General features: G+C 34.8%; 5 protein-coding genes across 5 annotated transcripts; 2 read left to right on the top strand and 3 right to left on the bottom strand.

Annotated features, from left to right (window-relative positions):
* Positions 1-2,466: 2,466 nt before the first annotated feature.
* On the top strand, positions 2,467-42,286 carry LOC132553280 (tyrosine-protein kinase Src42A-like). The gene is made up of 8 exons (XM_060217511.1): positions 2,467-2,987; positions 4,317-4,438; positions 4,754-4,917; positions 20,056-20,224; positions 33,690-33,848; positions 34,713-34,891; positions 35,125-35,281; positions 35,805-42,286. The coding sequence occupies exons 1-8, from the start codon at positions 2,584-2,586 to the stop codon at positions 36,014-36,016; spliced, it is 1,566 nt and encodes a 521-aa protein (XP_060073494.1). The 5' UTR covers positions 2,467-2,583; the 3' UTR covers positions 36,017-42,286.
* Positions 42,287-43,066: 780 nt separating this feature from the next.
* Positions 43,067-58,142, bottom strand: LOC132553296 (something about silencing protein 10-like). The gene is made up of 16 exons (XM_060217527.1): positions 58,071-58,142; positions 55,949-56,090; positions 55,433-55,489; positions 54,356-54,503; positions 53,797-53,871; positions 53,252-53,373; positions 52,657-52,734; positions 51,314-51,370; positions 47,719-47,828; positions 47,117-47,213; positions 46,503-46,630; positions 46,083-46,191; positions 45,421-45,524; positions 44,938-45,028; positions 44,119-44,226; positions 43,067-43,198 (listed from the first exon to the last, which is right to left on the bottom strand). The coding sequence occupies exons 1-16, from the start codon at positions 58,079-58,081 to the stop codon at positions 43,106-43,108; spliced, it is 1,530 nt and encodes a 509-aa protein (XP_060073510.1). The 5' UTR covers positions 58,082-58,142; the 3' UTR covers positions 43,067-43,105.
* A 1,191-nt stretch (positions 58,143-59,333) lies between these two features.
* Positions 59,334-61,078, top strand: LOC132553294 (large ribosomal subunit protein mL64-like). Its single transcript, XM_060217526.1, has 2 exons — positions 59,334-59,808; positions 60,625-61,078. Exons 1-2 carry the CDS (start codon positions 59,336-59,338, stop codon positions 60,941-60,943), a joined length of 792 nt encoding a protein of 263 aa, XP_060073509.1. The 5' UTR covers positions 59,334-59,335; the 3' UTR covers positions 60,944-61,078.
* Positions 61,079-68,474: 7,396 nt separating this feature from the next.
* On the bottom strand, positions 68,475-117,784 carry LOC132553298 (erbin-like). The gene is made up of 21 exons (XM_060217529.1): positions 117,611-117,784; positions 116,746-116,863; positions 111,184-111,262; positions 101,226-101,315; positions 99,318-99,438; positions 95,988-96,062; positions 92,895-93,039; positions 83,708-83,780; positions 83,237-83,366; positions 81,733-81,918; positions 81,304-81,403; positions 80,915-81,027; positions 79,842-79,988; positions 76,809-76,931; positions 75,634-75,775; positions 74,365-75,452; positions 73,480-74,239; positions 72,283-72,458; positions 71,652-71,744; positions 68,975-69,049; positions 68,475-68,696 (listed from the first exon to the last, which is right to left on the bottom strand). The coding sequence occupies exons 1-21, from the start codon at positions 117,782-117,784 to the stop codon at positions 68,592-68,594; spliced, it is 4,113 nt and encodes a 1,370-aa protein (XP_060073512.1). The 3' UTR covers positions 68,475-68,591.
* A 1,042-nt stretch (positions 117,785-118,826) lies between these two features.
* Positions 118,827-119,165, bottom strand: LOC132553287 (uncharacterized). Its single transcript, XM_060217517.1, has one exon. The coding sequence runs from the start codon at positions 119,163-119,165 to the stop codon at positions 118,827-118,829; it is 339 nt and encodes a 112-aa protein (XP_060073500.1).
* Positions 119,166-121,600: the final 2,435 nt, after the last annotated feature.

The following is a 121,600-nucleotide window of genomic DNA, read 5'->3' as shown; positions in this document are numbered from 1 at the left end:
CTGAACTTAATGTCTAAGGGGCGGCCATCTTGGATTTTGACGATGAGAGTTTGTTATCACTATTTCTGGAGAGGTACTGGATTGTCCTTCTCAAATTTCATACGTAAGTTTCCCTTGGTCCCTAGAATTTGTGCTCTATTGATTTTGGCACCGAGAAAAAAATACAAAACAAATGAACGACAGGCGATCATGATGAATTTGGCAATCACAGATTACTGTCATTATACAGGAATTTTAGAATTTCATTTATTTACAAATGACAACCAAATAAAGACCAAACAATTGTGGGCACCACGTTCCCATTGTGATCCCTTGTTTTACATAATATATAGTCAGCCATAATACTGACAGATTAAAAAGGCTCTCGGTCTGAAAGGCAATATCCTCTACGTCTATAATATAAGGAGGATATTAATTGGTTTGCCGTTAAATATCGTATATACGTGTATTTCATTCGTATGACATAATACCTATTTTTCCATGAATGCGTAAGTTTTTTTTTCATTTTTAAAGGGAACGAACATCAAAATATTTAATAAAGCGGTGTTTGATAAGTTTCGGGAAATAACCGCGCGAATTTATTTTGCCAGCTAGTTTGATGTTACACTTGACAGCAAGACAATGTTTTTAAAACGCTGATCTACGACGTTTCTTCTACCATTTTATGTTGTTTTCTGATAAGAATCTCTTACAAAACTGTTTATATATAAAACCAGGAATAATAAAAATTGTACACTGGAATTATTTGATGAAAGAAAAACCAAACCTATTCAACCTTCGTTTCATTAATTACGAGAGACGTGGAAAGCACCGCTCTGGTTTGCCAAACAATCACTGGCCAAGTTATTGTAGATGATACGTATAAGATTTCATACAACATCACTAGATGATATGATTTTTTTTTTTTTTCAAATTGATAAATTCCTCTACTTCACTGGCAAACTCGTCTTCGATTGATTGTACTGCCGCTCATCTTACTGACGAAACGTAACGAAACTACAGTAGCTTATATATAATTACCAACGATGTTTCAGCTCTCATAAAATCTTTCAATTAAACCCTGCAATATTAATTGAATAATTGTATAATTATATAGAGAGTGTGTAATTCAAATGAACAAAACAATTACTCATGACATAACGCCCCGGAGACACCGTGTTATGAGTTACTGCACGCCCACATCATCATTTGCATGTACTTGCATATAGAGGTCGAAAACATTGTCGACATAACTGTACCACTCAGGTTAGATAGGTCTCTGGTCAGGGGTGCGAAAAGACGGAATGAAAGAAAGTGCTTTGCTAGTATATATCTAAGCAGTAACGATGTGTACTATCACGGACTTATGTGTATATAAGTCCGTGGTACTATGAAATAATTACTATAACTACAGTATGTATTTCTTCCACTAATTCCCATTCACTCTACTAAATACATACATCCAATCCGTCGGGTGAGACTTAAAATTGTGACGTGCGCACTAGATAATGTATGACAAGCACAATAAAAATGTCGAAGTGGTCAGAATTTGGTATTATATAATCTCACTAAAGATCATATGGCACTGTTTATGTTGAGTGGTGTAGACAGGCAATTTCTCATTCACTCATCCTAAGTTCATATTTACTTCAAAAAGTGTTATACGCCCCTCATATTAAAAAAGGAGAATAAATGTTTTATATATCCTTAACATATAATATTTCAAAATTTAATTTCCATCAACATATCCATGTTTGTCTGTCTGTTTCATTTGCTTGCTTGCGATTTTCAATCTGAAAACGATTTATCCTACCACTGACTTAGATGCATATAAGAACGTGACAATATAAACACAAACATGGAATTCTCTTAGTATATACGATTTTACACATAATTTTTTGCGATTTTTTCGTTTTTTGTTTGTTTTTTCGTTTTCATTCTTTTTTACTCGCTGTGTATCTTTTGTACAATTCCCTTAAGAAACATTGGTTACTACCTAAATCGCTTGAAGCCTTTGATATTTCTCATTCTTATAACTCAAATTTGTGTTTTCGGTAACACACATCTATATAATTCTAAATTAGTTTGATTCATTAGTAAATAATCAGGGTTACGAAATATTACTTGTAAAACATATTTCTATTGGTTTGTAAAACGGGTATCCGGCACCGGAAATAGTTTTTTTGACCAATCTCCGTCGACGTATTATTAGCGATCGAAACGGGCACCTGCCTGGTAATTCGGTTGGCTGCGGATGAATAAATTGTAATAGAAATATTCATATGTTCAACATGTATGTGATATTGACGATGCAAATTAATTTGATAAATTTGTTAAGTATTAAATAGTTGCATATTATTTTCAATGGACTGAAGCAGATTTTTTACCCAAACTGAATGGAACTACTTTCTCTTGCGTAGTACCGTCTTGGGTGTTGTACGGTTTTCATCATGTCTGGTAATCACTCAAGATGATGAGAAGAAAACTGATCTGGGTTAACGATATTCCTGTTGAAATATGTATTAGGGAGTGATGTAGCCATACCAGTGATTGCGGTGGGTAGATACAGTTTCATTCTGAGGATTTATATTAAAAACTGACGTGATGGGGAATTGTTTACGGAGAGACAACACAAGCAATGTCCCTGGCACTCAGACGACTCCCCAGCACAAGGCTGCACAGGAACTGTCAAATGGAACCCCTACTGTCCCCATTCCTGTGGCATTGTCCACTCCGCCACCATCTACAAGCCCCATAGTGTCTATATCATCCACCCCACAACCGGAACCTTCGAGTGAAACCACCCCAACCCCAACTAAAGTGTTCGTTGCATTGTACGACTACGATGCCAGAACTGCGGAGGACCTCAGCTTCCGGAAAGGAGAACATTTAGAAATTATTAACGACACACAAGGTGACTGGTGGTATGCTCGATCAAAAACAACACAAAATGAGGGATATATACCTTCTAATTATGTAGCTAAGCTGAAGAGCTTGGAATCGGAACCGTAAGTAGACATTTTTTTAAAATCAATGTTGTGTATTGTACACACTGCAGCACACATTTAGTTGAACACAAGGTAAACAACACTGAATGCAAAACACAACTGCATTTAGATGTTTAGAGAAATGCTCATCATTAAAGCATAATTAACAAAGCTTGTTCATTGTAAAGGGTCATCACGCTAAAAACCTTAATTTTGTTATTGATTGTGTGTGTTTTATAAACTTCCAGTTAAGTTTCTATGCTATCATGATATTCACAGTCGATTTTCAATGTCCAGCTTGCACTCTTCTTTGGTTTGGGAAACCTCACAAATGTAGCGCTGAAAAGTCACGTCATAGTGTTGAAAATGAGGCTTTCATTTTGTAAACACAAACACATGATGGCGAGAAGAAATGACAGCATCAGCGACTGACACAGTCAGTAACATGTTGTTTTTCAGCACCAGATTTTGTTATGGTGTGGCAAATGTAATTTGATGACTCTTAGTCATTTTGAAATTACAAAAAAAGTACAATTTATTTTAAGTACAAGAACAGTACAGTTCTTGTAAACAGGCGATGGTGTTTTGTGCGCCCATGTTCTATCATAGATGATGCAAAAAGTACATATCCAGACTGTAGACCAACAGAAAATGATTGACTTTCTGTAAATATTGGTTAACCTTTTTATGTGCACATTTCACAGAAAACCAACTATCATTGTTCATAAGGTGATGCAGTTGATAAATATATATATGAACTTATTTCCCACTGGATATTGAACTATTTTGACATAGCTTAGTCCTATATCTCTACTTACTACATGAAATCAAATGATACCAGAGGACATGGGATGTGTTGAATAGGAAAATGATTTAATTTTTATTTACATAGTATATTGTATATGTGATGTTCTACTGTGATCAATATCTGGCCAGTTCCAAAAGACATAACAGATTTTATTTTCAGTTATACTGCTTGACTAGAGAGAAATTCTCTTTTGCTTGATGATGACAACTGGTTAATTATATTATTAGTAAGCCAGAGGTCCTGGTTTGAATCTTAGCAGAGGCATTGAAAGGAATAATGACATCTGTTAAATTGGAGTGGTCTCGACATATACTTCCTACTTACTTACTCACCTTACTATAACTCTGCTAAATAATAACAGTAATATATATTGTTCATATAGAGAAAACTATCATAGCTTGATTATTTGAGCATAAGACTAGAAAGCCAGAGGTAAGCAGTTCGAATCCTAGAAAATGCATTGAAGTAAATACACACATTTATACTCCAATCATTTTTACATTTCATGTTCACATTTCTTACATGTTATCCTTATTTTTCAGATGGTATTTTGGAAAGATAAAACGTGTTGAAGCAGAAAAAAAATTGCTTTCAATAGAAAATGAACATGGTGCTTTCTTGATAAGAGACAGTGAAAGTCGTAGAAATGATTATTCTTTATCAGGTTTGTATTGTCACTTAAGTGCATCAATTTAATAATATGAAGTGAATTTGAAAATCATGAATACCTAAAAGAGTGTTAATTTTGTTTTGATCCAAGTTCCTGATATGATATTATGCTGGGAAACTTTGATAAAACCTTGATTAAGAAAGTAGAAATTAATTCTGTGCACATAAGTTCATGCATATTTAGCAACCTATGAGTCTGCATACAAATTAATGCATTTTTACTATTTTTTAACAAACTATGTACATGAGTGTAACTTGTTAATTGATGTTTTCATTTTTATGTACGATTGTGTTTGTTGTTTTTTTTCAGTACGTGATGGAGACACTGTCAAGCACTATAGAATAAGACAATTGGATGAGGGTGGCTTCTTCATCGCAAGACGAGTTACATTTAGGACATTATCAGATCTTACAGATCACTATAGTTCAGACCCTGATGGATTGTGTGTCAATCTACGTAAACCATGTACTCAGGTTGGTCATGATATTTTATTTTGCTTACCTATAGTAATTAAGAGTATTTGTAATTTTTCCCATTCAGGTTCCAAAAGATTGGATCATGTGCATTCTTACTGTCAGTTTTTCATTCTTATTTGGTAGCCAGCAAGAATAATAGTCCTATTGTTCTAGGCTTCAGTAATGTGAATATTTTTATTTCACATTGTTGGCTAGGTTATACTTACTTAAACAATAAATTAACAGGTACATGTGGCTCCTTCTGTTATCACACTTGACTTCCTTCTTCTTGGGGATTTTTGTTTGTAAGAGATTAGCATAACATATGCATGGACAGTTATAACAGAACATTTGAAATGTAAAATATGTCTGGTTTACTATGTAGATATTTAAACTTTACTACAACAGTACAGAGAGTAAATACAAATCTTGGACCCGGGAAGCAGAATAGGTTTTTACATGCTTTTCAGCTACAGAACCTGCTCTTTTGTGTATGTAATTATGACATTATTGAACTGTCAATTTCCTCCTCATATCATTTTTTAATTGATTTTCATATATTAAAATTGTTAGATTTTAGTTGTAAATGATATCCTTCAAAAGACATAATTGTACAGTCCCATGATAAGCTAAGAATACTTAATTAGTGATACACAAGTGGGATGTATTTAAGTAGCTTGCTCCTGTGTATTATATTAGACTTCTGTAATGCAATTCCACTCAGGAAGTCGGCATTGCATGAAGTCCTCAGTGGTGTCGAGTGGTAACTTGACATACAACCCTGAAAGGTGTCATCTCCTACAAGGATCCACTTCCTGTCACCACCCTTGGTACACTATACACGTGTGGCCTTTGTATGCAATGGTATACTGCCTTGGATTAATTAGTCTTGGCCCTGTGGGTCAAGTTGTCCCTTGGTCATGATGTACAATATTTTCACTAATTCTCAAAATTTGACTCTTAATTTTTAATCTGCTCTTATTTCATTGAAAATCCTGTTTTTCTGTAAAAGTGGCACTAGCTAAATAGGATAAGGAATTAAAGAAGAGCTATGATGATTTGATGTATTTAAGAACAGTTTGTTTTAATGATTTAAGATTTTATGTCACTAATTAAATTATCACTCTGCAACATTGACTTTGAAAAGCCAAAACATATAATTGGTCATTATTTATGCATGGACATTCTTTTTAAATTAATCATTTGTTTTGTATGTCTAGAGTCATCAATAAGTTGTATATACATTTGAGCCTGGTTGTTAGGATTTGCAGCGGGGATCACTATCTACTATTAGTATAAATTCTCAGATTTTATGTATTTCTGAAGTGTAGTAAGGCACTAAAATTTTAAAGTTTAGTATTCTTTGGCTTAAGTGCACTTATTTTCTTTTAGCTTCAAAAGTCTGGGGAACTTGTGACTGACGAAGATTTCAATATAAAAACAATGCTGCTGCATGATATTAACAAATCATTCTACAAAAATGTTTGACAAAACAAAGCAGCTTCAGCTTTTGTAAAATGAACAAAGTAATAAATATTGGTGTGTATCCATAGCAACGCTAGTTTCTGTAGAGCTGTTGACAGGATTTAGTTGGATGACATGTAAATTGAGCTGAAGGCAGAACCCAGGCAGGCTAATCCATACTCCATTCATTTCTGTAGGCAGTAGACAGATCAGACAAAAACCAATATGAAAGCAATGCTACTAAATTTTTTTTTTGGTGGGGGGGGGGGGGGGGTGTTGTTGAAGTAGTTTTTCTCAATGTTTATAAGTTTAACACAACTCTTTTTTTTTATGCCCCCGCCATTTATGGCCGGGGGCATATAGCGTTGCCCCCGTCCGTCCGTCCCGTCCCGTCCCAAATCAGTATATACCACCTAACAACTTCATTCGGAAGGCAATTTTCATGAAACTTCATACAAATATCAAGTATGGAAAGACCTCATGACATGGGGGGGGGGGGGCATTCATGTCTTACAGACATTTTTGTAGTTTTTTCAAGTATTAGGCATGATATGTAATCAACTAAAATTAATCGCTTTTCCTGGATGGAATACAAGAGCGCATTTGGTAAAACCCATGGTTGGGCATGCGCAGGCGACACCATTCCATTTCAGATAGGAAATCAAACCCTGATTGTCTGTAGAGGAAAGGCAAGGTGTTGATTACCACTATGTATACCTGACCACATACCACTATATACCACACCTAACCACTTTGGTTTATAGGAGAATCTGCTTCTTAGAAAACAATGAAAAGACAGTTTGTATAAGAAGGGAATTGAAAGTGTACTTGTTATGAATATCTAATACTATTGCAAAACTTATCAAACAATTCTGTTTAATTGTCTTGCACTGCTTATAAGCCAACTTGTACATACATGAGATAATGATATACTGATACAGTTATATGTTGCTATTAATTACGATTAATTAATATGAGACTTAGTTTTTGACAGCTAATTCTTTTGGTGTAGCCAAGTTTAGTAACACATAGCCTAAATAATTCAGTGGGAAAATGTATTATCTTCATACAAATATTAGGAATTGTATTCTGTTGATCAGTTAAGTTGGTTGCAGTGTTCACATTCTTCATTTAATATCAATGTAAACCACAGGTATGTGTAGCTAGGTATTTTAACTGTTTCAGACACTGAAATTACTGCTTCATATTTATTGAAAACAAACACCCTCATATATGTAAGCCAGACTGATAGGTTTACACTAGTATTTGGCTATATACATATACATCTATGTGGAATGGGTTTCAGCAGCTGCTTCTATACATCCTTTGATTTCCATTGCTTATAAGTGTAGTAAACATATGGTGTTGCATTCATAAATACAGACCAATGTATAATTTGCAACTCATTAAAATTACGGTATATGTTGTTAAATTTTGATGGAATGAGACAAATATTAATTTTATACAACATGGATTTGATTTATCAATTACAGTATTTATAAATCACAATTAATGGATTTTGCTGCTCTGATAACTGAAAAATAACAGGTTGAAACCATGTTAAAATTTGAAACAAAGGGTGAATTCATATCAAAAATATTATCAAAATTCAAAGATATTTACAGTAGTGTATGAACAGCAGCTGTACCATGTTGGGCATCCGTTACACCCCATTAACCTTGTTCACTCTACTCTGTATATATACTGCTGGCTTAGATGTTTATATTCATCTTTCCCAATAAACATTCATAAAAAGGTACAGGAACCCAAATTGGTATGCCCAGATTTCTGTGTGATGAACTTTGAATATAAATGAATAATTCAGGTTGTGTGAAAGTGATGCATTTAATTTGCATTACACTTCCCCACTAATCAAATTTAAAGTTCTGAACAAATTATTTCCACAACAGACTGGTATGGATTTGTACTTATGAAACCCCCTCTCCCAGTCCCTAGCAGGAAGTTGTGAGGTGGGGGGGGGGGGGCTTGTCATTTTGAGATTCAAAGTTATTGGGTCAGCCCTGAATGGTATTTGAAAACTACATTACATAAACTTTTTGTTTTCTTTTATGCTTACACTGTGCTTTATTTTGTTTTTGATTTCTTTGTTGACTGTTGTTAACATTAACTGCATAAATATGGAGATCTTTTTCTTTTACATCAGAGAAGTGATTTTATCATGTGAATTAGGACTGTTTGTTATACGAAGGTAATGTCCTCACAACAGCCAGGGTCACATATAGCATGAGGATGTGAATTAGGACTGTTTGTTATACGAAGGTAATGTCCTCACAACAGCCAGGGTCACATATAGCATGAGGATGTGAATTAGGACTGTTTGTTATACGAAGGTAATGTCCTCACAACAGCCAGGGTCACATATAGCATGAGGATGTGAATTAGGACTGTTTGTTATACGAAGGTAATGTCCTCACAACAGCCAGGGTCACATATAGCATGAGGATGTGAATTAGGACTGTTTGTTATACGAAGGTAATGTCCTCACAACAGCCAGGGTCACATATAGCATGAGGATGTGAATTAGGACTGTTTGTTATACGAAGGTAATGTCCTCACAACAGCCAGGGTCACATATAGCATGAGGATGTGAATTAGGACTGTTTGTTATACGAAGGTAATGTCCTCACAACAGCCAGGGTCACATATAGCATGAGGATGTGAATTAGGACTGTTTGTTATACGAAGGTAATGTCCTCACAACAGCCAGGGTCACATATAGCATGAGGATGTGAATTAGGACTGTTTGTTATACGAAGGTAATGTCCTCACAACAGCCAGGGTCACATATAGCATGAGGATGTGAATTAGGACTGTTTGTTATACGAAGGTAATGTCCTCACAACAGCCAGGGTCACATATAGCATGAGGATGTGAATTAGGACTGTTTGTTATACGAAGGTAATGTCCTCACAACAGCCAGGGTCACATATAGCATGAGGATGTGAATTAGGACTGTTTGTTATACGAAGGTAATGTCCTCACAACAGCCAGGGTCACATATAGCATGAGGATGTGAATTAGGACTGTTTGTTATACGAAGGTAATGTCCTCACAACAGCCAGGGTCACATATAGCATGAGGATGTGAATTAGGACTGTTTGTTATACGAAGGTAATGTCCTCACAACAGCCAGGGTCACATATAGCATGAGGATGTGAATTAGGACTGTCATTGGTTTGTTTATTTTCAACCCATACCAATATTCAGTTTTCATTTTTCATTTTTCATTTTTCGTTCTTTGTGTCTGCATCTGACAAAAAGGGGTGGGGGAGTGGGCTGTATTGTTGCTATTTATTAATTGTATCAATAACAGTTTCTGCAGCGTACTGGGTATATATGTTTATTACATGTGCCCTTCATCAAATATGGACTAATATCATAGAGATGATGTGAAGTTTGTTGCAGTAGCCATAAACATGCATGTGAATGAAAAATTTATCTGAAGTTATTTTTGTCATTCATAAAACATATATAATACACTCCCTAACTTTGTCTGCTTGTTACAATATTCATTCTTATAAACACCAGCTTGACCCAACGGTTTCTGAAGAAAGGGCATTTAAATGAGCACCAAATTTTAAGGACTATGTAGTTATAGGCAAATTCATTAACTTGAACTACTGGCAATAGATATTTCTTTCTAATGTTGTACTTATCATCTTTGGTAAGTGATCATTTTTTACCACCATTAAGATGTTGTTTCTATGATTTTAAAGAAGAAAATTAAGGTGGTAAGCTTTCATTAGAATAAATATGTTAGTAACTATATCTTTCACATCTTTTGTATAGTGTTTTATAGAAGTTCATACCATCCCTTGGTACATGTATTTCATTGGTGTTTGGTAAAGAATAGTAGAGATATTTGTACTTCTGGTCTTCAGTTCTTTGGTTTGTTGACCTTTGACCTACCTTTTGACCTGGATGATATGGTTCACATGCAAGTACTGTATAGAGAATTTGTTATGTTGGAGTCTGCTTTTGATTTCGTGAGATAGGGACACGGGTTGTAATTAGCCGTGACCCCAACACACAGATAAAACCCAGGGCTAAACAAAACACACAAGTCAGAGTTTCAACCTTATTTTCTTGTACAACTGACGATAAAGAAACCTTAAGGTCATAAGCATTTCTTTTGATGAGTTTTTATTTTAGAATATAACATCTTCACATCTTAGTATCTGCTGTTACCTTGTAAAATAGTGTATTCAGCAATAAGTCCATGTGTGGTAATAAGCCTACTCATATCTATTACTGTCCACAATTGTCATTAAATTCTATTTCATTGTCTAGGAATAAGCCCAACCTCTGATTTGAGACATGTAATTAATTGGCTTCCCGAAGTCCAGAAGTAAGGCAAAGTCAACCTCTGATTTGAGACAGATGTAAAGTGTTGACTCTCTTGGCTTACTTCAGAATCAATACAGTGCTGTATTTTGTGTATTATTCTACATATCATTTATTTTGTAAACATTACTTGAACTAAAAAGCTGTACAGCATTTTCTGGTCGCGGAGATCACTGACTAACATTGTATTGCACCCAGGAGAAACTCCTCATGGAATGGGTTACTGCATGTAGCCAGAACACTTGTGCAGTTTAATTGTTATCAACAGAACTAAGAAATGCTGTTTGATGATTGTTCCAAATAGGAGATGACCATAGCCTCCACATTTCAGATCATTGGGTTATCCCAGTCAGTGGCATTATTGATTTTATTTGTATCAATTAGCTAGTTAATAGCACATTAGTTAAATTTCTAAGTCCATTGTATCGTGGTTTGATTAAGTAGGATAGATGACAGATGTCTAAAATCCATGCTTGACCAGTGGCTAGTATAGAATACAATGCATTTAATGTCAGACTCTGTCCCAAGAGGTCAAAGTGTTAGGTCAGCTGCATATCTGTAAAATAGAAATTTCCACTATCACATGTTAGATGTCTAGAGGTTATATGTCAGTTCAACTGTAAGTGTATGTGTCAAAGTTTGGCCTAGCTTTGTAGGTCATCAGTGGTCAAAGTTTTCAATGATTTTGTTTTGTCATCAAAGTTGGAAGACTTTCAGGTAATTCAATATAATTTTTCACAGGTATATACATTAAGGTCATCAAAGATCAATGCTGGAAGGCAATATAGTATCGTTGAAGGTCATTGTTTTCCAGCTATATATACTAAGATTGTCATAGCTCAATGCTTACAGGTTATTATTATCAGTAAAGGTCATTGTTGCTTAGCTATACAGTGAAACCTGCTAAATATCATGTTCTATGTTGGGGAAATGTAATTATAAGCGAAACATGACATTAAGAGTTGACACATTTTTTTGTGGACATCTAAACCTGGAACTAATTCTCTGATGCACCAAACTGACTTGTTTCTAACAGAAATTGTTTGAAGACAAGAAATTTGTCATCTGATTTGTTTTTCCCGTAAGACTAGTGATTTTCCTTTATTTTTGTTCGTTTATTCTTTTAAATGTCTAAACTGCTATTATAAATTATCATGAATGATCAGGACATAATTCATGTCATATTCAGATTACACATGATAAGGTTTGTACAATACACTACCATGTCATCAACTAATGTTTTGTCATATAATTTATTCATTTGTTAGCGTATAGGCTTGATAATGGTGCATTATTGCAAAGTTCATATATATACAATGTATATCCCTGCAACTGCAATAAAATGTGATCTGAAGATCGCAACTCAAGCATTGCAAACAGAAATAGCCAGCAGAGTGTGAACTTTGGAAATGCCATGTTTCATTGGCTGTTAAATTAGTGGTTATTTTTAATGGCCAATCAGATGTTGTGAGAGAGAAAAGAGAAATCCCGGTTACTGAAGATTTTACTGTCACTACCAGTGCTCTCCATAATTTAAGCAATAAATGATTTGACGATATATCAAAACAGCAACATGGTGATATTATAACCATTTTGCTTTCCAATCTTCCTTCCATACAATACATTATTTTACTCTGAACGAATCATCTGAGAAAAGTGATTATGATATTAGCAAAGATGTAAGTGGCCCAGTGAAGCTTTTCAGGTCACATATGATAATTTTCTTTGTTCAATTATGCCAAATCCAGACTTCATTTTGTGAAACCTGAAGTTCAAATTGGTCATTTCAGCATTTTAAGCTTTGTATCGCAAATTATAAATGGTGACATTCGTAATGATGACATTGACATGCCATGATTTGGTGTTCCATGGGTCATTGTAAAAAGAAACAAAACAAGCACAATTTATCGTAAATTACGGTTCGTGGTTTATTATTTTAGAAATGCCTTTTGCAAAATAACCTTTTTTGTTTTGAAATTGAACCTGGCATTCATTCTCTTAAGATTTATTTTCAAGAAGTTTCGGAAGGATGTTCAGAAACACTTCAGAAAACTTAGTGGTATGGCATCCACTCCAACATTGGTTGCATCAGGACAAGAATTTAAAATCCATTTGAACACATGGAATTCACTAGCCAATTAAAAAAAACAAATGCTCTATATTTCTTTCAACCTTGCTGGACCTTAATGTAAGCAGGTCAGTCTTATTGTTTGTGAGTAGCAAGGTGTGAAAAGTTGGCCAGTAGGGCAGTGACAATGTTTACAAAACACATCCAGGTATGACGTATGACACTTCAGGCATGAATCCATAGTTCCTGTCCTCATTTACCTGTGTTTTTTTTTTTTGGTGATAGTCGTCAAAATTATTAAGCATTGCCTACCTGAAAATAAGATTACATTGAACATATAGGGGAAAAACCATTGTTTCAAGAAAACGTGAATTAACCAGAAAGTGACATTATCAGATGTGACATTAGGTGGGTTTCACTTCATATACAATGGTCATTAAAGGTCAATGTCGGCAACAACCATCTTCAAATGTCAGTGTTATTTTTGAATTGCTCTTTTTCCTGCCTCCACTTCTAGTATCATACTGACATTGAGATTTGGTAATGCTCTGTCTGACCTGGAAGTCCTATCAGTTCACCAAGGCCAGCCATCTGGAAATTAAATATACCTCCAGCATGCTTGTTCCACACTAAACTTTGTCAGTGTTGTGGATGGCTAGGTTTCAAAATATTGAACATGTGTGTAATTTCAGGTCTAGCAGAGATACATTAATAAGAAATAATGTAAAAAGGATTTTGATTGTGAATTACAGACTGTTAACAGTAATTTAAAGTCTTCATTGGACCAGCCATTGAAAAAAAAATCAGATCAAAAGCTTATGATACACAAACTGTCTGCAGATGGAAGCCTTTTTAGGAATTTTTGATGGAAAACGTTTATTACTGTTACAATAATGGACTTTTCTACAGATTGTAAAAGTTTTTTATACTTAGGTCAGTTTTCATCACTTGTCAACAAATATTTACAAATTTAAATATTATTCAAATCAATGTAGACTGATAAAACTTTATCATTTGTTATTCAAGGGATGTTAATACAAATCTATATAATAAAGCTGTAACATTGCTGGTTTCTGATGCTGATAACACTACATTTCTTACTGGTGCCAAATAACAACACCACACATTGATCAAGAAGCCTTTCAGAGACAAGATTAAGGGAATAAACGTAAAGAAGATGGTAAACAATTGATTTTTGGCATTGCGTCTGTTCTCATGAGTTTTCATGGCAGCTTAGCATGCAAGCTGCAGGCCATGTAGAGACAATGTTTAGTTAAGGAAACAAGAGAAATGATGCTAAATAAGGCAGTGCAGTAATAAAAAACACATGACTACTGATAAGGTTGTTCATGTACTTTCAATGCATACATTGCCACCTTATGTGAAGTTCGCCCTAATGAAGAACAGACTAAGTTACTATTGTAGGCTGTTATGGGTACATTAAAAACACATCATTGGAAAGCTATTTTCTACATGGAATGAATTTGTTCCTGATATTTTTCACTTGATTTGTAATTATGTAGAAATTACGTTATCCTTTCATTTCCAAGCTAATTTTTGGTTACACAACAAGTATTTATCAATTTTTGCTACAACATTCCTCCATTTGCACTGCTATTTTGCATTGTTTCAGAATTACTTCATGGCTTTAGGTCTTCAAGCAAAAAAAAGTAACTTTGTAATAAAAACACAAAATTTAACAATGAATTATAAAGATAATGATTTTAAAAAATGTTTTGAAAAAAATTGAGAAGGAATGAATAAATACATAAAGAATTTGAACCAAGATAGCTGTTCCACAAGGAACATGGAGATCTAGCCACTATCACAAACACAAGATAAGATATAGACCTAGTGTTTAGGTAGGTAAGTCATTCCAGTTCACTAGTAGTCTTGGAATGGCACACACATATGTTTTGACTAAGTCTTGAAGTGTGCAGACTTGTAGAAGTAACATTCTAAAGTTTCTGGGAGTGCTCCAGGATATTATTGCAATAGTCTATATTAGGTCACAGCAATTAACCCTACTTTTGTTGTTCAAGTCCTTGATACTGACCTAGAACATTTGATATTGGTTTCTGGATATGTTTTTAAGTTTCTGTTAAAAGTATGTAATTCACACCTCTTCATCTGTTAGTGATTATTTCACTTCACCAAAAAATTATCCTATATTGGATTTTTATTGTTTAATTTTGATATCAGTAACATTCACAGACAAGTTATTGGTAAATATTGACCATATAAAAAAAGTTACACACCTGTCAAGATACCAAATATTCCTTTTTGATTTATTATTACGTCACCATCTAGTTTTTTAAACTTTTAATTAAAAAAATTATGAGAGTATATCACCTTTTGTTTGATTCCTAGTAGTTTCATACATGACTTGAACTTTTTGTCACATGACCTTGACCTCTGATCCTTGAAGTTTCATTTCAAGGGAAACTTGAACTGTTCTATTGCTGTCTGGCTTCATGATAAATTACCTTTGTCCTGAAATCAAGAAAATGGGAATTAAGCCATTTATATTGAAAAGATATTTTTGTTTGACTACCAAATATGGCATATACAACCATATAAGATCAAATATTAGAGTAGTGTAAGATTTATCCATCCCAATTCCAGAAATTTTCAGTAGATTAGCCTTAATAAATGCTGAACAATATCTACTCTTTATGCATATGTACTTAATTTTTGATATTTAAAATTAATGTTATTTTTAATGAGAATGATATGGTATCTGTCATGAATTGTTTTGTAATCTTACCCCATTCCCCTCCCCATTATATCACACCTGGATCATAACACTGGTGTAATTAGATAAGTAACTGCCTCCACCACAGGATCTAGTGATGACAGCTGGATGTCTGGAAAAAGTATTCTGGAAAACATATATTTCAGGTCAAATATATGTAAAAACAGATTCTAGACTTTGATATCGATAGTATTTAACCTGTACTGGAATAGAAAAATGACGGAAAACATTATCCACATTCAGACTTCATGTTTTAAGGGACTCTGGATTTATTTTAAGATGATTGACGTGATTAAATTTCTATATTTACCTTCTGTATATCAATACTGTATAAATAACATTTAAAAAAAAATTAAATTGACATAATTAAATTTCTTATTTACTTTCTGTATATCAATACTGTATATATATAACATATTAAAAATAGAACTTCATGTGCATATATTTGAATGATTGAACTGAAATTAATTGGTGTTTATTTGCTGTTGTCGGTGTCCATCCTTCCCTTGAGACTAGCGTTGTTTATGTTTGAATATTGTATAACAGATCAATATCTATTTTAGGTTATAGAAATGATTACATCACCACATTTAAAAAGGGACAGTGTGGACCTCACAGTGTCAGGAACATAATCTATCTTATCATGTTGACAAAAACACATTATACCATGTACTTAAAAGAAATTCTAAAATGGGGAAATCAAGAATACCAATAATAGCTGTGAAAAATGTGAATTGTTTATCTTGTGGAAGATTGCTGGGATATCTAATAAGTTGATGACTTGACAAAGGCATTGATAAAACTTAAGTATGTCAAAACTCGGTTAGGAAGACATAAGATCTACACATTTTTGAAACGGACAATTAGTCTGTGCAACCAGCATGTTAGACAGGAATTTATAACGTCTTGTCCCTTATATAGCTGTGTATCTAGGCCACTATACCTGGAACTCTTCAAGGAGATTCAAATTTAAAGATGATAGCTTTTTCTCAGACAGATGTTTGTGGCTTGATAACAATCCTGTTTTAGGAAAAGTCTCATCGTTGTAAAGTCACGGTCATGCTTTACGATAAAATACATATTGATAAGAACCCTGTTTGAGGTGTACCCTCTTGTTACACTTGAATTACAACCCTGTTTAGAAAGTACCTTTCTACATTTTAATAGCAAAAAATTCACCCTGACAACAATAGTTACTGGAGTACTTTCACATTGTTACGTGATACACTTAAAATCCTGTTTTAGGAGTGCCCTTTTATAATAATTTCACCTTGATTACAATACCATTTCAGGAAATCCCCATATTGTCATGAAATAACTTGACTTACAACCCTCTTTTAGAAGTATCATTTTGTAACAATAATTCTGCCTTGATTACAATACTGTTTTGGAAAGTCCTCACATTGTCATGAAATAACTTGACTGAAAACCCTGTTTTAGAAGTATCCTTTTGAAAAATGATTTCATCTTGATTATGAACTATTTCAGGAGATCCCCACCTTATCATGAAATAACTTGAGTTACAACCCTCTTTTAGAAGTATTATTTTGTAACAATAATTCCGCCTTATTTACAATGCTGTTTAGGAAAATTCCCACAATATCATGAAATAACTTGACTTACAACCCTGTTTTAGATGTATCATTTGTAACAATAATTTCTCCTTGATTATGGTACTGTTTCAGGAGATCCCCACATTGTCATGAAACACACCTGACTTACAATCCTGATTCTGGATGTCCTAATTACAAACTTTGTTTAATGAGAACTCTAGTGATACTATATGTACATTTTTTTTATTGCCACCCATTAATTCAGTGTTAATATTGGTTGTATTCAGGGATTATAAATATATTCTATATCACAAGACAAAGATAGGATGTCATCTTGGCACCATGTTGACCTATATTACCTAAGTACTTTGTATGTTACCTTAGATAACACACAATATAAGCCTTACATGAAACATTTAGATTCTGCCATGATCTCTTCCTTTAAATAAACGTATAGGAAGAAAATTCATAATATGTTAGTATTTTGAAATAATTTCTGAAAATGGCTCGCGAGTGGTTGTCAGATTGTATTTATTGTCAATATGGATACAATGTGGGTGATAGTCATGACATTCATTGGAGTGTCTTTTTTTTTTATCTGTAACTCAGAATACATTCATGATGATAATCTGACGACCTTTCAGATAGCTCTTATCAAGATCAAGAGTATAACTTTGGTTTGCGATATGACCCCGGTCTATAGGTGTTCTGATCTTGTATCCAGAGTATAACTTTGGTTTACGACCAGACCCAGGCCTACAGCTGTTCTGGTGTTGTATCCAGAAAATGACATTGGTTTGTGACCATACCCAGGCCTACAGCTGTTCTGATCTTGTATCCAGAGTATAACATTGGTTTGCGACCAGACCCAGGCCTATAGCTGTTCTGATCTTGTATCCAGAGTATAACATTGGTTTGCGACCAGACCCAGGTCTATATTTGTGCTGTGGCCATAGTCTGACCTGGATCTTTGATTTTTTGTCCAGATTATGATCTGGACAAGTCCTGATTGGTATAGTGTTTATAATAATAACAAAGCTCAGTATTGTAGTATAGATTTCTATTTTTGTTGATTTCTCGCCTGATTGTGCTTTACATAAGAAACCTATTGTGACTCAGTGACTTGAAAGACTTCAGGGTGGACTGTTGTCCTTGGATTGAGCCATCTGTCGATGGTTGTCTGTCATAAGGCTTCCACAATAACATTTTAAATGGTAGACCAATTTCTGTAATCATCCTAATGAAGTTTGTTTTTATTGAAGCTTGTTTTTAAAAATATTGGCTAGAAGGTAGAAACATTACAATGGACGTGAAATCTGCATTAGATCCTGTTCTGAGTAAACCATTATTGTGAATTGTACAGAGTGGTGAATATCTTGAGGGCTGACTGATTGTATTATTGTATCATGAGATCAATTATATGTTTTCGATCAATAGCTAAATTTTTATTTTTTAAAAATTGTGAATGAAATATATTATTTTACCACAAGTAAGGCTCCTCCTCACTTTGGCGTGTCCTCCAGGAACATAGATTGCTCGCAATTCAGAACCCTCACTGTCATTTATTGTATCCCAGGTTAACAGTCACTCATGTAAAAGAAAATTAAAAAACAATTATCGTGCTTTTTATTTTAAATAAAGTTTAAAACATTCTTCGTGATAAACCATACATGATAATTGTTTGTAAAACAGATCGTCATTATGATATAGTGTCAATGATGTCATTTCGAGCCGCCGTTTCTTCAGCTAGTACTCAATTTACCAGGGCTGATATGCCTGAGTCATGATTATATTAAATTATTCATCATCGATATATCAGTTTGAAGAAATATTTCTCCTAAAAAGCTGTCATATGATTCAGTTTGTGAAAGCTTATAGTGTAACATTTCATTGTCAGTTCATGTAAACAATATCTTGAGGGCTGACTGATTGTATTATTGTATCATGAGATCAATTATATGTTTTCGATCAATAGCTAAATTTAATTTGTTTTTAAAATTGTTTAAAAATTCATTTTACCACAAATAAGGCTCTTCCTCCCTTTATCTAACTGGTACTGCTGTTAGTGAAACAAAGATACACTAGATACACTGTTGTGAAGATTTTTTTCAAGCAAATTCTTTTTTGTCTCTACTACAGTAAATTGAGTATCGGTGAAAGAGGATTAAATTGAGTGTAAACCAACTTTCTTTATCTGCTATGAATTTTGCAATTTCAACAATATAACAGTTTCACAATGATTTATATTCTCAATTCCGTGTCTCCATCATAAAAATTCAAAGTGCAGGGTCTTCTTTTTAAACCCAGTGGGGATCAGCCCCATATCTGGTTGCTTATCATGGGGTGTTTTAGGGGAAACGGGTCAGTAGTGTCCTGTTCATTATTGACCAAAGCGACTTTTGACACCTTAGGAATAGCAAATGGTTCAATACCAAAAGGAATGAATCAGTATAATTAATTTTCAAATTCACAGGTGTCTCATGTTTTTGTTTAGATATCAATTTGAAGGTTGATCACAGGTATAACAATGCTTGCATTCGTATAAATTAAGGTGACCCAGTCATAGAATTCAAACATGATGCAAATTTCCACTGAGTGTTTCATTGTCTCTCACGCTTTTATGAAACATGTTGTAGGACAGGTACTGTGCTCTAAGGTTCAAGATAAACTGTATGCAGATGTGAATGGTTCTTTTTAAAGCAAGGACAGTTAAATATGAAATCTGTCTTCATTTTCTATATCTGATTTCGTTATCAATGTTATCAATTTTCACCATTTCGTTGTGATTGCGAAGATTGGACACAGAAGAAAGTTGCTTTACAATAGGTGTATGATTTTTCGATTTTGTAGCGTTTTCATGTTGTGTTCTTTCTAAGTTGTACATATTAAGAGGCCAACACCTGTATATTAATTGATGGTTAAATGAAAACCTTTTTCTGTCACCACTTCAGATCGAGAAACCCCAGACTGTAGGACTTTCCTACAACACAAACGACCAATGGGAAATTCCAAAGACATCGCTGAAACTCATACGAAAAATTGGGCATGGCCAATTTGGAGAGGTATGGGAAGGACTATGGAACAACACTACACCTGTCGCTATCAAAACCCTAAAACCAGGTAAGCTCTCACATAATTGAATTTAAGTGATATAACAAACAATCTGTTTGTGAACGGTTTTCAGAGTTTTTCATTTTCAACTCTTGATAGCTATATTTGTGGTGCTTAATACTAGTTTATAAAGAAAAGGACTTGTATTCAAGCCAGATTTAAGGAACATCTGTTTCTTGTGCAACAAGTTTAGCAAAAATAACATCACTGCATTATTGTTTTTGGGTTGACAGAATGACCTGGACACCAGTCCATCTTCTGTGACAAAGTAATTAGATATCTTACTGTTGTTGTGGCATGTTACATCACAGGCCTGTGATATTATCAGGGGAGAAAATTAAATTATTCTGACAAATTGGTTTTATTCCTCAGGTTGCTAACAAATTCATGAACACAATTATAAAAAAAGATCATAGTCTCCATAGTAACAATAAAATTAGATAAATCAGTTATGCTGCACAGAACCAGCATATCTGACCGAAATTGTCCAAAGAATGTCCAATCAGTTTTTATTTCCAAACAGTTGTCATGACTACTGCATTGCAGGGTCTGTAATTGGGTGTTTCTGTGCTGTTGGCACCAGCACTTTTATATTATCATGTGGAGACACCTCTGACCATTAGTCTGTACTGAGTAATGGTATATGGGTAATTGCTTACAGTCCTGCTGGGAAAGAAATGTGGAATATGTCTATGGGTACCAATCTACACTGTCATGTAACACCTGGACTTGTGCATAACTAATGTTTTTGCTTCATCAATGGATTGGTTTTTTTTTACAAAGGCTTTTGTTTTTTATTTTGTGTCTTAAGTTTTTTTAACCACTTAAGTACTTGAAAGTGTGCTAGTATTCCATTCAGATTTATAAAGTTTTTCTGATACAAATGTAATTTATTAGTGTCTTACCACAGCATGATGTAAATAAATTTCAAACACCTGTTATATACACATATTGAACACATTAAAACAACTGTTGGATCAATGATAATCTATCAGTGAATGGTAATCTTCACTTTCTGTTTCCTCCATTCTGTAAAATTGATAGCACTTGTCCCTTTTCCATTTGCCTTTTGAAAATAAAATTTTTAAATCAAAAGTTTTGTAGATTAATAGAAATCATTTTCGAGTGGATAAACTTGAATTATCTTTTATTTTAGAATCAGGAAATGCTTGTTAGAATGTTCAGTAAATTTTTTAAGTCTTTTGTGAGATAAAAGATGTATTTATTTATCAGCAAGTGTCACAAAGAAAACATAAGTAATTATAAATTACAAGGGTAGATATAGATTGAAAGCCAAAATACTTTAATTACTCCATGCTTTCCTCTAAATGCGAAGCCTTGATACCAGCTTATCCATTGCCAACTCCAAACTATTTTGCATGTAAAAGTTCACTTAGTTTTTAAAGTATTACAGAGTTCCTTATCAGAAATTTCTTAACTGTTGCTGAATGTTTCTGAGAATGGATTTTAATTTTCCTCAGTCTCTTAGATTTTCTCTTTACTATTTGTTGTTGTTGAAGAAATCATGTTTCATTAATTTCATAAGAATTTCATACAGACCTGAAAATATTTTATTTTGAATAATTATATAGCCAAGAATTTTACTGAATATTTCAAACATTACACTGTTAGATCCTTTTTGTCCTATATCAGTATTGTAATTCTGTCCTTAATCTTCACTCGGATGTCATGATATTCTACTAAAGTTAAATATATAGAAGTTTTCATCATAAAGCTTCATGTTCATTTGTATGGTCACATAGTTGGTCACAATACAGGAGAATATATACTCAAATGAGACTTAAACTCATAGTAAACCATTGATAATGAATTATCAATAGAATTGACATTGTGTAATTTTGTCGAGAGCTGCTCTGGTTGAGATGCTGGGAAAAGCTATAGACCCTACAGCAGAGAAAGTTAGAATAATGCTTTCATAATATTTATTCTACGATAGAAAATGTTCCTGATTGGTTGGTTAGACTCGCCATGATGTTCAGGGTAAAGAAGGCGTTAGCATGTCTATGGCCTCTAAATGCCAGGGATGAATCACTGGAGTTTATTTGACAATGGAGATGTAATAAGTCCATGTGATGCAGGCTGTAACTGCCTGCACACTACAATGTGATTTAAGTGGAAAACTTTGGCTGAAGAAGGCAATTTCCTGCCCATATTCAGCCAGAATAACGACCAGGATGTGATCATCATACTCGGTTTTCATATTTGAGCGTGATTCATTTTTATTTCAATTTTGATAAATCTTACAGGGAAAAAATTGGCATATGGATACTACAAATGTTTGATATTCCTAAATATCTCAAAATTTATTACATCTCTGGCCAATAATGGGGGACGTTGTACTAGCACTGACTCTTCTGGTTCTACTTCTAAAGCCTTAAACATACATTAAAAAAAGAAACTTGCACTATACCTGCATCACCTAAAACTGACCTTTGACCTTGACCAAAAGGTCCTAGGTCGAATAAGTGCAAATTTATAAATAGATAAATAAAAACAGCAAACGTTTCACTTTTGCACACACAAAATTCTGAAAAAAGCAGGTATATGTCAGTAAACATACAGATTTGCTAATAAGGGGAGACATGTATTTTTTTGCTCAAAAACTAATCAAGTTGAGTATGTGATATGTTGAATGTAATCTTCAGTGTTGGAAAATGTTTGGATTTGCATTAGAATATCACTTAATAAGTATAATGTGATACCTTGTTTATGAATTCATTGGACTTTGTCAGTAAGTAGCTTACTCTGTTGACATATATTAGAGAATCATGCTTGTCATGTACAGGATGATGTAACATATGATGTGAAATGATATAATACTCAATATCGAAACTCACAACACTCACCCAGCCTTCCCAAGGTTATACCAGAGAGCCAGGCAGTTATAATGACTTTATTGATTTATTGACCAACAAATGTACTTTGATGAAAGATTTTTAACGTTGTTGCATATCAATTAATATTCATTAATGAAATTATAGAAATAACATGAAAAATTCATAAAATTAATGTTTTTAATGTTTTCACTGATGATATATGTGATGACCCATATATTGTTTGTTCAGGATTCTATCCCATGAAATAACCAAAATGCTGATGATGAGTATTTATTGATTTCCATGCAAAAAAAACATTACAATACTGTCATGACAAAGATTTCCATCCATTACATACCGGTGACTCACCTGATAGCTACAACGTATAGCTTTACTGGCGTCAGTACAAAGTTCGTGTTGTCCTTTACATGTTTTATTAACGAATCCAGTCCACAGATAATAAAGTATATATACTGTTACTTGTTCTCTTTCTGTTTTCCTGGCTCCGTCCATAGACTCTTCACTGTCTACAATACTGTATAGAGGGATTCATATGCATCAATTACTGGGAATTATCAAACTTAGACTTAAATAAAATGATCATTTTTATGTTTTTGTATAAACCAAGTCATTAGATTGATAGCAAATGTTCCTGTAGATCATGTATTTTAACAAGGTTTATTAGATAATTTCTCATCACAGAAGGTAGAAAAGCTAGAGTGTTTCATTTCCAGGCCCGCTGTCAATAGTCTGGTGGTAGTTATAGTGAACAAGCGATGAAACAAATGATATAGTTAACAGCCTGGGCCATCACCGTACAATAACAGGCATGTAATCACAATAACCCTGTCGGGTAGGCTTGTTTTATTACTGAGGTTGTCTGGTTTATTCCTGTTGTTTGTGATTGTATTACAGATTCTCTATAGGCTATTGTCATGTTTACCTGTGATAACTAAACTTGAGGGATAGGCTTATGATTGCACTATAGAGTAAATTATGACGCAATATTGTTTCTTATGAGTAGACATTATTGTAGTTTAATTTTATTTCAGTAATACTTACCATAACTTTAGTATGCTTATGCAGTAACTGCACCCATCTTTGTAGCCCAAAAGCAAGAGATTAAAAAATCCTGTCATCCCTACAGTCCCATGAGCCTTTATGACAGACATAGAGTGATCTCCCTTCCTCTTTCCTTTATGGCGCCACTGATGGCTGATGTGTGTCAAATGAGTGCTCTCATTTTCTTGCTTTTCAGCTACTCAGTTCGTTTCTGAGAATCGTGTTTTGCACAGTTTGCATTCTTATCCCAATCTGTCCTTTATTTATGTTTGTTAGCCTTGGGTTTTTTCCCCGGCCGTTTGCTGCCTTCCTTTGCTATGGTGGTCAAAGATTTCAGGTTGAATATTTGTGTTCTTGTGGGCAACTCCAAGGCTTCAAAGAGACTGAAAAAAACATTGACTTAACATGTTCATTGTTTATAGAATGATATGAAAATAATAACACATCATTGATGTAACAGTACTTTTCATAGGTTGAATAATAAATAGTTTGTAATGAGTAACAATCTTAATTTAGCAGTATAACACATTCTAACACATTATCATTTTTTTGGCAAATTAGTGCAATGATAGATTAGCTTATCCACTTTGATTGCTCCATAGACACAATAAAGAAACTCCAATTAGCAATCATATTTTAACACAATATTTTCAGTGCACAAAGCATTCTATTTCAGCAAGAGCTAAATTATTCATGTTTATATTATTGAAATTCAGTGCCATTCAAAACAACTCTTCATTGTTGCAATTCATGCCATAAAACTTGTCGAGCACAAAAAATGTTGAAATATTGTAATCACTGAAATACATTTATAATACTTCAATGATTTTCAAAAGACATATAATAGGTACAGATGTCGACACTAAAATTACAGTCTACTAGATTTTGGCATGGTAAAATAGATATTTTGTTTGAAAGAATTACATGAAATTCCAAAATATTGGAACCCTTTAATACTTTCCTTAAGCCACAAAACAGAAAATCTTAAACAGTCATAAAATGACAATAAAACCACTTGAACATGGAATGGAGTGTTATCATAGGTAAAATTGTATATTTTGGTACTCAGAAAATGTCTGTTGTCGTTACCAAAATCTGTAGAATACAGGAGAGATGAAGTCTGTGAGTCAGTAAGGTATAGATTTACTGTAGTTCTTTAGGTTAACCAGTTGACTGTTGTACTTGCAATCGTTTGATCACTGGTGCCAGTAGACTAATACTATTGGTCAGTTATTCTGTATTAATCAGGAGGATCCATAAAGGTCAAAGGCAGCTCTAAACGGTAATGGATTGTCATCAGACGAAGGAGGGTCAAAAGTGTGATATACAGTGTCCAGTGACAGAGCTTAATGGACATGTACACAAATCTTTACCTAAGTTACTGCTACCATAAAACTGTATCATGATAAATGGTGCAGTACCCAAGAACCTGCCATTGTGATCTTGTGTCAAAGTTACTAGCTATGATTTAACTGTACACAAGTTACGGTCTCCATGATTCTGTATCAAATTTGTCAACAATGATTAGCCATTTTTAGGACTGTACTGTACCCAAGATACTGCCTCCATGATTCTGTATCAAATTTACCTATGATGACCTAAGCTGTTATGAGAATTGTACTGTACCTAAGTTACTACTTTCATGATCCTATAACACATTTAACAATGATGACCTTAGTCATTGTAAAGATTGTACTGTACCGAAGTTACTGCCTCAAATGATCCTGTATCACACTTACCACTAATGACCCTAGCCATTGTTAAGATTGTACCGAACCCAAGTTATTGCCTCAAATGATGACCCTAGCCATTGTGAGGATTGTACCGTACCCAAGTTATTGCCTCAAATGATGACCCTAGCCAGTATGAGGATTGTACTGTACCCAAGTTACTGCCTCAAATGATGACCCTAGCCATTGTGAGAATTGTACTGTACCCAGGTTACTGCCTCAAATGATGACACTAGACACTGTGAAGATTGTACTGTACCCAAGTCACTGCCTCAAATGATGACCCTAGCCATTGTGAGGATTGTACCGTACCCAAGTTACTGCCTCAAATGATGACCCTAGCCATTGTGAGGATTGTATCGTACCCAAGTTACTGCCTCAAATGATGACCCTAGCCATTGTGAGGATTGTACTCTACCCAGGTTACTGCCTCAAATGATGACCCTAGCCATTGTGAGGATTGTACTGTACCCAGTTTACTGCCTCAAATGATGACCCTAGCCGTTGTGAGGATTGTACTGTACCCAGGTTACTGCCTCAAATGATGACCCTAGCCATTGTGAGGATTGTACTGTACCCAGGTTACTGCCTCAAATGATGACCCTAGCCAGTATGAGGATTGTACTGTACCCAGGTTACTGCCTCAAATGATGACCCTAGCCATTGTGAGGATTGTACTGTACCCAGGTTACTGCCTCAAATGATGACCCTAGCCATTGTGAGGATTGTACTGTACCCAGGTTACTGCCTCAAATGATGACCCTAGACACTGTGAAGATTGTACTGTACCCAAGTCACTGCCTCAAATGATGACCCTAGCCATTTTGAGGATTGTACTGTACCCAGATTACTGCCTCAAATGATGACCCTAGCCATTGTGAGGATTGTACTGTACCCAGGTTACTGCCTCAAATGATGACCCTAGCCGTTGTGAGGATTGTACTGTACCCAGGTTACTGCCTCAAATGATGACCCTAGCCGTTGTGAGGATTGTACTGTACCCAGGTTACTGCCTCAAATGATGACCCTAGCCGTTGTGAGGATTGTACTGTACCCAGGTTACTGCCTCAAATGATGACCCTAGCCATTGTGAGGATTGTACTGTACCCAGGTTACTGCCTCAAATGATGACCCTAGCCATTGTGAGGATTGTACTGTATTCAAGTTATTGCCTCCATAAACCATGTTACTACCATTCCTTGCCAAAACTTTATAGTTGTTTTGTAAGAATGGAGAACAAATGTTTTAATTGGAAAGTAAAGAGATCAGGTTTGTTATGATTTTACTAATCAAAAGATAATATATCTAAAGAGCATGTCTGCTTATATAATATACCTAACTTCTGGCTCTGTGTGAATGGAACATGGAGAGAATGCCAAATCATTCATGTCTGAAGTTGTAAGTTGTTGGGCAGATGTTTGCATAGCTAGATTATAATGGATATGGTATTCAGGAAAGGAAGTTCACACATATCCCTCAGAGGGTTACATGATTGTTGTGTAACCATAGTTATCCCCCTCCTTCTCCCAGCTGTAGCACATAAAACAAGTAGGTACGGTAAATACCAATAAAATCAACAAACCATGTCCCTCTGATGGTAAGATAACTCTAATTTTGTTAAAACCCAGTTTTTACAGAAATCTTGAAGTAGGGTTGCATTGTGGTGATTGTCTGGTTGGTATTTACTTTTTGATGCCTTGTTTCTATTTGTATTATATATTCATTACTGTGTAATGTTTGCTCTCAATAGTGTTTCGTTATATTTCATATGTATTTCATGACTATGTTGAGATGTAATTATTCATGGATAATCAAAAGTGAGGGGGGTGGGGGGAGTATTTAGTTTTTTATTTTTTTTATTTTGCCTCTTTTTACACCTTTACATTTCAATTCCTAACAGATTAGCACCCTATTTAAAACATTTTCTCTGCAGTAAATTTATCAACTTTGTCATGTGTAGCATGTAAAATTAAAGTACTAATTTATCAGAGGGTATTAGTCTGCTGATAAACTCTTTCTATTTCTACAATAAATATGTAAATAAATGTTATATATTCTCTATCCTCTGATAGGTTCACTCTACTGCTTTCAGTCGGAGATAAGTCCTCTGAACAGTTCTGAAAAAATGCATGTGTAGTACACACTTGTGTACAATACAAATAAAAAAGATAGATGAAAATTTTCCCTGCTGGGGATGTTTCTGCTGCTTGAGTGGAGGCTGTACTGGTGCTGTGGGAGTATGTTTTGTTGTGTAATTATGTTTTTTTCTGAACACATTGACTCATATCTCCTTAAAGATTTAATTTCAATTATAAAAATTGAAACTGATATTCAAAATTTTGAAGAAGAAATGTTATAGTGTATTCATCACACAGACATATAAGTAGATGAAAATTCAGTCACATTTACCTCATTGTCCTGTTTAATATTTCATATTAATAAGGTCAGATTCTGAATTTCACAAATATAGCAGTCATCAGTTTGGGTTTGTATTATTTTTCCTATTTTATTGAATTAGCCGCACTGTATCTGCTCTTCTGTTAGTCATCCACTCCAAATGTTAAACTAAAAGTGGCTGTGAGGCTGTACTCCTCAGGAAAATGTCACAGATTGATTTATCAGCTGGAACACTGTCTATTCTATGGCTACGGTAATTATGCTGGAATGTGGATAACTGTTTAAAGTCCGGGAATTAATCCTTTGATATTGATCATTGCTTTCAGGGACCAGTTATAGATGATTCATTAATATTGTATTGATAAAGTAAAGAATATTGTAGTAGAATTCAATTATTTTACTTGTGCTGCAATAAGTCGTAACAGACGACCTATTAGCACAGACTGACAGTTATGGAGGATATATTTTTACAAAAACAACGAAGAAAATATCAATATGTCAACATAATTTTAATTCAAACTCAAATTCAATGCAACTAGGGTTAATTATGACCAAAGATTTACACAAAGACTGCACGCATCCTGAAATACTGAAAGATGAATAAGATGAGGTGTTCCTGGAAGGTAAAGCAGCTTATTTCTTGGTTATGATAAAAAAAGAATGTCACATTCCCAAATAAGAACAAACCAAACAAAAACTAAACAATCGGGCATGTTAATGAGCTTTAAACACATCCACCTTTCATATCGAACAAGGAAATGGGACGTGTCCCAATGAGATCATTATGACAACTGTAAAATTTACTCATATCTTCATTAACTTGCATCTCAAAGATATACTATATATATATAATTTTTAGTGTGAAAAATTCAATTTTCAAGAATATACATATATACTTGACATATTAGCCTGAATTGAACGAACTGTGGGATTAGTATACCTCCTTAACATTTGATTCCACTTAATTGCTATCTAGATTTTCATACTTTAGACCTCTGGCATCACTGGTGAGTCTTAGAGATAAGACTGAGCTGCAATATAGCTCAGCAAGTAGAGCATTGGACTTGGCAATCTCTTGCCTTGATGTATGTGGTTTGACAATCTCTTCTTGGTTTCCGTTTTTCACAGAACTCTGAAACAGATTGTCATGTGCTAAAGAGGCAATGTCTGAGGGCGAGACATGAACTCAGAAACAGATTGTCCTGTTGTAAAGTGGCAATGTCTGAGGGCAGGTCATGAACTAAGAAACAGATTGTCCTGTTCTAAAGTGGCAATGTCTGAGGGCAAGACACAAACTCAGAAACAGATTGTCATATGCTAAAGAGGTGATGTCGTGAGTGCAGCACATTTTACACCCTTTGCTTTACATAACATTACCATACCTTCCATAACTGTTCAGTGAGGTACAACCAACTATAAAGAAACCTGCCTTAAAATGACAGGGACTGTTTAAGGGACAAAATAACTGTATATTGATGCAGTTTACTTCATTATTTGGCACCTATAATGTCTATAACTCATTGGTAAAAAAATGTGCTGCTAGTATGCGCATGGTTGGCTTATGTACAGCCCTTTTATAAAGTGTTTATGTGATATCACATTATCAAAGATTTTCCTAATTTTTAAAAGGGAATAATTGCTGCGTTTAAGTGAGGACAAGGTCATGTTAGGGCTCCCACGCCCAGATGAATGGTTAGACTGTGTTTTGTGGTGAAGAAACAGGCGGCCACCAACACCACTTGTTTCACTATCTGATTATCTGATACTGTATGATACATCTTCTCCTACCGCAGTATCAGGTTAACTTTCAACAACAGGTATCTCTAATCAAAGTAAGAATGCAGTCTTTCTAAATAGTTAAAATGTATTAAGATATGTATTTTTGGTGGATCAAAGATAAATTATTGTTATGATATATGCGATATAATTATTGCCTGAGTGGTTTTTGCGGAAGGATTTGAGATGGGAGGATTTTGATTTTGTATACCTCATTATGCAGCATTAAGTCTTTCCTAAATTTTGAAAGTTCCTAATTGGCTGCATGATATGGAATTAGAACTTTCCTCAGGACTAAAAAGCTTTGGATACTTAAAACCTAACATTAAAACACAAGAATATATATAGGCCAAAAAGCTCCAGTAAATCTCATAGCTTCTGTAGTTACAATGTATTACTATTTTATCTATGGGGCTATCTGCACCTGTAAATTGTCATAGCTTCTGTAGTTACAATGTTTTACTATTTTGTCTATGGGGTTATCTGCACCTGTAAATTGTCATAGTTTCTGTAATTACAATGTATTACTATTTTGTCTATGGGGCTATCTGCACCTGTAAATTGTCATAGTTTCTGTAATTACAATGTATTACTATTTTGTCTATGGGGCTATCTGCACCTGTAAATTGTCATAGCTTCTGTAGTTACAATGTATTACTATTTTGTCTATGGGGCTAACTGCTCCTGTAAATTGTCATAGCTTCTGTAATTACAATGTATTACTATTTTGTCTATGGGGCTATCTGCACCTGTAAATTGTCATAGCTTCTGTAGTTACAATGTTTTACTATTTTGTCTATGGGGCTAACTGCTCCTGTAAATTGTCATAGCTTCTGTAGTTACAATGTTTTACTATTTTGTCTATGGGGTTATCTGCACCTGTAAATTGTCATAGCTTCTGTAGTTACAATATATTACTATTTTATCTATGGGGCTAACTGCTCCTGTAAATTGTCATAGCTTCTGTAGTTACAATATATTACTATTTTGTCTATGGGGTTATCTGCACCTGTAAATTGTCATAGTTTCTGTAATTACAATGTATTACTATTTTGTCTATGGGGCTAACTGCTCCTGTAAATTGTCATAGTTTCTGTAATTACAATGTATTACTATTTTGTCTATGGGGCTATCTGCACCTGTAAATTGTCATAGTTTCTGTAGTTACAATGTATTACCATTATAAGTTTTCTTGAAGTTAATCGTTTTTTTGTTGATATCTTTTCATGGGAAGAAAATTGTCTTTGAAGCAATGTAGAAAGATTAAGATTTCTTTGTCATATAAAATGTTAAAATTAACTGCAGGAAGTTTCCTCACAAAAAAATCCTCACATGCTTTAATTTGTTGGGATAATTGAGCTCGGTTTTTTTCATTAAAAAAGTGTTTTTAAAATTTATTTCAAGTGATTGATTAATCAGAGTGTAGAAATAAATATTGAGCCTTGTCCTGTACACCACAGAAAATATAAGAAAGGAAGTGTACTTTTCATTATTTATGTATAAAAGAGCTAGGATGAATGCTTTTGATGGACTGTTAATATCTTATTACATATTGGCAATCAGAGATTTATTTAATGTCTGTATATAGTCATCATAATGAAAGTCTATTGGGTCATTGAGAGGTAAACCTCAGATCAATACAAATCAGTACATATCTATAATGGTCTTACTCATGTATTAGGTTAGGTGCTGAGTCAGAGCTGGCGGTGGAACTGTCTGACAGGGGGATGTGTCACCTTGCTAGATATAGAAACAGATCAATATTGGAAGTAAACTTGTTTTATCTGACACCTGTATCTGACACCTGTATCAGACATGTATACAGGTAAAATACAAACCTTTCTTATCTGACACCTGTCAAAACCTTTTTAACTTGGACCTATAGCAGAGACAGATCTAGAGGTAAAACACAAACCTGTTTTACCTGACACCTGTATCTGACATGTATACAGGTAAACCACAAACCTGTTTTACCTGACACCTGTATCTGACATGTATACAGGTAAAATACAAACCTCTCTTATCTGACACCTGTCAAAACCTTTTTAACTTGGACCTATAGCATAGACAGATCTAGAGGTAAAACACATACCTGTTTTACCTGACACCTACACAATAGACAGATAAAACAAATCTGACACCTGTACGCCTGTCAGATTTACAGGTAAAACAAAACTGACACCCGCATGCCTGTCAGATTTACAGGTAAAACAAATCTGACACCTGTACGCCTGTCAGATTTACAGGTAAAACAAAACTGACACCTGTACGTCTGTCAGATTTACAGGTATAACAAATCTGACACCTGTACGCCTGTCAGATCTACAGGTTAAATACATACCTGATTTATACTTTTTACCTGTATCATAGACAAAGGTCATATCAAATGCACAATACCAAAAACAAATCACACGTACCATAAATGAAAAAGGGCTCAGAAATTCGGAATAACCAGGGTTCTGCACTATTAACATGTTTGTTATGAAATGCTAGAGTTAAACAAGTTTCATTCTTAGTGCCATATATGAAAACATTTGTTATTGTTACAAAAATGGCTTGTAGCAATTATCTACAAGGTATTGAATTCTTGTTCAGGATATGATGCCCACTTTCAAATAGATCCCTGTTGTATCTCTAAAACATTGTGTCATGCTCCTTTATGAGATCATGCATGTGAAGGCCTCATATACATGTCATTTACTGAAAACGATACTGTAATTTGAAGCCAACTTATCACCAGACAAGATCTACAACAAATATTGCTATGGCAACAGCTGTATGTAAAAGTGGTATTGTTGTAGTAATATCTGATATCAAGGACACCTACAGTGCTAAGAGTGATATCAGTTCAGCTGCATGAACAGAAAACTGCCATTTGATCTTGTCCAACGATGAGTCAAAACGTGTCAACTTCATGATCATTTTTTTGTTTTTTTCTGTGATTTATATCTGATCGCAAACATGATATTTGATGATTCTGTTTAAGATTTATCATTGGAAGACAGAAGTTATCGCAAGAGTATCTTTGATTAGAAAACAATGGCATCAGCTGGTGTTCATTGTTACAAACATTGTAGCCTAGGACAAGTACTCAAAAGTCTAAAAGATATGTAACCTATAGACTGCATTGCAGCTCAATGATGGCCTTAATAATACATTATCTTTTTGAAAGTAGAAAACCTCCCATTCAAGTTTTACTCTTATACACTTTTGTAGACATACTTCTGAGAGTTTTCAAAGGGTTTTCAAGGGTTTTTTGTTGTAAACACAAAATAACACACAGCAACTTGAGCTAATATACAGAGAAGTTGAATCTTGATTGATTGACCTTGATTCAACTCCAAGGTCAAACTTTCATGAGTGTTTAGATTTTCATGGTAAAATGGCATTACTCGTGTATAAAATATTGCATATACATGTTCACATACAGCAGCCTTTCTTTAGAGAAGTATCCCTCCTGTCAACAGATGTTATAAACCAAGGCTTGTGATGTCTTACACAAGTTTCAGACACCTAGTTTAATTTCCATAAAATCATTAAGTCTCAGAAATGGGAAAGGAAGAAGCTTGAGATGCCTGCGATAAGAACTGTTATACAGAGGAGTCCATCAAAACAAGACTTTAATAACGGCATATTTTACTCTTATCTATATTGATGTTAATTGTGTTTCAGGTACCATGGACCCGAAGGACTTCCTGGCTGAGGCTCAGATCATGAAGAAGCTGCGACACCAGAAGTTGATCCAATTGTATGCTGTGTGTACCCAAGATGAACCCATCTATATTGTCACCGAGTTGATGAGACATGGTAGTCTACTCGAGTACCTTCAAGGTATGACATCACATCCTGATAAAAATTATTGTTCTGATGACGGATCACTTATATTCAATACATATCGACAACCTTCTGAAGGAATAAATCTTAAATTGGAGAGGACCTGACCATCTTGTCTCCACACTAGGAACCTTAATATATAACATAATACAAGCAACTTTTACTGCATATTTAAACATATATAACATTATCATACTCCCTAATAGTTAGACCTCTAACAGTGGCAGTGTTATTATATGTAATTTGATATAAGACAAGTGCTCTGAGATTACAGGTAGATAGACACTAGGTATCTAGTCTGTTATCTTTTTAATTACATTAACACCTGTAGTGTCAAGATTAAAATTACTGGTAATTGAAGACATAAGCTTTAATAACTAGGATTGCAGCTTGAAACTTAAATTGAATTAGAGATTTGGAAATCAATTCTGAAACAAAACCAAAACATCCTATTCGTGGCCATAAATCTAATAGTTACACAATGCAGATTGAAACTCATTTCACACTTACTTTTTTCATAGGCCAAAACAAAATATATTCATGTTTTTCTTCTTGCTGTCTGAGATTTTTCTGCCTACCTTAGACATTTTCCTGACTGTTTTAGACAAGCGTTGATAAAGACAGGATCCATTCATTTATATTATATATTAGTAAAGTACTTTCCCAAAAATTAAATGTACTGTCTACCTAGCTACTTACCTGATCTTAAAATTTCTTTACAAAGGAATATAGATAATTTGTTTTGGGCTGATTTTGGCCTGTTATTGCAATGTCTGTTGTATAACTGAAATATGAATTACAACAGATATTTACCAATCTATGCACCTGGCGATCCTATTAAAATTTAATAACTTTCATCAGGTAAAGGGAGAAGTCTGAAGCTACCCCAACTGATAGACGTTGCAGCTCAGATCGCAAGTGGCATGGCATACCTAGAGTCACAGAACTACATACACCGTGACTTGGCTGCAAGAAATATCCTTGTAGGAGAAGCTAACAATGTAAAGATAGCAGACTTTGGTCTGGCTAGGGTCATTAAGGTTAGTACTCAGCAAGTTTTGTCTGGTTGTAATAAGCATTTGTTTGTAATGGCAATTAAAACTGATATTTTAACAATATATTATGTAGTACAATAATGTGTCACTCTTACACTCATTAATACCTGAACATTTTCCATTGATTCTGATACATTTAATTTTCCCTCATTTTTTAATCCTGAAACACCAATCACACATCAATAAAGTAACCTGTTACCATGGTTTTTCGTTTTAAGGAGGATGAATACGAGGCCAGAGTGGGTGCACGCTTCCCTATCAAGTGGACAGCTCCAGAGGCGGCTAATTACAACAGATTCACTATCAAGTCTGATGTGTGGTCCTTTGGCATTCTTCTCACAGAAATTGTTACCTATGGCAGAATACCATATCCAGGTCAGTTATAATGTCATACAGTGAATCAGAAATTATTTAACCTATCTTATTCACACGCTTTTGAACTTTTAATGAGTAGAAATTCAGGATTGTGTAAATTCAAAAGACTAGGGGACAAAAATTGCTACATATAAAAAAATTGTGATTTATATAAATGTGATTTCTTAAATCACCCTCCTGTATGTTAGTTAGATAGTCACTAGCAACTGCAAGGAGACCCCTAATTTGAAATGATGATTAGATCTTAGCTGTAAACTGGAGAGTAATGCAACGAAGAAAGAAATAAAACCAGTTAAAATTGTTATATATATATTTTCCAATGTTTTTTGTCTAGGTCCAATTATTGTTGAAGTAAAAAGTAAAGTTACCTTGCTTCCTCAAACCAATAACATATTGTAATTGCTTTAATAGACGTCGTAAATCAGCCTTAATTTCATTTTTGATGCCTGTGTAATTCCTTCACATTTACAAATAAAGTAGTATGACATCAACTGTTTAGAAATTCTGGTTGTTTTGTGTACAGGTATGACAAATGCTGAAGTGTTACATCAAGTAGAACATGGTTACCGTATGCCCAATCCTCCGGGCTGTCCCAAACCTCTCTACGAGATCATGCTGGAGTGCTGGCGGAAGGAAGAGATGGAACGACCCACATTTGAGACACTACAATGGAAGCTGGAGGAATATTTTGCCAATGAGGGTACTGATTACCGAGAGGCCGGAGCTGTTAGATAGAACAAGGGAGATAACTCTAGTTACTACCAATATGTACAAGATTATATAAAGACTGCCTTGCTGTCACAGGAAGCTGGTATTGGGCTGGGTGTACTGACCCATCCAGTCGTATATGTAGTCAGCTTCAGCTACATTACGATGACAAGTGTTTAAGAAGGAGGACAGAGATCATCTTTGCTGCCCAAAAATGTTTTTTTTTCTCTCAAGTTTTATAAAAAAAAGTATTTTATTTATTTATTTTAACCGATTGGAGATGTCTTTTTCTCATGGTGCACAAAGTGACAAAGTATAGTTGGATTGTTTACTCTTGGAATAACTGGAGACATACTGTTAAGTGCATTGTTGTGTATTAGGAGGCTAAAACATTAATGGCCAGTCATTATCTTCCATACGTTGGGTTGGTGTGGTTCAAAATGTGCCTAAAGAGACTTGGCACAACAGCTCCCCTATCTCCTGCAGATGGATACTTCATTTGCAGACATAATATTGTCAACAACTGCAGTGAACATTGCTGACTTATAGATGTGTTGTCACAAGAAACTACTTTCACATGAAATGGTACCAAATATGTCGGTTCCAAGAATATATCTAAAGAAGGAATTTTTTTAACATTTTTCCTTCCATTTTCAATATAGATACATTCTTGCATTCTTGTATAATGTTCCAGGAAAACAATTTTTTCAAATTTCAAGAATGATTATCTCTGCAGCATGGATAATGTGCATGCTCTGGAAACTTTCTGTGTACTAATTGCTTGAGTCAGTATGCAAATTAGACCTGACATTCAGTAAGTTCTGTATAGAGTGCATTGAGTATTTTTGAAGACAGAACTCTTATTCTGAGTTGTGAAGTGTTCTGATTGGTTGGAAGTTAGGTATACCGGTTATTCAAATTTACTAGTCACTGTCTAGGGTTTCTATTTTATAAATATATATGAAACACAGTTATTGAAAGGTAATTCATCCTTGAGATTTGAAGAAATAAAATTTAGTATGTTAATACATCCTTCTCTGTAAATCCTAACGTGACTGTGGTGTGTTACAAAACTTAATAACACTTAGCTGGAATTTCATTGTTTGTAAATTTAAAGGATATTGACAAAGTCAGAGATCATTTGTTGGCAAACTGACATTTATACTGTGGCTGTGCTGTGTTTCCTGAGAAATTCATGTTTAATTGTTTAATTCACAATTTACTGGATGAACTCTAACATGAATTGAGAAAGATTCATCAGGATTTTCAACTTTTTGCCAATGCAGTGCGGAGAAATTGTTTTGACGCTGACTGATTAGATGTTATAGGGTAGTTGGAACTGCTATGACGGAACTACCTTCTTTTGTATCTTCACTTGTTAGTTAACACATTAATATATTGATACAGTGCTAAATTGCCATAATGGATTGTCAATGCCATGTCTGTATTATGTGATAAGGTTTGATCTCACCCTACATCGTAGTCTAGTTCACTGGTTTGTAAATCTCCTATAGCTACAGATAAAGCTTTACACAATGCAGGCAGTTTGATGCTTTGGGCTTTGAATGCAAAAGGGTGAATTTCACATTGGTTTTTATCGTAATACAAAATGTGTAGTTATCACAACTTGCTTTTTTCTTGGTTTTGCAAACATGAAATAATTTTTTATAGGTAACTGTAGTCATACATACATTGTATGGCATCCCATCATTACAATCAGTAATGTTCATTCTAGTATTTATAATCATTTTATATATTGGTTAAAAAAATTCCTGTTGGACCAAAGGATAAAGATGTTATGTTCATGTATACAGATGTCAAGCTTGATACCAGTACAGTGATAGAGATAAGTGGGCTGTAGTACACTCACATCTCCATGGTAACTGTTGATTTGATTACTAAGGTGACCCAGTACACTCACATTTCCTTGGTAACTGTTGATATGATTACTAAGGTGACCCAGTACACTCACATCTCCTTGGTAACTGTTGATATGATTACTAAGGTGACCCAGTACACTCACATCTCCATGGTAACTGTTGATTTGATTACTAAGGTGACCCAGTACACTCGCATCTCCATGGTAACTGTTGATTTGATTACTAAGGTGACCCAGTACACTCACATCTCCATGGTAACTGTTGATTTGATTACTAAGGTTACCCAGTATGGTACAATGTTTTATATTTGTATTTCTCTTCATACATAATATTGCACATTTTTATCCACCCATTTTAACAGATTTCTATATTGGTGTCTGCTTCAGCTTGGTTGTCATGATGTTGTATAGGTTGCTAGGTGATGCAATCTTAAAGCTGATATTGTGTTATATTTGCCTTTACTGTTTGGAACAATTTTGTATGTCAGCTGTGTCCCCGTAAGCCTTCATGTCTGGTATCTAGATTTTGTTGCCATAGCATTGAAAACGTCACCAAGGTATCATTATATTGTCGTAGACATGTTTCCTGGAACTGATATTGTATACAAATTTGTGAGGCGAGAGTCTGGTGTTTGTTACAGGTATTTTCTAACAGAAATTTGATTGAGATTGTGAATGAAGGTTGTAGTTCAACAATGCTGATAATTTTTAAATGCTGCAGGATTACTTTGGAAACTTCACTTGGTATATGATAAGGTTGATAGGAACATGTGTCTGTAGGTTTGCACCTGTTGTGAGGTTGATATGCACATATTGATAAGTTGATTTGCGCTTATTGCTAAACTTTTTTCCATGTTGATATATATGGATGTTATAGAAGACAGATTCTATCCACTTACTTCCAACCCAGTGATGGATACTGTTCATTGAAGGACTGTACCATTGTTTGTCACAGGTTATGAAAACCATACTTCATAAGAGATTATATAAAACAAGTCTTAGCAGATTTAATTGAAAAGATAAGATAATAATAACTCAGAAAAGTTACATCTTGACAAGTTTTTAAAGTGAAAATTCGGAGAACGAAATCAAACATTGATAGCCATTTTGTCGCAACCTTTTCATTTGATGGCATAACTTTATTGTCCATATTTTGACATCACAACCAATTTCGGATTGGCACAGCCAGTGAAAAACTCCCAAGAGTCGAGGGTATATTACACATATTAACTGGATGACAGGTGGATTATGTGAATAGTTCTGTTCTTGAGACATCCAATTTCCAAGAAATACTGTTACCTGTACATGTAGACACATCCAGTAATTTCAGACAAAGTTTTAGCAACTAGAGGTTGATGAAAGTACGGTTGGTGGTGAGATGCAGCATGTATGGGTATGCAAGGCTGAAACATGTTATGAGTGTGTGGCAATGTGTGGATACAGGAAGATAGGTAAGCAGTGTAAGAGTGCCAAATTGTGTTAGCATGGCATGTGTTTGTACTTTATAGTAACAATATGAGGGCAAGTGTCTTTATATTGATTCATAAAAATGTATGTCATTAATATATCTCTAAACTTTTTACCACAGTATCGCAGCAACATCCATTTGCCAACATTTTCATGTCAAACATTGATGGCGACTTGCAATAGTTACCTTCAGCTGACCAATCATATTGCTCATAATTAATGTAGAGATAATTTTGTTTTGTCAAGCTTTGTTGAAAATCATGTCAGTCCAGAAAGGGTGCTTCACATACAAAAGAGTACAATTCTCAGCTGGATGATATTCACCTAGTATGTTACTTATTTTTAGTACATTTAGTGATTTCATAAGTGGAATATTGTTATTTACTTGGAATATTGTATGTATGTAAAAATATTATATGCAAAAATGACAATTTTTGATATGTCCAAACCAAACCATCTGTGGTACTGTTCTTTTTTTTTTTTTTCATTCATTTGTCAGTTGTACAAATAAAGATTCTTCTATGTTAAATGGCATTAAAAAAAGTTTTAGTACAGGAAAGTTAAACTGAGAACAATTTTTGATAGGTTTTGATTTTCATCTACATTTCCTTGTTGTTTATGACAGATATCAACTACAGAAACAATGATTTTGCCAAAAAGGTGCATATGGTGTTGATGGTGCAGTTAGTGCTGCTTAACAGGGTCACAAAACAGAACTGTGATAACTACAGCAAAACAAGATGGAATGAAAAAACAATTTTTTTAAGTTAATGTATTAGAATCTCCTTGTCTTGACTTTTATTAGTGCAGTACGGGTAACATTCCGTGAAAACTGAATATTTGTTAAAATTCGAGAAGCTGCCATAAAATATGCATTTTTATTGAGCCTGTGTTAACAAATGTACAAAATACGAAATAATATGCATTTTTGGTGCACTTTGATTTCTGTGATTTTCGGCTATAACAAGCACTATATATATATACTATAGAACAATTCCCATGAAATTCACATGATTTGTATCACTATCTGTTCTACTATAGGTCAACATATTGTTAAAACAGCTGTCACATCAATCTAGTTTCATGATAACCTAACTTTGTGATTCACAGAAAGCTATTGATTGAAATATCACTAATTTAAAACATGAAATCTGTTAATATTCAATCAATACTTCATTTACAAAGACGCTAGTGTGAATACATTGTGTATATAGACCAACAGTATTGTGTTCCTGGTGTAGTATAGATCATAAAACATGAAGGCTGCTTTTGCATAATCAAGTTGAAAGTCCAAATATAAGTATCAATCACAACAGTCTGCAGAGTGGTTGTTCCTTGTATTGATTATCAAGTTGAAAGGGTTAAGGCAGCTGGAATTATTCCATGATGAAAATGAAGGCACTTGTGCTGGATGTTGGAAATGTTACACATAGAGCTTAAAATGCATGGTTTTGGAATTATCTGTCAGTCCTACATCAATGACCAGATGATAAGATATGTTCCATTTTAACTCGTACTGATCAATTATTATAACAGTTCCAGAAATATGTGAAGGCGTCAACCCTATTGTATGCAGAAACTCTAAAAACAGCCGGTTATATTTAGACAGGTACAGCTGCACTTCTGTAACTGTACATCACATATTTTGCAGCTCAGCTTCGGTCTTGATCTGTGCCTGGCATATTTCAAGCAGGTTTCAATCGCCTTCATGAAAAGACCTTAATTTGTGGTTTATCATCACCAATTTGGTGATTGTGCATCATCTCAGATTTAAAGCTAGTTTATGACCCCTGAAAGAGGATACATTTGCCTTGAAAAGTTGTAGGGAACAGAACACTTCCTCGATTCTGTACATATATAAATCACTTAAGTATGGGGAAATGGTTGTGATTGTGTTGATGAATGGCTAGTCACTGTGTTGTAGTAGTCCCATTAATGTGTACAACAGATAATATAAATGTTTTTGTTCAGCTGACGAAAAATCTAAAATTTCAAAAATGAATTTGTATTTTTGAAAGCTGCAAATGAAATGTCCCTGGATGAAGTGGACTGCATCAAAAATCATTTGACTGGCATGCTTTTTATCTAACTGGTTAACCTTAAGCTTATATATACATATATATCAGATAACATCAGTTCTATAATGTATTGGAAAGTCTTTGGTTCCTTACACTTGTACAGTATGGAACCAAAGGCATGTTGGTACAATATTTCACGTTTTTTTTTTTAAAGCTAAACATTTGAAATCGCTTCTCAAGCCTTTCACTGCAACCCTAGATCAGATCACAGGACCAAAACTAAACAGCAATTTTGGGAATGAGAGTGGTAGTTTATGCCAATTTCAAAGTTTACTTGCACTTTCAATTTACAGAAATTTGAAAAGTTTGATGCTTCTATATGTATGAACGGAATCGTAAAATTCAAATATGTTACAGTTAATAAGGAACTGAACAGAATATCAGATATTGGTAGGTAGGTTATAATTCTGTATTGAGAGCAGTGGCCATTGATATGAAGTTTACCTAGCTTACATAATCAAACTTATATCCAGTTATAATTTACCAATTTTGCAAAAAGGTTGATGACAAATTATTTGGTTTGTAAGCTTATTCAATGTATCTTTTTCAAATACAATTGTAATATAATGTTTCAGATTACCTACTATTCACATTAATATTGAATAATTTTTGTTCTAATAATATGCATACAGTGTATATATTGGACGTTAAGCTAAAGAGTCTGGAGGAGATATTTCTGTCAGGAGGCCGAGTGCAATCTATATATGAATACAGAGGTATAACTATATATATATATGTATCCCACGTGTATCGTACGTCAGAGACTTGTGTGTCCTCCACTTCCTTCTGTTGTTCATGTTGTAATGTCAATATCTTGGTGTGTAACTCACAATCTCTGTCAACAAGTCATCATACAATAAACAAACAAATACACCTGCTTCTTGTTTTTCTTTAACAATACGTAATGATTTGGCTACCATATTATATCCAACTTTAAAGTCACTCGTCCATACCTTCTTCTGCTGTAAATATTTCGGAGGTTTCCACAGACATTCCTTCAGTTCACTTCTTGCGGCAGTTTTTTTCTTTAAATAATGTCACAAATCTTCACACAAAAGATGTACACCTCCATATCATTACCTCAGTACAGAGAACTGTCGTCATTTGATAGATCTGTCCCATCCCTAACCAGTGAAGAGTTCATATTGAACCTTTATACTTTGTTTACATGAAAAGGTTTTGTACAGGCTATATATAGCTAAAGGTAGTAACTTTGATAGAGTGAAGATGAGCATTTGTGGCAGTTTTATCATGAAACAAAAAACAAACAAATGTTGCTGGATTTTTAAAAAGTAATGGTCCCGACAATAAACACGATATGGATGAAACTGTCCAGTTGGAGGAGTATACATCTGTGTAGTTTGTGTCTACTTACTACATCTTAATATCATCAATGTTAATGGTTCAACACTCTGAACAACACCATTATTGATTTGTACTCGGACTTCTATACAATATCGGTCTTCCAATTAATTGTGATAAACAAAAATAATTTACACATTTTTATGGAATGATATTTGACGAAATGTTGATCTAAAATATCTTAAGGTGGATATGTGCTGAAATCATTGATAAATGTATAGGAATAAAAAATCTCTCGTCTTGTCAATTTTCAGATAAGCAAAGACTACCAATCTTAAACAAACAACAATAAATATATTCAGATAAACTTTAATATCCAACTGTCGATATTTAAACTTTCATCTTGATGCCTCTCTTTACACCAGCCCTGATCCCTGATATTTCTCCTGCATAACGGGACATCTCCGTCTTAACCTCGCGGACCTGAAGCATCAATAATAGTAAGTTCATGATAGATAAGTTCTTACCCCTGTTGTTATTACTAGTAACACATCTGGTTTGTAGACAGAAGTGTTTTAAAAGCATGACTGGATTTTGTACAGTTCAAACTGTCTTAATACCTAGTTTTAATGACGATAAACAAGAGGAATCTACATATAGAATATGAGAAAGATCCATCCCTTAATTCTCCGGGAATAGCAATAACAAATTATTACTGCTCAAATCTCCAGAAGACTGCCTATCGGCCATTTTGTGGATCAGTCTAATTTGGACAAAGCACAACTAGAGACCAAGGCAAACTTACATAGGAAATTTGAAGATGATTCATTTAATACTTTTGAGAAAAAGGAATTTAAACAGCCTACAATCTGTTGATGGTAGGCTATTGACTCAAGAAAGAAATTTTTATAATTGACCCCAGACAACATGATCTCGGTAGATGTTTGTCCAGAAATACAAATCAATCTACAATACATGAATTCAGTCAACAAAGCACACACAGCCTTTGAAATAATTTCCACAGAATTTTTGTCTCACTGGTCCTGTTTATTGGACGAGTCGAACATCATGTGATATTGTGACACAAAGTCTGATTCATCAGGTGACATTCACCCAGTCTGACTGGTCATGTGATTTTCACCCACTCTAATGGGTCATGTGACATTCACCCAATCCAGTTGGTTGAATGAAATTACCCCTATCTGACTGGTCATATGATTTTCACCCACCCTATTTGGTCATGTGATATCCTACCAATCCAGTTGGTTGTATGAAATTCACCCAATCTGTCTGGTCATGACATTTTTTCCCACTCCAATGGTAATGTGAAAGTCACCTAGTCTGGCTGATCATGTAACATTCAGTCAAACAAGTCATGTGATTTGCTACGGTTTATAATTTACCTGTCCCTTCCTCCTGATCTTGGCCTTCCTGAACTTGAGCTTGTTTTTCACACGAGGATTCCTTTGTTCTTTCTTCCTCTTGGGAGTCAAGCCCTTATTCTTGGCAATCTTAAACACATAGTCATCATAAATACATTAGAAAATCTAACAGCATTTCACATCAACATTACTGTAAACAAACTTCTCTCATGGCTACTATCTTTCATGATTACAACAATACAACTGGTTCCTGGTGATTCAGATCTGAGACCAGAAATCTCATAGAAATAAATCATTGTCATTGATGGTAACAAGCAGATTCATGGAATCTAAATCCCAGCTTACAAAGATCAAACATCTAAGGCAGCCAAGGTTTGGCTTAAGGATGGTGAAATGAATCCATAAACGGAATTCCCTTGAAATTCCATTGACATTTAGTAGTAAGTCAGAATTGAAGCCCTAAATGAATTATAAATGTAAACAAACAACATTGATAGTCAAAACTCAGGCTGAAGAATTGATTTTCATGATTTCATTTTGATAAAAAATTGTACAAGTAAATCAAACCAAAATGAGTTGATTCACAGTACTGAAGTATATAACATTCCATGCAGTGCTTTGATACTTGTTATTTTTAAACCACTTTAGTATATGAGAAATGCATATGTTTATTACTTATGGACAAATCCGGAATCTTTCTCCGACATCAACCAAAACTACTACTTGTCCTAGTCTAAAATAATTGTAGTATATTGTTATAGTGTTGAAGAGGACAGATGATATTCACAGTATACAATGTCTTTTGTTTTCCTTGGGATAACTGAAGTAAGGGATATATACCTGATAAGTGATGGCTCTCTTGCCTTCCTCATCCTCTTCTCCTTCCTCCATTACGTCTACATCTGGTGCCTCCTCCCCGTCCTCCGCACCACTGGTACCAGATGGAAGAAAGATTATAATTACTTGACTCAATATTAACTTGTATAAAACATACAAAGCAGAGCTGACTTCACTTTTTTCCTTTACCGAATTGCCAGTTTGTCTTGTATAATAACTGATTCTTGTTATTGTGTACCAGGCTATTTTCGTTTCGGGTTATTTTTACTCTGGTAACATTATGCATGATTTCACTACATGAACATTTCACCCTCTGAGGACTATATAAAGAGTAACATATGTATATTAAATGTTCACCCTTAACTTGAATTCTCCCTCCCTTTTCAAGGAAGGAAATTAAACCAGGATGAAAATTTCCCAGTAAACGGTATCATCAAACCAAATATATAACCATACTAATTTTCGATACCTATACTCTGTGCATACCTGTCCATTTCCTCGTTATCTCCGTCCTGTGTCCCCTTCATCATACGGTAGTATACCAGGGCTGCCTTCTCATCCTCAGTCTCATACCTTCCACTTCCAGAATTCTAGATTAAACAAGGTCATCATCATACATTTTAAGATAACACTAAAGTAAGTATTACCAAATTGATCTGATAAGCCTAAATGTAATAATAAGCCCACTCCTATATACTGTTGCATAGCAACAATTTCAACAAATACAATTTTAATATCTTGTGATAAGCCCACCTCTAGCTTTGTGTCAGAAGTAATGTGTTGACCTCCTTAGGTCTTGTAATAAGCCCACCTCTAGCTTTGTGTCAGAAGTAATGTGTTGACCTCCTTAGGTCTTGTGATAAGCCCACCTCTAGCTTTGTGTCAGAAGTAATGTGTTGACATCTTTAAGTCCTTTAATAAGCCCACTCCTAACTTTATGCCAGAGGTAACGTGTTGGCCCAGAGGTCCTATAATAATCCCACTCCTAACTATGTACCAGAGGTAATGTGTTGCCCCTTGAGGTCCTGTAATGTGCCTATCTCTAACTGATTTCAGATTGGTTTTTGATATCTAGCCACAAATGACCAATGCTCTCCAAGATCATACAATCCATTGTTCTGTGTAAGGAGTTTAGCTCTACAACAAACCTTTGTTTTTTCCTTTGTATCATCCTCATCATTGTCATCTGATTCAGACACTAACTGGCTCAGTTTTTTACTTTCCACTCTCTGTCTAGAGAATTTCACCGATTTCCGCCTGTAACATGATAATATTCAATTAAATATGAACTATAGTGGATCAGGAAAAGAGAAATAAGATTTTGTAAGTAATAATAAATGAATGAAATTGAAGGTGAAATGTAGGAGAAACAGGTATTTCAGGATCACTGTAAATTCTACACCTACATATATAGGTAACAGTACATCTGAAAATGATATCCTCACAGGCTTATAACAAAAAATACTTTAACAATAGAATCCAAATGGACATATTTTTTGGTTTGTTTTAATTATTTGTTTGAAACTAATTAATAATATAGATATTACATTTCCAATTTTCAAAGGTACCTGATAAATCCCTGTTTTTTCTCCTCCACTGATGAAAATTCCACTTCCTCTCCTTTCTTTAATCGATCCAAAATATCGGTCATTTCATCCTTTAACTGGACATCAAGTGGCTCAAGCTCTTTCATCAGCTGTCAAAAAAGACATGGCTGTACATAAGTATACAAAGTCAGTCTCAACAGCTAGAAGAAATACTATACATCTTAAAAGTAATGCACAATATACTGAGAATTAGATTATTAAACACCACCTCCTACATTAGCAAATTGCTCAGAATATCAGTTCCAGTTTTCAAAGAAGCCAGATTAGAGTTGTAATACAAGAATCATTGAGAGTCTAGCTGAAAACTCTTCTGACACTATTATCTATTTTCACTGTCTAATATTTCAGCAATTGCATGCCTTTCAATTTTTTTTTTTTTTCTTTTATTATTTTTGTCTTTTTCTGATTACTTAATGAAAATGTATATAAGTATTCATTCTGTCTGCTACAACAAAACCACATTCTTCATACACAATTAAATGGAACTGTTTCCGACACATCTGAAACATTTTACATATAATCAGGTATACATGGTTTAATCAAACCATTAACATACAGCAGTTCTGATGACTTACATTACGGTACTGTACAAGGCGTTTAATCACTGGATGGTTGTGAACTGCAATCTGTTTTGATTTCAGCATCATATAAAAGCTGATGTTGGTACAATAACTGTGTAGAGAGAAAAGTAACATGAATGTATACATTCTTCTCAAAATCAGATACACAGACAGTATTTGTACGGAGGAGATCTTGACATCTTAATCAAGTACAATATTTTACAAATAGTATGTAATATCATTAGTGTATTTACTAAATCGCCCAGAGCAAATGTATAACAAAGACAAGGTTTATAAATCATAACAGCTTCAATTCTCTCGGGATGTTTCAATTTATTTGTTATAAGAGAGTCCCTGAATATTGCCCGATAAATCCGACTATGGGAAAAAGAGTCCCTGAATGTTATTAAAGAAGTTAATTTCTTCATGAAATCTACATCATATATATATATAATATTCAAGGACTCTCTTTCCCATAGTCTGATTTATCGGGCAATATTCAGGGACTCTCTTATAACAAACAAATTGCAATATATATATATATATATATATATATATCGAGAGAGAGAGAGAGAGAGAGAGTCAATATACTATAAATAGACTTGATTATCTCTTACTTCATGTGTAGTTTGGTTTTAGTTTCCACATAATCTCCAGCCTTTCCCTGAATCTTTCCTTCTCGTACCAGTCTCAATAGAGGCATCAACACATCCCTAACCTCTGTCATCTATACAAACAGAATATACAGAGGTCAAATATCTCTTACCTCCATCTATACACACAGAATATACAGAGGTCAAAATATCCCTTACCTCCATCTATACACACAGAATATACAGAGGTCAAAATATCCCTTACCTCCATCTATACACACAGAATATACAGAGGTCAAAATATCCCTTACCTCCATCTATACACACAGAATATACAGAGGTCAAAATATCCCTTACCTCCATCTATACACACAGAATATACAGAGGTCAAATATCTCTTACCTCTGTCATCAGTACACACACAATATACAGAGGTCAAAATACCCCTTACCTCTGTCATCTATACACACAGAATATACAGAGGTCAAAATATCCCTTACCTCTGTCATCTATACACACAGAATATACAGAGGTCAAATATCCCTTACCTCTGTCATCTATACACACAGAATATACAGAGGTCAAAATATCCCTTACCTCTGTCATCTATACACACAGAATATACAGAGGTCAAAATATCCCTTACCTCTGTCATCTATACACACAGAATATACAGAGGTCAAAATATCCCTTACCTCCATCTATACACACAGAATATACAGAGGTCAAAATATCCCTTACCTCCATCTATACACACAGAATATACAGAGGTCAAAATATCCCTTACCTCCATCTATACACACAGAATATACAGAGGTCAAATATCTCTTACCTCTGTCATCTGTACACACACAATATACAGAGGTCAAAATACCCCTTACCTCTGTCATCTATACACACAGAATATACAGAGGTCAAAATATCCCTTACCTCTGTCATCTATACACACAGAATATACAGAGGTCAAAATATCCCTTACCTCCATCTATACACACAGAATATACAGAGGTCAAAATATCCCTTACCTCCATCTATACACACAGAATATACAGAGGTCAAAATATCCCTTACCTCCATCTATACACACAGAATATACAGAGGTCAAATATCTCTTACCTCTGTCATCTGTACACACACAATATACAGAGGTCAAAATACCCCTTACCTCTGTCATCTATACACACAGAATATACAGAGGTCAAAATATCCCTTACCTCTGTCATCTATACACACAGAATATACAGAGGTCAAAATATCCCTTACCTCCATCTATACACACAGAATATACAGAGGTCAAAATATCCCTTACCTGTCATCTATACACACAGAATATACAGAGGTCAAAATATCCCTTACCTCTGTCATCTATACACACAGAATATACAGAGGTCAAAATATCCCTTACCTCCATCTATACACACAGAATATACAGAGGTCAAAATATCCCTTACCTCCATCTATACACACAGAATATACAGAGGTCAAAATATCCCTTACCTCCATCTATACACACAGAATATACAGAGGTCAAATATCTCTTACCTCGGTCATAATTGACAACACAATATACATAGGTCAAAATACCCCTTACCTCTGTCATCTATACACACAGAATATACAGAGGTCAAAATATCCCTTACCTCTGTCATCTATACACACAGAATATACAGAGGTCAAAATATCCCTTACCTCTGTCATCTATACACACAGAATATACAGAGGTCAAAATATCCCTTACCTCCATCTATACACACAGAATATACAGAGGTCAAAATATCCCTTACCTCTGTCATCTATACACACACAATATACAGAGGTCAAAATATCCCTTACCTCTGTCATCTATACACACAGAATATACAGAGGTCAAAATATCCCTTACCTCTGTCATCTATACACACAGAATATACAGAGGTCAAAATATCCCTTACCTCTGTCATCTATACACACAGAATATACAGAGGTCAAAATATCCCTTACCTCTGTCATCTATACACACACAATATACAGAGGTCAAAATACCCCTTACCTCTGTCATCTATACACACAGAATATACAGAGGTCAAAATATCCCTTACCTCTGTCATCTATACACACAGAATATACAGAGGTCAAAATATCCCTTACCTCTGTCATCTATACACACAGAATATACAGAGGTCAAAATATCCCTTACCTCCATCTATACACACAGAATATACAGAGGTCAAATATCCCTTACCTCTGTCATCTATACACACAGAATATACAGAGGTCAAAATATCCCTTACCTCTGTCATCTATACACACAGAATATACAGAGGTCAAAATATCCCTTACCTCTGTCATCTATACACACAGAATATACAGAGGTCAAAATATCCCTTACCTCTGTCATCTATACACACAGAATATACAGAGGTCAAAATATCCCTTACCTCTGTCATCTATACACACAGAATATACAGAGGTCAAAATATCCCTTACCTCTGTCATCTATACACACAGAATATACAGAGGTCAAAATATCCCTTACCTCTGTCATCTATACACACAGAATATACAGAGGTCAAAATATCCCTTACCTCCATCTATACACACAGAATATACAGAGGTCAAAATATCCCTTACCTCCATCTATACACACAGAATATACAGAGGTCAAAATATCCCTTACCTCTGTCATCTATACACACAGAATATACAGAGGTCAAAATATCCCTTACCTCTGTCATCTATACACACAGAATATACAGAGGTCAAAATATCCCTTACCTCTGTCATCTATACACACAGAATATACAGAGGTCAAAATATCCCTTACCTCCATCTATACACACAGAATATACAGAGGTCAAAATATCCCTTACCTCCATCTATACACACAGAATATACAGAGGTCAAAATATCCCTTACCTCCATCTATACACACAGAATATACAGAGGTCAAATATCTCTTACCTCTGTCATCTGTACACACACAATATACAGAGGTCAAAATACCCCTTACCTCTGTCATCTATACACACAGAATATACAGAGGTCAAAATATCCCTTACCTCTGTCATCTATACACACAGAATATACAGAGGTCAAAATATCCCTTACCTCTGTCATCTATACACACAGAATATACAGAGGTCAAAATATCCCTTACCTCTGTCATCTATACACACAGAATATACAGAGGTCAAAATATCCCTTACCTCTGTCATCTATACACACAGAATATACAGAGGTCAAAATATCCCTTACCTCTGTCATCTATACACACAGAATATACAGAGGTCAAATATCCCTTACCTCTGTCATCTATACACACAGAATATACAGAGGTCAAAATATCCCTTCCCTGTCATCTATACACACAGAATATACAGAGGTCAAAATATCCCTTACCTCTGTCATCTATACACACAGAATATACAGAGGTCAAAAACATTATACATGATTTAATGTTTTTAATTTGGTTTGATTTGTTATTAAATATTCCAGTGTAATGAACCGACACTTCAACAACAACAGGTAACTTCATCCTTAACTTCTGTAACAATGTCTCCACACTAACTCACTACCAACATGAGCAGAATGCCTTTAGATAATACAACATAGGATATGCTGAGTGGCCATTAATACATACCTTGGACTTGTAATCATCTATCAAAGTCAGCAGTTCTGGTGATTCCTTCTTCAAAAGCTACAAAACCCAAGGAATTTTATAAATATTTATGTTTATATAAAAACAAACAAAAATGCTCCGCACAAACAAGAGGCTCCCAGGGCCTTAACAGTCACCGGAGTCACAATGTTTCTTTTAACATGTTAAAGAAGTAATTTTTTGAAAAAAAGTAATATAACGTTGACTATATTGTACATATAATGCAAATGTAAATTATGTATACATTAACTGCTGTCCCATCTTAAGGCTTCTAACCAATTCTGAATTAAAAGAAATTAGTCATGATTTGAATTTCTCTCATAAAATCTTTCATCCAGGAACAGCTGTACCTGTGATGTATACATCATATATCTGTGATGGTTACATCATGTACCTGTGATGTTTATATCATGTACCTGTGATGTTTATATCAATTATCTGTGATGGTTACATCATGTACCTGTGATGTTTATATCATGTACCTGTGATGTTTATATCAATTATCTGTGATGGTTACATCATATATCTGTGATGTTTATATCATGTACCTGTGATGTTTATATCATGTACCTGTGATGGTTACATCATGTACCTGTGATGTTTATATCGTGTACCTGTGATGTTTATATCAATTATCTGTAATGTTTACATCATGTACCTGTAATGTTTACATCATGCACCTGTGAGGGCTGTGATGTTTATATCAATTATCTGTAATGTTTACATCATGTACCTGTAATGTTTACATCATGCACCTGTAAGGGCTGTGATGTTTATATCAATTATCTGTAATGTTTACATCATGTACCTGTAATGTTTACATCATGTACCTGTGATGTTTATATCATGTACCTGTGATGTCTATATCATGTACCTGTGATGTTTATATCATGTACCTGTGATGTTTATATCATGTACCTGTGATGTTTACATCATGTACCTGTGATGTTTATATCGTGTACCTGTGATGTTTATATCAATTATCTGTAATGTTTACATCATGTACCTGTAATGTTTACATCATGCACCTGTGAGGGCTGTGATGTTTATATCAATTATCTGTAATGTTTACATCATGTACCTGTAATGTTTACATCATGCACCTGTGAGGGCTGTGATGTTTATATCAATTATCTGTAATGTTTACATCATGTACCTGTAATGTTTACATCATGCACCTGTGATGTTTATATCGTGTACCTGTGATGTTTATATCAATTATCTGTAATGTTTACATCATGTACCTGTAATGTATACATCATATACCTGTGATGTGTATATCATGTACCTTTATATCATGTTAATGTAATGTATACATCATGTACCTGTAACTTCTCTTTCTTTGACAGTTTAGATAAATCCTTTGTAATCTTTTCCTCTTCAGCTTCCACAACTTTCTTTTCCTGTAGTAAGTATAACAACAACATGGTAACATACAATAGATTGCTTGAACTAAAGATTTAGCTATCTCTGCCCTTCATAAATATAGGATATTACACAAATTCTCAATTTCATGGGAGATTACCTGCTAATGTAATGAATCAAAAGAGGTTTTCTTTTCACAGTACCTATCAAGATAAGCCCAAAAACAGACAGCTCAAAAAAAAAACTTTATATACTTTACAATTTCACAACAAGTTTTTCAAACTTATATTAATCACTCTTGGCCCAGATGAAAGTGCTTGTGAAGTCAAGGAACCAAACCCTTACCATATAATGCTCAATTCTTTGGAAAAGCAGACAATATGATGATAACATGTGGGTACCATATCAAGCGGGCCCTAACTATGGTGATAATTTTCATAGACATGAGGGACTGTCGAATGACTTGTCAAAACAACCCTCTGTCACTGTGTTCACTCTACATATGTACCTTGAACATTAAAGTTCTGTTATACTGAGTTCATCCTATAAATGTACCTTGAACATGTCCAGTCCAAAGTCCTGATCATCCAGTTCAGCATTGATACGTTTTTGTAGTGCTAATGCCTCTTTCTCCTCCAAAGCTGCAGCGCCTTCTTCATCTTCAGATCCAGAAAGGTCTATAAAACCAGACTTCAGATTTAGTATGGAAATATTGAACTGTTAACAACCGATTAATTTGAAAAATCTTTGCTAATAAAAAACAAAGAACTGTGTGAAGCAGTATTTAATAAATCGATGCTTTGAATTGAAGCATTATCTAACTTCAAACTTTTTCCTGATTTTTAAAGACTCATATGGAAAGTCAAAAGTGAAAACTGACCATTAACAAAACTGACAATTAACAAAACTGACAATTAACAAAACAAATGTGGAAATCTGACTGAACTATCAGATGATGAATATTTGTAACTCCAGAGACAGTACATTTCAATTATATTTATAACATTTCACCTATTTAGATACTACATCAACATGACATTTGTTCCATGAACTTTGACCTTTGATCCTTATCAATCATCATATTTAAAGTGGTAACCTACCAACATCATCATCACTAAAATCAGCATTGTAGTAATCAGACACCTTTTTGCCGTAAGTTGTGTGATCTGGCTCCCCTGTAAGAAGTAAAGATTCAACATAAGTAAGTCCTTAACCTGAAAATTTCATTGTAAGTACTGGATGAATATTTATAAAATATTTCACTCTTAAGTGAACATAACAAAGATTTGTCAACAACACCGGAGAACATACAGCTCACATATGTATGATAAATTTCGGGCAAATAGAAATTTACCCCTATTTCTGACAATTACCAGGTATATTAATCCTTCAACTACTTAATTATCAAATGGGCAGAGCCATTAGTGAATTAATATTGCTTGTAAACACTCATTAAAGAACTTTTATCAAATTTTAAGGTCGGACGCCACCATCGCTGGGTTGACTACATCAGCTCTCCTAATCTTTGAACTGGTGAGCTAAGGATGTTATGAAGATTCTTTTAAGAATTAACCAAAAATTTATCAAAAGGAAAAACCAACAGTAAACTGTGTTTAACGTTCCTGACTACAAATTATTGAACTTGTTCCTACAACATACCTTCTTCATCCTGATCTTCCAGGTCACTTCCCATATCACTCTTCTTCCTGTTCAGCTTCATCCTTCGCAACTGTTTCTTGTAAACTTTGAGGTCATCGTCACTGAGAAGGTCATCGTCACTGTCTCCACCAACACCCAGAACTTCATCCTGTGAAACAGTAAATAAAACATACACAACAAATTGACAAAAATAGCAGCAACCTAGATATCAAAGTTTAAATGATCTCTGTTACTTTACAAATTGTATGTACAATATACAGGGACTTCTAAACCAGCACTTGTTCCATACCTGTTTTTCCCACAGCTACAATCGGACAAAGAAATGTGTAGCTAATCCCAAAAACAAGACTTTACAAAGCCAAAAGTTTTTTGTGAGTATGGACTTTTTTAAAAAGTCAAACAGAGATTAAAGTAAAATGTACATGTATCATTAATTTGATCTCTTTTTATGTTTTCAATACTACTTTTTGTTGACCTAACAGAAAATCAATTTGCTTTCTCTACCTCTTAAAAATCACCTCTTCATTTAATTGTAATCAAGATTAAGTCTGGTAAATATGGAGGCTGTCATTGTCTCATCATCATGTCTGTTTGTTTAGGATGCTTTGCATGCTTTTTACAGTGTATAAAAGTCATCAACCAGCTTGAATTGATTTGAAAGTTTGAAAGATTTTGAAGTGAAAATAAAACTCCATCACATTACACTATCATTGATGATTCCATAATGTCACATTGCTAACCATTTCCTCTGTATCCATAATTAGTATCTCAGCACTTTGTTGACATTCATATTGAAAAAAAAATATACATTACATATTGATGAATCTTTACCATTTGATAGCTCTCAAAATTGCAACAATGTGCATTTGCAAAATATAAGCAACCAAGAGAATAAAAAGACTTTTGTAACGATGATGGTTTATCATCTACATGACTCTGTCTGTATATATATATACCCACAATTTTCACTCAATACATGTGGCAATGGCATTCATATCAAGGATGAATCCCACAGTTATCAGGCTATCTGAGGATGATATGTAGAATATACTTATAATATTACTCCACTGATAGTACCTCACTCTCTGAGTACATGTCATCATCATCATTCTGCACTCCTTGGTCCAGTAACATCTGCAAAACAAACAGCAGTGAGCACATATTCTGTAAGTATGTTTTAGATAGGTTGAGGATAGGTTTGCTACTTTTTAAAAACTAATGAAGTAAAAATTTTAATGTCTTCAACAAATTTAGTGATTTAATTTCCATCTCTAGGAAGTGTTCATATTTCAAAGACAAATATTCATGAACATCATAGTTCAGTTGTTACATACCAAAAGCCTTTTGATCTCATTATACTACCACATTTCAAATCAAGATTTCAGAATGAGTGTAAGCTAAATATTGTTTATTGATTTAATGACATTACAACATTGTTAAGAAAGCCAGCAACTGAGGAATAGCGACATATATCGACCACAGTTTGAGCTCGGAGTATTTCAGATGATAAGTTGTCCTTCACATTCTCCATCCTTTTTCCATCAACTTTGTAACATTAACTCAAAATCATAGCTTAGAACAACATATAGCTACCTTTTCTCTTTGCAAGTGGAAATTATCAACATCATCATAGAAGTAGTCATCTTCTTCCTGGTCTGGCTCTGGTTCATTTTCATATCGGCGCTCATCATCAGACCCATACACCAGTGCTGCCACCTGTACCCTCCCTTTACCTCTGAAACAAACATGGAATCCAGCATTTCATTGGCAGCAAACAAAGCGTGAATTAAAATCAGAGAATTCTAATGCTTAAGTCAAAATTAACAGACATTGATCAAGTGAACCTGTAATCAAGCTAGTTTGTATATCAAGACATAATCATTTCATGAGTGGTAGGCGTTGGCAAACAAATTGGAACATGATATCTCAATGCAGCATAATTTTGTAGAGTCACAGATAACACGAGACGCCCCGACTTTTCATATCCTTTAAAGGAAGATCTTTTGAAACCATTTTTTCAACATTCTTCCCTGAATAACACAAGACTTTATCAGTTTATATAGTAATAATTCATGTACGTATCATGTATGTAATTGCTATGGTGTAACCTTGCCAAAGTTAGTTTATCAGGTTGAGCACACTCTGGTATATACATGTACATACACATAACGGTCCTGCATTTGTGTGAAATCTACTGATGTGAGTAATACATACAAGAACTAGACGACTGATTTTTTTTACTTTTTCTGTAAAAATACACTGCTGAAATGTTTATCGAGTCTTGTTAACATCATTTCAAATTATCCAGTATTTGAGTGACAAGTTTATTACTCAAAAGCAGTAACTGTCACTAAAATTCAGGACCATTACACATACACAAACTTCTACCCAACTTGTTAATTATGGGTCCATTAACAGCCCATGAAATATATTGCAAGTCACGTCCACAAATGGCGATTGCCTCCCCTTATAAGAAATGTGATGTATAGCACTGAACTGTTTCAAATGCTTCACAGCTTTATCTTATCCAATTGACAAGCATACAGCTCTTGAATGGAAACTGTAAGGAGTACAACTCTTAAAGCTTTTGACCATGATTTTTCATAATGCAATATTTAAGACTAAACCACAAAAGCTGGCCTCATCCCCTTTAGCTCAGTCTGGTGAATATGTATATTCATGAATGTGAAACGAGGTCATTTGACATGTGACATCAAAGTTTAACTTTACCTAAAAAGAGACTACAACACATGTCACGGCTTTATTCATTTACAAATGTTCCAAATTTTGTAGGGAAGCAACAGTTGGACAAGACTATATGCACTTACATGAATGACCTCGTCGGAGATGATTCATATACTATATCTAAAATAACTAGTTCATTGTTACTTTAATCTGGCATGAAATTGGGTAAATGTCATAAAAGTGCCATGTTTGATTGTTACACAACATCCATTATTGTGTCTCAGCATTCTGTATGGCTATGGGATACACATTTATTAACAACACCTCAGAATCAAACTGACGACCAATCAAATAAAATCAAATATCTTAGGAACATAACTAAATCATATTGATATCCTCAGTCATCAGTTAAGTGATACATTTCAAAATCAGATCAAGCTCATTATCATTTTTTTTTTTTTTTCGTCATAACTGAAAGTGATCAGAAAACTATAGAGCCATCTTTGTTCAAATGTACTAAAACAGACGACAGTGACACTGAATGAAGTCTATAATTTGTGGTACTGTTTACTTTCTTGTATGTGATCAACTAAATGTGTTAAATGGTATTTTTGTCTTTTATGAACTTGTTATAATCCCAATATTTATACAAAATTTGACTGAAGTCGGACGAGGGACATTGTCAAACGCCCAAAAGAGATTACAGTTGGATAACCGTGATCCAGACCTGCTATACAACGAATACTCAGCGTAATGTACATTAAATATTGTAAAAGATATCATTTATATGGTCAAATCCTTCTGTATAAGACACATGCCTAAATGATATATCAGTTTTGATAGCACGGCAAAAGTAATTTTATTTTTCATGTACAATTACAACCATAGCCGTGACTTAGATGAAAAATTAGTTGCTGAACGTGCACGTGGAAGTCGGTGTATTACGACGATTTCTGCGCTAAAAATTCATTTAAATGACTGACGAAGACTATCATGATTGTGTCACTTATTCTTTCGCTATCATACTTACTTTTTAGGCATATTGCTCCTGAGAAATCAGTTAGCAGAAATTGGTGTTTATTTCACACCGAAACCACGTTGTGTAGAATCGGATTGCCTCGCTCTTTTAGCATGGAGACATGATATTCACAGATGTGCATCGAAAGGGTTCTATGTAGGTAGCACACCACTAAAATATGAACAGACACGGAGGAAGTACAGAAAAGCAATTCATTATTTAGTGACTTAATTTCTCACAGAATTTTATCAAACATTATTAAAAGTTCAGCTATTACAAAATATCGCATTCGTTCAATGTTCGATATTGTCTCTTTTCCGGATTTGGTTTGTTTTGTAATTTGTATACTCAAAGGGTGACTGACGCTAATTGAGATGCTAATAGCCAATGACTAGCTATATATAGGTGTACCCCCTACAAGAAATAAGAAGAAAAAAGAAATAAGGGTGGTTTAGCAAATACTTTGCGTTTAGGATGATCTGGCAAATAATTTGTTGTGTGAAAATTATTTTTTTGCAACGTATTTGCGTAAAGACAGCTTTAATTTCGGACCACATATTGATAATTAAATGAGGATTAATATGAGAAAGCGTTGATAATTAATCTTTTAGGTCATCATGTGGTGATTTATTCGATTGCAGGTTTTCAAGTGCACCAAACCTTTTTTTTTATTTTGATTTTTTTTTTTTGTTGTTGTTTTTGTTTTTTTACATTTCATTTATTATTATTATTTAAATGTTTCTACAAATAATAATCTGTATACTTTCTGCTTTGTTTGTGGTATATGCATTGTGGAAAATCTTAAATGATTTTGCACTTGATTTGATTGCATGTCACATACATTACATATTTCAAAAATAAAATAAAAGTTATGTAGCCAAATTTCAATGCTCTTTCAATCTTGCTCGCTGCTAGAAATGACTTTTAGTCAATTATATATGTCTAATCCGTACATTGAAGACATAAAGCTACCTGAAGCTGAGTACGGTATGAATACCTTACAAATATTGTATGATAATTAACGGTTTATGATAATCGCTAACAAGCATATATCATCTGAAATAGTTAGTTTTAGCAGGACATTCAAATTCATGAAGTGAACCTTTTCGAAAATATTGAATGATTGATTTTTTGCATATGAAAATATAAATATTTAACTACAATTTAAAGGCTGCAATATTTAATTTGTAGTATTATCTATTACTCAACGTGCCAGGTTTTTGCTGCTGTGTGTCTCTTTCGAATGCACCCCTTTTTCAATTACCTCCCTTATAAACATGGCTGCCTCCATTACACGGTGCAGCTCTGTACCCAGCATTTCAAAATTCGTCAACCGACTAGTTTTCTTAAGTGGAAATGGCGCACAGAAAAGGTGTTTTTCAGCTGAACAAAACGCTACAGCCTTCACAGAAGACAGTTCAACAGAGAACTCCTCGATCGAAGACTTAGCGTTGAAGGACGAACTGACCCGCCTTAGAGACGTATCTCGACTAAGCCCGAGATTGAAACAACAACTTAGGAAAGAACGCCCCGATATCGACAAGGCATATAAACTTACCAAAAATTATAGCAGAAGATTATATGGTCAAATGGGAAGTGCCTCTGGCATAAATCCTCAAATTTTGTGGCCTACGGTAGAGGAACTAAGGAGCAAAATAGAATTTGAGAAGCAATTCGAACCAAGTTTCAAGGCAAAAATGAAGAAAGTGAAGAAATGGGAAAATAAGCGGGTGACAAAACTAGAGAAAAGGTTGGTAAATTACAGTGACAGGGACTTTAACCACTTCAAGTTGCATAATTTCCGTACCTCAGTTCATGAGTTGCTCTGGACGACATGCAACGGGTATCCCGTATTTATCCTGCAACTGGCAGTGCCATTGTCGGAATACACCTGCCACATATAGTTTTACTGTATTCGGCAGTGACAGAAAACAGCTGTATTTTAGCGTGTTTGTTAATTCGACAGAATTACTTTATGGATTTACTTTAAAATTACGTATAATGATATGAATAAGTGTTGAACTAAGTTATTTTATATGTTGTAATGAATAAGTTTATTTACAAAAATTCATAAAATCGCACTCATATCCCATGAAGTTTAGAACTACATTTCTATATAGAGCAATAATTTGGTGTACATCATGAGGCAAACTTCAACGTCAACGACAGATATACAAAGCTTGAACAACAAAAGTACTTAAGTTTTCATTGCATAATTTTCAGTTAGTATTGCAGGAAATAGAATACATTATCAGTGTCTTAAAAAGAAGCTGTATTTTAGCTCTTGACAGAAAGACAAAAGTGACTTTTCTCTTCTGTCTTTTTTCATCCTCGCAAAAATATGGCTGCTATTTTAAGACACTGACTATGTATTCCATATGTATGTTGTCAGTTGAGGTATGTAGTCACCAACTAATACATCTTCAATGAGACATGCCTCAAATTGACTTTACGCAATAAACACAGCAAACAGGTAAGACTGTGTTTAAAAGTTTCTCCTGTGCATGAATTCATTTATACATATTTCATGTGTTTATTTTTAATGCTTGCTTTCTATTGTCTACAGAAAGGCGAAAGTGGATAAGGCCATGGCTGAAATGCCAAAACTCATACAGCAATATTATTCAAAGATAGAGACTGCAGAGAATCAGGTCAAAGCAGAACAAGAAAAACTTGCTCAGTTGAATCGGGAGGCTACAGAGATATATGGTCCCATGAAGAGGTCAGATAGTCGCCTCAAAGAATATGTTTCTAAAAGACTTAGGGAGGAAAGAATTGCAGAGAGACAAGCAAAGGCAGATAAAAGGAAATCAAAGAAACAAAAAGCAGAAACTGAAGAAAAAACTGGTGATAAAATTACTGCAGAAGTAAAACTGAAACAGTGAAAGTAACAGAGAAAATTGTTGCGTTTGAGATGACACAAAAGTGATTGTCTTGTGATTTCTGTATGTATGAGTGTGTGGAATCTGTAAGCTAGAAGTTCTCCAGATACATTAATAAAAATTTACTGTGTAAAAGAAGGCAGATGTTTTGGCTTGTACATAGTATTATATTCATTTGTATATACATATGGTGCAAGTGTTTCTCACTTGACTGGTGGAACATGCTTACCTGATCAGTAGAACAAGATTGTTGCCTCTTAACCATTTTGTTTTCTTGATTAATTACATAATCAAAAGGGCTCACTTATCAATTATCAAACTTAAAATTGAATGGCAAAACTAGAAACAGAGAGGAACTTGCATAAACAAAATCTGAGGAATATCCCACCATTAAGAAATAGCCACAACAAACTTCAACTGTCAAAATTCAAGTTGATCGCCTGTTGGACATTATATTTCACAGGTCAGACTCCAATTCAGAAAACTAAGGATAGAGAGGATCCTACATATGAAGCTTGAGAAATGGGCCACCAGTGATTCTCAAGAAATAGGGATATAAATTATTGTTAACAGATTGACAAAGAGCAGTTTGGTTAGCCACTACCTAATGATGGTTGGCTAAAAAACCATCAATTATTTTCAGAGAAATAGTGGAAACAAATGTTCAACTCTTTAAAATTGTTACCTATCTGCCTTTTTGTTTATGAAACTCAATTGAAAAATTAGCCAAGAAAAGCTAGAAACAAAACATATGAAGTCCTATGATGATTCATATTTTTCTCAGAAACAGTTTCACTGTTCAATCAAAAAATTAAAAGGACACAACTAAGAACTAAGGAAAACCTACAAGTGAAATTGGGAAAAGATCCATCCAGTCCTTTTCACAAAACAGCAATAATGAACATTCATAGTCAAAATCCAAAATGGCCTCCCGTCAGCCATTTTGTTTCTCTACCCAGTACCAAAAGTAGAAGGGTAAAATATTTAAGAGAATTTTCTTCAGATTGGTAATGTCAGAAGAATATCTTCTACTAGTTTCTTTTATTTACGTTTTAATAGGAATAATATTTAGTTTGGTGCTGAAAAACATTACAATCAAAGCTTATAATTAAGTTCTTAAATGCGTTTCAAAAACAAATAAAACACATAAATGCATAAATTTTATAATTCATTTGATTATTTTATAACCAATCACTATGTATGACATCATTGACAGCTCGTTCGTGCCATTTTCAGTCAATCAAAATTCATTCATTGGTGGGCCCATCACATGCCAAACCAAATTTGTAAGAATATAAAATTTTTCGACTTACAAATCTGTCATTAATTTGTTGTCTCTTGTTTTTGTACATTGTAAGATATTTGAACAATTTTATGATGTTGTAGTACGTTTCTTCTTTACATCATTGAATGACAGCGATCCACACACCATCGCCAGAAGATGCCTCTGACTCCTCCAATCAGTATCAATAGGGCAAAGCTTAGGGCACAACTAGGGAACCAAGGGACTAAAAGATAAAATTTTGGATTTTGACAATGAAGAATGTAGGACATCCTTGACCCCAATGGGCTGTCAAGCTTATTGCTGTACCATTAGTAAAGTTCACAAAACCTGATGTGGATGGAAACTCAGAATGTTGCTTGTTTCATATATCTCTGCTTTATTATAATATAGTTATTTAAAATCCTGTATGAAAGATATCATCAAAAAAAAATCATTTGCAGAGATATTTTAGAAGTGAACTTCTTGGTTATCATACTTCTAATATTTTCTAAGGAAAAGCACATGCTATTGATAAATGCTTCTCCGTGTAGATATATAGTTTAAGTAGACTGTGAAAATTGGAACAGAAAATACAAGTGTTCCTGGTAGAAGAAATCCCAAATTAACATTGAAGTTAAAAATTAACAAAATAACAGCACAATTGATTACTTTACGGGATAAGTTGCTATTTCAGAAGTTCTGAATATATATAATTTCATTTATGTCTATGATCAATATACCTTCAAAAGTGCTTTGCTAGCTCATTAAAAAGAAATACATATGTTCATCATGATTTTTTTTGCCTAAGAAACTAACTTTTTTCCTTAAGCAATGATGAGAGACAGATCCCAATGAACAAAGTAATATAATACCTTTATATTTGCTTTTCATTTGCATTAAACATGTCTGTTCAAGTTCGTTTTTTATTAAATCCAAATATAATCCAGCATATTGATATATAATGATACAAATTGTAGAATACATATGTCAAGGACAACAAGGAGGAGGTCAATTTCTGTTTATACAGTAAAATCCTTATTATTTGTAAGCACCTTTTCTATTTTTCAATTTAATAAATGTTACACGTAGGTGCGGACGTGCATGATGGTCAGAGGGGATTGATGGCCACACCATGTGATGTTAATTAACATTAATTGGTTCATTTTACTGTAATATATGTAATTCACCACGATAAACAGCTAGATGGTCAGATGTTACCTGTATTACAGTTAAGATTGAGATTCTTAACGGAGGCTCACCGTTTGGGTTTGCTTAATAATGATCACATAAAAACCCACTCTTTAAGTCGGTTATGTAAGAGGAAATTAATCATAAAAGAATATTTCTTAATAAAGCACTACATTATAAAATTCACCGATCACTTTTCAGGTCGAAATATTTTATAGCAACCGTCTACCAATAAATAAAATACTTCTGACCATTTAAACCTTTTACTGGTCTCCGGAAGAAATTGTTGGCACCATTACTAAGATTTGACAACATTTACACCACAAATCTAGATTTGTATTTATATAAGTATCTATCAAATATAGGTCTACATGATATGTCCTTTGTCTAAGTCTATGTTCTCACTTAAAAGTTTTATCATTCAATATCAACAAGCACACTTCTTTTCAGTTGGATTGAAAATTTTGAAGTATCCTTCAGATGATATAATAATGGACATCTTGTGATTGACATCATATAATGTACATGTTATTAACATGGTTTTAAACACTAAATATTATTATTGATAATTATGGGTATCTGCATATTACTTCGCAATCTGAACAATACTTTAGTGTTATGACTGTTTAAATCCATCTTAGTAATTTTTTATTCATAAATAATTCATTACAAAATGAGTAATTTATCAAATATAATTTTAGAGAATATTAATGTTGGGACGTATAATACTATATGATCTTAGACCTTGTTTTGAACCGAACAGTGTATGTAAGGTAAGCTCTGATTGGTCCAATTCCTGATGCAATCCCCGTTTTTACAATGAGAATTTGTTTTACAATGATTTGGCTAAGCAGAGTCACGTGACCAAGCCTCAATGTAGAAAAAGTGACAGGATACATAAGAGGTACTGACAGAGTGAAACAAAGGGCAGTAACTCTGGGAGAATTACAATGTGATGGTGGGCTAAAAAACCTCAGGGGATCATAATATGCTCATGTCACGCTGGTGACCTGATGTCAAAATTTGTATTTATCAAATGTCACTATTTCTGGCAATATGACTCTTGTCTATCACATTATAGCTTCCTGTAATGTTACTCATTTGTAGTGTCACTGCTTCCTGTAATGTTACTCCTCCGTCAAATCAATGCTTCCTATAATATTACTCCTTTGTCAAGTCACTGCTTCCTGTTATGTTACTGGCCTGTAAAGTCACTGCTTCCTGAAAGTTTACTCCTTTGTCAAGTCACTGCTTCCTGTAATATTACTCCTTTGTCAAGTCACTGCTTCCTGTAATATTACTCCTTTGTCAAGTCACTGCTTCCTGTAATGTTACTCCTCTGTCAAATCAATGCTTCCTGTAATATTACTCCTCTGTCAATTCAATGCTTCCTGTAATGTTACTCGCCTATAACGTCAATGCTTCCTGTAATGTTACTCCTCTGTCAAATCAATGCTTCCTGTAATATTACTCCTCTGTCAAGTCAATGCTTCCTGTAATGTTACTCGCCTATAACGTCAATGCTTCCTGTAATGTTACTCGCCTATAACGTCAATGCTTCCTGTAATGTTACTCGCCTATAACGTCAATGCTTCCTGTAATGTTACTCGCCTATAACGTCAATGTTTCCTGTAATGTTACTCGCCTATAACGTCAATGCTTCCTGTAATGTTACTCGTCTATAACGTCAATGCTTCCTGTAATATTACTCTATTTTAGAACGCATTTTTGTCTGTAATGTAAGTAACACATTAATGAAACAGAAAACATAACAAAACATCATTTTTAAATAATTTTAATCATTTTTGACATTATTTTTTAATTGTTTCACTTAGTATTTTAAGTGTTTTTAATAAACTGACAAAAAGGATATAGCATTAAATGTTGACATCAGAAAAGCTTTTGAGTGGATATTATCCAAATTAAATAAGATACAAAAATATACTGCATATATATTTACACATTGTTGGAGAGATTGGGTTACAAACACTTCAACTCATTATAATAACTTTGGTTAGTTATATTGTCTGTAACCCCTTACAGATTAACATAGACCTGTCATAACATTCATATATAGACAAGCCTATCGTAAATTAAGGGCAAAAAGGTTAAAAATCAGTGATATGTTTAACAGATTAATAAGAAATTCAAACCAATGAAAAGCTGCCATCAATGCTTGGTTTTCTTATCTAACTGTGAAATTTAAACCTGAAAATCATGATGAATGGGTGTAGTTCGAGCTGTATATAAATTAGACCATCATATTTACAACATGTTAAACACATAAATATCAGCATTATGTTTTATGTATACATTTGCATATACAGTTATCAACAACATAACATGTTTGTAGTACACATGTCAATATCAGAATTTACATAGCTTTACTGTGCAAATTATCATACTTTGATTATGCCAATGTGATTCAACTGCAAGGTTTGGTTTGAAATTTAGTGCTTGGTTACTGTATAAAATAGCTTTGTCCCATGACCTCTATATACTTCTGTGATGTATTGTCATATCTAAACAATCCTCTAATTGGTCAAAATAGTTCTGATATTATTTTATTATCGACTTTTTTTAAACCTGTCAGAATAATTGATTTTAGACTGATATAAGAAGTCAAAAGAATGTCAAAATAACTCTAATTACAAATGTACAACTTTATATACATAACATACATGGTATCTTTGATATCCAAGATTTGTTCAATCTGAATAAGTCAAACGTCAGTGTGATAGGTTTAGTGTATCCAATGTAATCCCGAGGCTCATCAGGTTTGTAGTAAATGAACTTAAGTCAATGTAAGTAAATATATAGGTGTATCAGCAGATTTTCAGAGAAACCTACAAAGTACAGCTAGACCCATTGGTTTTTTAGTAAACCTGCAGTGTACAGATAAACCCACTGGTTTTTGGGTAAACCTACATTAAAGAGATATACATGCAGAGAAACCCACAGTTTTTCAGATAAACCTAGCGTACAGATAAACCAACAGGTTTTCAGATGAACCAAGTGTACAGATAAACCAACAGGTTTTCAGAAAAACCTAGTGTACAGAGAAACCAACAGGTTTTCTGATAAACCTTCAGCTTTTAGGTCAGACCTACTAAAGTTGTTCTGATATACATAATTCTTTTTACAAAAGCTATAGTAATAATGTGAATAGGAAAAAACCTCAGTATAAGATATTTTAATGGGCATTAAGAACAGAATACCTAGATGGTAATGATTCCTCTGTCTTGAAAGATCTTGCATAAAAAATCAATGAACATGAATTAAAAGTGGATTTCTGCCAGTTGTTTATACAATTTGTTTACAAGTACAAATATGGAAGCTAAACTGATACTGATATCTTGGTTTTCATTTCAAACTTCATCATATAATATACATTCTTTCCTAATATCTTAGATATATTAAATCATAGACAATGTGAAAAAACAAGTTCTCTCACATCAAGCTGTATATATTTATCTCAAATTTTACAAGCTTTACATGTTTAAACTGAGGTCAAGATTTACCTGTTTATCTGACTGAAACAAGCTTAATATGTTTATCTCATCTCAAGTCAAGGTTTACATCTTTGTCAGAATTCTGATAAAGCCTTAAATGCTTACCTAAACTTGAGTCAAACTTTATCTATTTATTTAAACTTGAGTCAAACTTTATCTATTTATTTAAATTTGAGTCAAGCTTTACAAGTTTATCTAAAAAAGAATAAAGTCTGATCTGTTTATCTAAACTCGAGTCAATAGATCAATCCTGTTATGTTTATATATTTTTGACTGCCCCACAAGGGGACAGCACTGTATCCTTTTGTAAACCAATCATTGCATCAAATTAACTGTCAATCATTCAATAAGTCTTCTTCCTCAAGCTTCTCCTCTTTAATACCATGCTATATATAGACCAGAATGATTTACCCTTCATACCTCCTCAGTGGCTATATAACTGCATCATTTTTTTTCCATTTTTCACATGCCTTTTGTTTTAAAACTTCATTCTATTCTCATTTACAAGACAAAAGATATCATTTTGATTTAGTGAGCTGCATCTATTTTCATAAATTAATGTTGATTAAGAAAAATTTAACAAGATATTCAATGTATCCCTTTTACTGATACACCTGCTCTTGTAAACACTGGGACCTATATCAAACATTAAGTTATGTAAAAAATTATAATTTTGTGTATCAGAATCTTTCAACTGATTGCTGTTTGTAAGCAATTAGTCCAGATATGTTCAACATAAACGACATCAGTCATAGAGGTGAATCAACTCATCAATTCTTCAATGGACGGCATTTAAAATACAACCTATGTATGAAAAATATGAACAAACAGATCATTCCTTTCTCATTCCTGGTACCACAAAATGTATATCATGTCATGTTATGGATTTCCTTCCTTAAAATTATGAAAATGTACATGCATAAACTTTATGAAAAATTCAGTTGTAAGTAATATTATACATTAATGTAATTAGATAGAAAATCTATTTTATTCATGCATAATAAGGTATGATATCACAGTCATTTGGCTGTTTGTTTCAAATGGATTTCCTTGCTTGAACTTCTTGTGGATACCAATAGACTCAAAATCGTTAATGGCACCTCTGCCCTATACATATTTCTAAAATTCAGCTTCAAAAATATACAAATACCTACATGTCAGCTGACCGTACACCCTTGGTGATGTGTACTGTAATAATACATGTTATAATTGTTTCCTTTTAAGTATTGATTATCAGAACTTGTCATTATTTAAAAAGTTTTTCGATAAAGCACAAGTCACATGGCAAGTCTTGTGACTCCAGTCACAATCAAATCTCATTATATATTGTTAATCTCTCTCTAGTAAGAACATCCGACTAGACAATCTCATTGGTTACTCCTCCAGGCCCTTCACAACAATGTCATCATGAGGCCAGGGTGGGCATCTTTCCTTTGTAACACTTTTGACTGTTTCTTTCAGCCCAATATAGATGCATGAACAATATGCATCTGTTGTCATGGAAACCATAGATCTACAAATTGGATATGTAAAAAATCCACTTTTTCCTAACAACCAACTGTTACATCATAGAAAATTCTGGCTTGGTTTCCCGGATATTGCTTCCAAGTTGCAAGATCAGTTAGTGTTACAAGATTCCCTGGTAACCATGCATGTATGCTCCAGCAATTCGGCCATGTTGTTCCCATCAAACAGTATAAACCCTTTCTATATTCATAGACACACTACTGCACTGCTTAATAATGGATACTGCATTATCATGGTGGATTTTGGTGAAATCATGGCCGTTTACCTGCAAGGAAGCAAAGTTAAATATATAAATCCACATCAAGTTGATCACTAACAATGATCTGTCTTTGAAAACAAACTCAAATGTCTATAAAGCTAAAGACGAACAAGAAATTTGCTTTTTTGCTTATTTTACTACTATTAGTATCCAAAATACCGGAAAATCTTATCAGCAGTAGTATGGTAGTAGTGCTAAAATTTAGGGGAGACATGATTGACACGAGAAAAAATAATTTCTGCATCTTTAATTTTCAGTACTAGAGAGAACTAGGATAAACATACCTCAAGGATCTTATCACCAGGGTTAAGTGACATAGCTGCGGGTCCTTCGGATTGAACTTTTGTCACAAAGATACCCTGTAACATCACAAGACATGGAAATGTCAGGAAAAATTAAAACAAAGTAATATCTAATGCAATTATCATCTCAGACATGCTCAGTGTGGCACCAAACTGATCAATCTTATTTTCTTATGGAAACAGGCTTTCTTCATATGTCCTTACAAATATTTCACACAATTTAGCAATATCTTGATTTATGTAAAAGCAAATAGCTAGGCTACTAACTGCTGTAAAGATTAATGTAGGTCTGGAAATATTGGAAGAAGTAGACCTTAAAACACAGCATACGAATGTTATTAACTTATCCTATTGGTTCCTAATTGAAACACATTTTCATCCTGAAAATCATAAAGTGTCACATGCTTCACACCATAAGTATCCACACAATGGTTACCATGCCAACAGTCCTACAGGAATTATACCAAATAAGGAAATGCTGAGACATGGCAATAAAGTGGCAGTGGGGGAATACCTAAAGGTGCTGGGATGTGGTTAGTCCAACTGGACAAATACCTAATAAGGAGGTACTGGGAAGTGGTAGTTAAGTCCCAGTGGAGGAATACCTAATAAGGAATATAGAGGTACTGGGAAGTGGCAGTTAAGTCCCAGTTGAGGAATACCTAATAAGGAATATGGAGGTACTGGGAAGTGGCAGTTAAGTCCCAGTGGGGAAATACCTAATAAGGAATATGGAGGTACTGGGAAGTGGCAGGTAAGTCCCAATGGAGGAAAACCTAATAAGGAATAAGGAGGTACTGGGACCTGGCAGTTAAGTCCCAGTGGGGAATACCTAATATGAATATGCTGGGATGTGGCTAGTTCCAGTGGAGGAATACCTAATAAGGAAAAAGGTAGTGGGATGTGCTGGTACCTGGTAACTACTACAAAAGGGAATATCTTATAAGGACAAGTTAATCAAGATGTGACTATACTTTACAGGTTCAGAACATGACCGCATGGCATACAAAAGCAGCTGTACATAAGCATGCAGTATCAGATATGGACAGTATATACACGACAACACATCAACAAGCAGAATATACAATTTATATCACAGCTATTTTCACTGCAAGTTGAATCTACAAATTCAACAACCAATATTTGTATATAAATTTATTGCCCCCCCCCCCCCCCCCAAAAAAATCCACATCACACACTTTCAAGCAATAAGTAACAAATCTCAAATCTTTAAAATTCTGAGGCAGAAAACTACACATTACTTTTGTGTATAATAATAATATAATAATAATATTATATTATTCTTAAAAATAAGGAACTTGAAAAAAAATAGAAATCATGAAATAAAAGTTGTACACATTATTACCAATAACAGTAATAATACTTTCTTCTGTTTGTAAGATATTTATACCAAGTAGATCAACTACTGGTGTCTATTTTTCAAATCCAATTACTGACAACAAACTCAACATCAGTTCATGTTAATAAATTTCAATTTCTTTTGAGAAGTCTGTTATTGAGACTGTTCTAGTTAATAGAAATTAATTTGTTATTTTCATATTCAATTTCAATTACCTGGTAACTATTATTTAAATTTTTTTTAATGTGATAGTTGGAATTTTTCAACACCTGACCATTTAAACATAAATTTATTAAAATGAGGATTTAACCACAGCAGTACAACACAAAGAGTGAGCTGGCTTTACAGGTAACATTAGGGTTAGGTCTGTACACAACACTAAGGGTGTGGTTAGGGAGTCACTGCACCCTTCTCCCAAGGGCTCACCACAGGACGCATTCCTGGGCTCCCACTTCAGTTCTACATATGTATCATCCACGGCTGCAGCTGTAATGTTTGATAGCTACAGGAAAGAAAGCATGGATACTCAAAGCAAAGCTTTCACCAAAATAACAAAGAGCATATCAATGCTTGCATGCATTCTTACAAATACAAAAACAAGATGGTGTTATCTCCCTTGATGTAGTCTTAATAATCTTAGCAATTATCTATAATTTATATATATACATATAATCTTAACTTATCCTGGATAATATTTCCTTTGATAGAAAAGATATATTGAATAAGTAAAGAGTGAATTTCTGTTCTAATCATTCAAGGAATGTTTTAAAGAATTTAAAAGTTAGTGTTAAGGGAAACTTTTTATTAAAACCACTAATCTATTCTTAGTTATTAGCATGGTGAAAAAAAAAAAATAGCTTACTGTCACGTAAAATATCAGCAAAAAAACACTTCTAATGATAAAATCTGGTTAGTAACTAAAGCAAGCATTAAGTATAAATGTATTATCACGCTACTGAACAAAATAAGCTATGAAAATGCACAGTTACACATGCAGCCCAATCAAATCAGTAGATTTATCATTAAACTCGTGTCATTTATATGCCACTGAGATACTAAGTCAAACTACATGTCTGATTGTAACAGGTCAGTAGAAAGAACTCATTTTTTTTGGTCGTTGCAATTCTTCAAAGAAATATATCTGTAACCAACGTTTACATAGATCAGGTGTGATTTGATTTAGTCAACGGTGAATTTTAACATAACACGATAGACATGTACAAGGAAATTTGCACCATATCAAATGTCACCTACCAATGACCTTGATTGTAGGACAAGGTCACAGAATTAAACACTCACTTTATCTCCTGCTCTGTAGGGGTTGCCATGGGCACCGTATCCTCCTGCGATACTGAACCCTAAGCCAGGATTCTTTTTTATTGTCACGCGGAACTGAAAATACAATATCCTCAAACAGATGTAAACTACTTGTGTACACATAGCTGTACATTAGTGTCAACATGATTTAAACAGCAAAACCAAACAGGTATCAGTACATCACTGTTATCTGTTATCCAAGTACAAGTGAAAACCAAACCAAGAATAATACCATAGGTTATGTGTTACAATACAGGACTGGTTGATTTTATCCTGCCAGCATGGAACACTTCTTCAAATGAAGCTGTGAAATGGTTGATAGTATAATTTCACTTTTCAAATTGAATTTTTTTTTAAATTTTTAAAAATTGTAAATTCAATTAAAGTTCACAACTAACTATGGGTAAATATTTTGTTACTTGAGTTCATGTATACTAGAAGAATTGTACTCAATGACGAGATTTAAATGATCTTTTTAAAAGACTATTGAAAGCTTCATTTGACAGGTGTCCCTGAGATATGTATATGACATGCGTTATGGTTAAGCTGATCACACTGCTATTGGTCTATGTTCTGTATAACAAAGCTCTACAGCAATCCTCACACATCTCACCTTATCTCCCTTCAAGTCATTCTGGATCATTTTGATTGGTGGGCGAGAATCGCGGGTCTGATCAGGAGTTGTTCCCCCTCCCCTTGGGGAAGACCTTACAGGTGTTGCATATGGGGTGTAAGGATACTGTTGTCCTGGTGATACAACTTGTCGGGGCTCCTGAGGATAACTGTAATCTGTAACAGACAAAAACAGAATATGTGTAACTTTGGAAACAACCACAAATAGGAAGGACAAATCTAAGATCTAATCAAGGAGGAATGGTTTATAACTGCTGTATTGGTCCCCGACCAGTAAAGAGGGTGTGAGGAAGAAGGGGATTGAGGGGAAGAGTGGATGGGGGCAGGGAGGGGCAATAAATGTTGTGTGCGTCCGTCGGTTGGTCTGTCCGAAACCTTTGGTGAAGGTTCAGATTCAGGTTTTTGACAGCTTACCATTTATTGAATTACTGTACATATAGGGATCTAACATTAATGTTGCAGTATGAAACTGGAACTGGTGTGGCAGGGATAGCTTCATACTGGTCAAAATCTTTAGCTTAAAGTTTTCAAATGGTTCCCCATTAATTTAGAGATATAAAGATTCTGACACTTTGTGATGAGAGTTTTAAGAGATCTTATGTGAATGCTGTAGACTCTAACTCTGAAAATCAATAAATTTGTTCAAAATATTTGAGCACCATCCTTACAAATGATTACAACATAAAAGTCTGTAGGGGCCGGAAAGGGACATGTCTTGCTTGAGGCTAGTAAGGGACATGTTTTGCTAGGGGTTGGTAAGCAACATGTTTTGTTTGGGGTTGGTAAGCGACATGTTTTGCTGGGGGTTGGTAAGGGACATGTCTTGCTGGGGGCCGGTTAGTGATACGTTTTGCTAGGGGCTGTTAAAGGACATGTCTTGCTGGGGGCTGGTTAGGGATACGTTTTGCTAGGGGCTGTTAAAGGACATGTCTTGCTGGGGGCTGGTTAGGGATATGTTTTGCTAGGGGTTGTTAAGAGACATGTTTTGCTTTAGCAATACTCATTATGTATGTTACGTTTGTAGTACAGTTTGGGAGTACAGTTGATCACATCACTAGACATTTACTTCTAACAATTCCTGTGCTTTTCACATCATAAATAGGTTTTACCTTCTTAAATTTGTAATGTATTTATAGTACAATCTACTTGTGCCTATTGAGGAATCTATTCAACCCACCTGAATATTTAGTTGGAGTGTCAGCCGTCTTGTCAAAATGCTGGCCATGGTAATACCCACTGTCTGAGGAACTTGATACTTGCGAGGTGGGCTCTGAATTACTGTTCTCAAAGGCATTACCATCCTCACAGTTTGACATGTTTGGAACGCGACCTTCACTGCTATCCCCAAACGACCCCTGATGCATATGATTATACAACCCTGAATGAGTGGTCTGGTCATACTTTTGGGGAGTGTCAAATGGAGAGTTTCTATGACTACTATGTTCTCTACTGCTATAGCCAGATTCTCGTGGAGATTCACGGTGTTCATCAAAAGAACCAGACACTGGAGTCCTGGATCTGTCTGGAGACACTGACAATGTCGACGGATCACTATTATAATTAAACTTATAATCGTCCTGTGATGTTCGAGAGTCGTTGTGTGAATCAGACAAACCATCAGAACCATTTCTGTCTGTGTAAAGAAATTCCTTTTCCAGTTGTCTGGATGGATTTCCTCGGCTGTAGTCCATGTTACCAGACATCCTGTTCGTGTCACCATACTTGTTAGACTCTGTCCTGTTCTCCATCTGTTCCTGGATTGTCATTCCTGAAAGTCTCTGGTGCATAGTGGGAGAGTTATTTCCCCTTCTATCATAATTTATGATGCCATATGGTGAATTCCTGTTAGGTGTAGGAGGGAGTTTTTTCTGTCCTGGAGATGAGAGGTATGGGGGTGCAGGTTTGTACGGAGGAGGCAAACCATTGCTTTGATTGGACTGAAATAGAAAGGGGACACTATTAATATTTACATCTTAAGAATCTTTCGTGATAGAAAATCTACATAACTGTTCATTAGCAATGTTGTCAGACCTGTTACATTATTTTGATTCCTTGTACTTACCGGAGATGAACGATTAGGATAGTCCCTCATGTTATTACTATTGTACATATCTCTTCTCTGGTCAGACACACGCACATCACCGTCATCATGACTGCCATTATCACTATTTGACCTTGACCTTTCAATGCTTCCTGGTGGGAAGCCCTGCGGAGGTTCAGCAGTTGTAGGAGTACTTTGGTCAACAATCTTACTTCTGTGAAACTGACTAGGTGAGGGAGGGGGTAACGTTCTATTTACACTGTGTGTGGGTGGGGGTAAAGATCGGTCCATGTTGTTAGAGGGATGGGAATATGATCGGTCCATATACAATTCAGATTTCCTTGTAGGTTTCTGACTTTCTGTGTAAGCATTACTACTTGTCATGTGCATACTGTCCAAGTACATATCACTACCCTTTATGCTTAAATGTGGATTTGAAGTTTTGTGTGGCATTTGATTTAACTGTCTCTGTGAATCATTAAGATCATAAGGAAGACTGTTTGCATTGTGCTGTTGATGTAGTGGCACTCCTCTATAAGCAATGTCTCTGGAGTCACCACCACGACCTTGGTAATATTCAATATCACTTGAGTATCCATCACGTCCTTTCCATCGAGCACTTCGAGACTCGCGTTCACTCTCATAACCACGACGTTCTTGCTGTTGTGCAAGAACCTGCTGTCTATGAAACCTTGCCACTTCTGTCTCACTACGATATCCTGTGTCGGAATCATAATCTCGCGTCCGATGTCGGCCGCCACGATGTTGGTTACTGTGATAACTTTTCTTATTACTATGGTAGGCTGGGTCCACTGATCGGCCAAACATACTGTATTGAGAAAATGATGCCTCTAAGTCTTTTGGGTTCACATAAGCAAATCCTGGCATCCCATGATTGCTATTTTGGTTAGAAGAGCTCCTTGCAGTCACTCCGATCGACTCCGTAGCTCGAGCCGATACACCTACACTTGACACACCCATAGCTGACACACCCACAGACTTGACCGCCAAATCGGGGTTGGAACTGTGATGAGACTGTTTAGATGAGTCTCTGGCAGAAAATCCTCCGTCATCTTCATCTTGTCTGTGTTTGCGGGGGGAGAATTTACCTGGAACAGCAGATGAATAGTATTAAAATGGATGTAATGATGTAATATTTACTGATATTACTCAATGACTGTGAAATGCAAATTCAGCCATGAATTCATGAATTTATGAAGCAATATTTAGTTGGACATGCCCTTCTGACACTGGTCATTGCTTTAATAAAAGAATTGAGTGCAGCCTTACCTCCTTTCTTTGGACTGTCTGGGCGGCTGATGGCTGATATGTTGTCACCTTTATGATTAGACTGGGAGAGGTCAAGGATAAATGTTTCTGGTGAACTGTGTCGGTTCTGCTGCATGCGAGCCTTGTCCTTGGCCAATTTCTCCTGTGTATAATAAACAGCAGTGAGTCAAATAAACAAACCACAAAAAGTCAAAGCCAATACAGGAATTCCCTACATAGAGTATCACATTTACTATAGAGAGTGAGTTGCTTAAGAAAGCAATTTTTGTATACTTGAATATAGAATGGTTTACCTGTATATAAACCCTAACCACATGTCGTTGTCGGTTTCTGATGATAAAGTGGTATACTGATTATAACAGTATGCTCTTCACTTTCTAGTTTCATTTTACTACCGGGGTGTATGAACTTGTAGGAAGACCAACTGGACAAATGCATGTGGAAAAAGTAAGGACTGGCTGAGGCAACACTTGAATGTGAAAGTTGGTTTAAAGAATATGGATTTGAAATAGAAAACGGATTAATAGGGGTGATGGTTGGATAAGGAGAAGATCTGAAGGTGTGCACAGAAAACTGGGAGATGGTTTAGAGGTTGAGATTAGAAGGATAGGTGGTGATAATGATAAGACCAGAAGGCAGCATCGCAGATTCTGAGAAAACTGGAACAGTGTGCAAGCAAGGGCCATTGATAAGACAATGGAGGCATGGTTGGAGTTTATGAGTGTAGTCAAATGGCAGGTAGTGAATTGGAGAATCTGAAGGTTGAGTGGTTGATAAGAGCATCTAGAAGGTGGTGATGGACGAAGGAATCTGAAAGTTCAGAGGTAGATAACAGGATCTGAAGGCTGGAAGGTGGATGAAAGGATCTGAAGGTTGAGTGAAGGATCTGAATGGGCCGTAGACAAGAGAATCTACATATATGGATGAGAGGATTTGAAGGGTTGGTGATAGATGAGTTTTTATGGGAGATTTTGAAGGGTGGATGCTCAAAGGAAGGTTTTGAAAGGTGGATGGTATACGACAGGAGATGTAGGATGTGGAAGGAGGCTGGTGAAGTTTGGATTGATGGAATGGAATATTAATGGGAATAACATAAGATAATTGAAAGGATAAAAGGAAGAATAAGAAAGGTAATTAAGTAATGTTAGTGAATTAAATGGATTATGGAGACATACCCTGTCATACTTGTACAGTCTATGGGTTTCCTGTAGGGTGGGAGAGGATGGTTTGCTTATCCTGGCCTCGCGCAGTCTGACATCACCATGGTCAGCTGAACCAGACACAATGCCATGTCCACTCTACAACACACAGTTAGAGGATGACACAGAGTTAGTAGGGGTTAAATTGGGTCTGGACAGCTGGATTACATACTGGTTCTTCCTGTGTAAGTTCCTATATGTTACAGTAAATAAAAGTGAAATGCTCCACCCCAGTGAAAGTAGATATCCTGTAAACTATAAAACAATTATATTTCTAGAAAAAGGAACAAATATCTTTGGAACTAAAACATATGGCAACACGATAGGTAGCCAACATTCTGAATGATGGATTTATTTACAGTGTGTAATGATATAGATCTTAAAAAATAAACAATTTTATTAACATCAATGAAATTAGGTAACAACACTTTTTTAGATATATGAAACATGCAGAGACATGGGAATAAAGCTTCTGAAACTCCCACCACCACCGACAACAACATGCAGGTATTAGAGGCTATACTGATGTCATGCTGAGAATATCTGTACACAACACTGAACATAATTCACATCTTAACAGATACTTTCAGGCCATGTATATATACCACTCTCTCATTATCACTTAAAAGCTATCAAGCTTTATAGTAGTAAACTAGTTTTTTTTCTTTACTTTTTTTATTCAAATATTTTCATAACTGTCATAACATATTCCTAGCTATTTTTCTTCACATTATGTCTTTTTGACATCATACCAGTGTGTTATATTGTTGAATGTGCACTTCATATATTCTGATATCAGTATACACAAAGAATGTATATTACATTAAAATATTTAACGGCTCAATCATTTCCACATGACAGATGTATTGAAATGCAGCTTTATCAAATTCCACACTTTCCATATGTGTGAATATTTTATATCATACATCATAATAACAATGCACAAAATATGCTGGTGGTTATGTAAAGAAACTATCATTTTTTGTAAGTGATCACCAACCTAATGGCTATATCCATATATGTACTTTATGATTATTGTAGAGCACTGCCTGTGTTCTGTAATATTGTAGTTGTGAGATATCTCAGTACTGTCTGTGTACTGTAATTCTGTACTTTTGAGATATCTTAAGAGTACTGTCTATGTACTGTAATTCTGTACTTGTGAGATATCTCAGTACTGTCTGTGTACTGTAATTCTGTACTTTTGAGATGTCTTAAGAGTACTGTCTGTGTACTGTAATTCTGTACTTGTGAGATATCTCAGTATTGTCTGTGTACTGTAATTCTGTACTTTTGAGATGTCTTAAGAGTACTGTCTGTGTACTGTAATTCTGTACTTGTGAGATATCTCAGTACTGTCTGTGTACTGTAATTCTGTACTTGTGAGATAGAGTGCCTATGTACTGTAACACAGCTGTTATTTTCCCTATTAATAATTTGATATGATTAATGTTGTATCATACTTTTATGTTCTTACATTTGACAGTTCAATTATCATTCCAATGTAAATATGTTAGGCATGAGATAAAACCATTTAAATGGGAAATACGGGTTATATGATCTGTAGACAGAATATCAGGAATTTATGAAAAATGAGTTTCCATATGAGGCTGTTTGAATTAATCCTGCTTGTCTAAATATATTTCAATGATTCATGGGAAGAGTTTTGAAATGTTGATCACGTGAAAGCTTGCGGCAGCATTACATGCAGTGATAATTATCCTCATACAGTGCAACTTCCCAAAACCAATCCTCGAAATTGATCACCTCTTGAAACCAAACAAAATGGCGTTGTACTGAATGATATCCTCTTTAACATAGTAATAAAAACCTTCCTAATACTAATTCCTCTAAATTCCAAATACCGAACTGATTTTGTGTCCGAAATGATTGAAATATACAGAAAATCACTTCTGAATATCGGCTTTACATGCACTATCAAGATTCAAGTTCCGATCAGTGGACCATGAAATCTGTGTGACAGTTGTAAGTTTTGTGCCCATGGCTTGATCGTTTTTGTCACAGGTGGCTTTGTATACTATATCTACCCTGATACCTACCCTGGTACCTGCCCTGGTACCTGCCCTGATACCTGCCCTGATATCTACCCTGATACCTGCCTTGATACCTGCCCTGATACCTGCCCCTAATACCTGCCCTGATACCTACCCTGATACCTGCCCTGATAGGGAGGATTCTAATAAACATAATATATAGTTATCTCAAATGACAAATTGAAAAATTGAAACCATTTCAGATAAGTCCATCATTTCACGAAAGCGAGAAACGGCTACAGATAAAGCGAAAATAAGTACTGATGTAAAGTTAGAAAGCCACAGTTTCGGATCTAAACCCTGAGTAATTGAATACTGTTATTTCAACATATACAAAGTGGAAATATTAACTGAATGTTGTTTTAGAAGATTAAGTTTTTATGATGATCGACAAAAAACCTATTCATCAAATATAATATATGTAATGTTACTTCCAAGATTGCTGGACAATGCATAGTTTTCTGGTTTCTTTTTGACTAAAGCCACATGGAATAAAAGTATCAGTGTTTTTTTCACATTACCGAAATATCTTCACTCTATCAAACCTATATATCTTTACTCTATCAAGCCTTTTTTCTCTTTGAATTCATTTGAACATATTCACTGTAAATGTTGAAAGCAAACGGAATGGTTAATGAAGTGTACAGAACGGAATCAGTTCAGTTATATCCAAGCCCTGACCAGTCAACTTCCTTCACCTCTACAAACCGAACCCTTCCTAAATCAGCCAAATATCCATGTACCATGCATGGTCCGTTTGGAGAAGTTCCACCGTATATATTTAACCAAATTTCATCATCATTATTCCATTTCAGCAAAATAAAAAAAATCTCTCTAAGGAATAATTAGACTCTAAAACTGTCCTCTTTTCTGTATACATCCTCAAGGTTGTTTGCCCACTTATATGTTGTCAAGATGGTAATGTGACCATCGTGCTTGACACCAGGTGGCGTACCTCTCTGTCAAATGCTTTATTATCCTCTCCACCTCTCCAAGGACGTCCATCTCCTGAAAGTTTCTGACGAACCGCAAGGTTGCGAGCATGCCGAATCTTTTCTCGCATCTCTTTAGGATATGGGGTGGGACACCTGACTAGCTTGCCCTAGAAATGAGGTCATGGGTTATGACATAACATTCAATACTGTTAGTAACCATGGTAACCAATTAGTTAGTATGCGCAACAAAACATGCTGTTCAATACCAATGCTTGCTGTAGCGAATGTTACACAACAGGGCCAGCCTTAGTAACTTACATCAGCACACATCCATTACCACTAACAGAACATTTTAAGGGTCTATATTAAATGGTTAGCTTAAGTTTTATGAATGATGAAAATTAAATTATTATAGTGAATTTGAAATAATGATTTTTTTATCATCTGATTAAAACCAGATAAATTACAAACAAAGAATTTTTAAAATCTGGAATTGAAACATGCTTATAACATACATACTAAACACAAGATTCATAAATTATTAACAGGGAAGATGAGAACTAGAACAAAGGGAGATAACTAGGCAACAACAGGGAACAAAGGGACATAGTCTAATAACATGCATATACATGCATCAAATGTGTCACAGGCATGGAAAATTTTGATAAATCAAATTTTATACCATTTCCTACCATTATATATCCATCAATGTCTATAATCTCACATCACTCGATCATCTGTTATATTCAAGCTGTGTAAGATAAGATTCTACTGTATACAGTTTCGGCAGCAGTGCAGGTTATACTGTATATTTCTAGACATATATACTACATATCTATTAGATGTAGGATCTGTTGTACTGAGAAGGTTCAGAATGTGTAGGAAAGTGGGCAGATATAGTCAACTAAATCTATCACAACCATCCTGGCAGTTTCAACAGAAAACTTCGCATAAAAACAAAAGATTTTGTACTTGGAAATAAGTTAAAAGATAATGGGACAAGATGGAGACACAGATATATGTATAGATAAATGGACACTGGATGGGACACAAAGGAATAGACAGAGAGATATGATGTGATGGATGTACTTACATCCTCATCCAGTTCCTCTGTGAACTCAAAGTGGATCTGTTGTCTCCGCTCACGTTCCTCATCCCAAATTGAGGCATGGAAACTATCTGTGTCTCCGCCACCATTCAAGTCACCTAAATAACATAAAAGAGGACAGATTGTCTCATTTTTTATGTAAAATTTCCGTGTGGTCGAGATTCACTTACTAGGACATGTACCACTATTCGTGCATAAGATGTTTCATTGTACACAAATCAAAAATATCTGACGTTGAGTAAATTGTATCTGGAATGGTAGGTAGGATTTAATATCCATTCTGAACTTTGCATATGGTTGTTCAACAGAATTTAAATAGTCACAGGCTCACAGAGATTGAAGATTGAGATGGCAATCAGTACCACACAACTTACCAGAATCCTCTGATGGACACTGAGGCAGTAGATAGCAAGTTAGGATCTTACGCCCTGTTTCTGGTTCAATCTCCGACTGGAATGGGACAATGGGCCGTGTCTGTGAAAAAAAAATGATAACTGTACAGGATAGTCAACAAACAAAGAATATGTGTAATTATTAAGTAAATGAAGCTAAAATTGTTTATAATGCATTGATATTGAATATGAACCACAGAATTAAAATCCACGTCATATTTCGGAGTCTGAAAAATTTCTAGTCAGCAAGAATTTAAAGAATTTTTTTTTTCATATTTGGCAACAATATGATTTCAAAAGACACTGTCAAACTTTTCAATAAAGCAAAACATTACGAAGCCCATTTAAACTCCTGCCACTTCAAACCATGGTAAAAGAGAGCAGCAGTGGTATAGAGGTGTGGAAATGTACCTGGTTTTCAGACAGCCAGAGGGCCTGCAGCTCCTTGAGTTTGGTGACAGAGAAGGGTAAGAACTTCAGGAGGTTGTCACTGAGATTGAGTACACGTAGGCGTGGAATACGTCCAAGCTCGTCTGGGATGTATTCCAGTTTATTGCTGCGCAATGAGAGCACAGTGATCCCGCTACAGCTGCCCAGCTGAAAAACAGACATTATGTATCAGGATATCAGATTAAAATTTCCATACATATCTTGGAAATGCAACATTCCTAGGTAAATTAAACTACATGATATTTATAATAACTTTGGAATAGAACAATTAATGCCTTTTGTATATAAAATACGATGAAAACTTAATCAATAGAAAGCCTTTAGGGAGATTTGTTCACAACTAAGGAATGCCATTCAGGGAAACACAAGTACAGGTCTTGGTTATTTAGTCAAACATCATTGAAAAAGTTCAGTCAAAAACTTAGAAAGCAGATCTTCTGACAAGATTAAAAATTGTAAAATTGTCAATAACTCTTTCATAATTTTTGAACTGAAATGCCATTCAGGGAAACATTTTTCCTTCACAAGAGTGTAAAGCCTATCAACTTTGAAGAAAAGAAATTGCTTAAAATTAAGAAAGGAAATTTCTTGGCAGAAAAATTATACACTGTCGAAATTTTACACAGGCAAATAAAAATAAAATTATTTTCCCATTAAGTGATGTTTTCTTGTTTCTCAAAGTTTCATGTAGCATAGTTAACAATAATAAAATCTTCAATGCTAGAGGATGTTTTAAGACACATAAGAATATGAAAAACATGCATACCCTGCTTTGTCTCGAAAATGAATATCTGTATTAATGAAGCTATCAGTTTTATAACTTTTATGTTAGGTATTATACCTGTCCTATACAGGTACATATTAAAATATATTAAAGTATCTTGTTGATAAATCAAATCCCAATAAAAGTTTTAAAATAAATTTTGTGTAAAATGATATTTTGACCATTCTTTTTACATTCATTCAAAACACTGATGCTTAGGTCATTCGAGTTTGGCAGGTTTTCTTCGTCAGAGCTGCTTGAGTATATCTAGTGCAATGGTTACGAGATCGCCGTGTAATACGTAACACAGGCATTAACATTGATAATTACAGATGTGTCTAGTTGGTGTTGTGTGATTTCCATTATAATGCTAATACAATGTAATAGATACACTACCTGGACCCGTTATCAGGATACAGACAAACTCAATGTGATTCTTAAGAATCTAAATTTGATACAAAACAGCATCCTTAACTAGACTAAACTACTATTTATCATACGTATTTTATGATGGATGTAAGATCTTACCGTGAGTATCAAGTTATTATTTTGTAATTTCGGCTATATGTATCCCTATCGTGACTGACAGGTGAGAGACCAGTGAGACACACCTCCCTATAACCCATGATCCTGTCTGAATTTTTCCACCAGGAAAGTGCCAAGTAACAGGCATTCAAAACACCCAGTAGCTTCTGTACCTACCTCAGCCGGAATCATTTCCAAACAATTCTCATCTGCATAAAATGTCCGTAAATTCCGCAGGAGTCCTAAGGACGATGGCAGATCCTCAAGGTCATTACGGCTAACATTGAGTTCAGATAAAGATGTCAGACTGGAGAGAAAGAGGGAAACTTCAGATGTTAATAAATTTTTACATCTTAGAGAAAAAAATTCATGATTTTCCATTTGGGGTAATATGGAATAAAATTAATAAATTTTGGGTAATATGGAATAACATTAATAAATGATTGATCGATAATTGGTTATCAATCTTTTTAAAAAATTGAATTTTAAAAAAACAATATTAATTTTTGAGTGATTCTCAACAGTTTCTATATCTATTATCATTTTTCATTATTTTTTTTATAAAACATGTCCTTATTTGGTACAATTTTAATGTCCAAAGAAGAAGAAGCTGATCTCCAAGGCCAGTTTATTGTCTACAAGACTTACCCTCCTATTGTGTTAGGTAAGGACGTCAGCTGGTTCCCGTCTACCTTCAGTGTGGTGATGTGTTCTAAATTACCTGTAATGTTAATAAACCACATGTTAATCGGCTCAACAAAACCACTGACTAATTACTTATTGATTAATGATTATTTTCTAAATACCATTTATCATTAAAACTCATATTAACTTTTTCTGTGATAAAATGCTTTATTAAATATCATCAGACCTAAAAATCATGAATGAGAAATAATTTTACCATAAAACGTAAATCAGATCTTTTTATAGTGTCTGAACACAGTCGTAAGAGCCAATATGAATGCATCATCGCATGCATTAATATCCAACAAAGACAGAATGAGTCTGTAATTGTTGGTAGTTTCACGACTCAGCTACTACAAACAGACACAATGCAGATGATATAGTTCTATCTCTAGTGCCATAGATTCCCTACATTTCCCAGTCTATGGGAAAATATCAATTATTCAGTGCAAGTTCATATTTCAATGATGTTACAAGGATTGATTGTTTTTTTGTTTTTTTTTTGTTTTGTTTTGATAATTCAGTTTGAGTTACTGCTGTTCCTGAAGACTTTCACCAGCCCTATCGCATATGCTAGGGTAGATCAGTTTTCATAAATACAGTGAGAAAACATCTGCGTTTACTGATTGTACACAAGATACCCACGTATTAATCACAGAGAACCACGCAGACCTAATATCATACAATCATTCTACTTTTTTTTCATACAACAACAAGTATACAGGTGTTCTTGAACAGTTATCAAAAAATGCATTTATATTTTTTTGGTATGAGGTATATTTACTCAAACAGAACATTCCTAGGTAAATTGTTTCTATTAAAGTGAACACATGTTATTTTAATGAATTAAAAACCCAGTATTACACAGAACTGAACACTTTGTGTATCCGGCATATCTACACTTCATAGACTTGATAAATCAATATACATATATATGTATCTATTATGATTAATTAGATATTTACTGAATGTGTCATAGGTAATCTTTACACACCTCTAAAACCATCCCACCCCTAATATCTATAAATAAATCAGGGGATTAAAGGGAAAATCATTACCTTTCCGATTATCTTTGGTTCTGTTTCACAAGTTTCCCACATGACACAAGATAATTCACCATCTTGTTTAGACTAAATTACTAGATAAGCACCCTCTAGTTTATATTATATTACCAGACAAGCTGTGTGATTTGTCTACATTAATTATATTCTGACTCCCTATATCCCAGAGATGAGACCTGTGCTGCATGCACACGTCCATTTTTTTACCAATAGTCACCTGATCAATACATTCACGCCTCCACCATATTTCACACATGATTTTACACTGGATAAATTGCTGTGTGTTTAGTGGGTGTCTGTTAAACTAGATAGGATGTGACTAAGATCTCCCACTTTTGTCAACAAATGTAACCGGGTATGTACAGGTAGTGTGCATTGTAGCCAAATATTCCCCAGGTGTGTAAACGAGTTTCTCCTTCGTTATGAATAACAATAAAACAGTGCTATATTTATTTACAGGTACCTTCCTGTATATCATATTATCATGATGTAATTGCAGGTTATCCCTACAAAAAGTTGTCTACCTTGGGTAAATGATACCTATTACACCAACTCTACCTGTGATTCACCAGATCTTGCCCCGTATGCTAATTAAAAAGTTCATATTACACAACAATTACGCCATCTGTGTCGTTGATCATTTCACAGAGTTATATATAAACATGGTAGGATTTCTCCAGAGAAACAAGATCTGATTAACAATATACAGGTATCATTCATGTGTAATAATAAATAATTTTGTTTCTGTAAAATTCTAGAATATGTGATCTCCAACATGACCCAATCTATTTTCCAATCTATTCAGTATTATCACATTACAGATATTCAATATATCTGCCGCAATGTCGGGGAGATTTGTTGTCACACTGAAGTATTTACACTTGTTCTGAGTATGACTGTACAGAGGTAACTTTCAAGGTAGAAGTCCTGGTGTGTATGTGTAATGTGAGTATATTTACATTTCACACTTAACAATCCTTTTTAAGGTATTTGATACACTAAATGTTGTTTTACAGAAAAACTTCCAAAACATTTCTACAAACACAGAGACAACATAATCCGGGAATGGGAAGGCACAGTCAACCAAACAAAATTTGTTATATAAATACTGTTGAAGTGTTTGTATGATGACATTATTACCTGATGGAGTTATTTTTGGAAGTATCACACCAATAGTCATGAAGATTTATTTGGGAGCTCATAACATCAGACAGACAGCACTCCCCAGGAAGTGTATATAATAAAGAGAGGCCACAGCAATAACCATGTAGTCATCTTTTAATTTAAAAGCCTGGCCTGACAGAGGTCTTAACCGACATTTATCCAGGGGGAGCACCTACAAAGACATTTTGATCTAGCTGGAAGCCAAGCCACCACCATTGTAGGTGCAGCTAACTTTATTAAGGAGAGTAGTGTTAGTATTGACTTAGGGGTATCACAGTATTTTCCTTGTTCAATCTGACACCAAATCAATATTGGAGTTGAGCCGTCCAGCAGATGGCAGTGTGCTCTGCCGAGTCCCAGGTAAATCATAGGAGGGTCGATTAAGATTTTTAATAGCCCATTCCACCGATTTGCGTTCTGATAAAAAAGGATAATGCCTACACCAGTGGAAAAATCTATAGTAGTAACAATAGTTGTACAGGTATTACATGTGGCAGTGAAATGACGTGGACCAACCCCTCTTCTACTGAACCATACCAAGGGTACAGCCATTCACAAACCAACTTCAGTATTCCGATGTGTACTTCAAGTCCTCATAAATGTTTAGTTCAAATAAATAAGCACTGTCATGTTAGGGCGCATATCTAACGTTAACATATATACAGTGATTTTTATTTCTTAATTCTATAGAAGTATTATGGTATATACCGATTCGCCATGGAACACAGTTACTGAACGTGTACAACACACGACATCAGAATTGTGAATACCTGTCCCTGACATTGTGAAGACTGCCGAGAATGGGCGCCTGTTACAGTGTACACTACATTTGATAACCATAATAGACTCCAGATCACTGACTCCACTTAAAGGACATTCCTCAGAAACAATAGCTTCAAATGTTCATTGTAGTTAATAAATTAGTGTCATACCACAATAAATTATAACATTATTTTATAATATAACACCACCATCAAATCTTATACCAGTCAATAACCAAACGATTATTAAACAGTCACACTAAATAGCAATTTTAACCAGAAAACAAAGAGTCTTTGTAGTTGTACACACTCCTCTGTTCCTCAACAGTTCTATCTTTATATCTGAATACTGTTTGTCCCCAAAATTCTGTTTGTCCTGTATGTTTTTCCATCTCTTGTTAACTTTTGTCCTACTATTCCATCAAACCCATTGAACCTGTTAGCTGTCATTCTTAAGACCTTCTAGGTTTCTCCAGGTATATCTAATGCTGACCCACAGGGTAATTGGACAGCCTGTCGGAGTTATCAAGTTTCTACCTAATGTTATTAAAGGTTATAATACAATGATGAACAATTTTATCCAGAATCGATATATAAGGACATTTTTTTGTTGATTATAAATCATCAAAGTCCATCTAACAGAGGAGTGCTGTATTAATACCACTATTTGTTGTGATATGGCCTTCAGTTTGTCATCATTGGGCTATCTTAGAACGTCTACATTTATGAACTGTTGAAAAGTATGTTTAAAGTTTATTTGTCTTTCAAGAGAGATTGGAGTGACTCAATTGAAAACTTAAAGTATACATCAAGTTGAAGACATGCCTATGACCCTATATATTTTCCTTATTTGTGCTTCAAGGGTTTTTAAAATCTTATCAGTCTGGACTAGAATTAGCTCTCCAAGGCCCACTACAGTTGGTCAGAGCGGGGAGCACATAATGGTATTTTGATGGTTGGGGAGATGTCAATGGGTGTGAAAGGTTTACTAAGGTAATTTACAAGATGTATTCACCAGATTCTCACCTGTTGTGAATTATGCCATTCTGTGGAGTTTCTACTCCTCAGGTTTGTAACGTAGACCTATTTAGCTAATTTGCCTCACGATTCACTTGACTCTCACCTGGATTGGATTAAAGTACCCTGGAGACTGACCACAAACTTCAAGGGTGATATCGGTCAGTTTGACCACGGCAGGTATAATTAAACATTTATATTGGATCTGAGGAATCTACAGAGTGCTTATATGATAATGGCTATCTTCCAATCTGGTTGAGCAACAAACCTGACAATCTAGTCAAGTTCGGGCCGATATAAGATCTCAAACTTCATTCAAAACCTTTGGAACACTCATACGTTAGTGGAATATATTCTTTCCTGGTGTCTTTAATAATATTTTTCTGTAGACAGACTAGGGGTTGAGAACACAGCTGAAGGTATGCTAACCATCCTAAAACTGACCCCCAATAGTGTCCATCCAGGCTTCGATGTGAAAATACTGGACCTATACCCTATCAGCACTCAAGTGTAAGAAATGATTAACAGTAAGTCAAATATAAATAATTTGATTACCAGGATTATTGAGTAAATATCGCCCTCTCCCCTAATTAGGTGAGATTTCGAGGACAAGTTTTGACCAGTAGATAGTTAAAACCTCCGTAAACTATTGACGGTCTTTCTATACCTGTCAAATCTATTGACCAGATAGATCCTGATTTCCATATCCATGAATTCCTTAAGTTATACAGCTGGGATGTCTGGAGACAGCTACACCATTACATGTGACAACGTGTAACACAAGATCAAGTGTACAATAATTGATTGGAAAATGAAAGTAGATAGGCGCCACGTCTAGGCTAAACCATAAACATTATAATACAGCAGATTTATATATATCCTAACACATAAACATAACAAGTCTCTCAAATGTAATGGTAACATCTAGATTCTCAAAATTCTAAAACTATAATATCCCCGAATAATTCCTTGTTTCTGTCCTCTTTTACAAACATCTGTTTTCATAAACAAACTTCCAACTTTGACATTTAGTAGAAAAGGTAAGAACACAACTTAGTAACAGCTTGTGAGACTGTTTTAACTCGGGCTTATCTCAATAAACACTGAGGTCATGATGTTACTGAGTCAACAAAGTAATCTCAATAAAATTACATAAACCCAGCCAACAACAAATTTATTCCAAAAATACCAATAATTATCATCTTTTTAAAACTAAATTTATTTCTTTGTTTCAGTACGATTATGTACAGCCTTATATGATTACGATTCTTTCTCCTCACATTTAACACACAACATAACTACTCGATGAAATTGCTTTTATTGATGAAGTAAAGAAACCAAGCTTGAATGTGTGCAGTCAGTAAAAACAGAAATTTATACATTACAGAGAAGTTGGATCTTGTTACACCACACCGATGACAAACCCAGAATATTATCTTTTTCTGCATAATATCCTGAATCTTTAACACAAGAATTGTTAAGTTATGACGAATACAAAATAACCACAAGAATTTGCCATGATAGGTGTCTTGATGGCACAGTTAACTGTTAAAACTGTCGTATCTTGTCCCAATAATCTAAAGAGATCGTCAGATTAACCATGTTTGGTGATCCGTGACATAGTCATTGTCCAGCTAGGCTACTTAACTGTAAAGTATGACAATAGACTTGATATTGACAAACAAGTTGACAATTCAGTCCAACTTCGTACCTCAAGGGTTTGTGCTGAATGTCCGGTCACGAGAGGGGTTACATGTGAGCACATGATACATCATCAGTGCCACATTTGGGACATAACTGGACTTGTTAACAGATACTCTGGCACAGAGTGGCAGCACAAAAATATCTGACCCTACATCAAGATTTAAATCATTTTAAAATGTAACAAGTTTTAAATGGCCCTGATCAGGTGTTTTTCTCTCATGCCTGGCCTTTTTTCTTTTGAAAGGATCCTCAAATTTCAAGTCCACATCTTTTTTTTTTTTTTTCTCAAATCTAATAATGACATCTTTTGAAACAAGTGTTTCACATTATCGTATATTTTACAAAAACTTCTATATATACATGCATAATAATTATAATGAGTTTTTAATATTTAAAACATACCAAAAAAACTGTTACAACTCTTCTTAAATACCCTAATGATCAGTCCCCTTTAGCACATTAACATTGAGGTAGACTAATACCCCTTACACTATACCATTACAGAATGACCTCTAAAACACTTCATATTACAAGTCATAGGTACTGCACTTATCTCTGTCAAAATGCACTCGGTGATTCCATTCTTAAAAAGATTTTTTTCCTTTGAGCTTAGTTAAGTGACAGGAAAGTTTTAAAAACTGTGAGAAAGATAACATTACGTCACTATTATCAAATTACATGTACTTCAGTACAGTATAGTAACAAGTGTATGTTTAGCGATGATGATTTTAGGGTATCATATATTGTGCTTCATAGCATTATCATAGATAGATTACAGTTAGTTTACATCACATTTACATTCAAAATATCTATTTCAAAGAATCAAGAGATCAAATCATTTTCCTCTATTTATTGTTATTAACATGTGGTGTGAAAATTTCTTTAAAATGACACACAAATATTATTTCTCAACTGTGTTTTAAAATCAGTTTCTTCATAAGGCATTCATGTAAAACTATCTACACCAATTTCTGTCAGATTTGTGACAGATTTGTGCGTACTATATCTGAATGACTTCAATGTTTGTACCCAGTATTGCTCTGTTTATGGGCGACTCTCCCATACCTTACAGGTAAGTGTCTAGAGTTACAGGTATAAAAATCTTAATTATATGTCAAATTTCATAGCTAGTTTTAGTATGCCTTTCAAAATAAAAAATTGAAAGGTGTTTAGAAATTGTTCAGATGAATTTTCGTTTTAAAAATGGCATAAAATGTTTTCATTTTTCTTGTGAACATATAAAAGTGACAATGTATCCTGTCATGTGACATGGTTTCAGCCCTAGTACCTGTTACCATAAGTTCTGGGAGATAGGTAATACTTATCTATCATGTTTTTCATACCTTTACGACTCATTTCATGAACACACAACATTCACCAATCCGACGGTGTATAATAACTTTTTCTCCCAGAAATTAAAGTTATAAGCAGTCATGTCTCCTGTCATACTGTCTTTCTCAGTGTTATTTCACTGTTTAGCTAAACAATTCACTTCAGTCAGATGACAGTAAAATCATCGACCCATGATTGAAATCTTCTCACCAAACCCAATAAATCCTGTTTGTGTAAACTGATTGATGTTAGTAATTGTTGATTCCACAGTTAACACAAGATATCGGTCTCAGTTGACATGGTGAATCCACCTTTCATCTAGCTATATAAACAAGTGCAGGTATAAAATGACAAAATTCTCCTGTTTAAAAGACGCCATAATATCTGAGAAAAAAATCTGTGGGAAATCTGACCCACCAATAGCTACATACTACCCTAATGTTTAATTTTACCACAGAAGAACATTAGAGGGAGAATGAAGGGTGTCGTTACCGCGGGGATGAGATCACCTCTACACTAGTAATCCGAAAATCTAACACTTAAACGTTTTATACTGATATAATCAGCTTTAAGCCAATTTGTATCACTGTCCATATCTGATTTACTCTGATCAGATCATATGACTTGTGCAGGACTCTATCAGATTATCACTATATCTTTTTCCTCAATAGATTTTTTGGCAGAAAATTTATTATACACACATACATATATTTCATTAAGTTAAAAAGGAAATGCAAACATTTTAGGACACAAAATGATGTGAAATTGTCAGCCAAATGACAAGTTTATTTCAAAAATGAAATTTGTTTCGGATTAACATTATGTAAAAGTATGAAAGCATTCCATGAATTTTCTTCTAATGTTAAAATTGTTTGCCATACAAAAATGTATGTTAATAAATGCAAATAACAAAAAAACAAATACAGCTAAAACCAGTTGAATTCTTATTAATAACTTAACTTTATCAAATCACTACCAATGACATATAGAGACATGTATCAGTACAGATATTGTCTGTCTTCCTACATTTTGTTAAACTGTCCTTGCAAAGACAACACACTACGTACACCACACTTGGCCAAACAATAACTGTAAAATGATAACTATTAAGTCTAAACTAATCTGGCGAGTGATTGACAAACTGACTTCACTATCGTTGGTTTTTATGTGAAAATCGCACAAAATCGGATGGCAGCTTCTTTATCTTGTCAATGTTTAAAATACCAAACACAAAGAAAGGCCAACACCCTCAATAGACAGCCTTTGTATGCAAAAATGGTTTTAGAATCTATCGTGATGCATGCCACACGGACATGAACATGGACACCTGATATCGTTATAGCGTGGTCTTTTAAGCGTTACTTCCAATCAGGCAATCACCTTACAATAATGACCAAGTGTTTTAGTCGATAGCTAGCTGACCCAGGCATGTCTTCGACTCTCTGTTCCACCGAGTTTTGGGTGACTGTATCATGTCCTTAGGAAAAACCCTGTTAGTGTCAGCTCACCAGCCGTGTAAAATGTTTACTGAAGGCCTTTTGTGTTCAAATCATTTAGAATTAGCATTGAAGGAAACCAAGAAGAAGCCTTTTGTTTAAATCCAAAGAAAAACAATGTTATTTCAACTCAGCCTATCATTAAAATTCCATTAGATTTGAGTACATGTCCGGGAAAAGTTAAATTCCCCTGATTAACCTGTGATTTCACACGACCTCTGACACCCAGGTCCTTCAGTTCTCTAAGATCAGGCTACAGTTGATGTCTAGTGTCACATGATGTGTTCTCCTTGATCAAATGACTATAAAAGGATGATTATTCCAAACAAAGCACAAATCTAAAGTTGCCAAGTACGGAAGGTCACCTTGACATTCCTTATATCGCAGAATAGAGGGAAATTCTGCCAAATATAAGTAAGTTTATGTATTTTGAAGGTTAAGTCATACATAAACATACATTGAACAGGAGAGACCTTAGAGACGGTTGTTAATTCTAATGTCTTTCAAAAACTTACCCAAAGAGATATTTGTGATTTTAAAGCAATATGAACACTTACCCATATACTAGAAGAGGACCCAGAGGTGGTTTTAAGTTAAAAGTAACATAAATACTCACCCATTGATTCAGGAAGACCTTGAAGGTGGTTGCCTGTGAGGTGAAGGTCAGCCAAAGACACACATCCTTCTATCTCATTGGGCAAAGTCTGGATCCTGTTCTTGGTGCAGTCCAGGAACATGAGCTGTTTCAGGTTTCCAATCATCTGTTTGATACAAACAATCAAGGGGTTAAGACTTCAACAAAACCTATAAATCTGTGAAACATACATACCCTATCTCTTTCTCCTATTGAAATGGAGTTAATGGAAAAGTCAACTCCCCAGTCCATCCTCCCAACAAACATATAAAATTTTACACTATTAATGTTGTAAATGGAAAGAGCCCCCTGGTACCCAGAAAACATAAGCTTCCTAGGCCTTAAACATAATTTAATAACACAATTCAGTCTAACCAAAGTGTGACAAATGCAGCGACACAAAATCTTGAAAGTCCCAAAGACATGACCAGCAGTAGCACACAAAGTACAAAACCTGTCTGGAGATAACACCGTTTCATCATGTGATTGCTCCAGACACATTCAACCCTAGATTTCAGAATTTGATGAAGTGAAGATGTGCTTAGTTGTACGGTTGTGAGATTTTTTCAGACAATACTTTGAGTTAGTTATTCTCTAAAATGGTTGATTCTCTCCGTGTTAGCAGAGATATGTTATATCTATGTTAATTTTGACCCTTGTTAGTTGTCAGTTAATTGTTTGGATATACAAAATCGCAATAAAAAATCTGACTTTTTGCAATAAATGAATGAGGCGTCAAAAGCAACGTGGTTCTCACTGAAATTTCAGTGATGAATAAAAAAACCTACATATCAGCTTTCAAGTCCATGACCATAGTTAAATTTGATATACAACTGCACTAAAAATTTAATTTAGAAAAGTTATAAAGCAAAATGGTTCATATATAATGAGTTTTCGTGTTTATGATCTGCAGATGTTGGCTTGTTTTTTATTCAAAGTCATCAACCATGTGCATTTATGAATTTTAAAATATTTCAAGTGTGACCATGCAATTAATTAAGGAAAAAATGTTATAATTTTTCCCTTCTTTTGTTGGTGATTTATTTGATTTTATTATGAAAATGTTATTTCTTACAAAACTTTGTTCTTGACAAAGGAAACCCATATTTGTGTTCCAACAACTGATCAAGTTGAATCTGATTATAAATGTGTGTCCTACTTGAAAATCTTGACATAGGTATTCTGTCCTATACTCCTGAGTACACATTGACAGGTAGGTATTTGAAGGGTGTCTTCCTGTCTTATCATATGACAAACTTTTAAAAGTTTAAATGATGCATGTAAGTGAAATAACAGTAATTAAAACATAAATATCTGATTTCCCTCAAGTCTGAAATAAAACAATGTCTGGCGAGGACAATACAGCCAGCTTATCTGACCGTAGTTCACCACACAGTTAAGCTATCATATAGAAAATCTGACCCAACACCTTTCCATCCAACAATTAAAAAGAAATTTGGTATCAGATGTCAACAAAAAGCTCAGCCAGACGTTTAAAACTCCAGATCTTGTGTTCCGTGGTGTAATAACTATGTAAAACGGTACAGATACCTGCACTCAACCAGTGAAGGCTGATGCACTGGAAGATTTCTAAAAGGACTCAGAAAATATCCCTGACAAAGGCGTATAAATTGTGTGTACAGTTACACCGTTTTGTGACGGTCCACATTATCTGTGATGTAGTGTTGGATATTTTACCCAACCAAGACAGGAATAATAGGCCATGGATACACCTACACGGAAAGATACAGTGAGGACTAACATTACCGGTACAGGATGACAAGAAAACACAAAGATGTCAGCAGAATCTTTATCTAAACCCACTCAAAATTTATATGTGGTTGAAATATTATCAAAAGAAAAGATTTACACCTACATCAGGACATACAAATAAATCAACACAAGGAACTCCATGTTTTTCAGCTACATTGTAACGAATCAAATTCAGTTAAATCAGACAGAAATGAACCAATAGATCTCTTTCATTATGCAGTAATGATCATTCAGAAAAAAAGATGTTTCTCATTTCATTTAAATTTGTCTGACCTCTTCAGATTCTCTACATGAATAAACACTAGAATCATACAGGATTGTATGATACAGAGATAAAACTCAGACAATCAATTTTGGTAGCCAACAGCAGTCTACGCCCTTGTCATTATTATCATCATTATGACATTCTTAATGGCCCGTCAACACATACAAGGTCATTAGGACCATCAAACGGTGAATGACACAGCGATCCAAAAAGGTAAAAACTAAGAACTTGTGTCCAGACCTCAAGACATAATGACCTTACCGCAATGACCTTACCACAATGACCTTACCAAATTCCGACTTCTGTGCGCTCAGAATTATATAATTTTACAATTCTTCTCAACATTTTTTGTTGATTTAGTATTTCAATTTGGTGTGTTTCTTTGTAAAGCATGAGTAAGACTTGTCACCATCACAAGGACATTTCTGTGAGAACAAGAACTACAAGGTCGTCTTCTGATAATGCAATTAGATTTCCACCAATAAATGAACAAGCCATCACACTTGTCTTCGTATCTAACACCAAGACAGACACCATTCTCACTGTGACGTTGCATTTTAATAATTCACATCTCTTTTAAATATTCAAAATGGTCTACAGACAATAAATTTACTGCAAAACATAAAAATCTTTGAGGAACAGTGAAAAACATTCTTCCAATTTTGTTTTTTTGAAAGCAATTTAACGCCTCAGGTTATAATTTTCTTTACATTCTAAAAAGGTTATTGGAAAAATATGAAAACAAAATTTACCAATAACAATAGGAATGGGTCTAATATGTTGGTCTTCCAGACACTTAACTTCTTAATTAGATAATGAGATGTAATTAACTGCACTGCAATTGTACAGAGATCCAAACACTGTCGCGACAAGAGGTGTTGAGTTGACCAAGAATGGGTGATCATGTGACTTACTAGGGAAACATTGGCTGGTCTTACGAGTGACAGCCTGCAGCAATATTTTAACAAATCACCCGCGGACTTGTGTTGGTCTCGAGGAGAATCACTTATTAGTGGCAAGTTGTTCTGATGACTTACCGGAGTGACCTGGGCTATCTGGTTGTGGTCGCACCATAATTCCAACAGTCCTGTCAAGTTCCCTATTACATCTGGCTGTTAAAAGGAATTTCACACAAATACATCAATTATCAATTTCTAGAAACCTAAATTAAAAACACAAAAATGTATTTGAAATATTGTCCAACATTATGATATTGATGCTCAGATATTTGAATTACGACACAAAAAAGCATGACTGACAACAACTCTTTGTGTACAAAATTCCCATATCACTTCTTCATAATTCAATCTAATTTTTTTATTCAATTTTTAACCTATCTTAATATGAAACTGATGAAAACAAAAAAATCAAAAAAAAAGACATGGTAACTTTCACTATATACAATTTGGAATCAACTATTAGCTTTGAAATTCATTCAACAACTGCTGACAGTAACTTGGCATTTCATCTAGTGGGGTGGGGGGGTAATTACGAGCAGGTTAATCACTGTCTAATACCCTCTACAGGATCATTAAACAAGATTTTCACAGGAACATCACTGTTTATTGAAGTTTATTGACAATGATTCTTTGAAAGACAATCCCTCCCCCATAAGTGGAATCTAGGACAATATCCCTCAGTACATGCTATTACTGCCCCCATGGTACCATGTTTGTCTCTCTATTTGTCTGTCTGTGTTTGTTTTCTCTTTACTTTTATCAAGTCTGCCTGTTCAGCTGAGTATAATATGTATAATTTCTTGCTATACACTTGTTACAACACTCTCCATACATGTTGTCTTTCCATTCACTTCCTACAGTGTTGGTCATTCCTTCAGTTCCTCTTTGCTGTCTGGTAGTCAGTCTATTCATGATGTCATTAGTTCAAACTCACATCTGTCCTGTAATGTTCTATACAGGTGATCCTCTGTCTGCCTGTCTGTGTTGTGTATTCCCCAATGACACTGCCCTTGTCCCCTTTATTCTATCTCACATCTCTCTGGTGTTGTTTGATCCTTGTGATTGTCTGTCATATTTGTCTGTCCTATCTGTCTGTCTGTCTGTCTGTCTGTCTGTGTTGTGTATTCTCCAATGACCCAGTCCTGGTCCCCATTAGTCTATCTCACATCTCTCTAGTGTTGTTTGATCCTGATGATTATCTGTCCTATCTGTCTGTCTGTCTGTCTGTCTGTCTGTCTGTCTGTCTGTGTTGTGTATTCTCCATTGACCCTGTCCTGGTCCCCATTAGTCTATCTCACACCTTTCCAGTGTTGTTTGATCATGATGATTGTCTGTCCTATCTGTCTGTCTGTGTTGTGTATTCTCCAATGACCCAGTCCTGGTCCCCATTAGTCTATCTCACATCTTTCCAGTGTTGTTTGATCGTGATGATTGTCTGTCCTATCTGTCTGTCTGTCTGTCTGTCTGTCTGTCTGTCTGTCTGTCTGTCTGTCTGTCTGTCTGTCTGTCTGTCTGTCTGTCTGTCTGTGTGTGTTGTGTATTCTCCATTGACCCTGTCCTGGTCCCCATTAGTCTATCTCACACCTTTCCAGTGTTGTTTGATCGTGATGATTGTCTGTCCTATCTGTCTGTCTGTCTGTGTTGTGTATTCTCCATTGACCCTGTCCTGGTCCCCATTAGTCTATCTCACACCTCTCCAGTGCTGTTTGATCCTGATGATTGTCTGTCCTATCTGTCTGTCTGTCTGTCTGTCTGTCTGTGTTGTGTATTCTCCATTGACCCTGTCCTGGTCCCCATTAGTCTATCTCACACCTCTCCAGTGCTGTTTGATCCTGATGATTGTCTGTTCGGTCACGTATACAAAGACCAGTGATAGTAATACAAATCCTCTAGTATTTGCCTGTCATATCACCCATTTGTCAAGAAGAATTATATACAGGGCAAAGTTACTGAAGGCTAAAACTTTAAATTTAATCCCAATTTAATCCTTGAATCCCCTTACCCATGTATCATAATACGGATATCTGTGTGTATTTTAATACAATATCATTGTGAGATACAATACCTAGGTCTATAATGGTACACCAATATGACAGGGATTGTAACACTCTGATTGGAATCAGGACTTATTTCAAAAGAACTTACGACTTGATAATCGTTTAAACATATTTGTCATCGAAAAGAATGCAAGATTTGGCACGTAATTTTTTTTCGTTTAATTCCCATGACACATACATAACAAAGGAGCACATTTTGTCTGATCAAACACACCATGATGTTTTTGAGTACAGACTTAAAGTGTTCTGTTGTATCTCACAAAACGTTGTCAACTTATCTATAAAAAGTAACTATCATTCATAGGCCGTGGATAAAATTGACATTATCCTGTCAGTTTAGTACAATCTCGTCAGCATTATGTTAGGTTATTTGAGGTCACTACCATCTTAGTAACAATCATTTTACCAGTATCTGTTTCAGACCTGAGGCTGAAGCTGTCTAAGGTGTAAATGTTGATGAGATATTTGATAATCTCACATTATAGGAAATGTACCTACATACAAAATTTTGTGACAACTTTTCAAATCATTTCTATAACATTCAACCCCTAGACATTTCACAGCCCATTGACCCTGAATATCCAGGTTTAAGCATTTCAACTTCAATGTAGTGTTAACACCCCTCATCCTTACAACCAAATAACTTCTCCATTCACACACCAAAACAAAATTAAAACAGGTTCCAGCATTCAAACTTACAGGAAAAAAGGTAAATAAGACGTAATGAAAAGATAAGGTGCATAACAGTTAATTGGATAAATTTTTCCTTTTTTACAAATTATTTTTTCCCCCTGAATTTCAATTTTATAAACTAAAAATGTGGTTTAGGTGCATGGGAGTAATTCTATAGCCAGGTGCATATCCCAAGTCATGGATCATCTGTATGTAAATCAGGAGATGACATGTGGTTTATCATATCATTCACAACATAAAGTTTCCTCATTCTATATTAACATTGATTAATTCATCTAGGAAGTTTTAACACTGCGTTGGTCTATGATTGTATCAGTCTATTTAACACTCTTTTACATTAGACCTATATTTTTGACAGCATTATTTTTTATACATGGTTAACTTTTAAGTTTATCATCTTAAGTTTTCAATTCGTTTTTAAATCCATGACAAGTTCATACAGAATAATTCAATCAGTGATCACATCATTATGAAATTTTCATTTTTTGAATTTGCACAAAGTAATTGATCTATTAACAACATGCAATCTTTTCTCTAAATAAGCTGTATTAGTAAAAATCACCAATAAAATCAACAATCATAGTTTCATTTTTCAAATTCATTCTTTTCTCTTTTCAAATATTGTTTTAATTGGACAAGAAAAAGGCAAAACACGCACCAGCTCTATGAACTCGTTATGGCCGATGTCAAGCCTCTCCAGGTCAGTAAGACGTGAGAATGACTTTGGAAGTGTCTTTAAGTGGTTCTCACGAATCTCCAGAATTTTTAAACGAGACAGTCTAAAACAGAACAAAAAATAATAAAATTTAGACATTTACCAATGACAGATATGATCTCGCATTCAAAGAGTGACTTTAGCAAACATCATAATAATATGTGGTATAAATAGGACAGGACTATGTAATTTTGATGGCATAAACTTTGACATAGGTGAAGATGGCATCATATTATCAGGATTACTGATAGATTAATTAGCAAAACTATTACAATTAGAAAGCATGATTATACAAATTCTGTCTTTGGTAATGCAAATTTTGTAATACAAACAGATCTTGCACTTTGAAATCATGAGAAATTTTTAATCATGACCAAAAATACGCTAACTTCAGTGGTACAATAATGTCTACTTATACATGTACTTTGACCTTGAAAGTAAAAAGATTTTTTAACCTTAAGAATGATGGAATATTCTACTCAAGATTTTTTAATCATGAATTAAAAAAGGCTTCAACATTTATGAGTAAATCAGTTATCACAATATCATTTGGTCAGAGGTAACAGGTCCTTCTGATAATTCACTGGGCAGACAGTACAAATTAGTGGACACATTCATTAAATATGCTGACTGATGTTAGACTAAGAAGATCCATCTTTTCACAAAACAAAAAAAAACCCAGCGTAATTTGTGTATAAAACTTTAGGGTCTGACCTTAAGGGAAAGACAGCCTGCAAGAAACCCCTGGGGAAACAATTATCCCACACCCATGTAAGAGGAGAAGTTTCTATACTTCTTTGATCTGGTTTATAATATGACTGATCATGGTATCTAGTTATACAGCATACCTGACCACCAACAGGGTACCCTTGATGATGTTATGGAGTGGTAAAAATGGAAGACAATGTGAGAATGCATGGGGGATACGAGTGGAAGACGGAGCAGGTGGGGGTGGCGATTAGGGGGGTTGGGGGGGGGGGGCAGGATGATTGATGTATTTTAAGAGAGATGGGGACAGCAGAAGTAGCAAGATGTATTGCGACCTTAAAAGATTAATTCCCAAAAGTTAAGTTTTTATCAGGATGTATAGGAATACTATATAAGTTTTCAATGTGTGACATTTCATTCTATGATATCCTACACTAGGCTACACATATATTGTTTCTATCAAACACCTATTTATCAGTGTATCGCTAAAGAAAAAGAATTTAATCTTCATGTACAAGTATTTGGTGAAACCTAAGGATTAATTTGAACAATTCATACCTTGCTTGTTGCATACACATGAAAAACCTATCACCTGTAACCAAGAGTGACAAAAATGCCTCATTTTTTTATTTCTGATCTCAAATGTAATTTGTCATTAAATTGAAATATTCGAGAGGTATCTGATAGATTGTTAAATGTGCAATTCATGCTGACAAGTTGTAACCTAAGTTACAAAATTAACTTGACAAACCCAATAACTGTCACTTCCTACATTATGATGACACTGTGGAGTTCTATATTAAGATGTACACATGTACCAAATCTCCCCAGAAATAGATTATATTCAAGGAATGATGATTAAGGGGAGGTTTATTTACATGTATGGGTTCCTGGGTGGAAGTCAGTCCAGAGGAATGAGAGATGAAGAAATGATGGATACCATATTTGTTCTACAATAATCCCTGGGAACTAACACATCAGCTCTGATACAAAGTTGAGAGTGGCATTGCTACAGAATGATGAAATAACTTTTGGTAGCAGTAAATATGGGTGGGCTTATTCTACCAAATATGGGCTTATTACCAAATTGATTTTTAAAAAAAGGTGGATTTACATGAAAATTCATAGAGGGTTGGAACCTACCTGCCAAAATTTCCTGGGAGGTAGTCGAGGAATGTGTCGTTGAGAAACAGTTGAGTAAGGTTGAGGAGCTGTGTAAAGCCATCTGGTAACCTGTTAACATATATAAATAACACATCAGAAACACCATACATATAAAAACAATAAAATATGTAAAACTAAACAGGTTGTTGCTGTTGTATTTTTGTTGGAGCCTATTTTCAAATTATCTTTTAATATATCAAAATTTGAACAAAGAATATTAACTTTTTATCCTGCAACTGTACTGCCATTGTCGGAATACGCCTGCCGCATATGTTTTTTTGCTATAGTTAGCAGTGATGGAAAACAACTATATTTTAGCAAATGTGGTAATTCACAGAATTACTCCCTGAATTTACCTAAATATTACTTCAGAAATGTAAAAAGTTGTTGAAATAGGTGATTTTACAAGTTGTAAAGAACAAGTTGATTTGTGAAAATTTATAACTATGTTTCCGCGCAGAGCAATTATTTTGGCGTCTGTCATCAGGCAAAATTCAGCGTATCAATGTCTGGTAAACACAAATTGAACAACAATTCTGTTTGTTTCAATAGTCCGTATTTCAATCAATGTTGTAGGATAAATAGAATACATGGTCAGTGTCTCAAGATGTAAGCTGTATTTTGGCAAGGGCGATGAAAGACAAAAGTGACCACCATGTATTCTCTATATATTGACTGAAATTATTTACAAAATGTTTGTTGAAATATTAAGTTATATTAACTTTTATATATTTGATGTTGTTCTAAAATTATCCAATATATGTAAATTGTGAAATTTATGTAATGATAGGGCTAGCGTATCTCCTCGTCTAGATTTTTACTTTTCTTTCAGTCGTATTGGATATTCTAATCGCCTCCTTTACTTCAAAATTTATGCCCTTAGCATCATTCACGAATCCAAAAAGGACAAAACAACTGTATGATGTAGCTCAATTCCTTATTTGGCTCTACTGTATCCAACTCTAAATTTGTCTTAAAAGGCGCTATTCACTTGTGCATCATTTGTAAAATCTTTAACATCAACAGTATCTGGTATAGGAACCAACTGTGTTACTATGACGTGTGAAAACTTTAAACATTTTTATTGAATACAACCTGAAGCTCTGTAGGTCTATGAAAATCTGTTGGGGGGGTGGGGGTGAACAATACAATGCTTGAACAATGGGATAGTAACAAACAAAAATGTTAAGTAGTACAGTTGTCTGATGTACCTTTTAACATTTATACACTAAACATATTACGGTACTAACAACATTGTAAACATTATCACAAACAGTCGCTTTACAGCCATGTTAATTTTAGCATAAACACTTGAAATATTTCAACAATTTTTTTTCAGAAACAATTATTGTTTTTAAAGGTGTTCCAATACTGGGATTTTTTTTTATATTTTTTAATCAGTTTGTTTGTCTAAAATTCTACTGATCACAACTTAATCTTTAATTTACAACATATTTTCGTTCAAACTAGAACCTGTCTACAATGGTAGCAGTATTACTTTGCTATATCCATGAAATCTTAGAGAAAAATCCATTCTCGATAAAATCGCCTAGAATAGAGACCAGTAGAATGCACACCAACATGCACATAAAATTTATCAGTATTCTTTTGAGAATTACTGCTGATAACACTCTCTCAAGGTTGCATTATTGAACCATGAATGTGGTAAAAAGAAAAGAAAAAAATGCGAGATGGTGCTGATAATCTTACAGAGACCAACTCACAAGTCTTTGTGGATTCTTCAGATTTAACGGTAATGATGTAAAATTTTCTGGTGTTTTATCAGTGAAATAATCATTGCTGGTACAATACACACCTGTCTCAGGTAAGTCGTAGCCTAATCAATATGTACCTAATTATGCAGGATCAGTCCCTGGACATTGGTAATGGCCTTACAAAGGCTGTGTTAATGTAGAGCCACCCTGGCCTACAATACAGCACATGGACCCATACATAATAAATCTACCATTCCAAAAGATTAAAACTTTCAATTGATAACAAGTTTATTTTCAGACAAACTGTTGACCTAAGTCACTACCCCTATCAGTGAGGCTGAAATGTTTTCATAGTCTTTCTTTGATCCTATCAGATCTCTTATAAATATGAACTGGATCACACAAAGGATAGATTTTCAATTACAGCAAACAATAACAGTTCAACCATTTTATATCTCTTCACATCTATATTTTCTATCAACAGTTTCCTTTATCTCCAGAAATGGCAATAAATCTCCAGTAACTTGTGCCGGACAGAACAGGTTTCAGCTATAACTCTGACGACCTGGCTTTGTCATTATAGCATTAAGTGTACATATATAGTTTAGTGGCCAGACTCCGAGGCCCACACATTCTACAGGTATGTGTCCTACTAGACATTCACTGACAAATCTACCTTCAGAATCATCATTGACAAAGCCGTAAATTGCTCTCACCTTCTTAATATGAAAATTATTGACCAAATAAATTGAAAGCTGATAAGAGGACTGCAAGGAAGAAACTTTGATCAGATCACCAACACAGAAAACTGTCACAGTAATTTTCACAGACACAAAACCTCACAACTTGCTGTGGATTGAAACTTGGCAACACAAACGTGGGATGAAAAGAATATTTTCAGGAGTATGGAACTCGTTTTACAGTTACATCAGTCTGCCTGTTCAAATGTGAAATCAGACAATATACTGAAAGACATCTAAGAACATTTTCTTCAGTCTGGTAGTGTATATTACTGTATGCTTCACACTGGTAATTTGTCCACTGAGAGCGACAGTGTAGTCAAATTGATAAATAACACACAAATGTAGTCCAGTATGGACTGCTAACATATTGAAATATATACTAATAAAGCAATTAAAACACTTTGTAAAACCTTTTTTCAATGATTCATGGAGTATTGAAGTAGAAATGGTTTTCAAATTCTTCCTTTTTTCAAGTTCTGAAGATATATAGTGCTATATATCACTAATGACCTGAAACAGCTGACAACATAAATGTTTCATTATCTGATTTAGCTGTGATTTAACACCCAGAAATACTTAAAACTTGAAAAACTTTTGTACTTGTACAGAACATTGTAATATATAATTGAAGATATCATTTTGGCAGGGTGAACATTCCATGAGGAAGGATGGGTGTACCCATCACCCTGTGTTGTATTTACAGCCATTACATGACACCCATCAATAAATCTCAACAGTTACAGATATACATCTGTTTAACCAACTGTGTCTGACAACAAAATCTAACAGTGATTGAAAACTCAATTAGGTCCACACATTACACAAACAGAATGAGGGGAGTGAGAGTTGTAGGCAGGTCATGACATCAAACCACCTATCCTGTGAAAAAGGGAAAGACACCCGGAGTCTGTCTCCATCACAAACACTGTTCATACTTTTAAGCTCTAGATCCAAACAGTCAAGATTAAGTGTCTTTTTAAATGAAAGTGAATGTAAATTCTGATAAATTGAAACATGATGAACTCTGATAACATTGAACTGTAAATACAGCACAAATTCCAAAGCTAAAAGCCTCCTTTTTCTTCTGAGCAGTAAATCAGTATTATAGCCCACAGGGGCAATAACCTTATAACTTTAGTAAGCAATGATAAGATACTTCATCCAAATCAGGAACCAGACAACAGCAGGAATAACGTTAATTATGATCACCTTTTTTTCACTGTTCCAATGACAAATACACATGATGAATGAAAAGTGAATTCCTTATATGAATGACCTGCCATTCAACCCAGGCAGAAATGAATGGAAACATTAAGATTGTTATCACACAACATAATTCTGGGGACAAGTGCTCAAACCAATTAACACTGTAAAATATCAGGACAATTTTTCTGTCCAAAATGCTTCCTGACACTTCACTATGGTATTGTATAGAATTTCTAATGTTATATACAGGAGATTATAGTCAGCGACCACTTCTTACAAATCGTGGTAATTTTCTCGGGTAATGGCGTACAAAGATGTGCCAGTTTAGGTTTCGCCCTTTATCATAACTGATTGATTTCTGAAAAGAAGAGATTGACACGCGTTCAGTCTACAACTATGGACAGATAAAAAATACAAAATGTCTGCCTAAATACCTAGTCCCCACATTCAGGTCCACAAGGTTTTGTTGGTATTATTATATATGCCAATAACAAAACACCGGAATTGCATTTTAAGTGCCCAAAAACATTTAATTTCCTGAATAGAATATAGAGAAAGCAATGAAAAAATAACCAATAAATATGAAGAGATTGAGGGATAAACCCCTGCTTATGTAGGCAGCCCATCATTACCGAGGTACCAACAATACACCTCACCAATCCAGTACTGTTTTTCTTAAGTCAAACCAGAAATATTCAATACAACACCTTTGCAAAATGTTCACAGGACTTTAAAAAGCTTTTCATATTTTATGAAGCTTTATCGTTTCATATTTTTTTCTGACAAAAGATGCAATTTCTCTCATCAAATAGAGCAACATTTAGGGTATAACCTGTCTATCAGGGGCTATGTCAAAAGTATCAAAACCTCATTACCAGGTACATCTAGGATATTCTTTAGAAAAGTAATACAATTGATAAAGTGGCCATTTCTGTCCAATGTGGATCTGTGATAGAACAAACATTGTGATGAGTTCCTGGGAACAAACTAGTGACTTCAACTTGATCACAACACACCTAGAAATACCGACAGAAATACCCTTAATGAAATCTGTAAAAATGTCAGACTTAATAAGTACAATTCCTGTTTAAAATGAAAATCACAAGTAGAATTCCTAAAGAATAATTAACAAGGTTAAACTGGGTTTTTTTTGCAAAAGAATCATTTAATTTATATCAAGACACAAAAGAATTGTTTTTTTTTATGATGATTGCTGATTTGCGCAATAGGAGATTGACAAAAAGTTAAAATTGAGTCAAGAAAAGTGAAATTGAACAAAACTCTGTAACAACGAAAAATTGTCTTCAAAGACTCATCATGGCCATATCATTGTCCCCTCCAATCACTTAACAGAGGCCACAGTAGCCTCATCATGTCCTCTACAATCACTTAACAGAGGCCACAGTAGCCTCATCATGTCCCCTACAATCACTTAACAGTGGCCACAGTAGCCTCAGTCATCATTGTCATTGTGAATCCAATCACTGCTCATGAAATGGGTGGCAGTTTTTAAAAAGAATATATTTCAAGTTGTGTAATTTGATGGTTCATCTTTCAATTTTTAAAGTGACCAGTGGTGGCCCAAAGGCAGAGAAGGTACAATCAACAGGACAAGACATGTCCTGCTTTCTGTGACGGAATTAAGTCACTGTTACAATGATTCGGTAATTAGTATACATACAAAGACATAGACACTGGGTGTGACATGTCCAAAGCTCGGGCCAAATCATATTACTATAATGCCACAAAGTCACATAATGAGGTGCCGATCACCAGCTCAACTCAAAAGTCTTTACACACTTTTATCCAAATAGATCTCCTACTAATAGTTTGGCATTACCTGATTTCAATGCCTAAGTTATGGTCTGGGCGTATCTTTATTTTGGGTTGAAGTCTTGTCTAAGTAAATAGATTTGATGTGTAGAGTAGGTTTTGTTCACATTGGAATTTCAATTGCAAAGCCTTACTGTTCAGGTCAGGTACCAACCCAACCCCAGCAGTGTGATCTTGTACACGAGGCTATCTGTTAACAATTTAAACACAAGGTTCCATCATATCTTACTGACCCTTAACTGGAGTCTTTTGTCTGCTGAACAAATCATATACAATATTTCAGTATAGAGCAACAGAATAGCGTTCCTGGTCAGGCCAAACAAATTACATTTATCACGAACAACACAGCCAAGATAATTTTGGTTCTCAGTTGATATACAAAACAATCTCAACTGCCACGAAAGTGCTCCTGGTCAGTAGAATTACAATTGTTGTATTATTTATTTTTCATTGTCCCTCACTCTATGTGTTTAAAGTACAAATATCTTGTATAAATTAAATCCTTTATGTATTTGATATATATACAAACAAATCCTGAGCACACAGTTCGACTAAACACTTCTCTCTACTCACGCTCCAAGCACATCATCAACATTTTTTTACTTATAATAACCCATCATAACTTAAACTTCAATAATTTAATTACGTTTAAATATGTATTAATAAAGATTGGAAAAAGCGTCTCAACATTATATGGATACTAGATATCGGCTGGGCTATACCAGATCACGTAGAATTTGCATTAAACCTTGAAATCAAATTATATTTATTGTGTCACTTTCCCAGGATGTTTGCTATATGGAGTCAGCAAACAAGGTAACAGGAAAGTGTTATTTATTCTGTTCTACCTGTTTATCAATGATTAGTTTTCTACACATGTCCTCGTCAGCTTGTGTGCCTGTATGCTTACCCCAACTTACCTGAGAGAGCTACCTGGAACTTTTCACATAATATTTTTTTCTGAAATTTTATTTGAAGTATACTGTACATTTAGTAGTGATGTTGACAACAAGGGTGTCAAGAGAACTGTGCGATATATTCTAAGCACCTTCTAACTTACTCTAACATAACTTGCAAGTCAATTTGTAATCCTGTAAAAATATACATTCTTTATCATACATTAAAATTTCTGAAATCCTTGCAGTAAAGAACTCAGGTGAGTACCGATACTTTTCGCTTTAAATACAAAATTTTTTTTTTGCTTTTTTTAAGAACACATTGATTATCAGACATCAACTCCATGAATTGTGCATTTCAGCTGTCAATGATATTTACATGTGAATAATCTTTACTGATAACAAGATTTAATAAAGTTTAATGGACATTTTACGGCAGAAATAAACCACAGAGTTAAAATTTCAGATTGGCCCCCCTGTAACAGGACATAACAGTTTGTCTGGTATGGAGTGATCAGGTGAGATACAAGGACACCGTGAAATGGCTTGTGTTTACTACGTTTATCAAGATCACTTCCTTTGGAAATACAGCGTACCAATTTACAAGTATAAGCTATATACATTAATGTTATTTGATAACCTATCCAAGTGAAAATTTATTCAATTCTGATATCCTATCAGATATTTTCATTTCAAAATATACAGCTTTGATCTAAACTAGAAAGTTTTTATTTCGTTAATGAAATCCTACATTTGACTTGCCTGAATTATCTGTCCCCACAAAAATCTATAACATGATATTACGGGGTCACAGCAGTTATCTTTGATCATCACTTCCATCAGAACAAGTCTGATAGATTTTGATATACCAATGTTTGATGTTTTCCGTGTATCTGAGAAAGGCATAAAACCAACAGTCTTTCAGCGATGAAAGAGATAGCCATAGATACTGTCAAGAAAATAATTTGACTATCATAATGTTATATCCATACAGAATGTCTTTTAAAATATCTCAGCCATAACTTTATTATGAAATCTACACATGAACTTGTTCCCTCTAATCAGCTGGTATATCTAAAGGACAATTTCAATCTATTAAGATAACTTTTAGATGTTATCAATTCAAAGTATTAACAGGTGAAACTTCTTTTGATATTTGTCAAATTGTAGTTAAATGAAGTTCAAGTAGTCTTTATCATAATCCAGATAATGAATATTGATAAAAAATATCCATATCATGGTTATCACCAGAGCCATTCAAGAAACTGATCGACTAAGATTAGAGTATAAGATTAGTCCTTAGTGTAAGTCTACACCCGCGATAGGTGTGATAATTACTAGATTTCCGTCAGAAACATGGCAGACTCACATCTCATACACATCTACCTACCAGTATATCACCTGAGCTATGCACATTATTTGTTTAAAATATTTGAAATGTAACATTGACAATGGGTATGAAAACTTCAAACAAGTACATTTATTATCAAACTTTGTCATAAAATTTTAAAAAAAAAAGAGAAGGTAAATGTCTTTGATCAATAAAGCACACTGAAAAGTTTGCCACAAATATGAAATATCTGGTACATATATATAATGTAGGTTTATATCATAGTGTCATGTGTTTACTTACTGTATTATACACTGTACAAGTCACAAAAAAAATATATTATGGAACACTGGTAAAATACTAGCTTCGAAATACTGCTGGGCTAGAGAGAACTTCTTTCAGCTCAACTGGAAGAGTGCAAGACTTGTAAGCCAGAGGTCAGAAGTTTTTGCTCTTCAATCATATTTAAATGACATCAATATTTAAGTAACATCAATTTTGTAATTATATAAGGTTTGTTTGTGAGGAGGTACTTATCAGATCATAAATTAATATTGAAGTCAAAAAGTCGAACAGAATATAAAAGATTTTATCATAAGGATATTTACATATATCATACTTTACCTTGATGTCAGAAAAAAAGTATTGAACTGTATAAAAAATATTTGTTACCAGTGGGTTTTTTTAATATACAGCACGGTTCTGATTGTACACTTTTAACTAGCTCTGTTGATATATCACATGTGTACAAAACATAAAATATTGATGTGTATGTATACAGGTTCCAAGCTGTCCATCTGTCAACATAAGTGGCATACAGTCTTGTGTTCAGATATGGCAGAAATCATTCAAGTGTGACACTGATATTTTAAATGTTTAATTGATCATGTAATTGCCAAAAAAAGTGAATGTCACAGCAGCTCCATGAAGACAGCGCCCAAATGGTAGAATTATAGGACAGTGAAAAATGGTCATGCTCTGGACAATACATAGATTTTTCATCAATTCAAAACCAATGATTTCTTAAACTTAAAAGACATGGCTGTATGACTGTTGGCTATATTAGACTTACTCAAAATGACTGACATTTACAAGTATGATCAGGTTTAAAAAAATACAGTTATTGCAAACTGGCCTGCATGATTACATTCATGCCCGCATATAGTTTGCAACAGATTTACATAAATATAAAGTTTTTTTTCTGTATTCTTCATTGCACACAGGGCCTCGGTCATAAACTGCAACAGGGTATTGCTGAGGATGGTGTCACAAATGTGTGAATATTCACACTCCTTAGTCAACAAATTCTGACTTACAACTCATTTGTGACATCCTCAGCAATTATGAAAACTAAGAAATCGTAAAAGATGAGAAAATTATGTATATTTGGGGTGGTAGCTGGTATAATTATGTGACTTGGCAGATTTTGTGATAGCCTAAAACTCATCACCATGGTTCAGGCATTGTATATAAACCTGATTAGATACCTGTGGCAACTTTTTTAGACATTTATGTCATTTTCTGAGTAATCAAAGCAGTTGATGAGTGACTCTGCAGGTTTTATATAGGTTAACTGTACAGTTTTTGCTACCACTACGCTCATAGAGATGTCAACATAGACACCTACCTGGTATTCAGAAGACAACATTTCTATTTAATTCATGAGGATATTTATTTTATGGTCAATTCTCACTTGTTTTATTTTTTTAACACATATTGTTTATTTGTAAGGTTTATCACCCCATGAACAGATATGGTCATTTTGAGGCAGGATCTGCTGGTGATTAACCGCACTGCACACCATGCATGAGGCCCATCGTATGGTGGTCAAAAGTCTATTGCCCAAGAGGACATGTAACCGTGACAATGCAGGACACTATATCATCTCAGCTTCCTTAGAAACACAATCTACTTCTAGCAAGAATCAAACCATACACTTAAAGTAGGGTTACAGTTTCATGATCCACTGGCTGAACCTATAAAGACCCTCGTTATCTTTTCTAACAGTAATTATCGACTATTGTTTTTACATGTAAATAATAACAGAATTCAAAGAATATGAGGGTTAAACACAGAGTCAAATTTTGTTTCACAAGGTATCACATCTGCTAAATGAATTTCTGCAACAAAAATCTAACATGATGTACTGATATACAGAACTGGAGCACATCATTTCAGAGTTTTGTGATATTTGTAATGTTTGAGATGACTTACTTTCCGAGTGGGTTGACGCTGGCCTCCACTGTATGTAGGTATTTACAACATTTGATGTTCTCTGGCATGTCAATGATACCTGCAACACAACAGAAATCTCTACCAGTCAATTAAAGAAACAAATAAAGTCTCAAATTATATTACAAGGATTTCAAATTCCTCTTCCTTGTAATTATATGCACAAACCTTAATTCAAATGTTAGAATATCTTGAGAAATTCAGATTTTATTAATAATGATCGTAAGTTGATGTTATTAGAGATGATGTTTTATCACATATTCTCCTAAACCTTAGCAGAATGTTGGAAGCTGGACAACAGTTGGAAAGGAACATAGTTCTAAAGCCAAACAGAGAAAATTAGCACAAAATGTGTACTATGTGCTACTTCTAAAACCTCCAGATATACCTAAGTTGTGTGTAATAGTCTTGAACCCTCTGGATAAAATTAAGTACAAAGTACTACTTCTCAAACCCTCCAGTTATACATAAACATTATGTACAATGTCTGGATAAAAAATAACAAAGTACAATAGTACAATGTCTATAAAAATAAGTACAAAGTACTACTTCTCAAACCCTCCAGTTATACATAAACATTATGTACAATGTCTCGCACCCTCTGGATAAAAATAAGTACAAAGTACTACTTCTCAAACCCTCCAGTTATACATAAGTACTATGTAATAGTCTCAAACCCTCTGGATAGAAATAAGTACTATGTACTAGCTATATAGTATAGCTAAAGGACAAAAGTACAGTGTACCAGGATTAACTAAAGAAATAAGAAACACTTGTCGACCCTATAAGGGCAGATACATAAAACGACATTGTTGAGGAGAGAGGGGAGGAACACTTCTCAACCCTTATGGATATGTGTAAGGGTAGGAGGGTACATTGACATTAGCACGAAGGCTGGCAGGTTTGTATCAATTATAATTTCACATGGCACGTCTCCCTTCCTCTAAATCTTTATATTCTTTACATTTAAGAATATCAAGTCCTCCCTTAAGAATGTCTGTTTACATGGGAACCGAAAAAGAGACTACAAGGTCAGACATCCAATAGAAACAGAGATCACGTAACGGGATAGATGTACCGAAAGGTTCATATAACACCAACAACAAGCTTCCTGCTTTTGTTGTTGTTAGATTCTCAACTCCACCACAGGCTGATGGAGAAGAATGAGTTAAATTACTGGACAGCCCTGCCTTGTATAAATATCTCACGAGGTGAATCTTTAAAAATACACGTATAATTAATTCAATAAACTCAAAAAGCATTTTACATTTTTTATTCCTTACATACTTGAATTTTAAAGACTTGAATTTTGATTCACTCTATAAATTGCAAAGGTAGTTTATGACCCTGAGGAAAAGAAAGAAGCATTCCTCTTTATCGTTAAGAACAAGGACCTTTAACACTCAAGCACAACTGACTGTGACTGCCTTCCTCAATCAACGTTATTACGACATTAATACTATCAACAAATGATTTGACATATAACTACTCTGTTTGGTTGAAGAGCACTACTCCATATGTTAATTCTGCTAATCACTTTTCATATAAATATTTACATTTCCATTATATAAGACGTTCGCTGAAATATCATAAATCTGGTTCATATGAACTGTCTATAAAGACTGACACACAAACCATCAAGGCCCTTACAAATGAAACAAAAGTTGTGAATTTGTTTGCATACCCGCTGGTTACAAATCAATAACACTGCACCAGAAGTTTTTATCAGACAGAAGCTTTACACAAGGCCCTTAACATTGCTCCTATTTTGCTGGAATCAATATGTGTCACGCAGAGAGAATGAAAAATTGGAATTATTTCTATAAGTAATCAATGTGTTGCCTACAGGTGTGTGTAAGATCCAGCCCCTCCCCCTTTTATCGACAGTCGATCAATGGCCTCCCAGCTTACCTGGCCCTAGTCCCATGCCAATGTTAAGGTATTAATACTTAATCATAGCCATATACCAATATGGGGCTTTACGAGGCACTAAATCCTTATCAATTCCACTGCTACACATACTATATGCACAAGTACATAATCTAATTTATAACTGCACTGGTTTATTTAACTTTCTACACCTGAAGAATCCTGAAAAATTATGTAATCCATGTAGTTAGATACAATTAGATGGAAGACATGTTACTTGGAGTAATTGTCGTAGGAAGGTGGGTTTGGTGAGAGGAGACCGGTAAACAGAAGAAAAGTTATGGGTGTTTGGTGAGACAAGACAGGCATTTCAGAAGAAGAGTTGGGGGAGGGGGGTTGTGGTGAGAGGAAATTAGTAATAAAAAAGAGGATTTGAGAGTGTTTGGTGAGACGAGATAGGTTATTTAGAAGTAAAGTTGGGAGTGTTTGATGAGATGAGACAAGCATTTCAAAAGAAGAGTTGGGGAGTGTTTAATGAAAGGAGACAAATATTTTGTAAGAGGTGTTTAATGACAGAAAACAGGTAGGAAAGGACATGAACTACATTGCAATATATTCACTCTATGATTTTTCAACAATCATGTACAATAAATCATAGATTTACTTTTTTTTACTTTGTACCATTCACAATTTCATGTTCACTACATGTTAAATGGAGCCAGTAATTACATATACTAGTGGTACCTGAGGGGAGGTATTTTATCTGAGGACACACATCTATATATAGTCATTTACATAATTAGATAGCACCTCACTGTCTGACGGCTATATCTAATTATGCAGATAGCAAAAGTGCGTTATCCAACAGTGAAATTCACACCAGAGAAAGACTAAGTAATTCTATTGAAATTCAAACCACAGATTGAATTTCTGACTGTATCCACAGAAATGTATCAAATTATCATACTCAAAATTTGTCTTGGCATAAGATATGTGAAAGCATCTTTTTACAGGCTGTCAAAATACCATTAGCGGTATGTGCAAGCAGTTCTTTTGAAAAGAATGAAAGGTTGGGGCCAATGAATTGGGGACAAAGCATATAGGGAATGAGAGATAGGAGGTGATGGGGCAAGGGACAGGAGGCTGAGGATAGGGGACAAGGGATAGAGACTGGAAGAAAGGGTGACAGGACAGGATAAGGGTAGGACCCATGTGCATGTAATGTATCTTTATTCGACACCTTTTAGATGTGACCAAATAGGCTAGAAATCTTCGTTATTTCCCATCACTTTCAAGCAGATTAACTGTGTTCGTATGATAACATCCTTCTACCAACTAGCTCATGTAACCTCTTCTTCCTAGTTCCCAAGATAGTTCCATACCCACGGACTCATAAAACATGTTCCTCACATTTCACAAAATAGTATACCCAATAGCCCATATAACCTCTTGCTCCTAGTACACAAGATATTATATCCCCTGGCTCACATAACCTAGTTCACAAGATATTCCCCCTGGCTCATATAACCTAGTTCACAAGATATACCCACTGGCTCATATAACCTTCTCCTCTAGTTCACAAGATATACCCACTGGCTCATATAACCTTCTCCTCTAGTTCACAAGATATACCAACTGGCTCATATAACCTTCTCCTCTAGTTCACAAGATATACCCCCTGGCTCATATAACCTTTTTCTCTAGTTCATAAGATATACCCCCTGGCTCATATAACCTTCTCCTCTAGTTCACAAGATATACCCCCTGGCTCAATTAACCAGCTCTTCTAGTTCACAAGATATACCCACTGGCTCATATAACCTTCTCCTCTAGTTCACAAGATATTCCCCCTGGCTCATATAACCTTTTTCTCTAGTTCATAAGATATACCCCCTGGCTCATATAACCTTCTCCTCTAGTTCACAAGATATTCCCCCTGGCTCATATAACCTTCTCCTCTAGTTCACAAGATATACCCCCTGGCTCAATTAACCAGTTCTTCTAGTCACAAGATATACCCACTGGCTCATATAACCTTCTCCTCTAGTTCACAAGATATTCCCCCTGGCTCATATAACCTTTTTCTCTTGTTCATAAGATATACCCACTGGCTCATATAACCTTCTCCTCTAGTTCACAAGATATTCCCCCTGGCTCATATAACCTTTTTCTCTAGTTCATAAGATATACCCACTGGCTCATATAACCTTCTCCTCTAGTTCATAAGATATACCCACTGGCTCATATAACCTTCTCCTCTAGTTCACAAGATATACCCACTGGCTCATATAACCAGCTCTTCTAGTTCATAAGATATTCCTCCAGGCTCATTTAAACCATTCCTCCTAGTTCACAAGTAAGTCCCATTATAACATAGGTGTTCCACCTCGTTCACGAGTTGGTCCTGTTTTTATAGTTATCCATTCCTTCAGACTGATTATCCTTTGGAGAGCTTTCATTATGAAAATATGGCCACCTTTTCTGAGTAATGGCCCTTGATTGTCGACATTTACAGCTCCATTATAATAACTGACCCTCAACTGCCCACTACTGATCAGCACTCAGGACAGTATTGCACTTAAAGGGTCACTTGAATGAGGTCTGGAGTGATGAAGGTGTTTCTGCCTCACTATTGATCTAATGAAGCCAAACTGTACATGTTCTGTTACTTAATAAATACTGTTTACTTTTCTGGTAATTAGGCACAAAGTAAATGTGTATGATGTGTTTGGTCAACAGTGCCTTACATTAAAAGCTGTAGCTGTTAAAACAGCTTTAAAAAAGATTTACACATGGCAATGCCTAAGGCTCTGGACTAGTTGTGGTCTGACCCATAGTAAAAGGTTAAGTCCCCAGTATCAGATACATAAAATGGTTTTACAATGGAAATAAAAACTTTTGATAAGGTGGACCTAGATAAGCAATATTTAGGGTTCTAGAGTGCATCTTTGATGTCACTCTGGATACTGGTGAAATGGTCATAAAAGGTCATGAAGTTTAACCAAGCATGAACATGATTATAGATCTTGTTTATAGATTCTAGATATATATATTATATCAATAATTTTTTTCAAAATTATTAAAAAAAAAAGTTTCAAGGAAGAAAATTCACAAACCATGATGTTACATACAGTATCTGTGGTTTATGCTCAGTATGAAAAGGTTGTTACTGTTATAGTATCAAAGATATGAATAAGGTTTAGTTTATGTAACATCTGTTTTAATTGTATAAAAAAAGTGTGTGGGTTTAAGGCAGCAATAGTAAAATATGGATTTTATAATCATACAATAATGAATACCAGCTGTGATTTACAAAATTTTTGAAGATTTTCCTTTTTTGTCGAAAAAGTGAGTACCCATAACCCTCCATCCATTCCATTGCCTTTCTCCTCCTTCAGTCTTCCTTTCCTACATTACCGCTTCATCTCTCACTCACTCGATCCTTCCATCTCTATATCCCTCCCTTTCATCCCATCCTTTCCTCCTTTACCACTTCATCCCTCACTCACTCGATCCTTCCATTTCTGTATCCCTCCCTTTCATCCTTCCTTTTCCCCTTTACCACTTCATCTCTCTTATTCATTCCATCATTCCCTTCCTCCTTCCTCTCATCCCTTCCTTTCCTAGCCCCTCTAACTGCCTTATATCTAACAGTCTATATCTAACAATACCCACCATTTTTACTGATGTCGAGGTCTTCCAGGTTGATGAGGCTAGCAATTGCTGGAGGGATGTGTGTGATCTCATTGTCACTCAAGCTCAGCTTCCTTATCCCATGGCAGGAGAATAACTCCTAAAGTTAAACGCAACAATATTTATAAAAAAAAATACATTTTAATACATTTTTAGCTTTGATGATGCTCTGAAACGTATTTTGTTTTAATGGAAGAGATACAATATCATTAAGAGTGCAAATAATTAAATGTCCAAAAATAATGTTATGCCACGCCATTCTGTCTCTGAGTTATCGCAAGGTACCTTTGAGGAAGGTGTTAGGTGGAGAGTTAGCATTTCATCTGTACATCCAGATTATACAAAACCTCCTGTTTGGCTATGTTTCTCCTTCAAATGATTCTATCCTTATAATAATACCAAACTTATGTCTAAACATCACATATGTAACAGTAAGATGTCAATTTATTGTAGAAATGTGCCAGTTTTTGAGTGGGAATTGTGAACATCATAAACGTATCAAAACAAATAGCACAGTTTTCAAAATAAATCTGAAATAGAAATATCAAACAGTCATTTTTATCTGCAATTTTAAAATCACATCAAAATCAATAGGATAGAATATACAGAGATGATCAATTCAGGTAGAATCCAGGTATCAGTAGTTAACGAGATTACACTGGGATTACATGTGCCAGGTGTAGTAAAAAGGAAAGTCAATTTGTACAGAGAGAGTAAAAGCACTATACATGTTACATATTACAAGTGTCTGTATCGTGTGTGTTTGTGTTGAATTGTCAGTCACATCTATTATTCATCTACAGATACATCCAATACTTACCTGTAAGCAAAATTACAACACACTTACCCTCGGTAAATCTCGGATCTGATTAGAATCAACAAATAGCTCTTCAAGGGTTCGTTCAAAGTTAAAGACTTCCGATGGAACGTCTGTTAAACTACAATGCCGATAGTCCAACTCTCGGACATCCTCCTCTATCTGTGGCCGTAGACACGGACACTTCTTCACAAAGCCAGCCATTTAGTCACCCTGAAAACACACCAAATTTATCACTTATTAATATAGTTAGAATTTATAAATATCATAAGTGGAAGTATTTAAACAATCTGTTATTGTTTATATATGAGTATCAACGATATTACATTGTCAATTTTAATTGAAACCTTGTCCCTGATAAGCAATTAAGGTTTAAAATCAAAATCTGTCACACATTTACATCCATTACATGACTGACCTGTGTGTGTCATGTTATACTGCCATGTCTTGAATATTGTAAGACATGTGTAAGAACACTTTTGTGACATCATAAATGTCACGTCTTGATGACAAGATTGTCTTGGTAATACAAAATCTGTACTGTACCACAAAAGTTGAAACAAGTCTGTCTTCTAGCGACTTTCCACTTATCTCTCAGAAATATGGGTTATATTATTAATACAATGGTATACATGTGCCAATCTAATAAGGAATTTATCAAAAAATCTTACATATCAGTTGTCTAAAGGCTCATGACATATCAAATTATTGAACTCTTTCCATGAATTCCATATCACACTAACACTCATGTAAAATCCTCTATATATAGGTATATATATATCAATTTCTTTGCATTTTTTAAAAAGTATTTTAGATCATCCAGCGATAAGCACATGGTCAGTAATAGGCCCACTTTTGCTGTTGAGTAGATCATAATGAATCCTACAAGCTATTATGTATCGTGCTGTAATATACTGAACAATTGCACCCCCTTCCCGATCACCTCCACCTTCAGCCCCTCCCCCATCACCTCCACCTTCAGCCCCTCCCCCATCACCTCCACTTTCAGCCCCTCCCCCATCACCTCCACTTTCAGCCCCTCCCCCATCACCTCCACTTTCAGCCCCTCCCACATCACCTCCACTTTCAGCCCCTCCCCATCACCTCCACCTTCAGCCCCTCCCCCATCACCTCCACCTTCAGCCCCTCCCCCATCACCTCCACTTTCAGCCCCTCCCCCATCACCTCCACTTTCAGCCCCTCCCCATCACCTCCACTTTCAGCCCCTCCCACATCACCTCCACTTTCAGCCCCTCCCCATCACCTCCACCTTCAGCCCCTCCCCCATCACCTCCACCTTCAGCCCCTCCCCCATCACCTCCACTTTCAGCCCCCACCCCATCACCTCCACTTTCAGCCCCTCCCCCATCACCTCCACTTTCAGCCCCTCCCCCATCACCTCCACTTTCAGTCCCTCCCCTATCTCCTCCACTTTCAGCCCCTCCCCCATCACCTCCACTTCCAGTCCCTCCCCCATCACCTCCACTTTCAGCCTCTCCCCCATCACCTCCACTTTCAGCCCCCACCCCATCACCTCCACTTTCAGCCCCTCCCCCATCACCTCCACTTTCAGCCCCCACCCCATCACCTCCACTTTCAGTCCCTCCCCATCACCTCCACTTTCAGCAGGAAGTAATCTACTGTTGGCTGTCTCCGTGACTTATTGAATATAAATGGTGATATAACTAGTGTTACTTAAAACCCTACTGTGTCACACAGACCACTTGATATAATAACAAATAGATCATATTATTATGCATTTGTTCTAAAACAATATCATTAAGATTCATGGTTGTATCCAACATCTCCAATAGGTAAAAGACATTGTCATCAAGTAAAAGAAGGCTCACTGAAATTCAAACACCAAAAACAGAAACAAAAAAATTAATTTCGTAATTTCATTTATTCAAATCCACACACTAAGTATAGGAAAATGAAACGTTGTTGGCATTTGTTGTTACTTCATATCCAGGACAAGTGTTTTTTTCACCGCATTAATCAATCCTTGTACATGGCACTTTAACTCCAAGCTTTTGAGGAATACTTTAACTTCACATACCTGTAACATGTATAATATATCCCACAAACCACTCCTAGTCCCTCCCTAACAGTAGCCTGAACCAGTGTGACATCAGATATACAGATTTTGTATCGGCTGTAAAATTGAATTTCAATAAGAAGATTACCTCAGTGCAGTGGAATTCTATCTGCTGAAAAATTTACATGACAAGACATTTAAATCCTAATCCTGATGTGTGGTGTCTAGTACAACTTACTGCACGTCTCGGTATTCTTATTTATCCTTGTAAAATTAGGTCATGTCTAGTACAACATACCATATGTCCCTGTATTCTTATTTATCCTTGTAAAATTAGGTCATGTCGCAGTATTCTTATTTATCCTTGTAAAATTAGGTCATGTCCCGGTATTCTTATTTATCCTTGTAAAATTAGGTCATATCTAGTACAACTTACTGTATGTCCCGCTATTCTTATTTATCCTTGTAAAATTAGGTCATGTCTAGTACAACTTACTGCACGTCCCTGTATTCTTATTCATCCTTGTAAAATTAGGTCATGGCTTGTACAACATACTGTATGTCCAGGTATTCTTATTTATCCTTGTAAAATTAGGTCATGTCTAGTACAACTTACTGCACGTCCCTGTATTCTTATTTATCCTTGTAAAATTGAGTATATTTTACTGCATGTCCCATGTTCTTGTTTATTTTCATAAAATAAGGTCATGCCCATGAGTACAAATTATGGCACGTCCCCATGTTCTTGTCTATTTTCATAAAATAAGGCCATGCTTATAAGTACAAATTATGGCATATCCCCATATTCTTGTCTATTTTCATAAAATAAGGCCATGCTTATAAGTACAAATTATGGCATATCCCCATGTTCTTGTCTATTTTCATAAAATAAGGCCATGCTTATAAGTACAAATTATGGCATATCCCCATGTTCTTGTCTATTTTCATAAAATAAGGCCATGCTTATAAGTACAAATTATGGCATATCCCCATGTTCTTGTCTATTTTCATAAAATAAGGCCATGCTTATAAGTACAAATTATGGCATATCCCCATGTTCTTGTCTATTTTCATAAAATAAGGCCATGCTTATAAGTACAAATTATGGCATATCCCCATGTTCTTGTCTATTTTCATAAAATAAGGCCATGCTTATAAGTACAAATTATGGCATATCCCCATGTTCTTGGTTTTTTTTTCAAGAAATATGTTCATGTCTTAGTACAGCTTATTGCACATCCCTGAAATAATTCTCACACAAAACAAATATCTTTCTATATCTTTGTCCAGAAATCAATCACTCATACTGATAGTAATACAAATATTATCCAGATATTCACATTTATTCTTCATATGCATATCATTACAATATTATTGATACTGAAATATTGTTAAATTAATATTATAAGTTTCTGTTGAAGATGTGCTGCCCTTGAAAGTGACTAGAATTGTAGATGTGCGCCAGTAAGTTCTGAGTTTTTAATCAGGTAATGAGGTGTACCTGTGAAGTTTTACCAATTCTGTACTATTCACATGAGTATTTCTTCAATAACTGCCTATACTGTTATGACACCAATCCCTTCCACAGTAGGTATCACTTTCAAACCCATACACCAGCGTAACTATAACAGGCACATTAACTCTGTATTTAACCACTTAATTGCAAAGTACTGGTAATTTGTCCTATGGAACAATGACCATGCACCCATCTGACAGTGTCACATGTATACAATTATTACTTATCACTTAATAATGGGACTTTTAGACAATTTTATCTCGTTTCTAAATCAAGCATAACAAAATTCCTAGATACCATGTTTGATTAACTCTAAAATTCCTCATTACAATATTCTATTAATTCAATATAGTTGAATTATTTTCCGTAATGGAATTTAAATTAGTCATAATGTTTCAAATGCTGTAGTTTGTTGGGTAATTATCTTGAATGACGTTGCTTGAATTAGACACTGTCAATATATATG

This window comes from Ylistrum balloti, unplaced genomic scaffold (genome assembly GCF_031769215.1).
Source record: "Ylistrum balloti isolate Yb309-2 unplaced genomic scaffold, AGI_CSIRO_Ybal_v1 Utg370314, whole genome shotgun sequence".
NCBI classification, from domain to species: domain Eukaryota; kingdom Metazoa; phylum Mollusca; class Bivalvia; order Pectinida; family Pectinidae; genus Ylistrum; species Ylistrum balloti.
Note: the sequence above shows the minus strand (reverse complement) of the source record. Positions and strands in the feature narration are given on the sequence as shown.

Coding starts and splice junctions, on each gene's coding strand:
- LOC132553280 (XM_060217511.1), top strand. CDS start 2,584: ATGGGGAATTGTTTACGGAGAGACAACACAAGCAATGTCCCTGGCACT. Junction 4,439..4,753: donor AAATGATTATTCTTTATCAG/GTTTGTATTGTC, acceptor GTTTTTTTTCAG/TACGTGATGGAGACACTGTC. Junction 4,918..20,055: donor TACGTAAACCATGTACTCAG/GTTGGTCATGAT, acceptor TCACCACTTCAG/ATCGAGAAACCCCAGACTGT.
- LOC132553298 (XM_060217529.1), bottom strand. CDS start 117,784: ATGGCTGGCTTTGTGAAGAAGTGTCCGTGTCTACGGCCACAGATAGAG. Junction 111,263..116,745: donor CCTCGACATCAGTAAAAATG/GTGGGTATTGTT, acceptor GTTGTGTTGCAG/GTATCATTGACATGCCAGAG. Junction 93,040..95,987: donor AGATAGCCCAGGTCACTCCG/GTAAGTCATCAG, acceptor TGTATCAAACAG/ATGATTGGAAACCTGAAACA.
- LOC132553287 (XM_060217517.1), bottom strand. CDS start 119,165: ATGGGGTGGGGGCTGAAAGTGGAGGTGATGGGGGAGGGGCTGAAAGTG.
- LOC132553296 (XM_060217527.1), bottom strand. Junction 52,735..53,251: donor TTGGACTGGACATGTTCAAG/GTACATTTATAG, acceptor TACTTACTACAG/GAAAAGAAAGTTGTGGAAGC. Junction 51,371..52,656: donor CAAAGAAAGAGAAGTTACAG/GTACATGATGTA, acceptor TGGGTTTTGTAG/CTTTTGAAGAAGGAATCACC.
- LOC132553294 (XM_060217526.1), top strand. CDS start 59,336: ATGGCTGCCTCCATTACACGGTGCAGCTCTGTACCCAGCATTTCAAAA. Junction 59,809..60,624: donor GTGACAAAACTAGAGAAAAG/GTTGGTAAATTA, acceptor TATTGTCTACAG/AAAGGCGAAAGTGGATAAGG.